Source organism: Mus caroli, unplaced genomic scaffold (genome assembly GCF_978045245.1).
Source record: "Mus caroli unplaced genomic scaffold, Mus_caroli_1 scaffold_5, whole genome shotgun sequence".
In the NCBI taxonomy this organism is placed as follows: domain Eukaryota; kingdom Metazoa; phylum Chordata; class Mammalia; order Rodentia; family Muridae; genus Mus; species Mus caroli.
The window spans coordinates 140695628-140839806 of NW_028227260.1; the positions used below are offsets into that span (position 1 = coordinate 140695628).

General features: G+C 40.9%; 1 protein-coding gene and 2 pseudogenes across 2 annotated transcripts; 1 reads left to right on the forward strand and 2 right to left on the reverse strand.

Annotated features, from left to right (window-relative positions):
* The first annotated feature begins 14143 nt into the window (after positions 1–14143).
* On the forward strand, positions 14144–69456 carry Dipk2b (divergent protein kinase domain 2B). 2 transcript variants are annotated; one of them, XR_003835650.2, is made up of 6 exons: positions 14144–14485; positions 27621–27885; positions 59564–59737; positions 62600–62888; positions 63991–66479; positions 67130–69456. XR_003835650.2 is itself a non-coding variant. In XM_021153889.3 (5 exons), the coding sequence occupies exons 1-5, from the start codon at positions 14247–14249 to the stop codon at positions 64329–64331; spliced, it is 1308 nt and encodes a 435-aa protein (XP_021009548.1). In that variant the 5' UTR covers positions 14144–14246; the 3' UTR covers positions 64332–69456. The 2 variants fall into 2 exon arrangements, 1 of the variants encoding a protein (XP_021009548.1); XM_021153889.3 differs by having other exon boundaries at positions 63991–69456.
* LOC110287005 (Y-box-binding protein 1 pseudogene) lies at positions 53496–54768 on the reverse strand (annotated as a pseudogene).
* A 35419-nt stretch (positions 69457–104875) lies between the features above and the next one.
* Positions 104876–137930, reverse strand: LOC110288806 (U7 snRNA-associated Sm-like protein LSm11 pseudogene; annotated as a pseudogene).
* Positions 137931–144179: the final 6249 nt, after the last annotated feature.

The following is a 144179-nucleotide window of genomic DNA, read 5'->3' on the forward strand; positions in this document are numbered from 1 at the left end:
AGACTGATTTCCAGAGTGGTTGTACAAGCTTGCAATCCCACCAACAATGGAGGAGTGTTCCTCTTTCTCCACATCCTCGCCAGCATCTGCTGTCACCTGAATTTTTGATCTTAGCCATTCTGACTGGTGTGAGGTGGAATCTCAGGGTTGTTTTGATTTGCATTTCCCTGATGATTAAGGATGTTGAACATTTTTTCAGGTGCTTCTCTGCCATTCGGTATTCCTCAGGTGAGAATTCTTTGTTCAGTTCTGAGCCCCATTTTTTAATGGGGTTATTTGACTTTCTGGAGTCCACCTTCTTGAGTTCTTTATATATATTGGATATTAGTCCCTTATCTGATTTAGGATAGGTGAAGATCCTTTCCCAATCTGTTGGTGGTTTTTTTGTCTTATTGATGGTGTCTTTAGCCTTGCAGAAGCTTTGTAGTTTCATGAGGTCCCACTTGTCAATTCTCGATCTTACAGCACAAGCCATTACTGTTCTATTCAGGAATTTTCCCCCTGTGCCCATATCTTCAAGGCTTTTCCCCACTTTCTCCTCTATAAGTTTCAGTGTCTCTGGTTTTATGTGAAGTTCCTTGATCCACTTAGACTTGACCTTAGTACAAGGAGATAGGAATGGATCGATTCGCATTCTTCTACATGTTAACAACCAGTTGTGCCAGCACCATTTGTTGAAAATGCTGTCTTTCTTCCACTGGATGTTTTTAGCTCCCTTGTCGAAGATCAAGTGACCATAGGTGTGTGGGTTCATTTCTGGGTCTTCAATTCTATTCCATTGGTCTATTTGTCTGTCACTATACCAGTACCATGCAGTTTTTATCACAATTGCTCTGTAGTAGAGCTTTAGGTCCGGCATGGTGATTCCACCAGAGGTTCTTTTATCCTTGAGAAGAGTTTTTGCTATCCTAGGTTTTTTGTTATTCCAGATGAATTTGCAGATTGCACTTTCTAATTCGTTGAAGAATTGATTTGGAATTTTGATGGGGATTGCATTGAATCTGTAGATTGCTTTTGGCAAGATAGCCATTTTTACAATGTTGATCCTGCCAATCCATGAGCATGGGAGATCTTTCCATCTTCTGAGATCTTCTATAATTTCTTTCTTCAGAGACTTGAAGTTTTTATTATACAGATCTTTCACTTCCTTAGTTAGAGTCACGCCAAGATATTTTATATTATTTGTGACTATTGAGAAGGGTGTTGTTTCCCTAATTTCTTTCTCAGCCTGTTTATTCTTTGTGTAGAGAAAGGCCATTGATTTGTTTGAGTTAATTTTATATCCAGCTACTTCACCGAAGCTGTTTATCAGGCTTAGGAGTTCTCTGGTGGAATTTTTAGGGTCACTTATATATACTATGATATCATCTGCAAAAAGTGATATTTTGACTTCATCTTTTCCAATTTGTATCCCTTTGATCTCCTTTTGTTGTCGAATTGCTCTGGCTAGGACTTCAAGTACAATGTTGAATAGGTATGGAGAAAGTGGACAGCCTTGTCTAGTCCCTGATTTTAGAGGGATTGCTTCAAGCTTCTCACCATTTACTTTGATGTGGGCTACTGGTTTGTTGTAGATTGCTTTTATCATGTTTAGGTATGGGCCTTGAATTCCTGATCTTTCCAAGACTTTTATCATGAATGGGTGTTGGATCTTGTCAAATGCTTTTTCCGCATCTAACGAGATGATCATGTGGTTTTTGTCTTTGAGTTTGTTTATATACTGGATTACGTTGATGGATTTCCGTATATTGAACCATCCCTGCATCCCTGGGATGAAACCTACTTGGTCAGGATGGATGATTGTTTTGATGTGTTCTTGGATTCGGTTAGCAAGAACTTTATTGAGGATTTTTGCATCAATATTCATAAGGGATATTGGTCTGAAGTTTTCTATCTTTGTTGGGTCTTTTTGTGGTTTAGGTATCAGAGTAATTGTGGCTTCATAGAATGAGTTGGGTAGAGTACCTTCTGTTTCTATTTTGTGGAATAGTTTGTGAAGAACTGGGATTAGATCTTCTTTGAAGGTCTGATAGAACTCTGCACTAAACCCATCTGGTCCTGGGCTTTTTTTAGTTGGGAGACTATTAATGACTGCTTCTATTTCTTTGGGGGATATAGGGCTGTTTAGATCATTAACCTGATCTTGATTCAACTTTGGTACCTGGTATCTGTCTAGGAACTTCTCCATTTCATCCAGGTTCTCGAGTTTTGTTGAGTATAGCCTTTGGTAGAAGGATCTGATGGTGTTTTGGATGTCTTCAGGATCTGTTGTTATGTCTCCTTTTTCATTTCTGATTTTGTTAATTAGGATGCTTTCCCTGTGCCCTCTAGTGAGTCTGGCTAAGGGTTTATCTATCTTATTGATTTTCTCAAAGAACCAGCTCCTTGATTGGTTGATTCTTTGAATAGTTTTTCTTGTTTCCACTTGGTTGATTTCACCCCTGAGTTTGATTATTTCCTGCCGTCTACTCCTCTTGGGTGAATTTGCTTCCTTTTGTTCTAGTGCTTTTAGGTGTGTTGTCAAGCTGCTAATGTGTGCTCTCTCTAGTTTCCTTTTGGAGGCACTCAGAGCTATGAGTTTTCCTCTTAGAAATGCTTTCATTGCGTCCCATAAGTTTGGGTATGTTGTGGCTTCATTTTCATTGAACTCTAAAAAGTCCTTAATTTCTTTCTTTATTCCTTCCTTGACCAAGGTATCATTGAGAAGAGTGTTGTTCAGTTTCCACGTGAAGGTTGGCTTTCTATTATTTATTTTGTTATTGAAGATCAGCCTTAGGCCATGGTGATCTGATAGGATGCATGGGACAATTTCAATATTTTTATATCTGTTGAGGCCTGCTTTGTGACCAATTATGTGGTCAATTTTGGAGAAGGTACCATGAGGTGCTGAGAAGAAGGTATATCCTTTTGTTTTAGGATAGAATGTTCTGTAGATATCTGCCAGATCCATTTGATTCATAATTTCTCTTAGTTTCACTGTGTCCCTGTTTAGTTTCTGTTTCCATGATCTGTCCATTGGTGAAAGTGGTGTGTTGAAGTCTCCCACTATTATTGTATGAGGTGCAATGTGTGCTTTGAGCTTTACTAAAGTTTCTTTAATGAATGTGGCTGCCTTTGTATTTGGAGCATAGATATTCAGGATTGATAGTTCCTCTTGGAGGATTTTACCTTTGATGAGTATGAAGTGTCCCTCCCTGTCTTTTTTGATGACTTTGGGTTGGAAGTCAATCTTATCAGATATTAGAATGGCTACTCCAGCTTGTTTCTTCATGCCATTTGCTTGGAAAATTGTTTTCCAGCCTTTCATTCTGAGGTAGTGTCTATCCTTTTCTCTGAGATGAGTTTCCTGTAAGCAGCAAAATGTTGGGTCTTGTTTGTGTAGCCAGTTTGTTAGTCTATGTCTTTTTATCGGGGAGTTGAGTCCATTGATATTAAGAGATATTAAGGAAAAGTAATTGTTGTTTCCTGTTATTTTTGTTGTTAAAGTTGGCATTTTGTTCTTGTGGCTGTCTTCTTTTAGGTTTGTTGAGGGATTACCTTCTTGTTGTTTCTAGGGCGTGGTTCCTGTCCTTGTATTGGTTTTTTTCTGTTATTATCCTTTGAAGGGCTGGATTCGTGGAGAGATAATGTGTGAATTTGGTTTTGTCGTGGAATACTTTGGTTTCTCCATCTATGTTAATTGAGAGTTTGGCTGGGTATAGTAGCCTGGGCTGGAATTTGTGTTCTTTTAGTGTCTGTATAACATCCGTCCAGGATCTTCTGGCTTTCATAGTCTCTGGTGAAAAATCTGGTGTAATTCTGATAGGCTTGCCTTTATATGTTACTTGGCCTTTTTCTCTTACTGCTTTTAGTATTCTATCTTTATTTAGAGCATTTGTTGCTCTGATTATTATGTGTCGGGAGGTATTTCTTTTCTGGTCCAGTCTATTTGGAGTTCTGTAGGCTTCTTGTATGTTCATGGGCATCTCTTTCTTTAGATTTGGGAAGTTTTCTTCTATAATTTTGTTGAAGATGTTTGCTGGTCCTTTGAGTTGCAAATCTTCATTCTCATCCACTCCTATTATCCGTAGGTTTGGTCTTCTCATTGCGTCCCGTATTTCTTGGATGTTTTGAGTTAGGATCTTTTTGCATTTTACATTTTCCTTGATTGTTGTGCCGATGTTCTCTATGGAATCTTCTGCACCTGAGATTCTCTCTTCCATCTCTTGTATTCTGTTGCTGATGCTCGTATCTATGGTTCCAGATTTCTTTCCTAGGTTTTCTATCTCCAGTGTTGCCTCATTTTGGGTTTTCTTTATTGTGTCTACTTCCCTTTTTAGGTCTAGTATGGTTTTGTTCATTTCCATCATCTGTTTGGATGTGTTTTCCTGTTTTTCTGTAAGGACTTCTACCTGTTTGATTATGTTATCGTGTTTTTCTTTAAGGATTTGTAACTCTTTAGCAGTGTTCTCCTTCAATTCTTTAAGGGATTTTTGTGCTTTCTCTTCATTGTCTTCTGCCTGTTTAGCAGTGTTCTCCTGAATTTCTTTAAGTGTGTTATTAAAGTCCTTCTTGAAGTTCTCTATCATCATCAGGAGATATGCTTTTAAATCCGTGTCTAGCTTTTCCGGTGTGTTGGGGTGCCCTGGACTGGGCGAAGTGGGGGTGCTGGGTTCTGATGATGGTGAGTGGTCTTGGTTTCTGTTAGTAAGATTATTACGTTTACCTTTCGCCATCTGGTAATCTCTGGGGTTAGTTGTTATCGTTGTCACTGTTTAAAGATTGGAGCAGAAGCTATGTTCCACTCACCAGCAGTCTCTAAATCCTGAGGCGGGGGTCGTGGGTAGCTGACGGTACCCCGGTGCTGGTCCAGCCGGAAGAGGCCTGTGGTCCTACACAGGCCGTTTTTCTGCTTCCCTAACTAATGCTGTCTCTGGTCCCGCGTGCAATTGGATTGGAGCAGAAGCTGTGCTCCACTCACCAGAAGTCTTAAGATTCTGTGGCGGGTGTTGTGGGTAGCTGGCGAGTGTCAGCAGACCCTGCGCCCCAGCTGCCCCGGTGATTTTCTGACCGGTAGAGGGTTGTGGCCCTATGTAGGCCGGATTTCTCTCTCCCCAACCAGAGCAGTCTCAGGTCCCGCGTGATTGGACTGGAGCAGAAGCTGTGTTCCACTCACCAGCAGTCCCAAAATCCTGCGGCGGGGGTCATGGGTAGCTGGCGGGTGTCAGGCAACCCTGCGCTCCCGCTACCCCGGCGCTGATCCGGCCGGATGAGGCCTGTGGCCCTACTCAGGCCGGTTTCTGCTTCCCTAACTAATGCAGTCTCAGGTCAATTGGATTGGAGCAGAAGCTGTGTTCCACTCACCAGCAGTCCCAAAATCCTGCGGCGGGGGTCGTGGGTAGCTGGCAGGTGTCAGGCAACCCTGCGCTCCCGCTACCCCGGCGCTGATCCAGCCGGATGAGGCCTGTGGTCCTACTCAGGCCGGTTTCTGCTTCCCTAACTAATGCAGTCTCAGGTCCCGCGCAATTGGATTGGAGCAGAAGCTGTGCTCCACTCACCAGAAGTCTTAAGATCCTGTGGCGGGTGTTGTGGGTAGCTGGCGAGTGTCAGCAGACCCTGCGCCCCAGCTGCCCCGGTGCTTTTCTGACCGGTAGAGGGTTGTGGCCCTATGTAGGCCGGATTTCTCTCTCCCCAACCAGAGCAGTCTCAGGTCCCGCGTGATTGGACTGGAGCAGAAGCTGTGTTCCACTCACCAGCAGTCCCAAAATCCTGCGGCGGGGGTCATGGGTAGCTGGCGGGTGTCAGGCAACCCTGCGCTCCCGCTACCCCGGCGCTGATCAGGCCGGATGAGGCCTGTGGCCCTACTCAGGCCGGTTTCTGCTTCCCTAACTAATGCAGTCTCAGGTCAATTGGATTGGAGCAGAAGCTGTGTTCCACTCACCAGCAGTCTCTAAATCCTGCGGCGGGGGTTGTGGGTAGCTGACGGTACCCCGGTGCTGGTCCAGCCGGAAGAGGCCTGTGGTCCTACACAGGCCGTTTTTCTGCTTCCCTAACTAATGCAGTCTCTGGTCCCGCGTGCAATTGGATTGGAGCAGAAGCTGTGCTCCACTCACCAGAAGTCTTAAGATTCTGTGGCGGGTCTTTGATCCATTTTTATTGAAGTTTGTGCACACTGAGAGATGGGGATCTAATTTCATCTTCTGAAAGTGGGTGGCCAATTTTCCTAGAACCATTTGCTAAGTAAGCTGGGTTTCTTTTCCAGAGTATGTTTTTAATAGCTTTGGCAAATTTTGGGCATCCATATTTCTGTGTGTTTATTTCTGGGTCTTCTATTCTGTTTTATTGGTCTACCTGCCTGTTTTTGTGCTTAGATTACAGGCATACAAGGCTGTGGCTGGACAAATTCATGTCCTTTTTTTTTCATTTATTTATTTTTATTAGATATTTTCTTTATATACATTTCAAATGAGATTCCAAAAGTTCCCTATACCCTCCCTCCACCCTGCTCCCCCACCCACTCACTCCTGCTTCTTGGCCCTGGCGTTCCCCTGTACTGGGGCATATAAAGATTGCAATACCAAGGGGCCTCTCTTCCCAGTGATGTCCAACTAGGCCATCTTCTGATACATCTGCAGCTAGACATAAGAGCTCTGGGGGTACTGGTTAGTTCATAATGTTGTTCCACCTATAGGGTTGCAGACCCCTTCCAGCTCCTTCTCTAGCTTCTCCATTGGGAGCCCTGTGTTCCATCTTATAGATGAGCATCCACTTCTGTATTTGCCAGATACTGGCATGGCCTCATACGAAACAAATTCATGTCCTTATTACTACACAGCAAACATTTTCCTGACTAAGCCAACACCCAGTCCTTCATCTTGTTTTCAATCCAGCTAGTCTGCATCTTTCTGTTAGTGTCATTTATGTTTAAGGTTATCATATATGTCCTATTATTTTCCTGGGTAATGTTCTGTTTGGCTGAATTACATTTCTGTTCTCCATTCCTCTTAACTTGGGGGCTTTTGTTGGTTTGAATAGGAAATGCCCCCAGTATTTGAACACTTGATTCTGAGTTGGTGATGCTGCTTGTGGAGGTTTAGGTGGTGCAGCCTTGTTGCAAGTAGAGTGTCTCTTGGTGGAGAGGAAACTTTGAGATTAAAAAAAAAAAAAATCCTTCCAGTAGTCCTTTCTGCTTCATGGCTGCATCTTCCTGTTCCTACCACAACACCTGCTACTTGTGGCCATGCTTCCCCACTATGGTTTGAATATTCTTGACCCATGGGAAGTGGCACTGTTAGGACGTGTGACCTTTTTTGAGGAAGTATATCATTGTGGGCGTGGGCTTTGGAGGTCTCCACCCATTGTGGAAGACAGCTTCCTCATAGTTGCCTACTGATGCCAGTCTCTAGTAGTTGTCTTCAGATCAATATGCAGAGCTCTCAGCTCCTTCTCCAGCACCATGTCTGCCTGAATGTTGCATGCTTCTGCCATGATAGTGGACTGAATCTCTGAAACTGTAATCCAGCACCAATTAAGTGTTCTCCTTATAAACGTTGCCTTGGTCATAGTGTCTCTTCACAGCAATGTAAACCCTAAGACACTCACCCTGGTGGATTTTTATTAATTTGAACCATAAACCCACATAAACTCTTCTATACAAGCTACCTTAGTTATGATGTTTTATCAGAACAACATAAGGACAATTAATAGAGGATTTCATTTTCTTTATGGAACTGATCTTTCCTCAGCTCTTCTTTATTCAGGTATTCTTTCATAGAATTTATATTTTCATATCTTCTCAAAGATCAAACTCTCTTCTTCCATTTGTATAGTATTCCTTTTAGAATCTTCTATGGTATTAGCTTGGTTGTAGTGAATTGCCTTAATTTGTATTTTTCTTAAAATATCCTTATTTATCCATCAATTTTGAAAGATAACTGTCTTAGTCAGGGTTTCTATTCCTGCACAAACATCATGACCAAGAAGCAAGTTGGGGAGGAAAGGGTTTATTCGGCTTACACTTCCATGCTGCTGTTCATCACCAAAGGAAGTCAGGACTGGAACTCAGACAGGTCAGGGAGCAGGAGCTGATACAGAGGCCATGGAGGGATGTTCTTTACTGGCTTGCCTCCCCTGGCTTGCTCAGCCTGCTCTCTTATAGAACCCAATACTACCAGCCCAGGTATGGTCCCACCCACAAGGGGCCTTTCCCCCTTGATCACTAATTGAGAAAATGCCTTACAGTTGGATCTCATGGAGGCATTTCCTCAACTGAAACTCCTTTCTCTGTGATAACTCCAGCTGTGTCAAGTTGACACAAAAATAGCCAGTACAATAACTTTGATGGTTATAGAAATCTTGTTTGACTGTTATTTACTTTCAGACCTTTAAGTATATCATTTCATGCATCCCTGGATTTTAGGACTGTTAATGAAAAAGCTATTCTGATATTTCCACCTTTGCATGTGAGCTAATGTTTTCCTTTACATACATTAATATTGTTCCTTTGTAGTTTTTACAATTTGACTATGATACATAGTGTAGAATTTCTTCTCTGGTCTAATCTATTTGGAATTCAAAGTGCTTCTTGTGTTTGGATATTAACTTCTTTCTCTAAGTTTGAAACATTTTTAACCATAATTAAATGACTTGTCATTTAGTTTTTATCCCAGATCCTCCTTCTATCCCACAATTTTTAGATGTGATCTCGTGAAAGTATACCAGATTTGAAAGTATAAAACATGTTCATTAATTTTTGGTCTTTTTCTATATCTGAGTATAGTATTATTTGTACTTTGTAATTACTTCTGAAAATTCATTCTTCTACATGTTCTTGTCTGTTCTTGGTGCTTTCTGAAACAATTTTTATTTGACTGTTTCTTTCATTTTCAGAATTTTGGTTTGGTTCATTTTCAGTCTAGTAACTCCTCTGTATTTTATTTTTAACTTTCTGTTTCGTTTCACACTGAAGATTGTCTTGTTAACGCCTTGAATCAATTTTCTAAGTTCATTCATATGTTTGAGTTTTCTATATAGCCAGTGATCTTTTTTTAATTCACTTTACATCTAAATTGCTGCCCCAACTCCTGGTCACCCCACCCTACAATCCCTCAACCTCTGATAGGGTGGAGGCCCACACTGGGTATCCCCAAACTCTGGCACCTCAAGTCTCTGCAGGGCTAGATTCATCCTCTCCCATGGAGGTCAGGCAAAACAGCTCAACTAGGAGAATATATCCCACAGACAACCAAATTTAATTTAAAACAAAACAAAACAGGGAAGGATGCTTCATACTCATTGAAGGAAAAAAAGAAAATCTACCAAGATGACACCTTAGCCCTGAGCAATTGGAGCAGGGACTGTTCCAAAAGCCAATGATCCTTTTAAAAATAGAATTCTGGAACCTTTCTCAGATAGTTCAACTATACTGGTATTTTTTGGATTCCATTAGAAGAGGATTGAGAGGTTAAGAATCTGACCAAGTTGAGAATAGCACAATTCCAAAAATATTTGGACAATATTTTGACATGACCATTTGATGAAACAACAGTAGGTCTACTCCACACACACCATGGCCTATGACCTACTCAGTCATAGACTTTTGACTAGGTTTATATTGCCATACAGAAATATCTCCTTCAACTCCAACTAGAAAGTTGCTCATTACTCCATTAACATTATGCTGCTATTATTTCAATATGCATATCTTGCCTCACAAGTTGGTATTGTAATATTCAGGATTTATTTCTATGTAAGACCATGGATATCTTTGCTCCTCTTGCAGCCTATATAGCACCGTCCAGCTCTACAAAAGGTAACAGCACAGAGTTTCTTGGTCATTTGAGGTTGATTTTTCTATGTCCTGTAAGCCAAGTGAATAGTATCTTCAGGCATACAGTCATCATTACAGTGAGTAACCAAGATAAATAACAAAAGTCAATGTTGTTTGGGTAGCCTTGGGGACCTCCCTGCTAATAATTCATAAAGAGATATGAATACCAGTCAGGTATGGGGGTCCCTGGAATGAGGGTCCTTGAAGCTAGGTGGGTAAGGATTTGGCAGTGATAAACAGAAACAAACACAAAGGCATTTTGAATCTGAGTGTATTTTGCAGCTCTCGAGCAGGGGATTTTATACATTAAAAAAACAAACATTACATCTCTTAGAAACTATATGCAGTAAAACAATCACAGATACCAACAAAAATCATTTGGCACAATAAAGCACAAAAATCATCCAAGCATTATAACTCTGAAACTATATATTCAGTAAATCACAAACAGAACAGGTATCATTATAAATCAAAATATAACAATTCTAAAAGGATGTGTTCAGTGGGGGCTATCATCCAAGGCTAGTGGCTTATTTCCAGGGGCAGGTTAATAAATCTTTAATGGTCAGTTCTCTTGACCACTGAACTAACTTTCCAGCCCCATGGTCAATTATTATTTAACATGTAGTGCCTGATTTTTTTTAATAAATCTTCAATGTATAAATTGAAACTATTTTAATTCTTTCTAATTAAGGCTTTCTTTACCATATACCAAAATCTACCTCTGATGATACATGTGTAGCCATATGAAAATTTATTGTTGGGAAAGTTTTTATCATAATAGTTTTGTAAATGATTTAGAAAGTAAAGTGTTGGTTTCCCTGGGAATGAGGTCATATTAGTGGCCCCATCTCTAGGGATGGTTTCTTACCCATTATTCTTGCTTAAGATCTTGGCCTAGGCTACCAGGAACATGTAAATAAGAAAAGGGATAAGAGAAAACAAAACAGATAGATTGCCATGAGAAATACAGCTCAATATTTTTTCTCTGGTGAAGAGTTCCACAACCGGTTCCAGGAGGCCTCCCCCTTTTGAGGTCAATCGCCTCAGTCTGTGGAACTTGTCACACAGATCCTACTGGAGGTGGTGTGGCAAGATATCCCATGTCTGACACAGAGTCTTTCATTTAATAACCCATGTCTTCTAGGAGCAGCATTGTCTACTTATGCAGGATACCTCTGTTCAAACCCTCTTTTTAAATAAGTTACCTATAAATTACCTTTAAAGCTACTGGATTTAAATAAGGCTTCTCCCTACATCCTTCGTTTTGAAATGACTGAAAAATGACTAAATCAAGAGAGCCAAGGTACAGATTGTGAAAGGAAGGCAATTATTGAGAAATTAGAAAGGAAAGAGGTTCCCAATAGAAAGCTAGTTCAGAAAGCATACCTGAAAAAAATGTATAAATCTCTTCCACTCAGAATGGAAACATGGAGCAGAAGAATAGCTGGACAAAGATCAATTTCAGTAGGTTATCATAAATAGAGCTACCCTATTTACATGGTAGGAATCATATAACAGGAAGTTACATGCAATTTCTCCCTCCCTTCCTGAGATGTAACATTTACCAGTCCTGCTGTGATCCCTGGATTTTTTTAAAATTTATTTTATTTTATTTTATTTTTTATTATATATTTTCTTTATATACATTTCAAATGCTATCCCGAAAGTTCCCTATACCCTCCTTCCGATTTAGAAGCCAGAAAGACTGTAAGTTGCAGACCAGCCTAGACTGTATAGTGAGACCCTATGTCAAAAAGGAAGGGAGGGGGAGTGAAGGAGAGATGGAGGGATGGAGTAGCAGAGAGGGGAGGGAAGTAGGTAGCAATCGGGGCCACCAATTAACTTGTAAGGAATACACCATCTAAGAGAAAATATTCACAAGCCAGAGAGCTTTCCATTCCTGTGACAAATACATGAGAAAACCAATTTATAAAGAAAAAAGGTTTGTTTCTATCTTGCAGTATATGATTAAAAGGCTCAGCCATGGCATGTGTCCAAGAGAGAGGGAGGCAGAGCCATGGGAATCTCCTAAACCTCAGAGGCCAGCTAGTATAGAATAGGAAGTATGACAGAAACAAGATAGAAAAAGAGGATCAACTCCAAAAACTGTCCGCTGACAACTACATGCACTCCTTGTATACATACACAAAAATAAATGAATGCATTTTATAAATCATCAGAAACAAATGATCAACTGAATCACCGAGAACACAAAGATAATAAGTACGAGTTTAATTCCCAGAGAGCTGCTCTTAGCCTGCTCTGCTCATTACTATTTAACCAAACTCATTACTTCCCTGATACCATTGCCATAGCCTCTAATCTTCCTTTTCCTCTCCCCCAGCCCTGTCCTCCTGTGCACAAAGTACTCCCAACCCTTGCACAAAGTCAGACAACCTGATTTGGTCCTCAATGACTCTTCCCATCTACTCCATGCTGTGAACTTCATCTTAGTATCCAGAGGAAGCCAATCCTGAGCACTTAAACCCTCCCAAGTCAGGCAGTGCTGAGAAATGAGGCAAGGTGGTAAAGAAAAGAAAGGCTTTGGGGCCTCTAAAGATGGTTGGGCACAGCTGTGTACAGCAGGGTTCCTTCTGACACTGCCTTCATAAAATTGCAGAGGCCACCAGCTTCTCTTCCCTCTCTTGTTCTCAGATCAGCAAAAATGGACTAATCTGGGGTTTTCTACTCCTTAAGAAGTGTTAAATGTGTTCCTTAATGGCCAGCAAAATAACCTCTACTTATTATATGATGGAATTTGGTGAAAGTCAGTGTTTGGCTACGTGCAGAATAGATTATCCAGGGCAGAGAAGGGGAAAGTTGGTGTGAGGTGGTGGTGGTGGTGGTGGTGGTGGTGGTGTGTGTGTCAGTCTGTGTGTATATGTTAAAATCTCTGTGTGTGTTACAATCTGTGTGTGTGTATGTGAAAGAGTCTGTGTGTATGTTATGGGATTTCTGTTGTGGAGTACATGTATATGTGGTATGAAGAGTGTGTGTGTGTACACACATGCATGAATGTGTGTGTATGAGAGAGACAGAGAGAGATGTGAAGCAGCGTGTGTATCTCTGTGTGTTATGGAGGATGAGGATAATGGTATTATGTGTGTGTGTGTGTGTGTGTGTGTGTGTGTGTTAGGTTCTGTGTATGTATGTATGTATGTATGTATGTATGTATGTATGTATGTATATGATAGATTCTATGTATATATGTGTTTGTTATGGGGTTTATATTGTGGAGTATATGTGCTGTGAGATGTTTGTGTGATGTGGATGGTGTATACGTTTATATGTGTGTATATGTGTCTTATGGAGGATGGGGATAGGGGTGTGGTGTGTGTCAACCTTTGTGTATTTATGTGTGTGTTATGGCATTTGTATTTTGAGGCATTATGTGTGTGATGTGGGGTACATGTGTATATGGTGTGAGGTTTGTGTGTATGTGTTATGATATGTGTGGGTGTGTAGTATGTCTTGTTTGTGTGTGTTAGAATGTGTATATGTGTGTGTGATTGGTAGTGTGTGTGTGTGTTATAGGGTTTATGTGTGAAGTGTATGTGCTGCAGATATGCATGTGTTAGACTCTGTGTATATGTATGTGCATGGTAGACAGTGTGTGTGTGTTCCTGTGCGCACTGTGGAGTTTTGTTATGTGTGTATATATGTGTTGTGTTGTGTTGTATATGTATATGTGAGGTGAGGTGTGTGTGAGATGTGGGGTGGTGTGCATGTGTGTGTTGTGGGAGTTGTGGGATAGGGATGTGTGGTGGGGGGGAGTATGTAATAGGCTCTGTATGTTTATGTGTATGTGTGTTGTGGGGTTCATTTTGTGAGGTGATATATACATGTGTAGAGTGCATATATGTGATGAGAGACATGTACATAAGATGTATGATGGGGTGGGGTGGTATGGTACAGTATAGGAGGTGTGTAAGTGCTGTGTGTGTGTGTGTGTGTGTGTGTGTGTGTTCTACAGGGACAGATGTACCCAGAATGAAAACAGTGGAGGGTGGAGGCCTTCAGGATTCTTTAAAACTCCCAGGTGGATCCTAGGTTCAACACACATCCTGCGGCATGGACCTTTCCTGCCCAGCTGGGATATCCTGTGTTTGTCAAAAGGACTACATGGGGAAGCCATAACCATTGTTCTTTCCGAAATTTGCCAAAGTGCCCCTCCCCAGACAGAGGCAGCCGCCCCAAGCAGAGGAAGAGTGACTTTGGAAATGTGTTATCAGCATCCTCCATGGACTTCCTCACCTCCTGCCCAGCCCCATTAGCTGCTAGCTCCTCAGCATCCTCAGACAGAAACCTCAGAGGCTTGGACAGGGTCACCATCCTGAAACCAGCTGCTTTGGGCAGCTTCCGTTCTGGTCAGGCCTAACCTCTGTGCAGCTCTGAGTGTACCGCTGACCACCACGGCTGCAACACAGAGCACAGGATGGAGTCCCAATGGCGTGGTGCTGCAGCTACCGCCTTCCACCAACGCTGGCTAGCCCGGCTGCTGCTGTGGGTCTCAACCCTGAGCTGTTCCTTCTCCTTGCCAGCTTCTCTCCCTCCTTCTCTGGTACCCAGAGTCAGAAGCAGCTACACTATGGGAAAGACATTCCTCGGTCTTGATAAATGCAATGCCTGCATCGGGACATCCATTTGTAAGAAGTTCTTTAAAGAAGAAATAAGGTCAGAATCGCCATCAAATAACTCCAAGGAGCAAATTGAGCTTCTCTTAGTGTGAAGATGTCTCATTTATGGGTGGGAGCTGAGAGAAAGGCATTTAATAGTGGTAATGGGTTGACATAGGAGGGCAAGGGTGGAAACCAAATTGCCGCCCTAAACGCTAAATTCAAATGTTCCTTTTGAAACTGAAAGGTGAACCTTCTTTTCTATGACTGTAGTAGCTTGGGACTGTTGTTTTCCCATTCATTTTTCATAATGGGAAAACTAATAGAAAGCTAATATCTGGCAGACATTTTTAACTATTCCAGGTGTTGACAGTTTGCACCCATTATTCAGACAGTAAGCAAACATAGTAGGTTAAGGAACTTGCCCAAGGAAGACCTGGGATACAAACAAGGACAGTTTGCTCCAACATTTCAGAGCCTGTTCTCTGTCATGTGATATTGATCTGAGGAAAAATCAGAGTTTAGTTCACTGCAATGCATGTGGTTCTGAAAGAAAGAAAGAAAGAAAGAAAGAAAGAAAGAAAGAAAGAAAGAAAGAAAGAAAGAAAGAAAGAAAGAAAGAAAGAAAGAAAGAAAGAAAGAAAGAAAGAAAGGGGAGAAAGATGGCCTATGAACACAGAATCACAGAGTGTTTAACAAGACTAAGAACCAGCAGGGACCAAGTGGGAGCACCCACCACAATTATGTTCTTACCTTCTAGATGGTCAGAAAAAAAGAACAAAATTACAAATAATAGTGAGCTTTAGTCCGATGCATGCCTGAGTACAGGAGTGCCACAGACAGGAGACACTGGTTCCAGAGAGAGATTTTCTGGAGACAGGATTTCTTCTGAACATGGTCATACAGGATGAACTGAAAGTTTTTAGAAGGGAAAGGATTAAGACAGAGGAAGCATTTTAAGCAAGGCAGCAGCATGGGAAGAGGTAAGAGTTGCTGGTGGCTGAAACCCTAGGTGTAGGTGGCTATGGACAGCGGAGAAGCCTGGGGGAACTTATGAGGCACAGGCTCTTGAATGCTGAACTAAGAAATGGGAAGCTTAGCCTATGAACCAGTGATTCCAGGTTTTTCTTTTCAGCACTGAAGACCTTTAACCTATACTATTTCTCCTCCCTCCACCAAAATCTAACCTTATCCCTGCAAGATTCTATGACCAAGCAAAAGGTATAAGCAATGATATGCAGCCTCTCTATTAGATAAAGATATCTGTGACCAATAATGCATTAAAGCACAAAAAAAAACCCAAGAAGAAAAACCCAATCAAAAACATTCAACTTTTATTTATTTATTTATTTTTGCTTTTTATTTTCTCTACATATTTCTTGTGCAAAATGATGGGCTTCTTTATGACAATTTTATGCATATGCATGATGTACCTTAATGATATTTATCTTATTTTTTTCTTGTCCCTCTTTTCTCAACACCCTTCCTTTTCTCAACTAGTCCCTGTTTATTTTCACTTCATATATATGAATATACTATATATTCCACATATTAGAAAATGTGATTTTTGTTTTTCTGAGTCTCTCATTTCATCTAATATGTTGATCTTTAATTCCATCCATTTTCCTAAAAACCGACATAACTCTGTATGGCTGATTAAACTCCATTTTTATGTGTGTATATATCTGTGTGTGTGTGTGTGTGAGAGAGAGAGAGAGAGAGAATAATAAACTTCATTTTATTTTATGTTATTTTACTTCATTTTATTTCACGTGCATGGTTGTTTTGCCTACATGTGTGTCTGTGCATCAAATGCATGGCTGTTCTTAAGGAAGCAAAAGATTGTATCAGATCCCCTGGCACTAAAGCTAAAGACAATTGTGAGACACTATTGGGGTGTTGGGAATCCAACCTGTGTCGTCTGGAAGAGTGCTCTTAACCTGTGAACTCTCTTTCTATAGATCTATTAAAATGTTTTTATGGTTTCTAAATGTTTTATTGAGTTTATGTGGACATTTACTATTAAGGATGATTAGTTTCTGTTTTGTTCTTCCTGTTGATGAAATGAAACCTAAGGCATGACCTTTCAAGTGCTAGCCAAGCATTCTACCATTGAGCTATATCTCCAGCCCTCACTAGCAAGCCTTTTATAAACTCTTTGTGAAGGTTGCAAAGTTGAAGGATCCCTAAATTAAGACCAGTCTGTTGCAGACAATAGGGAGACTGTCACACTGAGAGATAAAACCTGTGTTTCAGGGGGATCTCATAGAAAACTGTAAGTAGGGTGGCCTGGGGTTGTTCACAGGGACTAAAGAACCAGAAGAGAGGTTGCTTCTGGCAAAGGAGGGCAGAAAGAATACTCCTGGATTCAACTCTGTATTATCTTTGTTGACTGACACAATATGAAAAGAAGTAATAGAAATATGGAGGTGTTGAATTTGAATTCAGGGCTTCCCACCTAAGAAGTGAGATACAGAGAAATGAGAATATAGTGAAGTGTGCTGATTTCTCAGAAAGCAGCAGTGAGGATAGGGATATAGTTTAAGATGGGAGAGAAACAAACTGCAAGATTCCAATGAAGAGCTCTAGGCTCCCATCTCCTTCATCAACTTCAAGAGGTTTTCCTTGAAACTCTGTTTTATTAGAGTTCAAGATATCCCATGTGCACCTGAAGAGGAAGTGTGCAGGAAAACAACAGACAGGGCAGGTTCATGGGGTTACAGCACTGTATTCTGAGAATACTTAAGCTCAACATGTTGTGGACCTGCTTCTCATCTTTCTTGCTACCTTATAAATAATTTTCTTTTATTATAAGCATAGTAGTCATTTATTTTAGGAATGTTGATTAAGAAAACTTCAAAATAAAAACAGTAAAGAATTCATTCTGAAGTGGGCTAGAGAGATGAATCCATGGGTAAACTTCTTGCTATCAACTTGGATCCCCAGCACTCACATCAAAAATGAACATGGCTACATAGACTTTTAACTCCAGAACTGGGAAATGGAAATAGATGGATACCCAGAGACCCTGTTCAAGCAAACAAACAAGCATAATCTTAGTGTTGGGAAGGCAGAGACAGGCAGGATCCTGCAGCTCATTGACCAGCCAGGCTAGCCAGAGAGCTCCAGGTCCTGTGAGAGAACTTGTCTCGAAAAATAAAATGGTAGCCTCATTCCAGCCCTTCTATGTTCTTTGGTTGGTGGCTCACTCTCTTAGAGTTCCCAGAGGTCCAGGGTAGTTGACTCTGTTGGTTTTCCTGTGGGGTTCCCTATCCAATGTTTGGCTGTGGCTATCTGCATCAATTTCAATCTGATGCTGGACAGTTATGCTAGGATAACAGAGTATCATGAATAGTGCCAGGGCTTGGTGTTTGCCAGTGGAATAGGTTTCAAGTTGAACCAGTTAGTGGTTGGCCATTCTTTCAGTCTCTGCTCTATCCCTGCATTTCTTTTAGATAGGACAAATTTGGGTTGAAAGTTTTGTTAAGTGGGTTGATGTCCTTATCACTCCACTGGAGGTCCTGCCTGGCTACAGGAGGTGGCCTCTTTTACTTCCATATCCCCACTGTTAGGCATCTTGGCTAAGTATATTCATCCAAATATACCACTTTTAAGAGTTTGTTTGGCACAGGGAATTAATTGGGGAGATGCACAGAATCTTACTAAAGGAATGTTTGACACATTACTGTTTATAATATTGAAAAGTGAAAAATATTCATGTTGTCTCATAGTGGTGGGTTAGTTAAGTTTATTATAGCTGGTTGATATAACTGAATATTATGAAGCCATTAAAATCAGATTTTGGAAAATAATATTTAATAATGAGAACAAGTATTCTTTATATACTATTGGGGTTCTTAAAGAGTATAAAAGAATGATTGTGCAGTTTCATATGTGCATGAATATGCTGTGTGTGTGCCTTTATAGATGTGTATTTGAATGCAAATGCTCTGGTTTGTATGTATACTTGAAGGCCAGAAGTTGATGTCAGGTATCTTTCTCAGGTGCTACCAATATTTATTTATTTATTTATTTATTTATTTATTTACATCCCAAATGTTGTCCCTCCTAGTCCCTCCTCACAGGACTCCTTACTTCACCCCCACCCCTTCGCTTCTGAAAGGGTGCCTCCTACCCTGGGGCATCAAGTCTTTATAGAATTAGGCACATCCTCTCCCACTGAGGCCAGATAAGGCAGCCCTCTGCTGTATATGTGCCTGGAGACCTTGGATCAGCCCATTTATGCTCTTTGGTTGGTAGTTCAATCTCTGGAAGCTCCCAGGGTAGTTGACACTGAGTCTTCCTGTGGGGTTGCCTTCACCTTCAGGACCTTCAGTCCTTCCCCTAACTCTTCCATAGGGGTCTTCAACCTCTGTCTAAGACTCAGCTGTAAGTATCTGCATCTGTCTGAGACAGTTGCTGGGTAGAGCCTATCAGAGGACAGATATGCTAGGCTCCTGTCTGCAAGTACAACATGGCATCATTAATAGTGTCCAGGTTTGTGGCTGCCCATGCAGTAGATCCCAAGTTTGGCCAGTCACTGGTCAGCCATTCATTCAGTCTGTGCTCCACTTTTGTCCTTGCATTTCCTCTAGACAGGACCAATTTTAGATCAAATGTTTTGTATGCGGGTTGGTGTCCTCCTCCCTTCACTGGAGAGCCTGGATGACTACTACAGGTGGTCTACTCGGGTTCCATCTCCCCTTTGTTGGGTGTTTTGGCTAAGGTCACCTGCATTGACTCCTGGGATCCTCTTCCATTCCAGGTCTCTGGGACTTCCTAGAGGTTCCCTTTCCCATCCCCCACCACTGGCAGCTGCATATTTGCATTCATTCTCCTGGCCCTCTGGGCCTCCTGTCTCCATACCTGATCCCATCTGCCTACTTCTCTTCCCCCTCTTCCACTCATGTCCCTCCTTCTCTCTGCCTCCCATATTTTGTTCCCCCTTCTATGTGGGACTGAAACATCCTCACTTGGGCCTTCCTTCTTGTTTACCCTCTTTGGGTCTGTGGAGCATACCATGATAGTCTGTACATTTTGGCTAATATCCACTGATCAGTGTGTACATGCCATGACTATTCTTTTGGGTCTGGATTACTTCACTCAGGATATTTTCTAGTCCCATCCATTTCCCTGCAAAGTTCATGATGTCCTTGTTTTAATAGCTGAATAATATTCCATTGTTAAAGGAACCACATTTTCTGTATGCACTCCTCTGTTTGGGGACATCTGGGTTGTTTCTACCTTCTGGATATTATAAATAAGGCTCCTATGAACATAGTGGAGCACGTGTCCTTGTGGTATGGTGTGGCATCATTTGGGTATATGCTCAGGAATGGTATAACTGAGTCTTCAGGTAAAATTATTTCCAATTTTCTGAGGAACTGGCAGATTGATTTCCAGAGTAATGGTACCAGTTTGCAATCCTACCAGCAATGGAGGAGCATTCCTCTTTCTCCATATTCTCACCAGCATATGTTGTCACTTGAATTTTGTTTTCTTTTAATGTTTTATTTTTATTTTTGTCCATTTGTGTTTTACCTCCATATATGTATGTGTAAAGTTGTAGGATCTTCTGGAACTGGAGGTATACAGTAGTGAGCTGCCATGTGGGTGCTGGGGATTGAACCCAAGTCTTCTGGAAAAGCAGATAGTGCTCTCAAGCACTGAGCCATCATTCCAGCACCCAAACGCTTGAGGTCTTTATCTTAGCCATTCTTATGGGTGTAAGGCAGAATCTCAGGTCATTTTGATCTGTATTTTCCTGATGACTAAGGATATTGAACATTTCTCTAAGTGTTTATCAGCCATTCAAGATTCCTCTGTTGTGATTTCTCTGTTTAGCTCTGTACACCATTTTTAAATTGGGTTATTTGGTTTGCTGGAGTCTAACTTCTTGAGTTCTTTATATAGTTTGGATATTAGCCTACTTTCAGATGTACAGTTGATGAAGATCTTTTCTCAATTTGAAGACTGCCTTTTTATTTAATTGACAGTATCCTTTGCCTTACAAAAGCATTGCAGTTTCATGAGTCCCATTTATTAATTGTTCATCTTAGAGCCTAAGCTGTTGGTGTTCTGGTTAGGAAATTATCTCCTGTGCCAATGTGTTAAAGGCTGTTTCCCACTTTCTCTTCTATTATATTCAGTGTGTCTGGTTTTATATTGATGTCCTTGATTCCCTTGAACTTGCATTTTGTGCAGAGTGATAAATATGGATCTGTTTTCATTCTCCTACATACAGACCACCAATTAGACCAGCACCATTTGTTGAAGATGCTTTCTTTTTTCCATTGTATGGTTTTGAATTCCTTGTTAAAAATCAAGTGACTATAAATGTGTGGGTTTATTTCTGGGTCTTCAATTCTATTCCATTGATCAACCTGTCTGTCGCTGTACCTATCTGTCTCTGCAGTTTTTATCACTATTGCTCTGTAGTACAGCTTCAGGGATGGTGATTCCTCCAAAGGTTCTTTAATTGTTCAGGATTGTTTTGACTATCCTGGGTTTTTTGTTTTTCCATATGAAATTGAGAATTGTTCTTTCCATATCTGTGAAGAATTCTGATGGAATTTTGATGGTATTGCATTGAATTTGTAGATTGCATTTGGTAAGATGACCATTTTCACTATGTTAATCCTATCAATGAACATGGGAGATCTTTACATCTTCTGATAGCTTCTTCAATTTATTTCTTCAGGGATTTGAAGTTCTTGTCATACAGCTCTTTCGCTTGCTTGGCTAGAGCTACACCAAGATGTTTTATATTATTTATGGCTATTGTGAGGGTGTTGTTTGTCTAATATTTCTCAGCCCACTTATTATTTGTATAAAAGAGAGCTACTGATTTCTTCAAGTTAATTTTGTATCTAGCCAATTTGCTAGTTCTCTGGGAGAATTTTTGGAGTCACTTATGTATACTACCATATGATCTGTGAATATTGATACTTTGACTTCTTTCTTTCCAATTTGTATCCCCTTGATTTTTTTTTTGTTGTTGTTGTCTAATTGCTTGTACTGGCTGCTTTTGTTTCAACTTGACACAATCTGGAGTTATCACAGAAAAAGGAGCTTCAGTTGAGGAAATGCCTCCATGAGATCCAGCTGTAAGGCATTTTCTCAATTAGTGATCAAGGGGGACAGGCCCATTGTGGGTGGGACCATCTCTGGGCTGGTAGTCTTGGGTTCTATAAGAACAGGCTGAGCAAGCCAGGGGAAGCAAACCAGTAAGTAACATAGCCTCTGCATCAGCTCCTGCTTCCTGATTTGTTTGAGTTCCAGTCCTGACTTCCTTTGGTGATGAACAACAACATGGAAGTGTAAGCTGAATAAACCCTTTCCTCCCCAACTTGCTTCTTGGTCATGATGTTTGTGTGGGAATAGAAACCCTGAATAAGACATTGCTCTAGGTAGGATTTCAAATACTATCTTAAATAGAGAGAAAGAGATTGGGCAGCCTTGCCTTGTCCCTGATTTTAGTGGAATTCCTTTAAGCTTCTCTCCAGTTTTTTTCAAGCTGCATTTTTTCCAGTGTTTTACTGGTGTTTGTATTTCTTGTTTGTTAAGCTATAAGTTTGTGTCCTTTACCTCTCCTCTCCTCTCCTCTCTCTCTCTCTCTCTCTCTCTCTCTCTCTCTCTCTCTCTCTCTCTCTTTCTCTTCTCTTCTCTTTCCTCTTTCTCTCCTCTCTCTCCTCACTCTCTCCTTCTCTCTTTCACTCCCTCCCTTCTATCGCTCTCTTTCTCCCTTCCTCTTTTCCTTGCTTACTTGCTTTGGTTCTGAGGATGGGACCAGGGGTCTTAACATACTCAACACATACTCTATCTCCAAACACTTTGTTCAGTCCCTTTGCCTTTCTTTAATGGTACTGTTGTTCATCTCATCACTGTTTATCTCCTCTCTAAACATTTCTCTATTTTTAAAAATATTCTCATTGTGCCTCAGAAGAAAGCCCATCTCAGACTCTTAAAATAAGACTGCAATTCTCTAGCCTAGTCCTTGTGTGTACATTCCAGCCCTGTGTCTCATTCAGTACTTAACAATGCTTGGATGCAAATGACAATCAACTTTCCCAGGTTATGTGGGTAAGTTGAAGTTCTACAATTGGCAAATGAATGTACTTTGTCATCTTTATCTGACCTTTGTAAGGATACTAGTGATACACCAGGGGCTTTACATAGTTGCCACTGGCAACTGAAAATTGGAATGTGGCCCTGCAGTGGTAGTGCACACCTTTAATCCCATAATTCAAATGGCATAGAGACAGGAAGATCTCTGAGTTTGAATCTAGTCAGATCTACAGAGTGAGTTACAGGACAGCCAGGGCTACACAGAGAAATCATGTCTTGAAAAAAAAAAGGGAGGGGTGATTGGAATGTGTTCCCACCAGTTTTACTGTATAATCTGTGTTGACTTTTGCACCCTAAATTTAAAAAATGATAATAATATAAAACTGGGGAATTAGGTTGTCTAACTGACTTGTTCCTTCTACTGAAAATATATTTAGAAAAGAAACTCTCTGTTGTCACATCAACCAGGAGGATCCACCAGGATCTCCTTGGTTCATATTGTGTACTTAGTGACAGTGTTTTAGAAATATTGACAGGGGGCACCAAAATGTAATTTGTGCAAGGGTCAACAGTGACTTGGTAGGATCAAAGCAACTTTTTAAGGGGAGCAGCAGATAGTGGACATAGAAAGTTCAGAGTGAACTGTGTTCAGTAATGTAAGAGTTTTGGAAAGATACTGGGTGGTTTAAGGGCTCAGTGTGATGCAAAAACATGTAAAAGAGAGAAGAGAGACAAGAAGTGTTCTGGGAGTTATGCATGACCATAATCCCTCCTAGATGTTCTTGAGCCCTTACTAGGGCTGATTTATTACCTCATCTTCTTGACTACATGTGATTGGTCTAACATGTCTAATCCCTACTCCTAAAACCTTAAAGAATATTCAAATACCTCCTACTGACTAGTGAAGGGCTTGCCAGAAAACAAATTATTAAGTCGGGCTTTGTTTGGCTCATTGGTTGGTTGGTTAGTTTTTTTGCCGTCCCTTCTCCCTTGCCTTTTCTTTGTCCTCTTCACAAAAGATCTGGTTGTTACTTTTTGTCTCTATGACGAAATAAATGACAACACAAACATCAAAAATAAACAAAAACAAGACATTAATGGAGGCAAGATATATTGTACCCTATATATTGAAAGCAATTCAATTCATCATAGCAGGGAAGGTATGCCAGGGAAGACTTGGCAGCTGTGTGGCCACAGGAGGGGTAGCAGCTGGCTGCATAGCATTGGCAGTCAGGAAGCTGAAAGAGGCATATGCTGGTGTTCAGCTGGCTTCCTCTTCCCTTTTCCCCTTTTACTTAGTCCAAAGCCCCGGTACATGGAATAGTACCACCCATATTTAGGATAGGTGCAACCTCTCTAGAATCCCCCTAAAAGACACACCCAAGAGAGATGTCTCAGGCAATTCAGAATCCATTTAAGTTTGCAGTGAAAATTAACTCTCATAAAAGCAGGCAGTAGTTCTTGCTTTAGTTCATTTTCTGAACCCAATTCAGAAGCCTTGACAGTTCTAGAACCTATATAATCTATCATTCATCAATTCTTCCATGTGCCCATTCATCTACTGTCCAACTGCTCACTCATCAAGGCTATTTTCCATGCATTCTTCCACCCACACCATCATGTTATCCATTCTATGATCCTATTCTTTCAGCATCTCACTTCTCAAATATGCATCTTACATCCAAATATTCACCATGGCCCATCACACATTCAAGCATTCATTTATCCAACTGCAAGTTATTGAGTACTAACTTGGTAAGAAACACTGCTAAAGTCTTGAGTTATAAAGTTAAAACAAGAGACCATATCTTTGCCCTGGAGGATCTTGTTTTAGTCTTTGAGAAAACAAAGAAGTAAATTCATGGCTAAAGCGCAATATATAAAATATTCAATGCAGAGTGTCATGGGACCACTTAGAAAGAAAGCTATCTTAATAAAGAATAAAATGAATGAAGATTAGAAGGAGTGGTACTTCTCTGGGATTCAAAAGGTTAAGTAGGTATTATCCAGAGAAGAAAGAAGAAGAGTTTCAGAGAAAGAGAAGGGCATGGCAGAGGCTTGAAAGGATGCAATTATCCAAGAGTAGTCAGTAGTTTAGTGAGAACAACCCAATCTTATAAGGAGAATGAACAGCAGGTGATGAGCCTTTGAAGAGCATTGTGGACTGTGCTAATGACTATGACTGCATCCTGAGAGTTTTAGAAAGAAGATATATGGTCTTAGGGTTCAGTATAGAGGTGAGGGATGGAAAGAGAAAAAAGACAAGAAATACTTAAGGCATGTATGAACACAGTAGAAGAAAAAATTTCATTCCAATTCTACTTTAGTTTCCCCCACCCCAGCCATTACTACCAAACACATGCCTGTCCTACTCACCTTAATCTCCAGTTCTGAAGAGGTATGGTCCTGCTAGTTTACCTTTCATGCAGTAAGAAATTCAACCAACCTCACCTCAATCATATCCATGACCTCAATTCAAAAAAAAAAAAAAATAGTAGAAAGTTGCCTGTTTTATTTGGGTTTTGATTTGGGTTTGTTGTTGTTATTGTTGTTGTTGTTGTTGTCATTTTGGGTTTTTTTGTTGGTTGATTGGTTGGTTTCATTTGTTTTGTGTTGGGTTTTTCTTTTTGGATTTCTAAACTCGAGGCTTTTGACATTTTTGTGAATGAAGGTCCGTGTTTTCATTCTCCTAGTCAGTGAAGGAGGCAGACACTGACACTGGGAGATGCACATTTCCCCTTTGCAGTAGTAAATAAGTAAACGCCACACCATTTTGAATGGGTGAGAACCTGTTTGTTTTTCTCTCAAATTCATTATAGAATTTCCTTGGTTACTGTTGAACCTGCAGATCACCTACCATAATATCTCAGAATATCCTCAGAAAATAACAACAGAGAAAAAGGACAATGACTCTGTCCCAGAGAGCAAGAAGTCTCTCTCCATTCAACTCTACAAGTTGGTTGAGTGGAAGCCCTGGGAAGCTACCTCCCTTTATCACTATTTTTCTGTGATTTTTTTTTCAGATAAGTCACATATATTCTGTCTTCCCTTTTCTCATCCCTAAAACTAGATGGAAATGGGCACAAGGACTGAATATGCTTTCAGGACTTGCCAGTTGTATCCTTTAATAGTATTATTGACATCCTCCTATGAGCTAATTCATAAAATAGACTACATAGCAATAAACATTGGTAAAGTAGTGAAGGTTTCAAGCTCTGCATCCTTAAATGCTATTTCTTCCAATTCCTGATCAAACGTCTTTGGAAAAATGATGTAGCCATTCCATGTCTCAGGGTCTTCATCTGTAAAACATAATGATATCAACCTTATAGGTATATTGAAAGGGTTAAGTGCTGGAGAAGTAGCTCTGGCACAGAACATTTGCCTGGTATATTTGGTGTCCTGGGTGCAATATTTAATATCACTAACAAAAGCAATTAAACAAATTAATTATACATAAAGCATTTAAGAAAGAAGTTGAAATACATAAAGATTTCATAAGTGTGTGTTACTATCATTATCACGTCATTGTAAATCTTAAGTTCCAGGACCTTTGTAGGTTTGAAACTTCATGACCAAGAGAAACTACTGGAAGCAGAAACTACTGGGTCCTGAGCCCTTTCTAGTTCTTCTTACAAGGGACAATGAGTCCCCACAGTTGTCCTGAAACTTCTGGTAATACTTTTTTCAAGCTGTTTTTCAAGTTCATCTTCTTCAATATCCCCATAGCAAGGTTCTTGAGAAGAACCCCTTGTGTTTGCAACCATTGCAGATTGCACCATTGCACTGCAAAAGTAGCTTGCTGACAGCACTTTACTAACTGTGAGAGGCTGGAGCTCTAATATGGAAGACCCTCAGAGACCTGAGCACTCCAGTTCTTGTCCCTTGTTGACATTCTGCCCTTAATTTTTTTCTGTGGCTTGCCTTGCTATTAAAATACTAGGGATGAACTGGTAGTGTGATTCAGTTGTAGCACATTTGGGTGGCATACGCCAGGCCCTGAGCTTCATCCCCAGTACCACAAGTAACAAACAAATAATCAGTGGAAAACTTGTCATCTCTTTAAGCAAAGCTGAATTATATGAGTAAGAAAATGAAACAATAAGTAAGTAATGGAACAATATACAGTTTGCAGTTCATCAAAATTCTAATTCATCAAAAATATACTAGTCAAAACCCATTAGCATGGGCTTCGCAATCGTTTAATAGTGTTCAGTAACAAGAATTTAAAACTCTCATTTAAGTTTAGTATTTGATGCACTCTGATTTTCACTTGCAGTATGACCTATAGTTAATAATAATGAAGGCAAACTTTTTCTGAGTAATTTTCTCAGACATAAATCAAAAGCAGATTCAACATTCTTCCCTGATGGAAATGTCAGCACACAGCTGGAGATGTGACTCTTTAGAAAGGATAACCATAGAACCTAGGAAATCAGCAGATGATAATAGCCAAAGCCTTTCCCCTGAGGAGGATTAAAGGCTGACCAAACCACAGTGCACAATCACACACCTGGTTGAGCCAGATGGCTTCAAGTTTAATGGACATGAAGCAGCCATGGCTGCCTGAAATTTACTTGGTGCTGAAGACTTAAATCAATGTTGATGGTGTTCCTTGGGGTTGGATATGGTGGAGTGGTGGTCTTTTAAGTTCAGGCCCAAGAGTGTCTTGGAGAAAACTGTTTCCAAGACCCAGGCATTGGTCAAAACATGGGTGATTTGGAAAAATAGAGTTTGTTAAGCAAAATACTTGGAGTTTTATGCCCCTGACTGTCAACATTGTGTTGGATTTTCAACAAGATACTTAAGCTCTATATGCTTCAGTTTCCATACCTATAAGGAAAGAGTAGGATATAAAAAGAACCAAAGGTGTAAAGGTATTATCTTAAAATGGAGTTGAAGTTCAAAGAACCAAAGTTGACCCTTCTGTACATTGGGGGAAAAGGATAGTTTCTGAGTGACTTATTTTGGCATCATATGTTTGGCCAAATATAGACAATCTTTTTGTAAAAGGAGTTTAGAACAAATCAAAGGAAAAGAAATGATCAGACAGGCTGTTGTCCCATTTCCCTGCTCTTCAGCTCTGCTGACTTCTGGCTCACAGGTTTGCCCTGTGCTTCCCGCAGGTTTGACAACTCACTGGCTTCCCACCTGGGACTGCCTCCTCAGGACTTGCATTCTTATGCTGCAAATTACTCAGATGACTCTAAAACCTGGCGCCCTGTGGAGATTTCTCAACTGGTCAGCAAGTACCAAATTGAGATCTCTGACAGGAGGATCTGTGCCTCTGTATCAGCACCAAAGACCTGCAGCATTGAGCGCATCCTTCAGAAAACAGGGAGGTTCCAGAAATGGCTGCAGGCCAAGCGCCTCACACCTGACCTGGTGCAGGTGAGTGTGGGCCACGGGTGGAATGAGGGGTGGCAAGAAATAGCCACTCATACATCACACCTCAAAACACAGAGGCTCTCAAACCTGTGGGTTGCCACTCCTTTGGGGGTCAAATGACCCTTCCACAGGAATTACCTCAGATGACTGGGAAACACAGACATTGCATTATGATTCATAACAGTAACAAAATTACAATTATGAAGTAGCAGCTACTTCATGAGGAACTGTATGTTTTAAAGGGTCACAGCATTAGCAAGGTTGAGAACCACTGCTCTAACAAAAAGCAGGAGTATTGGTTTATCTAAAGTGACAAAACAATCATAAAACATCTTGGCTTGTGACAAGAAAGAGACTAATCAAAATTGGCTTATAATGCTCTGTTATATTGTCATCCACCACTCTCTTCTATGTGATCCTCAGTGGTTATTTGATAAATAGTTCCTGGCTGTCATCTTTGAGCTGAAGGTTGCCAAGCCCTTAGCAGCCCTTACCAGCCCACTCCTCTGACAAGCTTAAACTCAACTGCAATATTCCCCCTGGATGCCTTCACAAACCTCAGGTGAGCTGAGCTGCTCTCTATAGATACTCTCATACAAAGGCCAGGCATGGTGGCATGTGACTGTAATCTCAGTAGTCAGGAAGTAAAAGCAGGAGTAGCATGCCACAAGTTGGAGGCCAGTTTGAACTACATAGTGAGACTATAACACACACACACACACACACACAAACACACACAAACACATATACCATTGGTTCTTCTCTGTTGCTTTAGGAATCCTGACTAGTATACGTGGAAACTGTCTTGAAATCATGTGTCAGGCAAAGTACAGTGCTGGTCTTAAAGGTACCATCTGACACTGGATAAAGCTGAGTCTACCAAGGCTGTCCTTTTGCCCTAGCTTCTTGCTAACAAGTCAATAGTAAGATACACAGCCCTCCAAGGCAAGACTATTTCTACCTTGAAACTTAGAAACAGTGCAAAAGAAGGAACTTCCTGGCATACAAGATGAATTCCAAAGTCTGTAGGGATCTCTGCTACCACACCAGCCAGCAAAGTGATAATCCCATTCCAGGGAGTAATGAAAATAGTTCATTCAACACAACTAAGTAGCCAGTGTTGGTCCAAACTTCAGGAGTCTGAACTCAACATGTTTATTTAAGACATAGCTAAGCACAGCAACATTTGGTGAGTGGCTTCTTGGTGATAAATAACTCAATCCCATGTACACAAGACATGACTTCATTGATACTCTTTGTAAAGTACATATGACCTCTTCCATAATTATAGGTCCTATAAACTGACAAGCTCATGAGAAAACTATGTCTCCACCATACAATACAAAAGTCACCAGTCTTCTCCCAGCCTTCTGGGTGGGAAACAAGTTATACATTTCTCTCTTTGGAGAGACAGCTCTGTGTGTTTAATATTCCTGGTTCCCCTAGTGCTAATCAGTTAGCACAAGAACCTTCATGTCTCTCACAAAAGGCATTACAATGCAGCTAGATCTCTTAGGCTCTAGACTAGTGGTTCTTGGTCTTCTTAATGCTGCAACCCTTTAATGCAACTCCTTATGTTGTGATGGTCCCCAACCATAAAATTATTTTATTGTTACTTCATAACTGTAATTTTGCTACTGTTATAAATTATAATGTGAATATCTGATATGCAGGACAACCTATAAGAGTCTCAACCCACAGGTTGGAAAATACTGCTGTCAACTAAGGTAAACTATTCCCCTTGTGCCCTAGACACTTTCATAATAACAATAGATTAGGAATTATCCTGTGAGTCCTGACAAATTCAAAGCACCCTTTTGGTACATCTAGAGTCACCTGTTTTAGTGTATGTGGACACCAAAGGATAGGCTAGAGACCCATTGTGGTGGTTTGAATATGCTTGGCCCAGGGATTGGCACTATTCAGAGGTGTGCCCTAGTTGGAGGAAGTGTGTCACTGTGAGTGTTGGGCTTGGAGACCCTCCTCCTAGGTGCCTGAAAACCAGTCTTTTCTTAGCTATCTTTGGAACAAGAAGTAGAACTCTCAGCAACTCCAGCCCCACATCTGTCTGTATGCTGTTATGCTTTCTGCCTTGATGATAACGGACTGAACCTCAGAACCTGTAAGCCAGCCCCAATTAAATGTTGTCCTTCATAAGAGCTCTTGGTCCTAGTGTCTCTTCACAGCGATGAAAACCCTAAGACACCCATGGAAGGTGAAAACTGTTCTTGAACTCAGATCTGTCACTATAAACTGAGGCAGAATGAAAAGAAACAGAATCTCAGGCAGAATTGAGTGCTTCTGATTCTCATTCATACATTCAACAAGTTTCGACAACTGTGTTTTGGCTGTGGATTTGAAGATGAATCATGTGCAGCCTCCTCTCCCAGGAGCATTGGGCTTAGTGGTGGTGACAGAAAAGCCCACAAACTATCAACTCTTTCATGTGTATGAGGACAAGGGACAGACTACTGACTTGAGTCTTTCATTCACTGACCTTGAATTTAAACCTTAGATTTACCTCACGCTGCTTTGACCTTCCTGCTGAAGAGTGAGGTAGGAAGAGATGCTTCTGGATAAGCTCAAAGGCCCTCTAAGCTCTGACATTCTTTTACTTCTGTGGCTCTGCTGTGTTTACTTCACAGATGGATGTGAAGTCTACTATCACTGGATTTACTCGTTTCAAAAATGGCAGTACATGCTCCCTGTTCTGCCTGATTCCTTCCTCCTAGTATGCTTAGAGATAGGAGATGCTTTCAAAGAAGCCCATCACTGTAGAAGTACACATGGTGTTTTGGTAAAAAAGAAAAAAAATGAGCCCCTTTCTTTTATTTATTGTGCAAATATTTTCTCCATCCATTTTTTTTCATTTTGCATTTGACATGTATTTACAAGTTTCATTTCTTTCTGCCCAAACAACATCTCTTACCAACACTAAGATAGCCCATACCATAAACATATTCACTTTTCTTTGTCCCTCCCCTAACCCATTTTTCATCACCAGTAGACATTCTCCTTCCCTATAAAACAAAAGAAAAAAAAACATCAAGAGCCATTTTGTAAATTTTGGACAAACCCCATAGTTTTTCTATTGACTAAGATCAAAGTCATCAGTATTCTTTTCTGACAGCATCTTCTCCCTTTCTTGTCATACTTTCTTCCCAGAGATCCTTTGCATTTGGCATCTTCAACCTTGCCCTTAGATTTTTTGCTGCTCCCAGATCTTATCTTATTATTACCCACATGCCTATTCTTTGCTTTTTTTTAACAAAACTCAGTTTCAAATAGATTTATCAGTAGAGTTAAAAACTCTCACCCAGTGTAACGCAGGAAAATAATAGCAGCGAAAAGCATTTAACTGTCAGCACTTGAGGAAAACATTTGGATACAAAGCCAAGAGTGTAATTCTCTGGCATAACAATTACAGTGGTATTTTTGTTAACTATTTCAGATGTTCTTAATGCTGCCAGCCTTCTGTATTAGTGGACTCCATGTCATGTATTTAATCAACCACCAATCCAAAATAATCTGGAGTACTTACTTATAGTCCTAGCTACTTTGGATTTTGAGGTGGAAGAACCCCTAAAATTCAAGAGTTCTAAACCAGTCTATGCAACCTAGTGAGAACCCACCTAAAAGGACTCTAAAATGAAAGTGACTGCCTTAACTGTAACTGTATTTTTCCTTTTTATCTTTACCTAAGCAACACAGCATAATTATTTGCATATGTTGTAGGTTATTGTAAGTCATCTAGAAATGATTAAAATTTTGGAGTTCTGCCTAAACTCTACACAAATACTCCAACATGTTCTATAAAGGATGAAGTGTTGAGGACCGTGTACCCAACCCCACACCCATATATTCTTTCCAAATAACTCAGATATAGCACCACAACCATCTCAACAGCATTCTAAGCAAGCAATGTCTATCCCTGATCTCATCTGGAACAAGCTGAGATCCCTGAGCCCTAGATTTAGTTGAACAACTCTGACCTCTTTTTCTGACAATCCATCAGGCATAGGGACTTATTTATGGTTGGGAAATCCTGCTTATACTTATGTGGAAGTTTTATGCACCAAATGGGAAGCTATTGTAGAATAGATGGGAACAAAATATACCTCATCTTTCGATGTACACCAAATAGCCCAGAGCCAGCTCAGCCTACCAGCCAAGCCTGGCATTCTGACAGTGTTTGACTTAAGCCTCCTACCCCTACCCCATTTTCTCAAGAGCTACTTTTTAACAGTGATCTAGACCAAATCCTTAAGAGTGTGTTTGTGTGTGAGAGAGAGAGGGGGGGAGGGGAGAGGGGAGAGAGAGAGAGAGAGAGGGAGAGGGAGAGAGAGGGGGGGGGAGAGAGAATGTACAATTGTGATTGCTGGTTCAGGGAAAGTAGGAAAGTGGCATAATAAACTAACAACCCTTGTGCAGAGAACTGGAAAAGCAGAGAGGAGAGGAGAAAACAAAGAAATAGAAGTAAATAGAAGGAGCACAGCAGCTGGCCATTGGGCCTTCGATTTGGACACTGTGTCTTCTTGTTTATTAATAAAGTCAGCATGGATGAACAGCCCAGTGGACCTCATCAGAGGCAGATTCTGGAGTCTGAGGCTCCCCTCCTTCAGGGCCAAGTCCAACTTTGTCATGTGAGCACTCTTTGGAGCCACAGAATATCTACAACAGGGTCTGCCAAAGACGGTGGCAGAAGCAGTAATCAAGAGGACGTTGAAAATCCAGGGCGTGTGTGGCTATGAAACCATGACTTTTCTACATTGTTCTGATGGAAATATCCCACAGCCTGAATTGCTAGTCCCCAAACAGAAGCACAGCCAAAAACACCACTCTTTTTTTTTTTTTTTTTTTTTTTTTCACAATACGCTTGTTTGTAAAACTACGAAGAAGGCTTCCCTGGTATTATGCCAAATGCAAAAAAGCAAGCACCCAAGCTAGCCAGTGGTTAGAAAGGGAAAAACACATTCGCCCTATCATGTCTGCCTTCCATCCTCTCAAGAGCCATCTAATCGGCCTGGACATAATCCTGGGTGCAAATCAGGTTACCATCTCCAAGGAGAATGGACGAGGAGCTTTTTGACCACTAGATGGCAATACAGAGTCTTTCAACAGCTTTGTTTAAACCCAGACAGCTGGCAATTTTACTTCCTAGTTTCCATTATTTCTTTGAACAGATAGATTCAGAAAAGAAGCAAATTCACCAAAATGTAGCTTAATCATTCAATCAAAATACAGGCTTATATGTAACTGCTGAACAAGATAAATTCATTTTTGCTTAAATTTAATTCAACAATATCTAAGGATTTTTGTTTTGGGTTTTTTTTTGTTTGTTTGATTTGTTTTGTTTGACCATTTTATTAATTTATTTGATCAAATTCCTCAGAATCCCCTGGATCTGAAGGGTTTTTATTCATTTTACATCCGTTCCTTGCCCCCCACTCCTGATCACCCCCTCCTCTTTTCCTCTAAGTAAGTGGGGCTCCCTCATTATCCTCCACACCCTGGCACATCAAGTCTCTGTGAGGTTAGGCTAATCCTCTCCTATTGAGGCCAGACAAGGCTGCCCAGCTTGAAGAACACATCCCACAGATATGCAACTGCTTTTGGGATAGCCCCCGCTCCAGTTTTTCAGGACCCACATGAAGACAAAGCTGCAAACCTGTTATACATGTGTGAGGAGGCCTAAGTCCAGCCTGTGTATGTTCTTTGGTTGGTGGTTCAGTCTCTGAGAGTCCCTAGGGTCCAGGTTAGTTAACTCTGTTGGTCTTCCTGTAGAGTTCCTATTCCCTTCAGGGCCTGCAATCCTTCCCCTAACTCTTCCATAAGAATCCCCAAGCGCCATCCACTATTTGGCTGTAGGTGTCTGCATCTGTCTGAGTCAGCTTCTAGGTGGAGCCTCTTAGAGGACAGCCATGCTAGACTCTGGTGTTTTACAGGACCTAGGAAGACACTGGAAGGGCATGAGTTTCCTGCACTCTTGAAGATGACATCTCAGTGTGGTGAGAGACTGTACTACCTACATTCTGATACCAGACAAGGAATGACAAAGTGTTGTTATGGAAATGCAATTTTATATTAGGTTCACAGCTACTTTTCAGAATATAAATTTTTAATTCCTCACAAGCCACTACTAGCTCAAGAACCCTTCCAAACCTTTCAACAGGTTCTTGTTTCTTTCTTTGCTTAAATATTAGGGTGACTATATTGATGCTGAAATTTTAAAAAAAAAATAAAGCTCACTACTGGGTGCATTATTTTCATACTTGTCTAACACTGGAGTCAAAATTGAAATGACTACCCCAGTTGGATGGAGTACATCTGTAATTCCAGAATTTGGGAATCTGGGGCAAGTGGAAAGCCAGCCTGGGCTATAACAAAAACAAGGAAATGATTGTTAGTGAACAAGAAAAGTTAAGCAACCAAAAACGTCTTGCCAGTATCACTTGAGATAGGTTTTTTTCTTCTGTACCCTTTGCTGAACAGTCTTTCAAATCAGAGCTCCATCAGAAGCACATGGTGACTACATCATGTGACCTTGCTTCTGGGAACCCTTAGAAGTAACCATTGTACTGTTTGTTGCCCAAGGGGTTTTGAAGGAGCACTGGAGAGGTGCTATGGGATGGACTAAGCGTCTCCACAGTATGATTTCTCCTGCTAACCTTGGAATTGCTGAGAGCTGAAAGAACTAAGATTTTTTTTTTAATAATGGGATTTGTTTGGTTTTGGTATTATTGAGGCTTAGGCAAATCACATTTGTGACAAACTGTTCAGAATAGAACTGAGACCCTGTGGGGTGGTTTGAATAAAAATGGCCCCATAAGTTCATGTTTGATACCTGGGTCCCCAGCTAGTAGAACTGTTTGAGAATGACTAGGAAGCTTGTTGGAGAAAGTATTTCACTGGGGGTAAAATGAGGTGATTTGAGGTTTCAAAAGACTTCTATCCCAGTCCTATCTATCTATCATCTGTCTATCTATCTATTATAATCTATCTCTTTATTTTTATATCTATCTCCATCTCCTTCACTCTCTCACATTGCCTCTCTCTGCTTCCTTCTTGCAGATCAAAAGGTAAGCTCTCAACTGTTCCTGTTGTTATGCTTTTGCTCCACCATCAAGCACTCTACCCTTCTAAAATCATCAGCTCAAACCAAACACTTTTATAAGTTGCCTTGGTCATAGTGTCTTATCACAGCAAGAAAAAAGTAATTAAGACACTTGGCCTACTAATTTCCAGGACTTCACTGCATTGTAGATTCACAGGGGGTGGGGGAAGGATAGGTCACCTACTCAGTCCAATAAAATGACTCCTAATTCATTCTTCACAGACCTCATAAATGAAGACAAAACATGGTAAAAGGTTTGCCTAGGCTTAACATAGACAAGTTTAAGCAGAAAAGGGAGGCAAAGTGGGCATAAGACAGGTAACCAGGGTACTCAGGCCTGCCCACATGGCACTCAAATGTAGACCAGAAGAGCCCCGCCCCCCCCCAACCAATGCATGACTAAAGTCTAAGCAGTTAAGACAGAGCATGTAAGAAAGCCTTGTCTAAAGAGAAGGGCTTTGAACTTTTCCAGCATTTACTTACACTTTAGTGAACCAAGCCACCTCAAAAGACATTGAGCCATCCTCCATTTTTGCTATAAAATCCTTCCTTTGAGATCTCACTACCTCTATTCTGATGTATAGTAGACCCTCCCCTTATTTGAAATTTCACTTTACAATTCCCACTACCTAAAGTCAACCATGGTTCAGAATATTAAATAAGAAATTCTGCTATTTAAGCTCTCACCTTTCTTACTCTCATCTCTAGCCCTCCTTCTCTTTCTCCCTCCCCGCCCCCTTCTCTCCACATGGCCATTGCCGGTCTCCCTCTTTTCTACGTTCTCTCTTTCTCCCTGCCTTTCTACAATAAAGCTCTAAAACCATAAAAAGAAAAAATAAATTCCAGAAACAAGCAATTCATAGCTTTGAAATAAGTCTTACTATAGTATATTGCTATAATTATTATATTTTTATTTAATTGGCATCAGGATGTCTCTCAAGTATGTCTCTATATGTGGTAGTTTGAATAGGTATGGCCCCATAGTCTCATCTGTTTGAATGCTTGGCCCATAGGTAGTGGCACTATTAGGAGGTGTGACCTTGTTGGAGGAAGTGTGTCACTGTTTGAGGTCTCCCATGCTAAAGCTATGCCCAATATGGCACATATTCTCTTTCTGCTGACTTTGGATCAAGATGTAGATCTTGGGTCCTCCAGCACCATGCCTGCTTGCATGCTGCTGCCATGGTTCCTGCCACGATAATAATGGACTAAACTTCTGAAACTGAATGACAACCTCAATTAAATAGTTTCCTTTATAAGAGCTCCAAATGGCCATGCTCTCTCTTTACAGCAGTAAAACCCTAACTAAGACATTATGTTTCCTTTTTTGTAAGATCCTGTTTCTTACTGAACATAGACTTAACCACTGTAGCTAGGCTGGCTGACCACGAGGATCCACCTGTCTCTACTCTTGAACTTCCAAGTTATGGATGTATGCCACAATCCTAGGGTTTTATATGGATACTGAGGAGACAAATTCATGCTCTCATGCTTGCACAGAAAGTACTTTACTATCTGAGCCAACTCCCTTCCTAGCCCTTATTGTAAAATACTTATTGTATTTTAATATTAGTTATTGTTATACTTTACTGTGAATAATTTGTAAATTAAACTTTTTCAGAGTTCTTCGCATATGTGGAGAAAAATAATTAATTTGGAATTGCTTTATTTAGAATTGGTGCTATATTTTTTTCTCATGTACAGAATAGTGTAGAACAAATTACCTGCAGATAAGAAATGGATGCTTTTCCTGTAAATGTGACTTGCCTCAGAGGTCTCTGGACTGGCTATATCATCAGTATGTATGCTCACATAACATGAAGAAAACATAAGCTAAACATATAACTATAGATAATTTCTGTAAAGAAAGTCACATAGAAGAATAAATTATAGAACCAGCTTATATATTACATTTAAAAAGTGTTTATTAGGCCATAAAACTCTCAATAAATTTTTGGAACTAGAAATATTAAAGACTATTTTCTCTAATTAAAATACAGTAACATCAGACAAAAAAATAAAAAAATAAAAAGACAAAGACGAAAACACAGGGATTTAACAGCTTTATCTTTAGAGCACAGAGCAAAGAACTGAAATTGTAATGTGGACAAAATAACAATGAGAAAAATTCCATATTACCACTATGTGCCTTATTAGCCTTTGCCAGATCACTGTTCAGAGGAAAATCAGAAATCAATGCAGAGCTGTGTCCTGATGTGGAAGAACAAAAGGATACAAAAATGAATGTTAGTTCAGCCAAAATCAGGGTAACTTACAGTAGACATCATTTTCCCAACTGACTTAATTCTTTTCTCTGAATATTATCTAGACTTCTGTGGAAGGCATGATTCATAAACTTTTCACTTTTATGTTAAGAGGTAAATTTACTCCCAGTTTATATATGACAGCAGGCCTCAGAGCAAGATTAAAATAGATTTCTAAGGCCAGTAAGATGGATCAGCTTGAAAAAGTATCTGCCAGCAAGCCTAACAGTTTGAATTCAATCCCAGGAACCCACATGCTAGGAGAAAACTGACTCTCACAAGCTGTCTTCTAACCTCCAAATAAGTGTCATGTGCTCCTTTCATACACACACTAACTAATTAATTGAAGATTTTGAGAGAGAAAGGAAGGGTTTATTTGGGGTACACAGTTTTAGGGGATAGTCCATCATGTTGAGGAAGATATAGCTGCTGGAGTAGGAATAAGCTCTATTTCTGTTTGTCATAATTATGTTCTTGAAGTAAACTTGAAACATCACCAGTTAAAGAAAGTAGCGTAAACACACACACACACACACACAAATGATTGTCTACCTTACCATACAATGACAGGAAACACATTCCTTCAAAAAAAAAAATATTTGGGGGGGGGCAGAAGAAATTCTCTGAGAATTCACTGTCTTCTTGTAACTTTCATGATATAAATTATTTCTATTCACTTGCCCAAAAATCTCCCTCCAAAATAGTTACATCTTTAAAAATCAACAGTTCTCTTTCTTATCTGCCCATGGACCTCACATTGAAGTATATTAATGTTAGCTTATATCTTAACTAAAAACTCTTCTCACTAGATTTTCATTTATAAGAACAGAACACTTCGCTTATCCCACAAAACTGATCCTAAATTAAAACTATTACTCTAGCCTCTCAGCTTAATCCTGACTCAAAAAAAGAATCATATTTATTTTTATCTTATATGTGTATACCACATGTGTGTTGTTACCCACAGAAACCAGAGAGAGGTTTTTTATATGCTGGAATCTATATATTTGTGAGCACTGAGAATGAAACCCAGGTCCTCTAGAAGAGCAACAAGTATTCTCTTCTTCTTCTTCTTCTTCTTCTTCTTCTTCTTCTTCTTCTTCTTCTTCTTCTTCTTCTTCTTCTTCTTCTTCTTCTTCTTCTTCTTCTTCTTCTTCGTTTTCCGAGACAGGGTTTCGCTGTATAGCCCTGGCTGTCCTGGAACTCACTCTGTACACCAGGCTGGCCTCGAACTCAGAAATCTGCCTGCCTCTGCCTCCCAAGTGCCGGGATTAAAGGCGTGCCCCACCACACCCAGTGCCAACAAGTATTCTTATCTGCTAAGATATCTCTCCAGCCTCTTGATTCTGATTCTTTCTCATAGGAACTATCATCCCAAGTACATATCATCTTCAGTTTTAATTAACAAAACTTTAGTTATATACTATTGTTAATAAAGTTGTTACACAAGACAGGGCCAAAGGAAATGCCTTATTTTCCATGAAATTTTATTTATTAGCTTTTAGAGAAATCCAGTTAGCCAGTTATTATTAATTATCTTTGGGTTTGCAGCCAAAATCTTTAGTGTTAAAATAAGAATCACTGTTGAGAAGACCAAAGTGTGGAAACTTTGCCCCTTCATAGAATTGGGAACAAAACACCCATGGAAGGAGTTACAGAGATAAAGTTTGGAGCTGAGACAAAAGGACGAACCATCTAGAGACTGCCATATCCAGGGATCCATCCCATGATCAGCTTCCAAACACTGACACCATTGCATACACTAGCAAGATTTTGCTGAAAGGACCCAGATAGAGCTGTCTCTTGTGAGACTATGCCAGGGCCTAGCAAACACAGAAGTGGATGCTCACAGTCAGCTATTGGATGGACACAGGGCCCCCAATGGAGGAGCTAGAGAAAGTACTCAAGGAGCTGAAGGGGTCTGCAACCCTATAGGTGGAACAAAATTATGAACTAACCAGTACCCCAGAGCTCTTGACTCTAGCTGCATATGTATCAAAAGATGGCCAAGTCGGCCATCACTGGAAAGAGAGGCCCATTAGACTTGCAAACTTTATATGCCCCAGTACAGGGGAACGCCAGGGCCAAAAAGTGGGAGTGGGTGGGTAGGGGAGTGGGGGGGTGTATTGGGGACTTTTTGGATAGCATTGGAAATGTAAATGAGGAAAATAACTAATAAAAAATTAATTCTAAAAAAAAAGAGAGAGAGAAGCAGCACATGGAAAAACCATGTTTTCTTCATAGAAGCATGAGAATGAACTGCTGAAATGAACTCCTATCTGCCACCTCTGGGTGGGACATGAAAGTCTACTATGAGAACAATTTCATGTTTTTGAAGAAACTGAAGTCACAAGACTCTTGTCTTGTTTTCTTGGAGTTTTCTCACAAACACGCAGAATCCTCACACAGCTCCATTCTTGGACTGTGTTCCAATATCCTATGACAGATTTCCTTTTCTTTTGTCTCCCCTTCTCCTCTTTTCTGTATAGTCGTTCTTGCAGTTTTCTAGAAATGTTTTCATTTAAAACATTCAAAGTCTCCTTTTATTACACACATAGTTAAGTACTTTGGAATGGAACACAAAGCTTTCCCAGTGCTAATATTTGTGCTAAATTTTATCTGTACTTTTAATAACATTTCAACATGGATCCTATCTTAGTCTTCATGTGAAACTAAAAACTAATTTTAAAATTAAATAAAACATTGTTTATGTTTTATAATGTCTGCCCATGGGAAGAACTCTTAGAAAATGATAGCAATAGGCACAAATGTAGACTCTCACTTTAACAACACTTCTGTTTTTTAACCTGCATGTCTTCACTGACATCCAAGACTATATGTATCTTCACTGGCATCTACTCATACAGCAGTGGTTGCTTATAGATGACCATCGCTTTAGATATGGTTTTGAAGGAAATTGAAAAATATGGGTCCTAATCCAATGAAAACATCAGATAGGCATAATATAGTTCATATTTATAGGGACTCATATTGGGAAATATATGTCTCTGGTTGTATTTCTTAATAGAAATTCTGCTTATTCCTTGTGTAGGGCTCTGACCCTAACAGGTCTTATATGACTAGGTAGATTTGACCATGTTGCATTAAGGACCCAGCATAAGCTTATTTGGGCAGTAAAGGGAATCTACTGACTTATGTAACTCAAAACCTAGCTGATTTCTAGTGAATAAACATTGTCAGCAGATGGGCCTTCACAGTTTAGTTCTGCATTTGTCTGTACTTCATTCCTAGCAGATTCTTTCTACACAGAAGCAAAGATGATCACCAGCAATCTCAGATGTAGCAAACCCAGGAAAAGGACCGATTTATGAACCAAGGATGGATTATCATTGGTCCAGTTCAATGACCAATCACTATGGATGAGGCGAAAGTATGATATTTGATTGCCCAGCCTTGTCTCGTGTATTTCTTCTCCCTTTTGAAGGCAGATTCTGATGCCTCCATGACACCATATTCTTATGGATCTGTCTAAGAGAACCTACTACAGCTGAGAAAACAAAGATAGACAGTACAGGATGCTATTTATGAACATTTGCCCACCGAACTCAAGTGTGAAATAAAGTATCAATAAATTATATCAACCTGCAAAAAAAAAAAAAAAAAGAATCACTGTTGAGTATCTCACTACATTCATGTATTCTATTTATGAGATTAAAAAATAATAATAATAAAATAGCCAGGTCAAAGAAGAAAGTCAGTCAGAATTTACTTGAATTCTCAGTGGTTCCATAATATCAAGTGTCATCCCAGAAGCTTCTACGTCTTATTTTAGGATATTTACTATGATCCAGGATGAGCCTATTAGTCACCAATTTCTCTAATCCACCCCTCACTCCTTCTGAATATCAAAAACAAGCTTTTGGGGTATTTTCTGATCTCTGTATCTACTGTCTATGGTTCAGAAATACTGTCTGCAAAGTCTCTGTGGGCTTTTGTGCCAGGAAACTTGTTCAGAATAATACAAGCTTGTTTGGTGTAGCTGGCTTTTCATTCCTGCTCAGCCTACTATGTTCCACCCTTTTTCAGATCAAAGTCTCATCATCAGGCAAAGAAGACAGTCAAACTTTAAACAAAAGCAGAGATTTCAATTTGTTGGCCACCAAAATTCTTCCCATGACCCTATTCAACAAGCCTTTCCTTTTGTTTTTTAATAAAACCTCTGTACAATGTCAATTATTGAGGTTGTTTTGAGATTTGGTTGGTTTGTTGGCTGGGTAGTTGGTTGGTAGTTGGTTGGTTGGTTGGTTGACTGGTTGATTGATTGGGTGGTTGGCTGACTGGGTGGTTGGTTGGTTGGGTGGTTGGTTGGTTTGGTTTGGTTTGGTTAGAACAAGGTCTTGCTATGTATCTCAGGCTAGTCTTAAACTACTTTGTTCTTCCTACTTCAGCCTCCTGAGTGCCTGAGTGCTAGAATTTCAGGTATGCATCACTATTCAGGGCAAATAGCTATTTTTAAAGACTTCTGATTAAAGTATAAATAATATATACAAATACACAAATCTTAAGTATACTAGGTAAAATTTAACATGTGGGTTCACGCAGAGATACCACCCACAAGATACTGGATGTTTCAAGCCCCCCAGAAGGCTTTTTCATGTCTTTCAAAAAATGTTCCTTGATAGGATAACAAACCATCCCTATGTCCTGATAAATAGTTGATTTTTGGAATGAAAATACACTCTCCCAGCAAACCTCACAATCCCAGCCAAACTGAAGCAGTACCTTTCCCTGTCTCCCCCTCAAAGTGCTTACTATTCTAGGCTGAGTCACCTTGGATGATTTTTGCCCATTTTTGAACTCCATTTAAATGGAATAGTACAATATTAGAATACTAGAATATCATCAAGTCATGATATTTATTCATATTATTATGAGTATCAAAAGTTTATTTTCTTTTCCTAGAAGTGTAATACTTTATTTTTACTGATACAGGTTATATATTCTGCTATTGATGAACGTTTAAGTTATATTTAGTTGGGGCTATTATGACTTGGAATTGGTGCCAACATTCTTACACGTGCCTAGACTACAGTTGAACACAAGTATGTTGAAGTGAATTTTCTGGGTCATAACATTACATATGGACAGAGTCTGAAAGGACTGCAAGTTTTCCTATTCTCAGTATGCAATACGTGCTTCTGCCTATATGCAATGGAAAAGAGAGTAGTAACTGCTGATTCCTAACTGCATCAATGCTACTTTTAATTTTGAACTTCAGGTATTTAGTAGGTGTCTAAAAGTCTTTCACATGATCTCACTTGCATATTTCTGATGACTTATGATGTGGGGCCCTTTCTCATGTATTTATTGGCTTCTCTGATCTTTGAAAAGGTACTTAAATGGGTCCATTTTGTACAGTTTTCTGTTTGTTATTGATTTTCATAAGTTACATATTTATGTTCTGAATATAATTTCTTTATCAGATACATATATTCTAAATAACTTATTTTTTGATGCAAAAGCAAGGGGTTTATTTTCTGATGCATCAGGGTCAGCCTTCAATTAGTCCCCCAAGATGAGTGACCACAAGGTGACCCCAAATGGCTATTACAAGCAGTTTTTATACTTTTTAGGGGTACAGGTTACATCAGCAAGGTTACAGTTCAAACTTACTGACTAAGCATATTGACCTTTAAATCTATTGACTAGCAAGCATGACACACATTTGAACTCTACCTGGGACTTTCCAGAGGGTCAGTACATTCTGAGAATTTTTATTCAAGAATGTTCCTGTAGGTGAAGAATGGAACTTGGCCTAGCCTTGACTCCAGGGGGGAGAGGGAAGCTGTAAGGAGGGTGTGGGACTGGAAAAGGCCCTTAGGGTCACTCATTTCCCCCTTTTTCTGATATGAGCTCCAATCCTGGAGTTACACTTAGGGGTCTTGCATAACTAACTCATATTCTTCAAGTCCTATCCTCAGGGTCTCATATTGTTAGTGCAGGACCATCAGCTGTACTGGTCCTAATCTCGCTTTTATGAAAGCCTGTTCACTTGTTCAATACACAAGGCCCAAAGGTCAACAATAGCAGGAGAATAATTAGGGGTCCTAACAAGGTGGATATGAGAGTAGTTAACCAAGGGGAGGAGTTAAGAATTGAACCAGCCCTGAGTCTGTTCTCTTCCACTTGGCTAGCCCTTCTCTCACCTTGGCCATGGAATTCTTAACTAACCCAGAATGCCTTGCAGTATGTGCTTCCCGATGTTTCAGACCTCCTGGTAGCTCAGAAAAAGTGGTTGGCTCTCACACAGTGAATGGCTTGCTACTGGTTCCTCACATCTTGCAGGCACACATTTATGGGGTTTCTCTCAGGACACCCCTCAACTTCAGGTGTCCGCACCCTAAGCCCCACCCTCCAAGGCCACTTCTGAGACACAGTTTAGATTCACAAGTCCCTCTTCCCCCATCCCCCACATTCAGGTAATCTCTCCCCCTGTGTCTCTAGGGTAGAGATATCCCAGGAGTCAAGGCCTAATGCCAAGTACAGGCAGGTACCGCTATCATACAGGCAGGTGTTCCTCTGTAGTGGCCCAAGTTACACCCCCCCCAAAAAAAAATACAAAAACAAAAACCGGCAGAAAGCACTTGCTAAGTCACTTTGGTAGGGTTGTGGAGAGTGCTAAGGCTCCGCTCCAGAAGGAAGATATATCATAGCCATCTCATGGTTTCTCTGGCCTTTCAGAAGTGTGGGTGATCTTGAGTTTGAGGGTGTTGCTCGGATGTCTGGTTGCTATCCAGTTGGCATAAAGTACAGGTGCTGGTCTGACATGAGTTACATGAACCCAGGAAGTTACTCCATCCACTTTTTCAGAGGTTGGGGTGGTCAACAACACCAATAACAGCCCTTTCCACTTTGCTTCCAACTTTTCAGCATGATTCCTCTTAACATATACCCAATCTCCAGCTTGATACCCACGTATACAGGGCACTAAGTTTAAGCCACAATTCCTGGTGACTGATCTGGAAAGCTTGCAATCAAGCCATAAGATCCTCATCTGCCTGAAAAGCCACTCTGGGGGATCAAGAGACACGGTCAAGGGAGTGGGAGTCCCATACAGAATCTCAAAGGGAGTCAGGTTAAAATGGTAGGGGGTGTTCCTGGCTCAATAGGGCCAGGGGACGGAGCACCACCTAGTCAGTGCCAGTCTCCAAGGACAATTTAGTTAAGGTCTCTTTTAGGGTTCTGTTCAGTATCTCTGCCGATTCCTGATTTACCTTAGAAACAAAAGCAGGACTGTTGTCTAATTCAATTACCTTGGGCACTCCAAACCTTGGGAAAATTTCCTCTAATACATTCTTGGCTACCACAGTACCTATTTCTTGCTTGGTAGGGAAGGCCTCAACCCATCCAGAGAAAGTATCCACAAACACTAGAAGGTATTTGTAACCATATTTTCCTGGCTTAACTTCTGTAAAATCAACCTCCCAATATACCCCAAGCTGTTCTTCCCTAGGCCTTTTGCTCTGTTTACTCTTGGCCACATAAGCATTCCCTTTCTGGCATACCTTACAGTGTTCTACTATCTCTCTGACCCAAAACCTGAGGTCCACTATGTATACTTTAGATCCCTTAACTGCTTGGATAAGCTTTTTATCCCCTAAATGAGTCCATCTGAGCATTTGGCCTAGTAAGTCTTTTGCTTGTTTTCTGGGGAGTATAGTATTTTCTTCCTGTGTGTTGTTACCCTTCCTCCTCTAGGTAATATTTGATAGGGTGGCTAGCAATCTGAGTCCTTTCTTCTTCCATGTATTTTAAGTGAGGTCATCCCTTAGTCCAGTCCCATTCCCCAGGGGGTGTCTCTTGCAGGCCCATAACCTGGATAGGCTCCTGCATACCCACTTCTCCAGCCACTTGGTCTGCCTGGTTATTGACCTGGGCCACTAAGTCTCTTCCCTTCTGATGTCCTGAGCAATGAATAATACTCACAGTTGTCATCTTCATTATGGAATGTAAGAGATCTAAGATTTCCTGCTTGATTTTTACTTCTTTTCCCTCTGATATGAGCAGTCTTCTCTCTTGGTATACAGCCTAGTGGGTGTGGACTGTGGCAAAGGCAAACCTGCTATCCATGTAAATGTTATTTTTCTTTCTTTTTTTATTAGAGATTTTCTTTATTTATATTTCAAATATTATCTCCTTTCCATGTTTGCCCCCACCATGAAACCCCCTACCTCATCCTCCCCACCATCTGCGTAGGTTCTTCCACCTACCTACCCACCCAGTTCCACCTCCCAGACCTCGATTCCCCTACATTGGGGTATCTATCGAGCCTTCATAGGATCAAGGACCTCCACTTCCACTGATGCCTGACAAGGCTATCTATCCATTGCTACATATGCAGCTGGAGTCATGTGTACTCCTTGGTTGGTGGCTTAGTCCCTGGGAGCTATGGGGATCTGGTTGGTTGATATTGTTGTTTTTCCTACGGGGGTTGCAAACCACTTCAGCTCCTTCAGTCCCTTCTCTAACTCCTCCAGTGGGGACCCCATGCTCAGAACATCTAACTCTGTATCCGTCATGTTCGGGTAGGGATTCTCAGGAGAGAGCTGTATCAGGTTCCTTTCAGCAAGCATTTCTTGGCATCCACAAAAGTGTCAGGATTTGGTGAATGTATATGTGATGAATCCCCAGGTGGGGCAGTCTCTGGAAGGCCTTTTCTTCAGCCTCTGCTCTACACTCTGTCTCCATATTTGCTCGCATGAGTATTTTGTTCCCTTTCTAAGAAGGACCAAAGCACCCACACTTTGGACTTCCTTCTTCTTGAGCTTCATGTGGTCGGTGAATTGTACCTAGTGTATTCAGAGCATTTGGGCTAGTATCCACTTATCAATGAGTGTATACCATGTGTGTTCTTTAGGGACTGGGTTACCTCACTCAGGATGATATTTCCTAGTTCCATCCATTTGCCTAAGAATTTTGTAAATTCATCATTTTCAATAGCTGGGTAGTACTCTGTTGTGTAAATGTAATACATTTTCTGTATCCATTCCTTTGTTGAAGGACATCTGGATTCTTTCAGGTTCTGGCTATTATAAATGAGGCTGCTATGAACATATTGGAGCATATGTCCTTGTTATATGTGGGAGAATATTTTGGGTATATGCAGAGGAGTGGTATAGCTTGGTCCTCAGGTAATACTACATCCAATTTTCTGAGGAACAGGCCAAACTGATTTCCAGAGTGGTTGTACCAGCTTGCAATACCACCAACAGTGGAGAAGTGTTCCTCTTTCTCCACATCCTCGCCAGCATCTGCTGTCACCTGAGTTTTTGACCTTAGCCATTCTAACTGGTGTGAGGTACAATATCAGGGTCATTTTGATTTACATTTCCCTGATGATTAAGGATGTTGAACAATTTTTTCCTCAGAATTCCGGAGAATTCTCTATTTAGCCCTATTCCCCATTCTTTAATAGGGTTATTTGGTTCTCTGGAGTCTAACTTCTTGAGTTCTTTGTATATATTGAATATTAGCCCTCTATCAGATATAGGATTGGTAAAGATCTTTCCCCAATCTGTTGGTTGCTGTTTTGTCCTATTGACAGTGTCCCTTGCCTTACAGATGATTTGCAATTTTATGAGGTCCCATTTGTCGATTATTTATCTTAGAGCATAAGCCATTGATGTTCTATTTAGGAAATTTTCCCCTGTACCCGTGTTCAGGCTCTTCGAGGCTCTTCAACACTTTTTCCTCTATAAGTTTCAATATCTCTGGTTTTATGTGGAGGTCCTTGACCCACTTGGGCTTGAGCTTTGGACAAGGAGATAAAAATGGGTTGCTATGCATTTTTCTACATACTGACCTCCAGTTGAACCAGAGCCATTTGTTGAAGATGCTGTCTTCCCCCCCCCCCCCCACTGGATGGGTTTAGCTCCTTTGCCTAATATCAGGTGACCATAGATGTGTGGGTTCTTTTCTGGGTTTTCAATTCTATTCCATTGATCTTCCTGCCTGTCTCTATACCAATACCATACAGTTGTGGTTTTGTTTGTTTGTTTGTTTGTTTGTTATCACTGTTGTTCTGTAATACAGCTTGAGGTCAGGGATGGTGATTTCCCCAGAACTTATTTTATGGTTGAGAATAGTTTTCACTATCCTGGATTTTTTGTTATTCCAAATGAATTTGAAAATTGCTCTTTCTAACTCTATGAAGAATTAATTTGAAATTTTGATGGTGATTTCATTGAATCTGTCGATTGCTTTCAGCAATATGGCCATTTTCACTTTATTAATCCTGCCAACCCATGAGCATGGGAGACCTTTCCATCTTCTGAGATCTTCAATTTCTTTCTTCAGAGTCTTGAAGTCCTTGTCCTACAGATCTTTAATTTGCTTGGATAGAGTCACGCCAAGGTATGTAATATTATTTGTGACTATTGTGAAGGGTGTTGTTTCTCTAATTTCTTTCTCAGCCTGTTTATCCTTTGAGTAGAGGAAGGCTACACATTTGGTTGAGTTAATTTTATATCCAAACACATGGCTGAAGTTGTTTATCAGCTGTAGGAGTTCTCTATTGGAATTTTTGGGGTCACTTGAATAAACTATCATATCATCTGCAAATAGTGTTATTTTGACTTCTTTTCCAATTTGTATCTCTTTTACCTACTTTGTTGTCTAGGTGCTAAGGCTGGGACTTCAAATACTGCATTGAACGGGTAGGAAGAAAATTGTTTAGACCCTGATTTAGACCCTGATTTTAGTGGGACTGCTTCAAGTTTCTCTCCATTTAGTTTGATGTTGGCTACTGGTTTGCTGTATATTGCTTTTACTATGTTTATGTATGGGTCTTGAATTCCTGATCTTTTCAAAACTTTTACAAAGAAGGGATGATGAATTTTGTCAAATGCTTTTTTAGCATCTAATGAAATGATCATGTGTTTTTTTTCCTTTGAGTTTGTTTATGTACTGTATTACATTGATGGATTTCCATATATTGAACCATCCCTAAATTCCTGGGATGAAGCATACTTCATCGTGGTGAATGATCATTTTAATGTGTTCTTGGCAAGAATTTTATTGAGTATTTTTGCATCAATGTACATAAGGGAAATTGTTCTGAAGTTCTCTTTCTTTGTTTGGTCTTTGTGTGTTTTTAGGTATAAACATAATTGTGACTTCATAGAACAAATTGGGTAATGTTCCTTCTGTTTGTGTGTGTGTGTGTGTGTGTGTTGTGTGTGTGTGTGTGTGTGTGTGTGTGTGTGTGTGTGTGTGTGTGTGTGTGTGGAATAGTTTGCAGAGTATTGGTAATGCGTCTTCTTTGAAGGTCTGATAGAATTTTCCACTAAACCCATCTGTTCATGTGCTTTTTTGGTTGGGAGACTTTTAATGACTGCTTCTATTTCTTTAGGGGATTGGGATTGTTTTGATGGTTTATCTGGTCCTGTTTTTAACTTTGGCACCAGGTATCTACCTAGAAAATTGTCCATTTCATCCAGATTTTCCAGTTTGATTGAGCACAAGCTTTTGTAATAGGAGGTGATGATTTTTTGAATGGTTTCCACTGTTATGGCTCCCTTCTCATTTCTGATTTGATTAATTTGGATACCGTCTCTGTGCCCTATTGTTAGTCTGGCTGAGGGTTTATCTATCTTGTTGATTTTCTCAAAGCACCAGCTCCTGGTTTTGTTGATTTTTTGTATAGTTCTTTTTGTTTCTATTTGGTTAAGTTCTGCCCTGAGTTTGATTATTTCCTGCCATCTACACCTCTTGGGTATATTTGCTTCTTTTTGTTCTAGAGATTTCAGGTGTGCTGTCAAGCTGTTAGTATAAGTTCTCTTCAGTTTCTTTTTGGAGGCACTCAGAGCTATGAGTTTTCCTCTTACCACTGTTTTCATTGTGTCCCATAAGTTTTGGTATGATGTTTCTTCATTTTCATTAATTTCTAAAAACCCTTTAATTTCTTTCTTTATTTCTTCCTTGACCACATTATCATTGAGTAGAGCATTGTTCAGTTTCCATATGTATGAGTGCTCTCTGGGTTTGTTGTTGTTATCGTTGGTGGTGGTGATGGTGGTGGTGGTAGTAGTGTTGGTATTTAAGACCAGCCTTAATCTGTTGTGATCTGATAGGTTACATGAGATTATTTTAATCTTCTTTTATTTGTTGAGGCCTGTTTTGTGACCATTTATATGGTCAATTTTATAGAAGGTACCATGAGGTCATGGGAAGAAGATATATTCTTTTGCTTTAGGATGAAATGTTCTATAAATATATGTTAGATCCATTTGGTTCATAACTTCTGTTAGTTTCACTCTGTCTCTGTTTAGTTTCTGTCCACTGGTGAGATCTGTCCATTAGATCTGTCCATTGGTGAGAGTAGGATATTGAAGTTTCCCACTCTTATTGTGTGGCATACAATGTGTGCTTTGCGATTTAGTAAAGTTTCTTTTATGAATGTGGGTGCCCTTGCATTTGGAACATAGATGTTCAGAAATGAGATTTCATCTTGGTAGTTTTTTCCTTTGACCAGTATGAAGTGTGGTTCCTTGTCTTTTTTGAGTATTTTTTGGCAATCGGAATTCTCAGAGCCTCCTGGAGCAGAGTTGTCAGACATGCTTAGCTTCCTTTTTTGAATTAGAAAAAGAAGTAGAAAATAGAACCAGTAGCCTAAAGAAAGAAGTATCCCAATGGAAAACTGCAATCCACCTTCCCATATTTGAATCAAAATGACAGACCATTAAATAATGTGTTTTGCTCTGCATCAACTGCCCTGACTGCCCCAGCTGTCAGTGGCTTTGCCTGCCACAGTGACAATTGTATCTGACACAGTGAAAATCTTTTACCAACCCATAAATACTACATTGGCAAAGCCCCAGAGGCCCTGAGATAGAGGAAGATGCAGGACTGGAGGTGGGAGGAAAGAAAGAAGTCCCCAGTAGGAGAGAAAAACCAGGTTAGACTTCCATCTACCAGGTAGTTCAAGATGTTGGCAACGCTGTGAGCACTACCAGGTGAGATTTTGAATGTCAACCATTTGCCAACAAGAGACATGGAAAGGTAAAGAAGAAGCCTGACTAGGGCTATGGATACATAGACACTAAGCATGGCAGTGTAGGATTTTAAGCTAAGATGGTCCTCTACTTCAACATGACAAGGCAAGTCTGCTAAAAAAAAAAAAAAATCATGCAGTAATGGTGGTGGTGGTGCTGATCATGGTACTGGTATTGGTGCTGGTGCTGGTGGTTTTGAATGGGATCTCACTCTGCAGCCCATGCTTACCTAAAACTTGGTCTTCCTACTTCAGCCTCCCCCATGCTGGGATCAGGGAAGTGTGATACCACATTCAGCTTTTCATTTGTACCTTAATCAGGGTTAAGGTTTGGGTTAGATTAGTTACAAGGATCAGAAAGTAGGCTCAGGCTATTTAAAGTCAAAAGGGGAATTAGCATTATCTTTTGTCTTGGTTTTTAATTTGACTAAATTTAGAATCACCTAAGAAACACATGTCTGATAATACTGTAAGGATGTTTTCAGAAAAGTTCAATGGAGGTGGGAAGATTCACACTGAATGTGGTAGTACCATTCCATGGACTGGAGACATGAACTGAAGAAAGAAAGAAAGAAAGAAAGAAAGAAAGAAAGAAAGAAAGAAAGAAAGAAAGAAAGAAAGAAAGAAAGAAAGAAGAGGAGAAGGAGGAAGAGAAGAAGAAGAAGAAGAAGAAGAAGAAGAAGAAGAAGAAGAAGAAGAAGAAGAAGAAGAAGAAGAAGAAGAAGAAGAAGAAGAAGAGGAGAAGAAGAAGAAGAAGAAGAAGAAGAAGAAGAAGAAGAAGAAGAAGAAGAAGAAGAAGAAGAAGAAGAAGAAGAAGAAGAAGAAGAAGAAGAAGGTGGTCATCTGAGTACCAGCATTCATCTCTCTTTGATTCCTGGCTGCAGATACAACATAGCCATCTGCTTCATGATCCTGCTGCCATTCCTTCACTACTATACCCAGAACAGAACAACAACACAGAACACAGCAACATATACCCAGCACAGAACAAGCATTCAATAATATTAGCTACTGCTTTTATTCTCATAAAGTCAATGGGCATAATCCCTACTAACTTTCTACACAGTTGACCCTTTCAACACACTTGTGAGAAGGTAACTTACTTTTTAGGTAACTATCTGTTCAGGCTTGTCTGAAGTGGCCTCAGTGCATGCCTACCGTACTGATTTCATTGTTTTTTTTTTTTTTTTTTTTTTTTTTTTTTTTTTTTTTTTTTTTTTTTTTTTTTTTGGTTTTTCGAGACAGGGTTTCTCTGTGTAGCCCTGGCTGTCCTGGCACTCACTTTGTAGACCAGGCTGGCCTCGAACTCAGAAATCCGCCTGCCTCTGCCTCCCGAGTGCTGGGATTAAAGGCGTGCGCCACCACGCCCGGCTGATTTCATTGTTAAAATCATCTTTTTTGTGGGCATGAGAGGAAAATACCTGAAGGAAAGAACAGTAAAATGCATGCAGTGTGGAAGTGGAAGGGAATAATCCTGGGGTAGGTAAGATATAAAGGAAAGAATTAGGAGAAGAGAAATGTTGGGATTCAGAGAGAGTAAACTAAAATTAAGGATGAATGGAAAAGCCTCAAAGAAACCTACTACTTTATATGCTAACTATGGTGGTTTGAATGAGCTCATGTACTTGAACAACTGGTCCCCAGTTGGTGGCAATGTATGAAGAGGCTATGGGTCCTTTCAGAGGTAGAGCTCTGCTAGAGGAACCTTGTCACTGAGAGTGGACTTTGAGGGTTTATAGCTTACCCCCACTTCCTGCTGCCTATCTGTGTGACCTTTGTGCTGCTGAGGATGTGATCTTTCAGCCTCCTGCTCTTGTTGCCATGCATCATTTTCCACCATTATGAACACATGTTCTTCTGGAACCTTCTGGAACCTTAAGCCAAAATAAAGTCTTTCTTATATAAATTCTCTCTGTGTGTCTGTCTCTGTCTCTCTGTCTCTCCTCCCCCCTCCCTCCCCTCCTCTCTCTCTCCTTCCCCCCACCTCATATTGCATTAGTTATTTTTCTAATTCTGTAATCTGACACAGTAACCAAGGCAATTTACACAAGAAAACACTTAATTGGGCTTAGAGCTTCAGAGGGTTAGAGTCCATGAGGGTGGAGAGAAGCCATAGCAGCCAGAACAGCTGAGAGCTCACATCTTAAACTGCAATAAGCAGAGATCACATTGAATGGCATGAGCCTTTTGAAACCTCAAACCAACACCCAGTGACACATCTCCTCCAATAAGGCCACATTTCCTACTCTTTCCTAAATAGTTCCACCAAACATATGAGCATATGAGTTTCTGTTCTTACTGAAACTACCACACAGCTTAACATGGATCCCTGAAGCCCATGGTCTGTCTTGTCTTGTATTGTATTATTATTATTATTATTATTATTACTATTGCTATTATTATTATTTAAGACATTTATTAACAGGTGCTTGCAGTTTGTTGATTTTTTAAAAATATCAAGTTGTAAACTTTATTACAAATTAAAAATGAAGTTCTTACAAATCTCAACTTGACCAGACATGAAACAATTTAAAAACTTTTAAAGGTGTATTGAGAAAAAAAAAAAACAGGTTTTTTTTTTTTCTTAAAAAACACATTTGTCATTACCAAAAAGAGACATCTTTAGGTAAAAATAATTTAAAAAAAAAAAAAAACCCGTGCTGTGTAGATAATGCAGACCGTTCTACTGTATCTGGTCAATGAGCAAAAAGACTTAAGGTCTTCAGCTACAATCGCTGTTCATTTCTTATTGCTAGAATTTCATATTCATTTCTTTTTGTTGGATGGCCAAACCAGATGATGGTAGAGATGGTGTACTGGCTGGTTTTATGTATCAACTTGACACAAGCTAGAGTTATCACAGAGAAAGGAGCTTCAGTTGGGGAAGTGCCTCCATGAGATCCATCTGTGGGGCAGTTTCTCAATTAGTGATCAAGGGGGAAAGGCCCCTTGTGGGTGGGGCCATCTCTGGGCTGGTAGTCTTGGGATCCATAAGAGAGAAGGCTGAGCAAGCCAGGGGAAGCAAGCCAGTAAAGAACATCCCTCCATGGCCTCTGCATCAGCTCCTGCTTTCTGACCTGCTTGAGTTCCAGTCCTGACTTCCTTGGTGATGAACAGCAGTTTGGAAGTGTAAGCTGCATAAACCCTTTCCTCCACAACTTGCTTCTTGGTCATGTTTGTGCAGGAATAGAAACCCTGACTAAGACAGATGGTAAGCTGGCATTTACTCAGCCGCACCCTGCTCAGCCTCTGGAGCAGACAAATTCTTAGCTGATGGATCAGCTGCTTTTGTCTCTTTGCCATCTTGTGGTTTAGGGTTCTCTGGGCATCTGCGTTAGTAATTGAAGTTGCAGTGATACCGGTGTTGAGGTGATTGCTGACCTTGGGTCTCATCTCCTTGATTTTCTTTGCCCTCTTCATTGCCATCCTCTCTAGGCTGCCTTTGGTGAGAAGGACTCCTAAAATGAACACTGCAGAATCATGGTCTGTAACCCTGATACACATTCTGTCTCACTGGTCTACCTTGTTCTCCTGCACCCTGGATCACTTCTCCTTGAACTGCGGCGGCGGGGGGTGGGGGTGGGGTGGAATACTGTGGTGAACATGCATAGGGTTGCAGCATGTAGTAAAGTGGGAATTTTTGCCTGGCCTTCAGGAATGCTTTCTGATTCCTCGTTCTTTTCCCCACTCTTACTTTTCTGGTAATTTTTCTGGTAATTGCATGGAGTGTCTATAAATGGTTATTGTCTGCTGTGTATTTACTGCTTTGAACTGCAACACCACCAGGGCCTGTAACATTTGCTACCTCTGCACCCTTTTCTCTTTCAACATCAAACTCCACAGTCTCTCCATCTTCTACACTGGGAAGGTACTTCCTGGGGTTATTCTTCTTTATGGCACTCTGGTATACCAATACATCTTCCTTGGTATAATTCCTGTTGATGAAACCGTATCTGTTCCTTACATTGAACCCTTTTACTGTTCCCAAAAGCTTAGTTGCAATAACCTTCTTGTCCCCACCAGTGGGCACCACCAACGTGAGGCCTCCTGGACCATCACTAATTGCACCGCCACCTGTGGAGACCGGCTTGGTGTTGGTGGCGCTGAGGGCAGCAGCGGGGTTGGCAGGAGGCTGCTGGGTCTCAGCCTTGCTGCTCAAGGTTGTGGGTGATGGTTACTGGGGCAGATGGCAACAGCTCCGGCTCCTCCTGGGTGTGGTGGTAACTAGGGAGGTAGCTGCAGTGAGCATCTTTTCTTTTCTTATCATATCATATATCATATCTTTTCTTTCTTCCTTCATTTCTTTCTTTCTTCTTTCTTTCTTTTTTTCTTTCCTTCCTTCCTTCTTTTTTCTTTCTATTTTTCAAAACAGTTTCTCTGTGTAGCCCTGGCTGTCCTGGAATTTGCTCTGTAGACCAGGCTGTCCTCAAAGGATTCACCTACCTTTGCCTTCCAAGTTCTAGGCTTGTACTACCATATCCAGCTCCAGAAGCCATACTTTTTCAAACCAGAGTACCAGTATCAGGTGTAGGATACCTCCCTATGAGTTTTTAGCCTGCTATCTAATCTCTAGAGCATCCCCAAACAATAGCAGCTACACCATTGTTCTTGGTTATACACTAGAACTAGACCATCTGACCCAATTGGTGAAGACACCACACATTCTGGACACAGAGCACAGAGAAAACAAGCTGGAACTGAGATAAATTCCTCCTTGTTAGCTAATATTCATAGCACGGGAATATGCAGTATAGGCTGTTGGGTAATAACTGTTATCAACAAGCATACACGTCTGTGGACTCTGTATGCTAAAGTGCTATACTGCCTATCAAGATATTCCCAGTGGTGCAACATTGGCATAGATGCTCTGGGACTAACCAACAACTCCCTGACCAGCTCTGAGGCCCATTTTGTAGGAAGAAATATATGTCTGGCACTGTATACTTAGCCAAAAGTCTATGACTAGAGTGGTCATTGCCCTATGGTATAATCTACTACTGATAGTTTGCTAAGTGGAAATATAGTTAAACTGCCTTGTAAATATTTATGTTTATACCCACAGATTAGTATAGCTCTCAGCTCTGGTCAGAGAAGCCTGTTTTGGAGTAGGTGATAGACAAACTAGGGACTTAAAACTGATCAAAGTGCTAAGAATAAGTGACTGCTGAGTGCTTGGATAAAAAATGGACACCTTCCCTTTAAATGCAGGGAACACTGTGGAAGATGGAGTGAAGGGAGATTTGAGAATTAATGGAGAGGAGTGCAGTGGAGTATACTGTCTTCTGGATATGCCACAACCATGTAATCATGAATACACAGCAGCTGTGATTGACCACATGGACGGGGAAAGAAAGGAAGGACACAAGGGTAGAAGGAAGATTGGTTGGAAAGAAGGTGTCAAGAGAAGTAGAAAAAAAAAAAAAGTAGAAGAGGGATGAGAGGGGGCAGTGGAGGGAGTAAATATAATCACAATGCATTGTGTGTAGGTATGATACTGATATTTTTTAATTAATCTAATTTTTAAATCATTTCTTTCATTCTCAAAAAAGCATCCTGATTTAGAAGATATATGATCACCTTAATAATTATCCCTCAGTTGCATGTAAGATAAAGAACTCCTCCCAAGCCGGGCGTTGGTAGCACATGCCTTTAATCCCAGCACTTGGGAGGCAGGCAGATTTCTGAGTTAGAGGCCAGCCTGGTCTACAAAGTGAGCTCCAGGACAGCCAGGGCTATACAGAGAAACCCTGTCTTGGAAAAAAACAAAAACAAACAATCAAACAAACACTCCTCCCAGACCATGCAGTTGTTAAGTGTGATAGTTTGAATATGCTTGCCCCAGGGGTGGCACTATTAGGAGGTGTGGTCTTGTTGGAGCATGTATGGCCATGTTGGAGGAAGTGTGTCACTGTTGGGGTGGGCTTTGAGACCCTTCTCCCAGTTGCCTGAAAGCCAGTTGCCTCCTATCTGCCCCTGAATGAAAATGTAAAACTCTCAACTCCTCCTGCACCATGCCTGCTATGCTTCTGCCTTGATCATAATGGACTGAAACTCTGAACCCATAACCCTGTTCCAATTAAATGTTGTCCTTATAAGAGTTGGTTTGGTCATGGTGTCTCTTAACAGCAATGGAAACCCTAACTAAGACATTAAGTGACAGATTTGGAATTAAAACCCCAGCACCTTGACTGTAAAGGATATGCTTGTAACTATTTCTTCATCCTGCATTCTGAAAAGTCAAGCATGAGATGAGTGTTGTCTACCCACCCAAGCAGAAATCTCAGGTCAGCGGAGTACAAGGTTGAATAACAGGAAACAGGCAGTCAGCTTGTGTTAGAAGACTCTAGCAGAGGTAGGAGAAAGGATAAAGCCACCCATGCAACTCCACATACAGGTGGGTCATTAGTCTTCTCTTGAGAACCTTCCCCAGCAACCAAAATGGAACAAAATCACAATCCCCTCTGTTTCTCAGAGAACACTCCATCAGGGATCAACTTAGAGCCTCTGCAAAGCACCAAGAATTTAAACAAACAGAAAGGCTGCCTAAGGAAAAGATGTCATCAGAAGTGAGAAGACCTCTCTTATCTAGAAACTTGGGTCTTTGAGTTTGTCCAAGGTATGCTATCCACTCTAACATGATATAACACAAACTCCAAGTTTGATACTATCCCTGGGCTCATTTTCTCCTCTGCCTCTATTCTTTGCAGTTGACTTAGTACCAGTGACTTAATTTCAGGGAATCTGGGTTGATCTGCCTAAGTAGCAGAGGGCAACTTCCTAAGGGGAAAGAGACCTATCATAAGTCTGCCCTAACTTATGGATTTCAAATCAAAATTGGAATGATGTAGGGATCATATACTTATAGCTTCTTCTCCCTCCTCTAGTACATGTAACAGTGAACTAAGATGAGCTCTGCCTATAAAGTCACCTGTCTGAGAGTAACAAGGTTGTTATTGAATTTCTAACTGTTTAAAGTCATCCATGTGGTTACCTCAAAATCATCACTATACTAGTCTAGATAGTTATAGATGGAAATCAACGCATCAAAATACTCTCTGTTGTGTTGGAAAGAAATAGTCCAAAATGACTTTATTAAAAGAACAAAATTAGCCAGGTGGTAGTGAGACATGCCTTTAATCCCAGCACTCACAAGGCAGAGGCAGGCGGATATCTGTGACGAGGCCAGCCTAGTCTACAGAGAAAATTCCAAGACAGCCAGGAATGTTACACAGAGAAACCCTGTCTCAGCCCCCTCCCAAAAAGAAAACTAGACTAGACATAAAACTGTAAGTTGTTTTCTTAATAAAATAAAATAGTTTCCTTCTTTGAATAAAGGAAGGTTTTACTATCCTCACCAATTGAAACAATTATTGTCATTGTCTTCATGAGAGCCCATTGGTTAACTGTGATGCATAATTAACCTCAGCTCTGTTTTACAAGCATACTCATATCAGTAGTGTTCAAGTGTATAACTGGAAGTAGGTTTATTAAAGTTTTCTCTTCTTCCCATGGGAGCTAAGAGACCTTGAGAGCAGCTAAGTTCACTCAGAGTAAAATGTCATTTGTTGGACATTTCATTCAACATTCTACACCCAGTTGCTGGAGGTAACCTTGCTGGAAAAAGCCAACTTCCAATCTTAGGGTGAAAACCCATACTTCTGCTCTTTTTCCCTCTAAAGATAAGATTTTCTAAGAACAACTAATGTTCTTTTCTTTTATAGATTTATATTTCTATCAGAGAAAATATTCAGATGTGTTCAACAGGGATAAATCGTCACCTTTTGAGCAATATTTGCTTTTGGAAACATCAAAAGTCACTCAGAACATCTTGGGAGATTAATATATAAATTAACTTTAACATAATATGACTCTTTTAAGGTTCATTCCTGTGATGTGAGAGAAATGACACTACCATCCTCCCTATTCTCACCCACTGCCTTTCCTTGAGTGCCTCAGTAAAGCCAGCCAATCCCTGGGTTGGTAAAGTTGCTTGACTTCCCTGGGACAAGGAACAAAGGCTCAGTGAGCCCATTTTCTAGAAAAGGATGTGATGATGTCATCTTAGTCTGTTTTCTATTGCAATACATGAACAGCACAGGCCAATTTTTAAAGAATAGCTATTTGTTTCACTAAAGGCTTTTGGGGCTGGAAAGTCCAAGAATTTGATACTAGGATCTGATATGGACTTTCATGCTGTATGATGACATGACAGAGGCATTGCATGATGTGACAGAACAAGCATGCTAGCTTAGATCTCTTTTCCTTTTCTTTTTTTCTTTTAAGATTTATTTATTTTATGTACATAAGTACACTGTCACTGTCTTCAGACACACCAGAAGAGAGCATCGGATCACATTAGAGAAGGTTGTGAGCCACCATGTGGTTGCTAGGAATTGAACTCAGGACCTCTGGAAGAGTAGTCAGTGCTATTAACCACTGAGCCACTCTTTTCATCTTCTTAAAAGGCCACTAATACTGTTATTGGGATACCCTCCTGGCTTAATCCAGCCCTAATTACCACCTGAAGTTCCCACCTCCAAATACCATTAACATATGACTTTGGAAATTGAAGTTTCAATCATGAAATTTTGATGGACAAAGTCAAATCATAGCACCATTCCTGAATCAGAATTTAGCATGGCAGCTTATAGGCTTAAGCTCTGGAATGTAGTAATTGTTTGTTGTTGTGGTAGTGGTGGTGGTTCTCTTTCTCTGAATTTTCTTTAAGTCCCCAGTTCCTTTGGTTCATAGCATCTGTTGTTTTCCTTATAGCTCTATCATATACCCTCTTTCTTAAATGGATCTCTAAATCTAAATCTTCAGGGGAAATCTTGATAATGAGCTCACTTTACCAACTAACTGCACCATTAGGAAGGGCCTTTACACTGGACACTCTTTATCCAGCAAAGATAGCCTTATCCTACATCTGTAAGGAGGCAGGCATGGGAAAAGAGCTTGCTCTCAAAGCACATAGTATGGCCAGGACTGTTAATTCTCTTTTGAAGCTATCCTTGCTGTGTAAGGAGAAAAAGTAGGCTTCAAACTTTCAAAGAAGCACAGCTGGCCCCCATGTCCTCAGTGCCTCCATTCCTCCATAGCCTGCCACAACCTACAGGAGTGTTCCATTCCCTGTGCCCAACCCAGGGGTTTCCACCCTCTTGCTCAGCACCCTCCTCAACCACCCATGGGTTTCTCTTCTGCTACTCACCTGGGCTCCCATTCCAGTGGCTGTGTCACTTACAAAAACTCAGCAACACTTCTGAGTCCTGAGTCTCTTTTGTGTGTCTCCAGGGCCTGCCCAGTCCCTTCCTGCGCTGCCCTTCACAAAGACTCTTGGACCGGGTGGTTCGACGATATGCTGAAGTAGTCGATGCTGGCAGCATCTTCATGGACCACTTCACTGCCGGTGACAAGCTGCGTCTCCTCTACACGCTGGCTGTCAATGCACACCCCATCATCCTGCAGGTACTCAGTGACCCTCTACATGCTTCCCTTCCCAGGTGTGTTGCCACCCCTGGGTTGATTTTCTCCCTTTCTCCCTGCATATCTTGGGGCAACAAAGATGTGCCAGTACATTTGCAACATCAGGTAAATGTTTGACAGCCTTGGCAGCTACAAAGGAATGAGGTATGAGCATGCAGGGCTGAGGGTGTGAGTAGCAGAGAATAGTAGCCAACTTTACGAGCTGAGGCAGCCAAAAAGGGCTTTGTGGAGGCAGGCAAATTTAATCTCTGCCACTAAGGTAAGTAAGATTTGAGCAAACTTGGGGGCTGGTGAAACAGCCACCCACAGATGCACCCTGAAACTATGTTTGGAAAGGAGAAAAAACTGGAAGTGACATAGTTGAAAAGTGGTCAAATAAATGAGGATGTATTGGGGCCTGGGGACATGCTTAGTCAAAAAGACAGAGGCACTTACCATGTTAAGAGACATCCATAGAACCTGTGGGGATAAATCCCCCTGACCAAGGATCAGGACACCTAAGTCACATAGTGGACAGAAAGGATGCCAGAGGTCAAAGGGGAATAAAAGAGGCTGAAAAAGGAATAAAGGGTAGAAGAATGGGTGGGAGAGGAGAAAGGGGGAGAGTAGGAGGAGGAAGGGGGGAAATGAGGAAGGAAGGGAAGAAGAGATGGAGGGAGGAAGAGAGGGGGGAAAGAAGGAAGGGAAGAGAGGAGGGAGAGAAAAAGAGAGGAAGGGAAGGAGGGAGGAGAGGAAAAGAGGAGGGAAAGCAGGGCATGGTGGAGCAGCCTATATAATGAGACCATCATTGAAAATACTATATATAAAGATGCAGGTAGATAAGAAAGGAGCCACAACAAGACAGTTCCTAAAGATTAGCCAAAATGTAAGTGTTGCTTATTGGATTCTTGCTTCATGCCAGGTATTATGCTGAAAATTTGCTATCACTATCAGTGCTCACTACAATCTCCCCAGAATGTTATCATTATCCCCATTGGGACTCAGAAAGTTTCAGCCATGAAACCAAATCCTAAAATTGTCTGACATCAGAGGCAAGAGGAGCTGTACTCTTTTCCCTAAAACCTGCACAGAATCTTTGACACTAAACATACTAATGGCAGAGAAGGCACTGCCACTTGCCCTGCAGGCTCAGGGGTCTTGTTGGAGGTCTTTTACCCACAATTCTAACTTTTGTTAGCACCTTAGTTACCTTAAGGCTTGGTTCCTGAGAGACATAGCCTGGAACCAGGGAACTGAGATATTCCACTCAACCCTGGGCTTTACCCTGAGAGTGTGTGGGATGGGGGCACCAGAGCAGCTTTGCACATTTAGACAAGGTCCATAGGTGTAGGATGCCCCTGTGAGGCACAAAGTATGTAAGGTGACCCAGTTAGGTGAAACTCAAAGCACAAAGAGCATGAGTTCTTTATAACATGACTTAAAAGGGGTAGAGGGTACCACAAAATTGTCAGGGGGAAGGGCTTTGAGGTCTACCTTTTGTTTTGTTTTCTGTAGTGTTGGGGATGGGACCCAGTCCATTGTGTGTGTGAGATAAGCAATCTGCTACTTAGATGCATGAACTAGACTTATCTTGTTTTCTTAAGAAGGTAATCAAAGAATAAAGTGGTATTTATAGTTTTTCTTATCAGTTCATTACAGCTTCATTAAAACATGTTCAAGAGTTGACATTCTAACATAGACATGGACTATTTCTACATGGTCTTACCCTGAGATGAAGAGCTATGTGTGGTCAATAGGAAAATCAGTCTCTTCCAGGACAAACTCCCACAGAGACTGTCCAATAACAAATGGCCAGCTCTGATCACATATACATATGAGTAATACTACATGGACACAGAAGGCTGTATATATACATGTAAAGATATATGCATATAAATATATATGTATCTGTGTGTAGCTATAATAAAGATCATGGATTTTGGAGAAAGAAGGGGGACACAGGAGGAGTTAGTGGAAGAAGGGAAGGCTGGGAGTGATGGAGATGCAGTGCTCATTTATGAAGTGCTAAAAAAAACTATTTTGAAAAATGGTCAAGAAAAATCCAGCTAGGATTCCCTCCCCAAATCCACAAGGTGAGAACAAGTAGTTAGACTGAGCCACACTCTCCCAGATCAGTATTCGTCTATCTGGAAGCTTTCATCCAGTTGAGAAGAACCTTTGAGTATGTAGTTACTGGAGCAAGGCAGATTTGCCCAGCCTAGCAGTGGGGACATCCAAAGAACAGTCACTGGCATGATCCTTGTCCTAACCCAGAACCAGGTACTTCTATTTATTCATGAGCTCTATTGAGACAGCTGGCCTCAACCCTCCTGCCTCAGCCTCCTGAAAAGCTGAAACTATATACATACGTGATACCCTGTTTGTAATATTATTATTATTTGTCTTGTAGTTACCCTGAAGTTAATCTTTTATTATTTTTCCCATGGCCTCTAAGCAATGGTATCTTGGAAATTGCATACTAGTCATATATTTTAAATGACACAACTTAAAATAAACATATTCCCTGAATCCTGGATACCACTGAAAATCACTGAAGGTTGGTTAGCATTCTTAAGTCTCACTTGGAGAAAGTTGTGAAATATGATCCACAGCACAGATGAGAGCAGCCTCCTCCTCCCTGAATTCCTCCTTCCATTAGCAATGCATTACAAAAGTGGAGGAAGAGCATGGGCCTTACCACATGGCAAAAGGTATAAAAAGATGAAGAAATGTTTTGCCATCATGTTTTGAGATCCAGGCTGGCAGTGAGACATATTTATGTGGGCTGCAGGAGAGAGGTACAAAGCAAGCTGCCTCTGTGAGATTTCTCTCTGTGTCTAATGCCTGTTCCTTCTGGCTTGACAGATCTTCCCTGGAGCAGAAGGCTGGCCAATGCCCAGGTACCTGGGCTCCTGTGGTAGATTCCTGGTCAGTACCAGTACCAGACCACTGCAAGAATTTTATGATGCCTCTCCAGAGCAAGCTGCTGACCTTGCCTACCAACTCCTCAGGGTCCTGGAATCCCTGAGGAGCAATGACTTGAACTATTTCTTCTATTTCACCCATGTTGATGCAGGCATGTTTGGCATCTTTGACAATGGGCATCTGTTCATCCGGGATGCCAGTGCGCTAGGCATCATCGACAAGCAGGAAGGTACGCAGCATGGGCTTGGCTGAACAGCTGTCAAGAGGGATATCAGGGTAACCAAAGCTAAGGAGGGGTGACCTGGGGTCACACTCCTGGGCCTTTATACTCTGTGTGTCACCGAGTAATCCAAGTTTGGGGGATGTTAGCAGTCATAAAACAATGTCCCCTCTCCCCCATTTGAATTTTGGTTTCATCTTCAATCCCAAATGGAAAATGAGCTTGGCCTTGCCTATGAGAAACATTGTCCATTGTGGTATGAACCCTGATGAGCCCTCCCGGGATGGTTCTGTATCTCACTCATACACAAGTCACAGGTCCTTCTCTCCCTCAAGCTTTTCTCCTTAGATGTTCTTAGCCTTCATTTAAGACACAATTATCGGCCTGTTGCACTAGTATACTTTGCAATCAGTGTTGATACACTGACTGTAAAGATTGAAACTTAAAATACAAGGAACCGAATGAGATGTGTGAGTGAGTTGTGTTTCTCAGTGTTTATAAGGCTCAACCAGTGTTCTAAAGCCCATTAACCCCCAGTTTCTCAAGGTGACCAAATATGCTGAGCACAATAATGGGACAAGAAACTTTTCTCATTCATGACATGTTTTTTACAAAGTGAAAAGATAGAGAAAACAAACCCTTTTTCTCATTTCCTGATTTACCTTTATTAAGAAGAATCAAATAAGAAAAAAGGTTGATTCCAGAATATTCAGGCTATGCAAACATTGGTCCCATTGCAATCTGCTGAAGGCATATTATGAATGACATGCCCCCCTCCAACTTTCTATTTTAAATGTGCAATGAAACCAATCCTAATAGCATCCTTACTTCCCTAATTCAGTAATCCAGATTTCTACAATTATAGCCCAGCTTCTGGGGGACAGTAGATTCCCCACACTTGCACCTTAGCCTAATTGTCAGAGAACATTACGCAGTGCTGTTCTCTGAAGGGGCTGTTACATTCCTGAGCCCTAAATCTTCTGGTGATAGGAAAATAAGTGAAGCCCTTCTCTCAGCAGTTCTAATTGGCAGTGCCCCACCCTACCCTACCCCACCTCCCACATGAAAGAATAGTTTGTACAGTATCTGATAGTTTCTATTTCTCTTCTAGGCAGCCAAGCAGCTGCCAGGACTGGAGAAAATGAAGACATTTTTAGCTGCCTGGTTTCTGACTGCCAGATCCAGCTGTCCTCCTGTGACACTGTCCCTGAGAAGCAAAGCCTTGTGCTGGTGTGTCAGCAGCTGCTGCCTCAACTTCTCCAGGGAAAGTTTCCCTCCCCTGTGCAAAAGGAGATAGACTCTGCTCTCAGCCTGTGTAGCAAGGATAACAGCACAGACCTAGAAGTTCTTGGGGCTACCAGTTGGCTGAAGGACATCTTAAGATCTTTGAGAACCTGTGATCCTAGATTTGCCTATCGTTACCCAGACTGCAAGTATAATGATAGATTCTGAGTGGCTAAAGGGACAATCTGCAAGCTCTTCCATGTCCTTGGTTGAATTACTGCCAAATTATAAGAAGCAATTCCATTTTGAATATTTAAGTACATTAATTTCCTAAGAAACACACAAAACTTGTGGGGAAAACTTTGACACTGCATATTTGACCTCACTGGCTAGGACACCATTGCATAGTCAGGAGGTGGACACAGGAAGACCAGGTGTGAACACTCAATATCTTTGAACCTCCATTTTCTGTATATTTTACCAGACTTTTGCAAGTTTCAAGAAAACAGAGGTGTAAGGAGCCCAGAAATACAATTGTGACCAACAAAGCATGTTCCAGAAACACACGCAGATAGGGCAAGTGAGAAAGTCCCATATTTTGGGGAGGCTGGTGTAGGTAGAGGGCAAGGTGAAGGCAGGGCTTTGAGCCATTGGAACTCAACACCCCCATTCCTACTCTCCTGCATCTGCGAGAAGAGACTATAAGCCAAAAGGATGACCTCACCTGCCACCAGTTCCTGAACTCTCTGGGCACCTGGTATTCCTTATGCATGTGCAAAAATCACCTCAGGACATGGAAAAGAGTCAAGGGTAAGATGAGAATGGGGACAACTGGGGCCAATGTGCTTGCTTAGGTTCTCTAAAAGCAAGGGTCAAAACCCAATTACCTGAGTTTTCTTAGAGGATATGCATACAGAGAAGGTAGAAAAAGGGAAACATGCAAAGGCTGAAAGGCAAACTCATGCTACAGTTTGACCATCAGCAAAAGTTAGACAATGTAGACTTTCTGGGCTTCTACAAGACCAAGACTGAGCCATACATCAAAGAAATCCCATATCTCCAATGAACAGATCCATTTTATTATCCAACTGTGTTCAGCACTGGCCAGAATAGGCTATGGCAAGTGTGACTGCAGCTTAGTTGCAAAACCAGATTTCAGAGCACAGCAACCTGCAGACATTAAACAGGTTCCACTGCCATTCTAGGTGCAGCCTGGGACCAGGGCCTGCTCTCTCTGCACCACTCAAGGAGTCCTAGAACTCTTATCCAAATGTGGCCTTGCAAGTCATTATAAAAACATTTGTTTTCAACCAATGGAATACATTTTACTAAAAAATTACTTTGACATACCTTTAATGTATTTAACTATATGGCTTATGGGCCTCTATGCATGACATTTTCTGCCCTCCATAACAATCATAAAGGTCTCTTAGACCTTTATTTAGCCTCACTATAAGACCTCTACTTATGGGAATTGTTTGGTCTACCTCCTTTCTTCTACCTCTAAATTAGCACCTTGGCAGTCAGAACACCTGATTTAACAAGCCTCACTGCATACAGAAGGAAACTGAGGCCCAGAGAGGCCATGATTTGCTGAGAAACTGCTGAAATCCTCCCTACCAGTCCATTCCCCAGTTCCTTTCCTCATCAGTCTCATCTATAGAATTCTATTTTCATTCACATTTAAAGTTGAATCTCAAAGGCCCTATCTTGTGGTATATCATGTGGCCTTTTGGTGTTGCCTTTTGACAACTGCTCCAGACATTGTCCCATGGCAACCACAACAGTGAGGATAACAGACCAAGCTTATACCATGCCTGAGAAGCTTTAAAATTGGTGTCCTCTGGCTGGCTGTGGAGAATGATGTTTGACCACATCTCCAACCTAAGTTATCATGATTTCCTCTCCCTACCGACTTGCTTGAAGTATGTGATCCTAGGCATCCTACTGACCAGAGAACGCAGGGAAGGGGCTACAGTTTCAGACTCTCCAAAGATGCACAGGAACATAAGACTGTCCCCATAATCAACCCCACTCATGTCAGGATCAGTCTATCTCAATAGAACCATTGTGTTTCCACTGAAGACTGTGAGTAACTTTGATTTAGGATCTACAGAGTTGAGAAATGGAACTTATAATAACCCTCCTCTTGCCTCTCTACCACATATTTGTGGGGAAGAAAAGAAGGAGGGAATGAGTCCTCTATGCCCGTGGTCTGGGACTCTGAAAAATTATCCTTCAAAATCATGGAGCAGCTAAATCTAGGAAGGAAACAGCCCTAGATTCCTACTGAGTCAAAACAAAGAAATCTTATGTCCTCTTTGATAGAGACCCAGAAGCAAGCAAAGAACAAAACTACCTGAATACCTGCAGGAGGTGAGTGGAAGATTTGTTTTTAGTATGAACTAAAACAAGCACTATGTCTGCAGTTCAGTCCAAGGGAAGACAGATAACCTTTTAGGCAGGGCCTAACACTTTGAAGTGGCCTAGAAATGACTCCTCATCTAGTGGTCTTTTATAAGATTAGGAGGTTAAGAAGTCCTTTTCTCATACATTTGGAACGCAGACCTTTTCTTGCCATCATGACCAAAGATCACAGACCCCCTCCTAGGTATTATCTCCAAGCCATATCCTCCCTAATCACTCCCTGATATCTGTTGATTCTCTGTCCATCCCTACCTGTGATAGACACAGAACAGAGCTGCCAGGCCTCCCTCCACAAGGGACACTTCTTCATTGAGTGCAGTAGTGTAGGTTGCAGGCAGCACTGACTGTCAGCCCTTTGGGCTGTGCCTTGGTCACTCTGTGGCTTCACTTGAGGCCACACTTGTCCTGAGACATATCGATACCTAGTCACTGGGCTTATGATGAAATGTTTTGCCTCAATCATTTTGACCCAGTTAGCTACAACCCGAATGGGTAATTTTTATTCCAAAACTCTACATGCATCAGATCAAGACTCTTCTGGGCCTGCAACACAGTCTAACTGACCTTGCCCCTCCTTTTTCTATGAATTCTTTTCACAGGTGTTGACTAAATGAGCACCAATGAGTGGACAAAATGGTGGCTCCACAAAAACATGTTCACATCTTAATCCCCAGAAGCTGTGATAATTGCCTTTATGGGAAAAGATGTGATTAAGGACTGTGGGACTTTCCAGGATTGTATAGGTAGGTCTTAAATGGAAGCCCACGTGTCCTCATAAGATGGAGGCAGAGGAACTTTTGAGAAAGAAAATCCAATAATGTGAAGACAGAGGTCAGTCAAGACTGGCACAATGCAACTGAACTCCAGCATCCATCAGGAATTGGCAAGGAAGGAATCCTTCTGCCAGATCCTCCACAGGAACTATGAATCTCATGCTACCCTAATTTCAACCCAGTGAGCCCCAAGAATTGTGAGAGAATACAATTCTATTGGACTGCACCACCTCCTTCATAGTAATTTGTTTTAACACTTGCAGAAATCCAATACACACTCTGAAGTCTACTGAATATCAGTGTCCAGAGAGTTCCACCTGCAACATTCACCCACAGTCTTCTGTGAGCAAATGGAAGAAATACTTGAGCTAAGATGTACTGCACTGGTAGAGCACTTGCATAGCAAGCTGGATCCCTAGTTTTATCCCCCAATACAGCAAAAGCATGGCCTGGCATGGGAAGTATAGGATAGATCCTCATGCAGAGCTGAAGGTTTCTTTCCTCCAAAACTCTAGACATTACTGAAGACCCTGCTCAGTCTTATGATTATTCGGAGGCTTTCTTGATAGTTCAGCTACCAGAGATCACTTTCTGAACCTTGTCCCTTATGTTCTGTGCCACAGGTCTGTGCCTCATGTTTGGTTTCAGGATGATCTGTGTCCTGCTTGCCATCTAGCTCAGAGATTCCTGAGTCGGGGCGAGATGGAGGGAGGCAGTAATGTGAAGAACTTTGTGTTTCCAATAATAAGGGAGGGCTAGACACAAAGCAGAGGCTAGGAAATGCTCCTACTGAGACAAGTGATTGACTTCTTTTGCCCTTCCTTACATTGTTCATGTGCTATCCTGGCTACCAATCAAAGAGAGCCACTTCTCAATAGCCAAGAGACAAGTGAGACAACATACAAGAGACTTCAACCAGAATAGAATTATAATCGGCTATATTCTACTGGCTGAGATTTGAGTGGAGGTATTATTTTGCCAGTTTATATCAACCACACCTTTTATCCGGTAGGCTGGGCTATATGATTTGTGGGAACCAAAGAAAAATGGAAATGTGAGATGGATCTATTCAGAAACAGCTCATAGTTGTAAGATGAGACAACAAAGCTAAGTTGAGGCCCTCTTCTGTGTAGGTTTCAGGCTCATCAAGCAGGCAAGGACTGCAGATACACTCCTTACACTTGGCATGGAGTGTTATTACCATTTATTGGAGGTTCCGTTGCCCTCCACACTCAAAGGGAGCAAGTATAGGACAGAGGTGAAATATATGCTTAAAGCTTATAAGATCAGACTCAGTAGAGTGAACAGCACCCCAGTCCATGAATCTGACTGTACAGGAGTATGTTGATTTCAGTGGTTTGGTAAATATGGTAATTGGTGAGTCTCCTGCCTGTGGTCTTACAACACCTAAACCTAAACATTTTCTCTGTAGTTAAAATAAATCCTATGTCGTTTACTTTTTCCAGGACTTGCTTTTTGTGTGCATAAAAATATGGAGGATTAGCTTTATTCTTGAAGAAATATTGTCCCCTGTAAGTCATGTGATGTCTCTGTTTGAAGGCAAATTTAGGAAATGAACAGAGGCTGTCTCCATAGAGAATGGAGACCCAAAATGCCATCTTAGAGGAAATCCTGATTTGTTGTAGAAATATTTCGTTCCAACAGGGGTTTTTACCCAGCCTTGATCATTCAATTCCCTACTAAAATATGCACACAACCTTTATATGTTTTTTTATACAACAATAAAGCTTAAACAGCACAAGAGCTGGGGACATATCTACCCTCTATGCTATTAGAATCTACTTTCCTATCGATAACACTGAGTTATTACTTACAATGCTTCATCTGGGCTGCTCTTAACTCCAATTGGCCAGCCCTCAGGGCCACACTTTTATGGCTCACCATGGTGACTCTTCTCTCTTCCTTCACCTTCTCCTCCTCATGGTTCTCTTCCAACTCCAAGTCTGAGAAACCTAAACCCCATCTATGTCTCTTCTGCTTAGCTATTGGCTATTGGCATCTTTATTAAATAATCCGAAATAATTTGGCAACAGGGTCACTTGGGTCTACATGCAGATTCCAGGTCTACACATAGCACTACAGTAGACAGCAAGACCAAACCTCAATACTGATTCCTACCCAGGGAGCTCCCACAATGCCTCTGGCTGTTAGTCTGACCGTAGCCATTTTGGGTGCAGTCATGAAAGACAGCAGCCTCCCTCCCTCCCTCCCTCCCTCCCCCCCCTCCCTCCATATTCTGGCCCTCCAGCAGGCTCAGAAGAGAAACTTCCAGAGAATGTGGTACAGGGAGCTTTGCCAAGTCCACCTGTGCTCATTATATGACGATAATTGGCCCAGTGAGCACCAGTGTTCACGTGGTTCATGGTAATATGGCTCCCCCATCCACTCTACCCCTGTTGTCCACAGACGTTGGCCCAGTTGAGCTTACAAGAACATAGGATATTCTCTATCTTGCAGCTTTTGAAGGAACTTTAAATCATAATAAAAGGTTGACACCCAAGCAGGGGACAACAGCATTTGCAAATGCAACAGCTCTCCAAGAAAGCAAGTTGGAGGCATTGCACAGTGAAGACAGGACATGTCAGTGACACATACATTAGAACTTTGAAGAGACAGTAAGGAAAAAACAACATTTCTGTTCCACTCAGGTGACCAAAGAATAACTTTCAAGCCTAGACTATGACCCTAGAGCCAGCATGGCAAACCCAAGGGAAAATTGGCTCAGGAAGAAGACATGGACCCTTTTGGATCCTGCTGTAGTCATTTGCAAAAATCAGCATATCAATGTTATTCTTTGCAGAAATGATGTTCATTGTAATTAAGTAATAAACATACCATTTGTAGTAAATAATAATGCACTATAATTGCAAACTGTTGGAAAAATCATAAAGGTAGCTACATGTGGAACCGTGAAAGGCAGCCTGTTTTCTGGTCAAGCTAGGGGAGGGGGAGGGGGCGGGGGAGGGGGGAGAGGGAGAGGAGAGGAGAAAGGCCTAGGTTTTGTTTTTAACTAAGCCACTCATGGTCTTGGGCAATCTGGAGTTCCAGTGTAGGTCTCTTGTTTGTGGAGGGTACGCTTTAGCTGATTCTGTCTCTCGTGGATGGTGCAACCATCCTCTGCTGCCACTTGTGGGGCACTGGTCATGGGGAAATAAAAGGGGTGGGAGAGGTGACCCAAGTCTTGCCAGAGCTCTGGGGCTCTGGGCAGGCAGACGTGGGAGACTGCCGAGGGACCCCACGGAACCACTGCAAGATGGGTGTTGGGCCATGTTAGGCCACTGGACCCCACTCCTCAGGGTGGGGAAGGCACAGTCTCTGCTCCAACTCTCGGACACCACAGACCGCTGGGTACCACTGGAGAGTTGGTTCTGGGGTCTCTGGGCCTCACAGAGGCCAGAGATGACAGGTTCTAAGTCTCAGATGCCTCTGGATGTCACAGAAGAACTGAGAACAAAGTGGGGTCCTGGGAGCAGCTTGGTCAGGGCCAGGGCCAAAGGGAAAAGGGGAGGGGGGGGAGGCGCTGGGTAGTTTCTGGGTGAGTGAGAGTCTGGCTAGCTCAGGCTGCTAGCTCAGCGGGTGGCTTGGGTTGGCTAGTGGCCATGGCTAGAACACAGAAAGGCCTCCTGGTGGGAGGTTAGATGCGTGGCTCTTTACAGGGAAACCTGCTCCATTGTTCCCGCCCAGCGGATCCTGATGAGAAGAGAAGGTCCATGGTTTCAAGGTGTTTATTGTAGAAAGGCAGAGATAGGGAGAAGAGTAGAGAAGTAGAGGGCAGCCATGGCCATGTTGAGAGAGGAGAGAAGAGTGGGGACGAAGGAGGACAAAAGGTCAGAGTAAGACCAAGAGCTTAAGAGAGAGAGAAGAGACAAGAGAGAGAGGGGAGGGGCCAAGCAGCCCCTTTTATAGTGAGCTAGGCTACCTTGTTGTTGCCAGGTCACTGTGGAGAGGAGCATACCTGGCTATTGCCAAGTAACTGTGTGGGTGGAGTACAGACAGCCTATGTGACTGATGGCCACAGAATTATGGAGCTGAGTTCTCATGTCAGGAGCCTATGTCTGGGAGCATGGCAAACAGGTTTTCTGTCCCCTGAAGATTAATCTGTTGGATCTCCGGGGTTGGAACCTAGCTTGACCAGAAAACAGCCTGTCTTTCACAGTCCCACAGCTACACAGAACAGAGGCAGAATTAACTACAGTGTATCCACACAACAGCATGCCATGCCCTGTACAGAGGGAAGATGAAGGGCTCCAAGAACTCACATGAGGAAAAGCATCATAGGTATTTATAGGGAGCTAATTTTTGTGCAGGAAAGAAGACATGTAAAACCCCATTTACATGTTTGCTCACTTGAAATATTCTAAACTAGATGCTATGAGAAATTGGAAGTAATGATTTGATTGTTTATCTTAATGCATGCACAGTACAGGCTAGTAGGCTAGGAAGTGTGCCTAGAGCTCCATTAAGAAAATGGCAGCCCTTGGTTTGGGTGAGAGTGATGCTTGGTCATTCTGTCTGCACAATGTTCATGTTGTTGTTTGTGTTAAGCATGAGTACAGAGTAGCCTTGTTTTATCTTGATCCATCTTAGTCAAAGAGGAGCCTTGTTTGATTTTGGCAATCTGAGGAATTGTTTATGTTGTAAGGAGAAAACAAGGGCTGTACTGTCCTGGCCAAAGCCAGCTGTGGGCAACACTGAGGCTAAGGCCTAACTGATAGTGCCAACCCAACTCCACCTCTCAAGAATTTCTGTCTCCTTTTCTCTAGGACCATTGGTAGAATTCAAAAAGAGTCCATATAAACAGGGCTATTATCAATGTTAATTTCTTAGTATCAGTATCAGTGAAGATTCAAGTTAAGTGATATGTTAGCACGTGAGGAGCCTAACTGAACAGTATAAATGTATTCTGCACTCTATTTTGTACCTTTGTTATAAGTATAAAATTATTCAAAAATAAAGACAGCATTTAATAAAAACATCAGTTAACCCTGTGTGTGTGTGTGTGTGTGTGTGTGTGTGTGTGTATGTGTGTGGTATGTGTAAATGTGTGTGTTATATGTGTGTGTATGGTGTATGTATATGTGTGTGTGTGTATGGTGTATGTATATGTGTGTGTGTGTGTGTGTGGTGTATGTGCTTATGTGTGTGCTTATGTGTACGTGTATATGTGTGGTGTGGGTGTGGGTGTGTGCCACAGCAATCAAGTTGATGTCAATTCTTTCCTCCTACCATGTGGCTCCTTCAGGTTATCAGTCTTTTCAGGAGGAACCTTTTACATTCTGAGTCATCTTGCTACCTCTAAGAGTTTTGTTTTATTTTATTTATTTTATTTATCTTATTTTATTTTTAAACCTTTACTCATAGAGCAGAAATTAATTAGCACTGTGTGGAGAGGTTAGTTTGCATGTCAGGGTTGTGCTGTGGAAAACAAGACATGTATCTCAAAAATTCAAAGCATCATCTGTGTGACAAGATGGCCCTGACTATGACAAACACATGGAAGTTGACCTGGCATCACAAGAGGATTTGGGTCTCCCACAGAAGGTATAGTCTAGGGCAGAGTTCATCAGATAGAAACATTACTGCTCCGTTTCCATTGTTACTGACATTTCTCTCCATCTCTTTGATCCAATCTGTTTATGTGAATATATCCATCCTGGTACAAGTGCTGCTTGGACCACAGTTGAAGATCAGAGACACTTGGGGCTCCCCTATAGGCCCATCTCAGATCCTTTCCCTGCTATACACAGACTACAGTGTCCCTTGAAAAGCAGCTGCCAAGCATAGCTTAATCCACTCCCATTACCCTATCCTGCCATCTCTACAGTTATCACTTAGCCAAATCTATCTATTTGAATCTTGCCTGTGCCTGCAACAACTCTCTAAGAAGAAAAATTAATCTTTAAGAGAAATTGTACCAAAAGTAAGTCAGTAGTATTTGGCTTGTTAAAATAACAAATATTTTGATATTTTTTTAATGATCCTACCCAGGGCAGGAAAAGAGGCAAGCCATGAAAACTTTGTAAGAACATCATCCCACTGAAAAGCAATTTGGCAAAGTTCATCAAGAGTCTTAAAAGGGGAGTGGTGAGTAGAGTGGGGAGAAAAAGCCTAAAAGGAGATGGCACATTCTACCCAGTAATTCCACTTATGGGATGCAAGCCAAAAGAAGTCTTCAAGAATTCAGAGAAACGTATGTGCAGACTCCTGCAAAAATCATGTGTTAAATATCCATGACATCTACTAAATGAGAATAAGTGGTATTTTTAACAGGTATAAACTACAAGACAATGTAACATGGAAAAGGAGAAAACAGAATCACAAATTTGAAAGCCAAACAGCAAAAAATTTAGGACCAAGAGAATGGGATCTTAAACTGGCAGCAAAAAATTAGAGAACCATCTCAATTCATACCAAAATCCCTTTCCTCCCAAAGTTTGAGACTGACAATACCAGATCACATCAGAAATGAGAGCCAAGAAGTAACTGGAGTCTGGATAAGGCTTCTTTTTAGAAGCAATTGGATCTCTGCCCTATCCCCAGTTTTCAGATCCAAAGTCAGGGCTCTGAAAGATCAACAGCAACAACAACAACAAAATCAGACACTCCTTCCCTAGACAGTATGCATGCAGAGAGGGCCTGAAAGTTTGCATGCATGAAGACTGTACGTTCCCCACCCTCTCTCAAAACTCTAGGCTGGAGAATAGAGGAGTGAGCTGGCTCCCAGAACCCCATGCAGGAGATTGACATCAGAAGCTCCTCAAATAAGGCACTCACCAGGTGCCCACCAAGAGGGCTCTGGGCTTTCCAAAGTCATCTTTTTCAGTTCCCTGTGACTTTTGTTTTCCTTCTAGTTTTGAGTCTCAACATTATTTTGAAATTATTTCAAGCCTTCAGAAAAACTGATAGAAAAGTCCAAATACCTCCATGCACCCTGAATCTGCATTGATCATTGTTTGCTTTCTGCCCTGTGCCTACTTTGTCAGCCCTCACTGCCCTCTTCACCTGTCTCCCTGTCTCCATTCCTGGATGGCTCTGATGCCTCATACTCTGCCTTTTATATTCCCACTTTTTTCTGAGCTATTTTGGAGAGATTATAAATGTGCCCCTACATGCTTAAGTCCATATCTTAAAAGCAAAGACTTTTATAACCACAATATGAGGACCCAGACCAGAGCAGTATCACTGAAATCCTATTAACTGACTCCAGTATATCTTCAGATTTTGTAAAATTTCCCCAAACTGTCCTTCAAGAAAGTTTGGGGTTTTTTTGTTTTTCCTGTCTCCTGAACCACACATTGCACACAGTTGTATGTCTCTGGTCTCCTTTAACTTGAAATAATTTCTCCACTTGTATATATGTGCTTTGTCACTTTGATGTCTTTCTTTAAAATGGAGAGGCTACTTGTTTTGTAGAATGTCATTCAGTTGGGGTTTTCTGATTCAATATGGGTTTTGCAGTTAGAGTAAGAAGTGACACTGCAATTTTGTCACTGTGTCATATCACAGGACATATGAGGTTAGTTTATGAGATGATTGGTGATGTTCATGTGGTTAAGATGACCTGTACTCACAAGCCTCCACTGTAAAGTTAACATATAATTTAGAGGTAATACTTTGAAATTATCAAAATAGCCTCTGTTCCTCAAACTTCCCACGTACTAATATTAGCATCCATTGGTAATTCTTATCTAAATCAGCTGTCACTAGAATGGTTGCTGTACTGGCTAGTTTTGTGTCAACTTGACACAGCTGGAGTTATCACAGAGAAAGGAGCTTCAGTTGAGGAAATGACTCCATGAGATCCAGCTGTAAGGCATTTTCTCAATTAGTGATCAAGGGGGAAAGGCCCCTTGTGGGTGGGACCATCTTTGGGCTGGTAGTCTTGGGTTCTATAAGAGAGCAGGCTGAGCAAGCCAGGGGAAGCAAGCCAGTAAAGAACATCCCTCCATAGCCTCTGCATCAGCTCCTGCTCCCTGACCTGCTTGAGTTTCAGTCCTGACTTCTTTCAATGATGAACAAATGAATAAACCCTTTCCTCCCCAAGTGCTTCTTGGTCATGATGTTTGTGCAGGAATAGAAACCCTGACTAAGACAAATTGGTACCAACAGAGTGGAGTATTCCTGTGAAAACCTGACCATGTTTGGGGGAGGACTGTGGAAGGACTTTGGAACTTTGGGCTAGAAGATCCATTCAGTGTTAAGAGCTCTGTCAGATGTTGTATAGGAGCTTGGAAGATAATGTTGAGAACAGTGCAGAAGATGGAGGCCTAGCTTGTGAAATTTCAGAGGGAAAAATAAAGATTCATTTCAGGGCCATTGCTATTTGGGAGTTTGATTATTCTGTGGTTCTGGTTAGCTGGGGCTGAAGAATCAGCTGTGATTAACAAGATACCAGAACTACTAAAGCAAAACCTTTGTATTACTGGGACTATTGATGCTGGTTAGCTGGAGCTAAGAAATTAGTGGTGATTAAGAAGAGACCAGCATCACTGAGGAACACTTCTGGGAAGTGTTTTCTGAGAGCACAGAGGCTGTGTTCCAGAGATAGCCAAAGTTGTACCTTGTGCTGTGGATGGAGTTAATAATGTGTAAGAGTTACCCAGGTGGTACTGGTTTTGAAGGCATGAAGGGGTCACGCAGAGCAGCTGAGGCTCACCACTGTGAGAGGCCATAGAAGGCCATTGGTGAAGGTGCAGCCTCAGTTGAAGGTGATGGCCCAGGACTGAAGGGGTCATTCAGTGTTTTGGAGATGCCAGTACCATGAGATGACCACCAAGAGCAGCAGCAATGGGGTACAGGTATCTGGAGTGTACAGGATGACGGGTGTGCTACAAAGGGCATGGCTGGAGAAGTGACCCAAGCCCTTGGAGGAGCCCAGAAGATCGTGAGTTGGATCCCAGACATTGGATGGTTGGAGATTGATTTTTGCTTTTGATTGTGACTGTGCCCTGATATTTTTCCCTCTTGAAGGAAGAAACTATTTTAGTGGAGCCCACAGTTAAGAGACTTTTAATTGTAAAAAGACTTTGGGTTTTAAAAGAGATAGATATTTTAAAGAGATTGAAATTGTAAGAATATGTAAAGACTGTGGGACTTTTAAAGTTATTTAGATCTTGGGGATGAAAAAGAACGTAAGGGTTGAAGCTTACTTAGTGATGTGTTTGTGTGTCAAGTTGACAAGGGATCAATTGTACTGGCTAGTTTTGTGTCAACTTGACACAGCTGGAGTTATCACAGAGAAAGGAGCTTCAGTTGAGGAAATGCCTCCATGAGATCCAGCTGTAAGGCATTTTCTCAATTAGTGATCAAGGGGGAAAGGCCCCTTGTGGGTGGGACCATCCCTGGGCTGGTAGTCTTGGGTTCTATGAGAGAGCAGGCTGAGCAAGCCAGGGGAAGCAAGCCAGTAAGTAACATCCCTCCATGGCCTCTGCATCAGCTCCTGCTCCCTGACCTGCTTGAGTTCCAGTCCTGACTTCTTTCAGTGATGAACAGCAATGTGGAAGAGTAAGCTGAATAAACCCTTTCCTCCCCAAGTGCTTCTTGGTCATGATGTTTGTGCAGGAATAGAAACCCTAACTAAGACAGTTGCCAAGTAATGACTTTCTAATTCTTTTATTCCTGTTCCATTGATTATTTGCAATCTTTGTACAAAAATAACTTTTTCTTTCCCCATACTTAGTATTTTATGTATGGACTAGTAGATTAATATTGAAAGGGTTATAGTTTATTGACATTTGTTTTAATGCTCAAATTTTTCTCAGAGGTAGTGATTGCAAGATCAGGAACACTTGACACCTTAAGATGATGACTTCTAATTTCTGAAGAGAAATTATTTCCAACTTTGAATAGTTGGTTATATGTCTATTCAAACTATCCAAAGTATTTCCAAGTATTCAAGGTCTGAGTTTTTCTTTTTAAATGCCCTGTCCTAGGAAACCATCAGAGGATGTGTTTTGCTTAAAGAACACAATAGGTCATAATAAAGATGATACAAGTTGTAGGAAAGCAGAGAGCTGGCATCCAGATGGACAAGGATCCCAGGAGACTAGTAAGGTAGTTCCTAGAGTCAGCTTAGCATCAGGCATAGATATACACAAAAGGCCAGGTCAAATGAATTCAAAAGGTACTCCCTCAGACAGAAAACACAAACCCAGAGTGTCTGCTTGTTTTCAAAGAAAACTTATGCTGCTGAAGAATTTAGGTTAAATTAAAAGTAATTATAGTTGAAAAACACAAGCAAAGGCATTTAAACAATTAACTTCTGAGCAAAAAATTATGCAAAAACTAAAAATGGGTATTGTATACCTCGTGGGGGACCTATGAATGGTATTTTATGAAGACATAGTGCTTCAGACACAAAATATTGATTAACTGAAGTAATGGTATAATCTATATTGAGGATAGAAGAAAGACCTTTATGAGAGGTGTGGGCTAAGGAAAAGATAATATAGCGAAATGAACCTTCATTTTCGATAGTGGAATTTCAAAAAGAAAATGTTTACCACAGACAAAATTAAGAGGTTTCCATTCAAACATGTTATTTAAAGAAGTACACTCAGTAGGAGAAGGAAATAACTAAAAGTTGTCTGTTGTTGCCTATGTGGCAAGGCAAAGGGTGAAGGAGTCAAGCATCTAGATTTTATAACCAACTCTGCAGTACTATATGATTCCAGAAAATATACTGTTTTTAGAAATGCAACCCTAACAATTTAACTGAAACTGAAAAATAGAATATGCATGCATTAAAATGATAATCGTGCCATTCTATTTTAATTACCATACAAGGCAACAGGTTCATATGGCATCATCATACAAACTCTGCTTTGGTTGATAACACATATTTTAAATAGCAGAGTTGTTTCAGCTCGAATAAATAGGGAAATAGCTCCAAAATTTGGGATATAGCCACAGAATTTTGTATGTAAGTAAACTGAATTATTGCTTAGAAAGTGATTATGCCACAAGAAAACATGTATGGCCCAGATATGGAATATTCTGTTACAGGATAGTTTCAGTATTTGGGGTTTTTGTGTTTTGAATTGGAGTTTTTGTTTTTAAAATAAGAGTTTGCACAGAAAGAATAGAAGTAAGATTGCCAGTGGTTGAATTCAGAATCTCCAAAACTATATTTCTGTCTTTAACATGTGTTGATTTAGAACTTTAAAGTATTTCCAGAACTGCAAAGTTGTTACAGGCACTGGCTTTTCCATGGTACCTCACAACCATCTATAACTCCAGTTCCATGAGATCCAATGCTCTCTCCTTGCTGCCTTGGGTACTGTATGCATGTGGTTCACAGACATACATGCAGGCAAAACACTCATATACGTACAACAAAAATAAATAAGCAGACATGGTAGTGTATGCCTTTGATCCCAGAACTCAGGAGGCAGAGGTAGATGCATCTCAGTGAGTTCGAGGCCAGCATGGTGTAGCCTGATGCTGCTTGTAGTCTAATGTGAATTTGGACCCCAAAAACAGGTTGCCCCAGAGATGAGAGGATCCACACTTAGATGCTAGCTGAGTGCCACTGCCTCCAGTTAATTGTGATTGGTAAATAAAGATGTCAACAGCCAATAGCAGGGCAGAAGAGACATAGGTAGGGTTTAGATGGAGTCAGAGAAGTGGAAGGAGAAGTAGACCATGCAGGAGGAGAAAGAAAGTGGCCATGGATTAAGAGTCAAGAGAGCATAGCCCTGAAGTCTGACCAATTGGAGCTAAGAGTAGCACAGATGAAACATAGTAAGTAATAACCCATGGTTATTGATAGGAAAGTAGATTCTAATAGCATGGAGGCTAGTTATCTGCCCAGATCTTGTGCTGATTAAGGCCTATTAAAAATATAAAAGCTGAGTGTGTCTTTCATTCGGGAACACAGTAACCAAAGGTGGAGTAGAAACCCTGGGCCAGGTTTAAATAATTTTCTACTACAGCCTGGTCTACAGAGAGAGTTTCAGGTGAGTTTCAAGACAGCCAGGACTATGTGCACAGACTATATATATATAATATATATGTATAATGTAAATTATATATAATTTACAATAATATTGATGTATTCATTGAATTTTGAAAAATATTTATATGAACTAAGTAGAAAATAAAAGAAATCCAGAAAAAAAATCCCATATTAAAATAATGGGATTGTCTCCTTGATATGTATAAAGTGGCCTGAGAATGGCCATGACTGTCAGAGGTGCCAAGATCACCATTGATTTTAAACTCTTTCAAGCAGATGTAACAGTTCATGTGCCTTCATGGTGCTAAATGTATAACAAAGCAGGTGAAGTAGCTCCTGTAGCCTTTTCTGTAATGAGGTTGAAGTTGAGGTTGGGGTAGAGGGAACCATGTTTAAAGTCAACTTGGAACATACTGCAAGATCTTGTCTCAAAACAAAATGAAACCAAAAGTGTTAATCAATATTCGTGTTTATTTTTAAGTCTCAAAAATTGAAGTGCTAACACATTGGCATGCTAGAAAGAAGGTATCACCCTACCCTGGCACATCAAGTCTCTGCAGGCCTAGGTACCTCCTCTACCACTGAGGCTAGACATGGCAGCCAAGTTAGGTGAACAGGAGCTACAGACAGGCAACAAACATAAAGACAACCTCCCTCACTCTCACCCCCACCTCACCTGTACCTGAGCTCCAGTTGTTAACAGACCCGCATAAACACTAAGCTGCACATATGCTACATATATGCAAGGAGGGACAAGGGGGACCTAGGGCCAGCCCATGATTGTTCTTTGGATGGTGATTTAGTACCTGGGAGCCCCCAAGGGTCCAGGTTAGTTGACTCTTGTTCTTCCTGTGGAGGCCCTATCCCCTTTGGGTCCCTCAATCCTTTCCCCAACTCTTCCATTGAGCTCCATATAATGCTTGGCTGCGGGTCTCTGCATCTGTTTCCATCAGTTGCTGGGTGGCTCCTCTCAGAGGACAGTTATACTAGGCTCCTGTCTGTAAGCATCTGTTTTGCATGTGCTTACTATTTGGTTTTTGTTATATTAAGGATAATTATTCACCCAGATGTCTGTGCAAAAAGAGAGAAGTAAGGACTTCTCTCTCCAATCCATCATGCTTTTAGGAGCAGAGGAATCAGAGAGAACCAAGGGCAACTCTGGATTGAGAAAAAGGGAGTGAAACAGCTGTGAAAAAGAAGAAGCCCAGAAGGCTGGAGTTGTAGCTCTAGGGCAGAGCACTTTCTAGCCTGCTTCACATTGAGTAGAGGAGGGAATGACAGGAATCTAACCATAGACCCAGGAGTAAGGCAATGCTGTTAAGAATTAGAAAGGTAGATAGAGGGGAAGGAAGAGAGCAGAGAAAGAGTATCACACACGCACACGCACACACACACACACACACACACACACACCTTGTAATCCCAGCCATTTCTTCCCTACTCTGTGGGTCAGAATAGGCAACCACACCCAGCTTGGAACTTGGTGCTGACTTTGGGAGACACCGTCTATTTTTCTTTCCTTTTCCTTCTTTTTTCCCCTTTTTCTTTCCTGCTTGGCAGCCAGTTTGTGGAACTAGTGCCCACTCTGTTGTGCTATGGAAATTGTTTCAGCTGGCTCTGCACTGCTCCAGAAGCAGCTGCCAGGAGGTTAAGGGGCTGAAAAGGAGCTGGCAAAAGCTCATATCATTTTTACAGAATTATCTGTCTTCCCAGAAAGGCTGTAATAACTGGTTCTTGAGAATGAGGAGCCAGTATTCTGGTAAAGACAATCCCTGCCTCAAAAGCAAACCACAGTTCCCTCCCCTTGAGCCAGCTCTACAGTAGGCACCAGCAGGAAACAACAAGACAGGGCCTGTGGGACAGAGGAGATTCCCATCACAGGATGCCAAAGAACAGCTGCCTGCCTCCACTCTCTCAGTTTAGCACACAGTGCCTGCACTGTAGGTCCTACTAGTATCACTTTTTTCTTTGTTAGGCATATTCATGGGTTCATTTCCCACTTTCCATTCCTGTTCTTGGTCTTCTTTTCTCTTTCTTTCTTTCTTTCTTTCTTTCTTTCTTTCTTTCTTTCTTTCTTTCTTTCTTTCTTTCTTTCTTTCTTTTCTTCCCTTCCTTTCTTCCTTCCTTCCTTCCTTCCTTTTAGTTGCAGTATAAGAACATTTTAAAAAATATTTTTGTCTGGAAGTTTTCTGTTGTGGTAAATCTCCAACTCAAATAAGCTCCAGCAATGAAAACACCATTCAATTAATATGAATACATGCTGTGCGCCTAGATTGAACAGATCTACCATTATACTACCATCTTCCACATCTATGAGACCTCTTAGAAATTGCGGTTTCTCCAGGCCATGTGCTTCTGCCCCACTTTTCTTCTTCCTCCTCTGTGTTCTTTCCCTCTTCCATTTTCTCCTTCTTCCCTCTCCCCACCTTCTGCTCCACCTTCCCTTTATCTGCCCAATCATCAGCTCTCCTTTACTTTACAAATTAAGGTGGGAAGAATGTTTACAGGAAATCACTTGAGTGCTGACTCATTCCTTGTTTGCAACCCCTCACAGGAGAAAGGAATTAACATCAAATATAATTAGCCCCAGGGCTATCCACAACAGTTTTCTCCTCTCTCTCTCTCTCTCTCTCTCTCTCTCTCTCTCTCTCTCTCTCTCTCTCTCTCTCTCACACACACACACACACACACACACACACACACACACGAGTATCAGCATCACAAAGTAAACTATTTCCTTTTTTCAAGAAATGTCATGAAGGCCTGGTAATTTAGGCTTGTAATCCTAACTACTCACAGGCTACAGCAGAAGGATCTTCAATTCAAAGCCTTTGAGGATTACATAACAAATGTAAGGCCAACTTTGGCAATTTGAGACACTGTCTCAAAATCAAATGTTGAAAGAGAGAAAGGGTGAGGGGCATGCCTTGGGGTGTAGCTCAGCAGTAGAGCGATTACTAATCAGGTGGGGGGGGGCACTCCACCCAAGCCTTAGTTTTACCTGCTATTAAGCTTCATCTAAATGGTATTATATGATATGTCCTTTAAGGGCTCCATGTTGCAAAAATATTTAATCTCAATCCAGGGTTTCTACCCTGTCTTTTATCATTCAGTTCCTGTATAAAAGACATACAGCTCTTATTATTTACAATAAGCCTTAATCAGCACAAGAGCTGGGCAGCTATCTACCTTCTATGCTATTATGTCTATTTCCCAGACAATAATCCCATTATATAATTTGCCATATTTCATCTGGGTTACTCTTAACTCCAATAGCCAACCCACATGACCATTATATTAAGATTCTTACCCCATGGTGCCTTCTATTCTCTCCACCTTTTTTTCACCTCCTGGTTCTCCTCTGATCCCAAGCCCAGGAACACTAAATCCTTCCTATGTCTCTTCTGTCCAGGTATTGAATGTCAGCATCTTTATTCACCAATCAGGGATAACTTGTGGGGTCAAGGTAACATAACATCACCTGTGCAGTCTCTGTGAGCAAACAGTATTTAGCATAGCAAAAGACCTAACCTCAAAAGCTTTTGTGTGTCTATACGTTGTTTATTTTCTGTTGCAGAATAGAATTCTGTTGTATAAGACCATATCAGAGACCAGCACCGGGTAGCTAGGGCGCAGGGTCGGCTGACACTCGCCAGCTACCCACAACACCCGCCACAGGAATTTGAGACTTCTGGTGAGTGGAACACAGCTTCTGCTCCAGTCCAATTGCACACAGGACCTGAGACTGCATTAGTTAGGGAAGCAGAAAACCGGCCTGAGTAGGGCCACAAGCCTCTTCCGGTCTGACCAGCACCAGGGTAGCTAGAGCACAGGGTCGGCTGATACCCGCCAGCTACCCACGACACCCGCCACAGGAATTTGAGACTTCTGGTGAGTGGAACACAGCTTCTGCTCCAGTCCAATCGCACGGGACCTGAGACTACTTTGGTTGGGGAGGCAGAATTCCGGCCTGAGTAGGGCCACAAGCCTCTTCCAGTCAGACCAGCACCGGGGTAGCTAGGGTGCAGGGTCGGCTGACACTCGCCAGCTACCCACAACACCCGCCACAGGATCTTAAGACTTCTGGTGAGTGGAACACAGCTTCTGCTCCAGTCCAATCGCACGGGACCTGAGACAGCTTTGGTTGGGGAGGCAGAAAACCGGCCTGAGTAGGGCCACAAGCCTCTTCCGGTCGGACCAGCACCAGGATAGCTAGGGCGCAGGGTCGGCTGACACCCGCCAGCTACCCACGACACCCACCACAGGATTTGGAGACTTCTGGTGAGTGGAACACAGAGTCTGCTCCAATCTTTAAACAGTGACAACTACAACAACTAACCCCAGAGATTACCAGATGGCGAAAGGTAAACGTAATAATCTTACTAACAGAAACCAAGACCACTCACCATCATCAGAACCCAGCACTCCCACTTCAACCAGTCCAGGGCACCCCAACACACCAGAATAGCTAGACCCGGATCTAAAAGCATATCTCATAATGATGGTAGAGGACATCAAGAAGGACTTTAATAACACACTTAAAGAAATACAGGAGAACACTGCTAAACAGGTAGAAGACATTAAAGAGGAAGCACAAAAATCCATTTAAGAATTGCAAGAAAACCAGACCAAACAGGTGATGGAATTGAATAAAATCATCCAAGACCTAAAAAGGGAAGTAGAGACAATGAAGAAAACCCAAATTGAGGCAACGCTGGAGATAGAAACACTAGGAAAGAAATCTGGAACAATAGATGCGAGCATCAGCAACAGAATACAAGAGATGGAAGAGAGAATCTCAGGTGCAGAAGACTCCATAGAGAACATCAGCACGACAATCAAAGAAAATACAAAATCCAAAAAGATCCTAACTCAAAACATCCAGGAAATCCAGGACAAAATGAGAAGACCAAACCTACGGATAATAGGAGTAGATGAGAATGAAGATTTTCAACTCAAAGGACCAGCAAACATCTTCAACAAAATTATAGAAGAAAACTTCCCAAACCTAAAGAAAGAGATGCCCATGAACATACAAGAAGCTTACAGAACTCCAAATAGACTGGACCAGAAAAGAAATTACTTCCGACACATAATAATCAGAACAACAAATGCACTAAATAAAGATAGAATACTAAAAGCAGTAAGGGAAAAAGGTCAAGTAACATATAAAGGCAAGCCTATCAGAATTACACCGGATTTTTCACCAGAGACTATGAAAGCCAGAAGGGCCTGGACAGATGTTATACAGAAACTAAGAGAACACAATTTCCAGCCCAGGCTACTATACCCAGCCAAACTCTCAATTAACATAGATGGAGAAACCAAAGTATTCCACGACAAAACCAAATTCACACATTATCTTTCCACGAATCCAGCACTTCAAAGGATAATAACAGAAAAAAACCAATACAAGGACGGAAACCACGTCCTCGAAAAAGCAAGAAGGTAATCCCTCAACATACCTAAAAGAAGACAGCCACAAGAACAGAACACCAACTCTAACAACAAAAATAAAAGGAAACAACAATTACTTCTCCCTAATATCTCTTAATATCAATGGACTCAACTCCCCAATAAAAAGACATAGACTAACAGGCTGGCTACAGAAACAGGACCCAACATTTTGCTGCTTACAGGAAACTCATCTCAGAGAAAAAGATAGACACTACCTCAGAATGAAAGGCTGGAAAACAATTTTCCAAGCAAATGGTAGGAAGAAACAAGCTGGAGTAGCCATTATAATATCTGATAAGATTGACTTCCAACCCAAAGTCATCAAAAAAGACAAGGAAGGGCACTTCATTCTCATCAAAGGTAAAATCCTCCAAGAGGAACTATCAATTCTGAATATCTATGCTCCAAATACAAGGGCAGCCTCATTCATTAAAGATACTTTAGTAAAGCTCAAAGCACACATTGCACCTCACACAATAATAGTGGGAGACTTCAACACACCACTTTCACCAATGGACAGATCATGGAAACAGAAAATAAACAGGGACACAATGAAACTAACAGAGGTTATGAAACAAATGGATCTGACAGATATCTACAGAATATTTTATCCTAAAACAAAAGGATATACCTTCTTCTCAGCACCTCACGGTACCTTCTCCAAAATTGACCACATAATTGGTCACAAAACAAGCCTCAACATATACAAGAATATTGAAATTATCCCATGCACCCTATCAGATCACCATGGACTAAGACTGATCTTCAATAACAAAATAAATAATAGAAATCCAACACACACGTGGAAACTAAACAACACTCTTCTCAATGATACCTTGGTCAAGGAAGGAATAAAGAAAGAAATTAAGGACTTTCTGGAGTTTAATGAAAATGAAGCCACAACATACCCAAACTTATGGGACACATTGAAAGCATTTCTAAGAGGAAAACTCATAGCTCTGAGTGCCTCCAAAAAGAAACTAGAGAGAGCACACATTAGCAGCTTGACAACACACCTAAAAGCTCTAGAACAAAAGGAAGCAAATTCACCCAAGAGGAGTAGATGGCAAGAAATAATCAAACTCAGGGGTGAAATCAACCAAGTGGAAACAAGAAGAACAATTCAAAGAATCAACCAAACTAGGAGCTGGTTCTTTGAGAAAATCAACAAGATAGATAAACCCTTAGCCAGACTCACCAGAGGGCATAGGGAAAGTATTCTAATCAACAAAATCAGAAATGAAAAGGGAGACATAACAACAGACCCTGAAGAAATCCAAAACACCATCAGATCCTTCTACAAAAGGCTATACTCAACAAAACTGGAGAACCTGGATGAAATGGACAAGTTTCTAGACAGATACCAGGTACCAAAGTTAAATCAAGATCAGGTTAATGATCTAAACACTCCCATATCCCCTAAAGAAATAGAAGCAGTCATTAATAGTCTCCCAACCAAGAAAAGCCCAGGACCAGATGGGTTTAGTGCAGAGTTCTATCAAACCTTCAAAGAAGAACTAATCCCAGTTCTTCACAAACTATTCCACAAAATAGAATCAGAAGGTATTCTACCCAACTCATTCTATAAAGCCACACTTACTCTGATACCTAAACCACATAAAGACCCAACAAAAATAGAGAACTTCAGACCAATTTCCCTTATGAACATTGATGCAAAAATCCTCAATAAAGTTCTGGCTAACCGAATTCAAGAACACATCAAAACAATCATCCATCCTGACCAAGTAGGTTTCATCCCAGGGATTCAAGGATATCCCAATGGCTATCTTACCAAAAGCAATCTACAGATTCAATGCAATCCCCATCAAAATTCCAACTCAATTCTTCAACGAATTAGAAAGGGCAATCTGCAAATTCATCTGGAACAAAAAAAAAACCTAGGATAGCAAAAACTCTTCTCAAGGATAAAAGAACCTTTGGTGGAATCACCATGCCTGACCTAAAGCTGTACTACAGAGCAATTGTGATAAAAACTGCATGGCACTGGTATAACGACAGACAAGTAGACCAATGGAACAGAATTGAAGATCCTGAGATCAACCCATATATCTATGGTCACTTGATCTTTGACAAGGGAGCAAAAACCATCCAGTGGAAAAAAGACAGCATTTTCAACAAATGGTGCTGGCACAACTGGCGGTTATCATGTAGAAGGATGTGAATCGATCCATTCCTATCTCCTTGTACCAAGGTCAAATCTAAGTGGATTAAGGAACTCCACATAAAACCAGAGACACTGAAACTTATAGAGGAGAAAGTAGGGAAAAGCCTCGAAGATATGGGTACAGGGGGAAAAGTCCTGAATAGAATAGCAAAGGCTTGTGCTGTAAGATCGAGAATCGATAAATGGGACCTCATAAAGTTGCAAAGCTTCTGCAAGGCAAAAGACACCATCAATAAGACAAAAAGACCACCAACAGATTGGGAAAGGATCTTTACCTATCCTAAATCAGATAGGAGACTAATATCCAATATATATAGAGAACTCAAGAAGGTGGACTCCAGAAAATCAAATAACCCCATTAAAAAATGGGGCTCAGAACTGAACAAAGAATTCTCACCTGAGGAATACTGAATGGCAGAGAAGCACCTGAAAAAATGTTCAACATCCTTAATCATCAGGGAAATGCAACTCAAAACAACCCTGAGATTCCACCTCACACCAGTCAGAATGGCTAAGATCAAAAATTCAGGTGACAGCAGATGCTGGCGAGGATGTGGAGAAAGAGGAACACTCCTTCATTGTTGGTGGGATTGCAAGCTGGTACAACCACTCTGGAAATCAGTTTGGTGGTTCCTCAGAAAATTGGACATAATACTACCAGAGGATCCAGCAATACCTTTCCTGGGCATATATCCAGAAGATGTTCCAACCGGTAAGAAGGACACATGCTCCACTATGTTCATAGCAGCCTTATTTATAATAGCCAGAAGCTGGAAAGAACCCAGATGCCCCTCAACAGAGGAATGGATACAGAAAATGTGGTACATTTACACAATGGAGCACTACTCAGCTATTAAAAGGAATGAATTTATGAAATTCCTAGGCAAATGGATGGATCTGGAGGGCATCATCCTGAGTGAGGTAACATATTCACAAAGGAACTCACACAACATGTACTCACTGATAAGTGGATATTAGCCCAAAAACTTAGGATACCCAAGATATAAGATACAATTTGTTAAACGCATGAAACTCAAGAAGAACGAAGGCCAAAGTGTGACACTGTGCCCCTTCTTGGAGTTGGGAACAAAACACCCATGGAAAGAGTTACAGAGATAAAGTTTGGAGCTGTGAAGAAAGGATGGACCATCTAAAGACTGCCATATCCAGGGATCCATCCCATAATCAGCTTCCAAACGCTGACACCATTGCATACACTAGCAAGATTTTGCTGAAAGGACCCAGATATAGCTGTCTCTTGTGAGACAATGCCGGGGCCTAGCAAACACAGAAGTGGATGCTCACAGTCAGCTATTGGATGGATCACAGGGCCCCCAATGGAGGAGCTAGGGAAAGTACCCAAGGAGCTAAAGGGAACTGCAACCCCATAGGTGGAACATTATTATGAACTAACCAGTACCCCAGAGCTCTTGACTCTAGCTGCATTTGTATCAAAAGATGGCCTAGTCGGCCATCACTGGAAAGAGAAGCCCATTGGACTTGCCAATTTTATACGCCCCAGTACAGGGGAATGCCAGAGCCAAGGGGTGGGGGTGGGTGGGTGGGGGACTGGGGGGGGGAGTGTATTGGGGACTTTTTGGATAGCATTGGAAATGTAATTGAGGAAAATACCTAATAAAAAAAATAATAATAAACCATATCATATTGGTTCATTTGGGTTGTTTTTAGTTCAAACGCATATGAGTAAAGCTGTGATGAATATTTTTTGTAAGTCTTTGACATACACACACCTTACTCTACTAAGCAATCTATTCTCCCAGGTAGCAATAAGGCAGTAAAACTCTGGGTCCAAGTCCACAACATAGCACACACCTACAATTCCAGCACTCAGGAGTTCAAAGCCATTCTTGGCTATAAAGTGAATGTATGGCTAGCCTAGGCTACATGACAATCATTCTAAATACAAAATTTAAATTAAATTAAATAACAAGAAAATGTAATGTGTGTGGTGAAAGGTCTCCCAGAGTCTGAGATTACTGATAGATTTAGAGTCAAAGAAACTGCTTCATTTTGCCTCAGTCAAGTAAGTTCCCTAATGTTTCTAATAGTTTTGAGGCATGATGCCTGTTCTTGGTTGTTTACGTGACTACAGTTATAATCAACTAAAGCCCTGGGCAATGTGAGAGAATTTTTCTGAGATGGATCTTCTGAAGTGGGAAGACCCACCTTAAAGCTGGTAGCAGCCCACATAAAAGGGTGTGGAAGAAGGAAACGTTTGCTTTTTGCCTGCTTGCCCTCACTCTGGCTGGCAAATTAATCTATCCTGTTTAGGCATTCCTTCACTGGTGTTAGAATCTACTTCTTCAGGATTCCATTGTAGATTGAAGATTGTTAGCTCTCTAGGAATTCTTTTGCTGCCTAGCATACAGTCTGGGGAAAATCTGCTTCTGGATCCTGGATACTATTTAATCTAACTTTTAAAAGAGACTTTCTTCATTAATTTCCAGACTGGCCCCAAAGATTATTATAAGTAAGACCATTCATTATAATGGAATATAAGTAAAAGGAACATTTTTAGTTCTAGTTGCATTTTAAAAATGTAGTGCCCAAGAAAGGAAGCACCATTCAAATAGAACCTCATGAAGGTCATCTGTAATTAGAAAACTGAATATAAAGTCATGCACTTGAGTGCCAGGATGTCTCTTATGTTATATTCATTTTATGACCTGTTTTTTACATACACACACACACAGGATTATGGAAAAAATAAAAGATATGTAAAAATAATCTCAGTATATAATGCAATGTTTTGATATATGTTGTGAGATTACTGGCACAATTAAGTTAATTAACATATTCATCACTATAATTGCAGGCTTTTCCACTGGCTTCCAAGTTCATGAAATAACAACTCTGAGACTGAATTAATACGAATAAATGCTTAGGCCAAAAGCTTTGTCTTCCTCCTGCTAGCCTGTAATTTAATGATCCCATTTATTCTATTCTAAGTCCTGCCGGTGGTTGGTTACCGCTCTTCATGCAGTTTCATGTGACATCTTGCTCCAAATTTGGGGCAAATCCCCTCCTGTACCTGACTCTCTTCCAGAATCCTCTCTCTCTACCAGAGCTTCCACCTTCTACTTCTTGCCTATGCTAATAGGCCAACAGCTTTTTTATTGACAGGTGATGCTTCCAAACAGAACAGAGGAGATTATCCCTACATGTTGCTTCACATACTTTTGTTTGTGATGTAGATGTTTAAGATTTAATCTCTTAGAAAATTTCAATTCTGCAAGTACCATAGTACCACAGTATCCTTTTTTTTTTTAAAGATTTATTTATTTATTATATGTAAGTACACTGTAGCTGTCTTCAGACACTCCAGAAAAGGGAGTCAGATCTCGTTACGGATGGTTGTGAGCCACCATGTGGTTGCTGGGATTTGAACTCTGGACCTTCGGAAGAGCAGTCAGGTGCTCTTACCCACTGAGCCATCTCACCAGCCCCACAGTATCCTTAACTGTGTCACCTTGCTGTACCTTAAATCTCCAAAACTTCTTCATCTTGCACAACTTGAACTTTATACTCCTTTACTACCATTTCCCCCATGATAGTCCCCTATGCACCATTAGTCTGTAGTATTAATAATAAACTCAGTTAGATAAGCCAGGCACAGAAAAAAAAAATCCACGTTCCTTCACATGTGCGGATCATAGCATGTGACGTTTATGCATATGTGAGTGTGTGTATAGGCTACCAAATTAGGAGGGGGGAACCACAAGAGGGGTAATTGAGTGGTTGAAGAAAGAAAGGGAGGCAATAGGGTACATGTGATGTGTAAAAGTAAAGGATATCATAGAGTTGAAAGACATAAGAGGGGGGTGAGGCAAGGGTGACAAGTGAGAAGACATAGGGAAGATAATTAATAAAAAGTAATTTTGCTTGAAAATAGCATAGTGAAAAAAATGACATAGTGAAACTTAATACAGTATGTGTTAGTAAAATTTCCTACCTGAAGAAATAAATAAGCTCAGCTAGTTTTGGTGGCATATACATTATCCCATCACTTACATTATCCCATCACTTGGGAAGCAGAGGCAGAAGACTCCATATTTAAAAGTCACCCTGGGTTGTATAGTGAGTACTAGATCTAGCAGGGTTATATAGCAAGGCCTTGTCTCAATTATAAAAACTGAAACAAAAGTTCATATATTGTTTTTGGTATTCAAAGACAGCCTGAGCTAAATAGCAGAATTCTGTATATAGTAAACAAATGAATCTAAAGGCTTAGCAATCATAAGACCCTGAGTTCTTCTCTCAGGATTTCAGAACAAAATAAGACAAGACAGCTGATACAAGTTTAGGATAATTGTCATTGTTATGTCAGTTTGATGGTTAATCTCAATTATCAAATGGATGAGATCTAGAATCACATGGGAGATAGGCCTTTGGGCATGTTTGTGGGGAATTACCTTGAATAGGTAGACGTAGAAAAATCTACCTACTCTGGGTGGCACCATTCCTGATGGATCCTGAATTATATAAGAGTGAAGAAAGTAAGCTGAGCATCACTGCCTTCTTCCTGACTATAGATGCAATATAACAAACTGCTTCAAGCTCCTGCTACTGTGACTTTCTTGACATCATGGACTATATTCTTGAACTGTGAGCCAGAATAAATCCTTTCTCGATTAAGTTGTTTTTGTCTGGGTATTTTATATAAACAACAGAAAAATAACTAACATACTAGTTTTTGAACTACAAAACAATGAATATATGGCTTTGCTTTGGTTTTGTTTGTTTGTGTGCTTGTTTCTTTGAGACAAGATCTCACTATGTAGTCCTGGCCGATCTGAAACACACTATATAGATCAGGCTGACCTTGAACTCATGGAAATCTGCCTGCCTCTACCTCTCTAGTGATGAACTATAAGTGTATACCACAATGCCTAGCTCTATTTAAAGTTTTTAAAATTTAGTTTATATTAATGTTAAGACCTAGGTAACTGCTGACTTTCTGACACTTCTGTAGCTATTTTGTTTTATGCCTATACTTAGCTATCTTACATTATTACAGAGGACCTTTTTCATGCCCAAGTTAACCATTAACTGCATACCCTGTTAAGTTCTATGCTTTGGTATTCTTGGAAATACCCCATACCCTCGACATCCTTTAGAAGCAATCATAGTAAAGGTCAGTTAGAACTTCTTTGTATAGTTAGCTATAATAAGCTTAGGCCAAACCAAGTGCCAAAACTATCGAGCAGTGCTTCCTGCACCTGCATATGAGCTTTTATGTTTGCTATGAGCTTCTATAAAATACCCTGCATCTGGGAAACAGTCAGGGTCTCAGTCTCAGCTCGTGAGTCTGAACTGTGTCATTGATCAATTAGTCCCAGAGGGTGTGTTCAATAAACTCTCCCTGTTTTGCTGAGATATGTGTTTGAGTGGTGTGGGATGATTCTTGAATGCTGACAATTAGAAACAAAAACAAAATAAAATAGACTTCTGGTTCCAGCAAACATGGGATAAAAGGATGTATTTGTCCTCTCACCTGAAACTAGTAAAAAAAAAAAAAAAACTGAACAAAATACATAAAGCTTATTTTCAGATATTAAAATGTCTAAAAATGAAAACTTGTGAGCATCACAAGTCAGTGATCCCTAAGAAAGCAAAAATCAATGAAGTGAGTCTTAGAATGGTACCTTCTTAATGCTAGCAAAGTGTTTCTAGGTCACATCCCAGGAAAAGACAAGATAGATCTAAACCAGTGCTTTCCTTGAAAGAGACAGTTGAAACTTCAAGGAATCCAAAACAACTAAAAGTTTACAGGGGACACTACCAGAGTAGATAGAAATACACAGGACAATAGCTCTAGAGAGTCACCTAGAATTCCTTTCAAGTTTTTTTAAAGGATCAGCATAAGTATGAAGTACCTCCAGGGGCCTACCAAAGCACAAAGAATCAAGAGCTGGATAGATGGCTCTGCAATTAATAGCACTGGCTGCTCTTCCAGAGGACATAGGTCTGATTTCTAGCATTCACATGGTATCTCTAGACTTTTTTTTTATTTAATTTAATTTTTTTACTTACTTTTCATCCTGCTGGCTGCCCCCTCCCAGTCACCCTCCCACAACACTTCCCCCCTCCCACTTCCCTTCTCCTCTGAGCAGCCACACATGCACACACCCAGGTATCTCCCTGGCACTTCCAGTCTCTGCAAGGCTAGGCATATCCTCTCCCACTGAGGCCAGACAAGATAGCCCAGCTAGAAGAGCATATCCCATAGACAGGCATCAGCTTTTGGGATAGTCTTTGTTCCAATTGTTCAGGACCCACAATAAGACCAAGCACATAAGAGTGGGGAGGCCTAGATTCAGCCCCTGTATGTTTTTTGGTTGGTAGTTGAGTCTCTGAGACCCCCCAAGAGACCATGTTAGTTGACTCTATTGGTCTTCCTGTGGAATTCCTACCCCCTTCAGGGCTGCAATCCTTCCTCCTATTCTTCCTTGAGTTCCCAAGCTCCACCATTGTTGGGCTGTTGGTGTCTTTGTCTGAGTCAGCTGCTGGGCGGAGCCTCTCAGAGGACAACCATGCAAGACTCCTGTCTACAAGCCTAACAGTGTCATTAATAGCATCAGGGATTGGTACTTGCCCATGGGATGGGTCTCAAGTTGGGCTCTTTTTTGGTTGGCTGTTCCCTCAGTCTCTGCTCCATCCCCCATGACTGCATTTCTCATAGAAAGGATACATATTGAGTTAAAAGTTTTGTGGGTGGGTTGGCGTCTCTGTCACTCTACTTGGGTTTTTATGGCCACAGGAGGTGGCTTCTTTGGGTTCCATATTCCCAGTGTAGTGAGTCACAGCTAAACTCACCACCATTGATTTTTTGGGCATCTCTCTTATCCCAGGTCTCTTTCTTCTCCTGGAGATGCCCCTCACCTCCTCATCTGTGGGACCATGAAAGGCAGCCTGTTTTGGTTGACTGAGGCCTTCTCCAGAGGCCCAGTATAAAACTCTATAAGGGACAGAACAGTGAGCCACGTTCCCAGAGACAGGTGCCTGACACCATAGAGCCCCCAAACTCCATAATTCTGTGACTATCAGGCACGGAGACAAAGCCCCAAGCTCCTGGCATTCTAGCTAGACTCCACCCTCAGAGTTACCTGACAATAGCAAGGTATGATCCTCCCGACAGCTACCCTGCAACTACAAGATAGCCCAGCCCACTATAAAAGGGGCTGTTTGGCCCCTCCTCGCTCTCTTAACCTTTCTTACTGTCATCTCTAGCTCTCCTTTTCTCCCTCCCTTCCCCCCTTCTCTCCACGTGGCCATGGCCAGCCTCTCTCTTCTTACCTTCTTTCTCTCTGCCTTTCTACAATAAAGCTCTAAAACCATAGACTAGACAGGTCATCAAGGCCCGCTGTGCTTGAATGATGGAATAGGCTTTCCCCTAAAGAGCTGCTTCTAACCTCCCACCAGAAGGCCTACCTGCCCACATGGGAACCACCCAGTGCCCCCTCTCCCCCTGCCCCCTCCTCTTTTCAGACCCAGGGATGACCGAGCTGCTCCCAGGTCCTCTACTTTGTTCTCAGCTCTTCAGTGACATACAGTGGCATCTGGGATGTCTGAGACTTCGAACCTGTTATCTCTGGCCTCTGTGAGGCCCAGAGACCTCAGACTGCTCCCTGTCCACCTCCTTAAAATCAAGTCTTTACAATTAAAAGTCTCTTTAACTGTGGGTTCCACTAAAATACTTCCTTCAAGAGGGAAAAGCATGAGGGCAGAGTCACAATAAAAAGCAAAATCAAACTCCACTCTCCAGTGTCTGGGATCCAACTCATGATCTTCTGGGCTCCTCCAAGGGCTTGGGTCACTTCTCCAGCCTTACCCTTTGTAGCACACACATTATCTTCTAGGCTCCAGCTGCCTGTACTCCACTGCTGCTGCTGTTCTTGGTGGACATTGATGGTACTGGCATCTCCAAACCACTGCATGACCTCTTCAGTCCTGGGCCATCAATTGCAACTGAGGCTGCACCTTCACCAGTGGCCTTCCATGGCCTCTCACAGTGCCGAGCCTCAGCTGCTCTGCATGACCCCTTCATGCCTTCAAAACCAGTACCACCTGGGTGACTCTTACACATTACCAAGTCCTGTTGCAGCACGAGGTACAAATTTGGCTATCTCTGGAACACAGCCTCTTTGTGCTTTCAAAAATCACTTCCCAGAAGATGTCACCTCAATGATGCTGGTCTCTTCTTAATCACAGCTAATTTCTTAGCTCCAGCTAACAAACATCAATTGTCCCAGTCATACAAAGGTTTCATTTTAGTTGTTCTGGTATCTTGTTAATCACAGCTGATTCTTCAGCCCCAGGTAACCATAACCACAGAATCTTCACAATCCAAATTAGCAATGGCCCTGAAAAGAGTCTTTAATTTTCCCTCTGAAATTTCACAAGCCAGGCCTCCATTTTCTGCACTGTTCTCAACATTATCTTCCAAGCTCCTATACACCATCTCACAGAGCTCTTAACACTGAATGGGTCTTCTGGCCCAAAGTTCCAAAGTCCTTCCACAGTCCTCCCAAAAACATGGTCAGGTTGTCACAGGAATACCCCACTCTGTTGGTACCAATTTGTCTTAGTTGGGGTTTCTATTCCTGCACAAACATCATGGCCAAGAAGCAGTTGGGGAGGAAAGGGTTTATTCAGCTTACTCTTCCACATTGCTGTTCATTACCAAAGGAAGTCAGGACTGGAACTCAAAAAGCAGAAGTCTGGAAGTCAGAAAGCAGAAGCTAATGCAGAGGCCATGGAGGGATGTTCTTTACTGGCTTGCTCAGCTTGCTTTCTTATAGAACCCCAGACTACCAGCCCAGAGATGGTACCAACCACAAGGGACCCTCCCCCCTTGATCACTAATTGAGAAAATGCCTTGCAGTTGGACCTCATGGAGGCATTTCCTCAACTGAAGCTCCTTTCTCTGTGATAACTCCAGCTGTGTCAAGTTGACACAAAACTAGCCAGTACAGACACTATCCAAATTAAACAAATAAATGGAGGGGATCTAAAGATAGAACACACAAAATTTAAAGATAATTTTCACAGAGTTGTCATATTGAGGGAAAAGTTATAAATCAATCCTTATAGAAATATGGGAAAGCTATAAGACAACATGAAATTGGCAACAAGAGGTTCACTATGATGAACAGAAATTCTTAGCTGGGCGTGGTGATGCACACCTTTAATCCCAGCACTTGGGAGGCAGAGGCAGGCTTATTTCTGAGCTTGAGGCCAGCCTGTTCTACAGAGTTCCAGGACAGCCAGGGCTACACAGAGAAACCCTGTCTCAAAAACCAAACCAAACCAAAAAAAAAAAAAAAAAAAAATTATGCCATACCCATATACCTATACTGTCTACATGATTGTCTGCAGATACATGGGCTTTGTTGGAAATACATGCGTTAGTTCCTTGCCCCAGTACAGGGGAACGCCAGGGCCAAGAAGTGGGAGTGGGTGGGTAGGGGAGCAGGGTGGGGGGGGGAGGGTATAGGGAACTTTCGGGATAACATTTGAAATGTAAATAAAGAAAATATTTAATAAAAAAAAGGAAAAAAAAAAGAAAATTGAAAAAAAAGGAAGAAAAAAAAGAAATTCTTTCTATTCCTTTTGATTGCATATCTCTTCATAGTCTGGGGGAGGGGAGAGCATCTATTACAGCTTCTAGCTAAAGGGAAACAGGGTAGATGGGGGACACTTCCACACAGGGAGCACTGACACACAGGGAGTATTGCTGGAGATAGAGGCACTACTGACTGATAAGTAACAATGCAACTGTTGACTTGAGGCAGCTCAGGAGGCAGAGGAGAATTTAGACTTCAGGATCAAAGAGCTTTGAGCTTCAAGCCTTACCCAGAGCTTCCACAGACCCCAGTACACCTTTCCTGCCTTCAAACTGAGATACAACTAGAAATGAAGTGAGAAGAGACAGAAGCCCACAAATCCCCCTTGGTGAAATATGCTGCTTTTAGATGCATATTCTCCCTTCACTACTAGAACAGATACCCTTGAAAAGCAGGCCCAGGAAGTGGGGCAGCAGCAGAGAGAAAGTCACTTTCTCCTAGATGAAGGTATTCTTCTGAGAACTCCTGCTTCTTTCTGGAGGTAGGAGCAGACCATGGAAAGCAGCTGCTGAAGGTCTCATAGCTCTCTGATGATGGCTGTAAGACCAGAAACGACAACTGGAAGATCCCTTTCTCATATAGCACCTGCCTCCCTCATAGTATAGAGCTATGCTATAGAGGAAGGAAAATTTTTCATGGCACTTAGATGTGCTTATAGGCTGAAAAATGCCTTCCTAAAATTCTGCCACAATGCCCTGGTGAAGTAGGTGTCTGATGGGTAAACTGAGGCACATCTGCTGACATTGTCTGATAAGGCAGTCGTCCAGCTAACAGAAGAACCAAGTGTCCCAGCCCCCTAAACTTTATTTACCCTGTTTCACATAGGGCTTACTAATGTTATTCACAAACCCAGTAGGGGAAATGCTCTATTCATACATACATTTGAACTAGCTAGCTATTTCTCATTCTGCCTTTGAACATAATTAACTAAGATAGAGCAAATATAAACAAAATTTACTAAGACAATAGTGCCTAACAGTCTATGTCAAGATGCAGCCCACTCTCTACTGGTGATTGAAAAGCATATGGTGATATAATTCAAGTAGGAGCACCCCTGGGTCCTTTGGTATTCCTGAAACTCTGGCATAAATGAGAGTCAAGTGCCCTTAGGCATACCTATTCTTTCTAAGAACCTCACTGGCTTGACACAGAGAATAAAAGTACACCCTCCCTTTCATGGTAACACCATTCTGAGAGACTTTTTACACAAGGCCAGACCTGCCTGAAAAGGTGACTCTCAGATGTGTGAGAGATGTGGATTACTGAGTTCATGTAGAACTCTCTGAAGTCAGACGCCAAGGGCACATGAGGACAGGTCACACACAACACATCGGGTAGCAGCACAGTTCACATGCACTAACACCATGCCACAGGAGTCTAGAGGGCAACAACCCACCACGAGTGAGGCACAGTCCCATCTGATGTGCCCTGTACAGAGGCCACCTCTGGTGAGGGGAGGACAAGCTTCTGCATGCCTTCCCATGGGAAGAGGGGGTCAAAGCAGATCTGTTACCATGGGCTGTTTTGAGCAACCACCTAGCTGAGCTTCACTCCTCCATAAGCTGGTAACTTTCCTAGACCTTACGAATACTCAAGGATAAGAAATTTCATTTCTTTTTTTTCTTTTTTTTTAATATTTTTATTACGTATTTTTCTCAATTACGTTTCCAATGCTATCCCAAAAGTCCCCCATACCCTCCCCCCCCCACACTCCCCTACCCACCCATTCCCACTCTTTGGCCCTGGCGTTCCCCTGTACTGGGGCATATAAAGTTTGCAAGTCCAATGGGCCTCTCTTTCCAGAGATGGACGACTAGGCCATCTTTTGATACATATGCAGCTAGAGTCAAGAGCTCCAGGGTACTGGTTAGTTCATAATGTTATTCCACCTATAGGGTTGCAGATCCCTTTAGCTCCTTGGGTATTTTCTCTAGCACCTCCATTGGGAGCCCTGTGATCCATCCAATAGCTGACTGTGAGCTTCCACTTATGTGTTTACTGGGCCCCAGCGTAGTCTACTAGAGACTGCTATATCAGGGTCCTATCAGCACAATCGTGCTAGTGTATGCAATGGTGTCAGCATTTGGAGGCTGAATCTGGGATGGATCCCTGGATATGGCAGTCTCTAGATGGTCCATCCCTTTGTCTCAGCTCCAAACTTTGTCTCTGTAACTCCTTCCATGGGTGGTTTTTTCCCAGTTCTATGAAGGGGCAAAGTGTCCACACTTTGGTCTTCGTTCTTGTTGAGTTTCATGTGTTTTGCAAATTGTATCTTATATCTTGGGTATCCTAAGTTTCTGGGCTAATATCCACTTATCAGTGAATACATATCATTTGAGTTCTTTTGTGATTGGGTTACCTCACTCAGGATAATGCCCTCCATGTCCAAACATTTGCCTAGGAATTTCATAAATTCATTCTTTTTAATAGCTGAGTAGTACTCCATTGTGTAAATGTACCACATTTTCTGTATCCATTCCTCTGTTGAGGGGCATCTGGGTTCTTTCCAGCTTCTGGCTATTATAAATAAGGCTGCTATGAACATAGTGGAGCATGTTTCTTTCTTACTAGTTGGAACATCTTCTGGATGTATGCCCAGCAGAGGTATTGCGGGATCCTCCAGTAGTACCATGTCCAATTTTCTGAGAAACCTCCAGACTGATTTCCAGAGTTGTTGTGCAATCCCACCAACAATGGAGGAGTGTTCCTCTTTCTCCACATCCTCGCCAGCATCTACTGTCACCTGAATTTTTGATCTTAACCATTCTGACTGGTGTGAGATGGAATCTCAGGGTTGTTTTGATTTGCATTTCCCTGATGATTAAGGATGCTGAACATTTTTTCAGGTGTTTCTCAGCCATTCAGTATTCCTCACATGAGAATTCTTTGTTTAGCTCTGAGCCCCATTTTTTAATGAGTTTATTTGATTTTCTGGAGTCTACCGTCTTGAGTTCTTTATATATATTGGGTATTAATCCCCTATCTGATTTAGGATAGGTAAAGATCCTTTCCCAATCTGTTGGTGGCCTTTTTGTCTTATTGACGGTGTCTTTTGCCTTACAGAAGCTTTGCAGTTTCATGAGGTCCCATTTGTCAATTCTCAATCTTACAGAACAAGCCATTGCTGTTCTATTCAGGAATGTTTCCCCTGTGCCCATATCTTCAAGGCTTTCCCCCACTTTCTCCTCTATAAGTTTCAGTGTCTCAGGTTTTATGTGAAGTTCCTTGATCCACTTAGATTTGACCTTAGTACAAGGAGATAGGAATGGATCGATTCGTGTTCTTCTACATGATAACAACCAGTTGTGCCAGCACCATTTGTTGAAAATGCTGTCTTTCTTCCACTGGATGGTTTTAGTTCCCTTGTCGAAGATCAAGTGACCGTAGGTGTGTGGGTTCATTTCTGGGTCTTCAATTATATTCCATTGGTCTACTTGTCTGTCACTATACCAGTACCATGCAGTTTTTTTTTTTAATCACAACTGCTCTGTAGTAAAGCTTTAGGTCAGGCATGGTGATTCCACCAGAGGTACTTTTATCCTTGAGAAGAGGTTTTGCTATCCTAGGTTTTTTGTTATTTCAAATTTATTTGCAGATTGCTCTTTCTAATTGATTGAAGAATTGAGTTGGAATTTTGATGGGGATTGCATTGAATCTGTAGATTGCTTTTGGCAAGATAGCCATTTTTACAATGTTGATCCTACCAATCCATGAGCATGGGAGATCTTTCGATCTTCTGAAATCTTCTTTAATTTCTTTCTTCAGAGTCTTGAAGTTTTTATCATCCAGATCTTTCACTTCCTTAGTTAGAGTCACGCCAAGATATTTTATATTATTTGTGAGTATTGAGAAGGGTGTTGTTTCCCTAATTTCTTTCTCAGCCTGTTTATTCTTTGTGTAGAGAAAGGCCATTGACTTAAGTTAATTTTATATCCAGCTACTTCACTGAAGGTGTTTATCAGGTTTAGGAGTTCTCTGGTGGAATTTTTAGGGTCACTTATATATACTATCATATCATCTGCAAAAAGTGATATTTTGAGTTCATCTTTTCCAATTTGTATCCCCTTGATCTCCTTTTGTTGTCGAATTGCTGTGGCTAGGACTTCAAGTACAATGTTGAATAGGTATGGAGAGAGGGGACAGCCTTGTCTAGTCCCTATTTTAATGGGATTGCTTCAAGCTTCTCACCATTTACTTTGATGTTGACTACTGGTTTGCTGTAGATTGCTTTTATCATGGTTAGGTATGGGCCTTCAATTCCTGATCTTTCCAAGACTTTTATCATGAATGGGTGTTGGATCTTGTTGAATGCTTTTTCCGCATCTAATGAGATGATCATGTGGTTTTTGTCTTTGCTTTTGTTTATATAAAGGATTACGTTGATGGAATTTCATATGTTAAACCATACCTGCATCCCTGGAATAAAACCTACTTGGTCAGGATGGATGATTGCTTTAATGTGTTCTTGGATTCAGTTAGCGAGAATTTTATTGAGTATTTTTGCATCAATATTCATAAGGGAAATTGGTCTGAAGTTCTCTATCTTTGTTGGATCTTCTTGTGGTTTAGGTATCAGAGTAATTGTGGCTTAATAGAATGAGTTGGGTAGAGTACCTTCTACTTCTATTTTGTGGAATAGTTTGTGCAGAACTGGAATTAGATCTTCTTTGAAGGTCTGGTAGAACTCTGCACTAAACCCATCTGGTCCTGGGCTTTTTTTGGCTGGGAGACTATTAATGACTGCCTCTATTTCTTTAGGGGATATGGGACTGTTTAGCTTGTTAACTTGATCCTGATTTAACTTTGGTACCTGGTATCTTTCTAGAAATTTGTCCATTTCGTCCAGGTTTTCCAGTTTTCTTGAGTATAGCCTTTTGTAGAAGGATCTGATGGTGTTTTGGATTACTTCAGGGTTTGTTGTTATGTCTCCCTTTTCATTTCTGATTTTGTTCATTAGGATGCCATCCCTGTGCCCTCTAGTGAGTCTGGATAAGGGTTTATCTATCTTGTTGATTTTCTCAAAGAACCAGCTCCTCGTTTGTTTAATTCTTTGAATAGTTTTTCTTGTTTCCACTTGGTTGATTTCTCCCCTGAGTTTGATTATTTCCTGCCGTCTACTCCTCTTGGGTGAATTTGCTTCCTTTTGTTCTAGTGCTTTTAGGTATGTTGTCAAGCTGCTAATGTGTGCTCTCTCTAGTTTCCTTTTGGAGGCACTCAGAGCTATGAGTTTTCCTCTTAGAAATGCTTTCATTGCGTCCCATAAGTTTGGGTATGTTGTGGCTTCATTTTCATTGAACTCTAAAAAGTCCTTAATTTCTTTCTTTATTCCTTCCTTGACCAAGGTATCATTGAGAAGAGTGTTGTTCAGTTTCCACGTGAATGTTGGCTTTCCATTGTTTATGTTGTTATTGAAGATCAGCCTTAGTCCATGGTGGTCTGATAGGATGCATGGGACGATTTCAATATTTTTGTATCTGTTGAGGCCTGTTTTGTGACCAATTATATGGTCAATTTTGGAGAAGGTACCTTGAGGTGCTGAGAAAAAGGTATATCCTTTTGTTTTAGGATAAAATGTTCTGTAGATATCTGTTAAGTTCATTTGTTTCATCACCTCTGTTAGTTTTACTCTGTCTATGTTTAGTTTCTGTTTCCACAATCTGTCCATTGGTGAAAGTGGTGTGTTGAAGTCTCCCACTATTATTGTGTGAGGTTCAATATGTGCTTTGAGCTTTACTAAAGTTTCTTTAATGAATGTGGCTGCCCTTGCATTTGGAGCATAGATATTCAGAATTGAGAGTTCCTCTTGGAGGATTTTACCTTTGATGAGTATGAAGTGTCCCTCCTTGTCTTTTTTGAAAACTTTGGGTTGGAAGTCGATTTTATTCGATATTAGAATGGCTACTCCAGCTTGTTTCTTCAGACCATTTGCTTGGAAAATTGTTTTCCAGCCTTTCACTCTGAGGTAGTGTCTGTCTTTTTCCCTAAGGTGGGTTTCCTGTAAGCAGCAAAACGTTGGGTCCTGTTTGTGTAGCCAGTCTATTAGTCTATGTCTTTTTATTGGGGAATTGAGTCCATTGATATTAAGAGATATTAAGGAAAAGTAATTGTTGCTTCCTATTTTTTTTTTGTTTTTAGAGTTGGCATTCTGTTTTTGTGGCTGTCTTCTTTTTGTTTTGTTGAGGGATTACTTTTTGCTTTTTCTAGGACGTGGTTTCCGTCCTTGTATTTTTTTTTTTCTGTTATTATCCTTTTAAGGGCTGGATTCCTGGAAAGATAATGTGTGAATTTGGTTTTGTTGTGGAAAACTTTGGTTTCTCCATCTATGGTAATTGAGAGTTTGGCTGGGTATAGTAGCCTGGGCTGGCATTTGTTTTCTCTTAGGGTCTGTATAATGTCTGTCCAGGATCTTCTGGCTTTCATAGTCTCTGGTGAAAAGTCTGGTGTAATTTTGATAGGCCTGCCTTTATATGTTACTTGACCTTTCTCCCTTACTGCTTTTAATATTATGTCTTTATTTAGTGCATTTGTTGTTCTGATTATTATGTGTCGGGAGGTATTTCTTTTCTGGTCCAGTCTATTTGGAGTTCTATAGGCTTCTTGTATGTTCATGGGCATATCTTTCTTTAGGTTTGGGAAATTTTCTTCTATAATTTTGTTGAAGATATTTGCTGGCCCTTTAAGTTGAAAAATCTTCATTCTCATCTACTCCTATTATCCATAGGTTTGGTCTTCTCATTGTGTCCTGGATTTCCTGGATGTTTTGAGTTAGGATCTTTTTGCATTTTGTATTTTCTCTGTTTGTTGTGCCGATGTTCTCTATGGAATTTTCTGCACCTGAGATTCTCTCTTCCATCTTTTGTATTCTGTTGCTGATGCTTGCATCTATATTTCCAGATTTCTTTCCAAGGTTTTCTATCTCCAGCGTTGCCTCACTTTGGGTTTTCTTTATAGTGTCTACTTCCCTTTTTAGATCCTGAATGGTTTGATTCAATTCCATCACCTGTTTGGTCATGTTTTCTTGCAATACTTTAAGGGAATTTTGTGCTTCCTCTTTAAGGTCTTCTACCTGTTTAGCCATGTTCTCCTGTATTTCTTTAAGTGAGTTATTAAAGTCCTTCTTGATGTCCTTACCATCATCATGAGATATGCTTTTAAATCTGGGTCTAGTTTTTCGGGTGTGTTGAGGTGTCCAGAACTGGGAGGGGTGGGAATGTTGCATTCTGATGATGGTGAGTGGTCTTAGTTTCTGTTAGTAAGATTCTTACGTTTGCCTTTTGCCATCTGGTAATCTCTGGAGTTAGTTGTTGTAGTTGTCTCTGGTTAGATCTTGTTCCTCAGGTTTTTATGTTAGCCTCTATCAGCAGACCTGGGAGGCTAGCTCTCTCCTGAGTTTCAGTGCTCAGAGTACTCTCTGCAGGTAGGCTCTCCTCTTGCAGGGAAGGTACCTAGATATCTGGTGTTCAAACATGCTTCCTGGCAGAAGTTGTGATCCACTCACAGAGGTCTTAAGATCCCGTGGAGGGTCTTGTGTATACCTAACGAGTGTCCGCAGACTCTACGCCCAAAGTACCCCTGTGCTGGCGTGGACCAGAAGGGACTTGTGTCCCTGATCAGGCCAGGTTTTCTGCTTCCCTAATTAATGCAGTCTCAGGTCCCGTGTGATTGGATTGGAGCAGACGCTGCTTTGCACTCACCTGAGGTCTTAAGTTCCTGTGGCAGGTCTTGTGGGTAGCTGGCGGGTGTCAGCAGACTCTGTGCCCTAGCTACCCTGGTGTTGGCCTGACCGGAAGGGACTTGTTCCCCTGAGCAGGCCGGGTTTTCTGCTTCCCTAACTAATGCAGTCTCAGGTCCCACAGGATTGGATTGGAACAGACCAAAATTTCATTTCTTGATCAAGAAAGGATGATCAAAGATCAGTGCCAAGATATGGGTGCAGGATCTTGGGCAATTTATTCCACTCAAACATGATCATCATGAGATCAAACTCAAAGTGCTCAGAGCACTAGCTTTTAGAAATAAAATTATTCCTTCTTAAACATTTCTGAGGTTTCCACAGAGTGGATTCCACTTGTACTGTTACCCTAAGTCAAAGTGAAGTGCTTACACTTGAGACTCTGGAGCAGACAGTGACAGCCCATCAGAGCATGTCCTATGAATGGCTTTTGCCTGGTTAGTACTGCTGACCTTTCTTTCCAGAGGGTGAGCCAGCTCTGTGCTCTGCATGGGTAGGAACAGTGGGAATCCCTTCGACTTACACTGTTTGGGATACTAGGATATAGCATAGGAACAGTTCATGCACTTTATTTCTAAAACCCAAAGGTCAAGTGGGGCTGAACTGCTCTCTCTTCTCGAATGAAAATCTGACTTATGTGTCGAGTGAATGCCTGCTGGTAATCCACCTTGGGCTTTCGCTTTTTCTTACAGGACTGCACCTGGGCGGTAGTTCTGGAGAAGGTACTTCCCACACTGGACTCTTCTGTCCTATAGTCCTCCCTGACAACTCAGACTCCTCCCTTGCAGATGTCTGCAGGGAAGAAGGGACAGAGTGGGAGCACATGTGTGAGCCCAGGTCAGTGTCTCCTCATCCCCATATCAAAGCCACCTTCCAGACAGAGTGGAGTCCTTAACTGCAGATTTGGAATCCGCTTCATTTTTAGAGGAATCTTTTGAGTTTCAGCCGATCAAATAGCCTAGTAAGAGTCAGCGAATAATCCCATTCATATGCTTGGCCTAATACAGGTTTATGGTAGGTCTCATCCACATCTGTGAGGACCATGTTCCAGAACTTGTTGAATGCAACAAGGAAGCCAGTTCAGACCCATTGAAGTCCCTTGAAAGTGTGGATGTGAACATTCACCTTCACTCCCTCTCGGATGCAACGGTTCAGTTCACCCAAAGGACTACCTTCATACAAGGACTTCCGTTTGAGTACATTGCCTTCTTGCTGTGCCCCGTGCCCTGGTGTTTTGCCCCGATGAGCTGGCGCAGGTGCTGGGTGAGGTTCAGTGACAGGCCCTGGACCAGATCCCGGCTCCCAAGGACGTTATGGTGATGGTTCGCACTCAGGCCAGCTCCTCCATGCCCTAAGCCCAACTGTGCTCCCTGCATCTGCCCTTCAGGAAGCTCTCATACTCTGCCAAATTGTTGAAGTAGGCTGCCTTGGGATAGGGAATGGGTGGCTGGTGCAGTGCATACAAGGCCAGCAGAGGATTCAAGTTGTAGGAGAGCTGGGCTTGGTGATGCACACCTTTAATCCCAGCACTCGGGAGGCAGAGGCAGGTGGATTTCTGAGTTCAAGGCCAGCCTGGTCTACAAAGTGGGTTCCAGGACAGTCAGAGCTATACAGAGAAACCCTGTCTTGAAAAAGTAAACAAACAAAAAAAGTTGTAGGAGCTTGTAGCCACCAGCAGCCACGGGTTACTGGGTTCCTGAAAGGAAAGATAGGATAGGAATGGCAGTGAGAGAAATAATGAGCCAAGACAAAGTTCTGTGATCAAGGCGCAATGTTTACTTATGAGTCTGAGCTTATAAAGGGGGAAACACATCCCCCACTATGCCAGGATCTCCTGGCCACTTTGTCAGGATCTGTCAGAAAAATAAGCTCAACTGCTCAGCAGGTAGTTTCTTGCATGAAGCTGCAGATGTGCCAGACAAAAGACTTTGCTTAGGTCAGAGGACTCCATCATAGGTGAGCTAGCAACTGTGGCAAACAATGTCTGAGCTAGCCTGCTCAAGGCTGAGGAGAGGGCACAGTTCCTCCATTTTTATTTATTAAAATTTAGCTGGACTGGTGCATAAAATTTACTTATGCTCCACGGTCCTGCCTGGGAATTGTGGTGGCTGGCGACCGCACCTGTCTTAGGACTAAATCTAATTGGACTCTTTCTGACCAGTCTCAGAGCACACATGCAGCTTGTTTGCACAAACACAAACTTTTAGTATTTACTATGAACAAACATGGCCTCTTGGCACATGCCTCTGTCTTAGGTTGAAAAAATCCATAGACAAGTGGCCAGTCTTTGGCTGCTGGCCCTCATTGCAAACCGTTTTCCCATTCAGACCAAAGCCACACTATGCACTCAATGAATCTCTTCATAGCAATGAATAACTGCCATTTGAGCTTTGCTGAAGGCAAGCCTGTATGTAGGTAACCAACCTGCTTGAAATACAAAGTCAAAAGTTGACAGCAACAAGATTAAGGTTGTCTGTGGGAATTTCCCAGGCACTCAGTTGCAAAATAGTAATGATCAGATCCAAGTCTGTCCTCCAGGTGTTGGGGAGGTGGCTTTGAGAATCAACAGAAAAACTGCTACTTCTCAGGAAATAGTGTTAAGAACCAGGTAAATTGGCTCATAAAGATTTTTAGCTATCTTCATAATTGGAATCTTCAACATTGGATTTATTTTTAGACCAGTCCATGATTGAATCAGAATAACTGGTCACATTAAAGGAAAAGAAGAGTCATTATGACTTCTCCTTTTTATTAATTTTTCTAAGTCAGTTTCCACAGTCTCTATGTTCTCTGTCCCACAGGTTTAAAAGCAAGGCAACTTAGCTTGTCTAATCTGGGACATAGGCAAGCAAAGGTGGGTCAAGATCACACACCCAATACAGCTTTCCTGTCACATTGTCAGGGCTCTCAGCAAGCTCACAGGTCAGCATTATTCTTTTGTGTCATTATGTCACACCAATCACTCTGGCAGCTAGCATGTTCCTGCAGCATTCTTTGGAAAAAAAAACACAAACATGCCTTCTTCCTCCTATTAAATACCTGATCAAGATCATGCCATATGCCAATAAGTGGATCCTTCCATCTCAACTATGCCTGAGTAAAGCCTAATTGTAGGATGCTATAGACACTCAGGAAAGAGTTCTTTGGCATCCTAATTTTAAAATTTTAAAAATAAAAAGCGTGATTTAAATAATGTACACAGGGATATAATTCTCTCCTTTTTTGTTTCTTATGAAGATATTGTTTTAAAGCTTCACAATACCTTGTCCTTGAGAATTATAAAAATCTCAGTAACATGGGTAACATTAAATTATTGACAAAACATCTCAAATGTTTGACTGTAATATCCAGTTCCAATATCTGCTTTAATCTGATTTGGAACACCAAGCATAAAAAAAAATTAACATAGGCAATGACCAACTATATTTTTAGTTGCTTCTCTTGTCAGAGCAGTTGCAACTAGAAAGCCTGAAAAGGTATAAATGGTCACATGTGCATATTTTATTTTTCTAAAATCAGAAATATGAGTATCCATTTGCAATAATTGATTAAGTATAAGTCCTCAAGAATTAACACCATTATGTGGAACAGGTAGAAATTAAAGACCTTGAGCACAAGTCTTTACAATTTGACATGCACATTCTCTAAAAATACCAAATTATTATCTCAAGCCATTACTATTTTGATTATGTAAGAATGAATATGGCCAATTGCTCTTGTATAAGGCCTGTAATCTGTCTGGGATAAAAATTTGGGGTGGCATTGCCTTAAGGGGTCTTGTCCAGACAATACAGGATGAGTTCTTAAATGTTCAAAGACAATTCTTTAAAGGAATAATACTTTCTCTTAACTTGAGTTGTATATGCATAAACAATTGCAAATTTGACAATTAGCAGTATCTAAAATGGGAACAATTTCAAGCAATTGTAAGCCCTGATATATATATATATTGGCTATCCGTATACAAATTAAACCTTGATTTTTTTTTTTAAAGTTTCGAAATCCTAGCTACAGCACGCAATTCAATTATCTGTGCTGAGGCAGGAGGAAACTCAAAAGAATAAACATGTGATCCAATCAAATATACTTCTCTCCCATAGAAGGGCTGTTTTTAAATATTGTAGATGTATTCTTTATGGGATGCATGCATACATTTACAGGAAATACCAAAGTATGCATAGAAGCAATTTTTAACAACTTATCTTTTGGATAATGATAATCAATTTTACCTAAAAAGTTTACTATGCAATAGACCAAATATCAGTTTTCTGCAATAACCAATTTTATTGCTGTTTGGAACAAGGAATAGACGTCTCATCAGGTTTTTAAGACTTTTTTTTTTTCTAAAATACCTTCATGATTTTATCTTACAATTCTTTAGTAACACCACAACAGCTTCATAACAGGATGTTAAAAGGTTTGTGTGGGCAAATAAGGGGGGGAGGGGTAGAGGGGGGAGGGAAAAAGCCCATATCCTGCCAGAGTTCCTCCTGTGCTCTGGGCAGGCAGATGCAGGAGGGCTGCCAGAAGCTTTCCACTCAGCCCTGGTTAGGCATCTAAGCCATTAACCCCACTCAACAGGGGGTGGACAAGGGGTAGCCCTCAATACCAGGGGCCCTGGGGCGACACCCTCAGCCCAAGGGTTATGGGAGAGAGGGCAGAGGGAGAGAGGTTCCCACACAGGAGAGTCCTTAGTCTGGGCCTTGACTGGAGCACAGGAAGGCCTTCCGATGGGAGATTAGACACGGCTCATTAGAAGAAAGCCTATTCCATAGTCTAAGCACAGCAGGCCTTGATGAACAGAGACAGTCTATAGTTTTAGAGCTTTATTGTAGAAACTCAGGGGGAAAGAGAGAAAATGGAAAGAGAGAGAAGAAAGCCATGACCAAGAGGAGAAAAAGGAGAAAAGGAGAGAGAGAGAGAGAGAGAGAGAGAGAGAGAGAGAGAGAGAGAGAGAGAGAAGAAAGGCTAGAGTAAGAGGTTAGAGAGAGAGAGAGAGAGATGAGAGAGAGTAAGAAAGTGAGAGGAGAGGATGAGGAGAGTGAGGGGAAAGTGAGAGGAGGGGCCAAACAGCCCCTCTTATGGTGGGCTGTTATCTTACTGTTGCTAGGTTACTGGAAGGAGTCTAACCTGAAGGTCAGCTTGGGACATTATCTACATGACTACTAGTCACAGCTTCTCCTGTGGGGGCTGTGGGGGCTGTGGGGGCTCTGGGGGCTCTGGGGGCTGTGGGGGCAGTAACTTGACAAGAGCCTTGAGATCTAGGAGACATGAAGGAATGCCTACCATCCCATGTAGGTGAATTATCACCACTGGGTCCCGAGGTTCCACACCTCAGCTCGACTGGAGACCAGCCTGTCTGTGAATAGGCCATTGCCCCAAAGATTTGTGGTAAATTTACCTTCAGAGGCATTAGCTAATAAAATGCTTTCCATATAAGAAACAACATACACTGAAAGATTCAAAGTCCTAGCTTCTTGTATTGAAGCAGAGACAAAAAAAAATTATATTTTACATAATATAAGGCTGTTAGCCATTCATAGGGGCAAAACTTTACAACAATCACAAGTACACTAGAAGCAAACCCTTTACAATTATCAGGATGCAAAGGAAAAAAACAACCTACCAAATCCATAATAATTCTATATGGAGTAGGCAGGCCAGATTGTAATGCCTTTAGAAGTTTCACAGCCTCATTGACCTTTCATAAATCTTAAGTTTAAATTTATTTTGAACATCACCTGGATAGATCTGTAATAATGTTGTTTTGGCTTTAAAATAGTTCTCTAAAGGCGAGGAGAGAAGAGGTCTCAAAAACTTCCCTAGGCAGGGTTTGCAAAGCAAAGGAAACCCACACAATCCTAGCTGAGGCTGCTCTGAGCTTTGCATTAACTCAGATGTAAATATTTCTCAAACAGAGCCTACTGCCTGAGTCCTGGCCCAAAGATTATACCTTCTGCAGTGAGGACAGATTCCAGGGGAACAATTTGACTGTCTGTCTATCCCTCTAATTTTTAGACAGTCTTTCCAAAGATGATTTATACTTAAAACATTCCTCATAACCTTAGTGCTGTGAAAGCATTGCTTGTACTCTGGTCCCCTGCAAGACAGCAACCAAACTGATTGTATGAGGGTCCAATTTCTTCACAAAGATAAATATATCTGTCTGTCTTTGCTTTGTAAGGCCACAATAAGCTGCATTAGCACTCTCATAAGAAGATTACTTATGTAATCATCCTAATTAATAATATATGGGTGAGTTAAAAATCTTAAGCTTGTGATCAAACTGCAGCCAATGGAACACTGGAAGTTTAACAGAAATTTTTAAGTTTTCTTTGTTTTGCAATATTAGAACATAACCATAACTTTCAGAAAGCAAAACCCAATTTTAAACAATCCATTCTCTTTAAAAATCAATACCAGAAGCATCACTTTCACATTACCAAGTTTGGCTGCCAATTCTTATATATGAATGCATGACAGTGCAACATTTAATGCTTCTTTTTTTTTTTTTGGTTTTTCGAGACAGGGTTTCTCTGTATAGCCCTGGCTGTCCTGGAACTCACTTTGTACACCAGGCTGGCCTCGAACTCAGAAATCCGCATGCCTCTGCCTCCCGAGTGCTGGGATTAAAGGCATGCGCCACCACACCCGGCTTAATGCTTCATTAAAGAGACATTGTTTTAAATCTTATCCCATATAAGTCTAGTTTCTAGGATAAGAATTACATAAAATATTACCCCAATTTAGAAGTATCTTTAGAGGCCTGGTTTCCTGGGCTGGTTCATGCCACGTGCTGTTGTTTAAAATTACTCCAACCCTGAGTTACCAGTTTTAAGCTAAATTTCTTGTTACTAATGTTACACCTTTTTAATCATACCTAGTAACTTATAAGCCAATACTCTATAACCAAAACATGCAGAGCATAGTTATACCTTTAAGACCAGTCAGAAACCAAATGAAGTGGCTACACGAATCTTATAAATTTAGACCAATCAAAGAATTTTTACTTTTTATAGCTATAATTTCTAGAGAAATTTTGTCATTTGCTGAACCAAATAATCACAATTGCAGAGATTTTTCTAGGAAAAAACAACTATGAGCTTTTTTGCCTTAGAACTAAGAAGCAGCTGACCCCTCTTAAAAGCCCCTTTTAAGCAGGGCCTCTCATGCCATGCTTGACTCCTGGCTAAGGGTGCAGGACAACTTTAATCAGCCTCTGCTGTGCAAACTGAGACTGAATCAAGAGATGAATAACCAGCAGATAACCATTTATCATTTCAACATGAAACATAGAACAGTCATTCAGACAAAGAAACAAAAACAGACACAAATCGGCATGTGCACCAAACACAGACAATACAGAGAGGGTACAGTACTTGATGTAATCAGCACTAAAGATATCTCCTGTAGGGATCAGAGAGAAAGCAGGATGTCTCCCGATTTTCTTCTGTTCCTGGGAGAGCTCCAAAATCCATTTTTCTTCTCTCTCTCTCTCTCTCTCTCTCTCTCTCTCTCTCTCTCTCTCTCTCTCTCTCTCTCTCTCTCTCCCTCCCTCCCTCCCTCCCTCCCTCCCTCCCTCTCTCTCTCTCCCTCCCTCCCTCCCTCCCTCCCTCCCTCCCTCCCTCCCTCCCTCTCTCTCTCTCTCTCATGTCATTTGTATATCTAACATCCCCCCTACCTTTTTTGTTTTTTTGTTTGTTTTGTTTTTTACTCTTTTTATTTTATTTTAAGCCCTACTCCTCCTGCCTGATGGACTTCTTGACTGCAGGCAAATGCCTGTTTAGAATTTTCCAGTCTCATTTTCCACTATCAACCCCTAGCTGATATCAGCGTTGGGCCAATACTGACTCAGTCTAGACTATATCCTTTTTTGCACTCTTGCAATAAACAGCCTTCAAAAGATGAAATTTGCTCTTCCGGCCTGAACAGCACCGGGATAGCTAGAGCCCAGGGTCGGCTGACACCCGCCAGTTACCCACGACCCCCGCCACAGGATTTTGAGACTGCTGGTGAGTGGAACACAGCTTCTGCTCCAGTCCAATCGCACGGGACCTGAGACTACTTTGGTTGGGGAGGCAGAATTCCGGCCTGAGTAGGGCCACAAGCCTCTTCCAGTCAGACCAGCACCGGGGTAGCTAGGGTGCAGGGTCGGCTGACACTCGCCAGCTACCCACAACACCCGCCACAGGATCTTAAGACTTCTGGAGAGTGGAACACAGCTTCTGCTCCAATCCAATTGCGCGCGGGACCTGAGACTGCATTAATTAGGGAAACAGAAAACCAGCCTGAGTAGGGCCACAGGCCTCTTCAGGCCTGAACAGCACCGGGGTAGCTAGAGTGCAGGGTCGGCTGACACCTGCCAGCTACCCACGACCCCCGCCACAGGATTTTGAGACTGCTGGTGAGTGGAACACAGCTTCTGCTCCAATCTTTAAACAGTGACAACTACAACAACTAACCCCAGAGATTACCAGATGGCGAAAGGTAAACGTAATAATCTTACTAACAGAAACCAAGACCACTCACCATCATCAGAACCCAGCACTCCCACTTCGCCCAGTCCAGGGCACCCCAACACACCGGAAAAGCTAGACACGGATCTAAAAGCATATCTCCTGATGATGGTAGAGGACTTCAAGAAGGACTTTAATAACACACTTAAAGAAATACAGGAGAACACTGGTAAACAGGTAGAAGACATTAAAGAGGAAGCACAAAAATCCCTTAAAGAATTGCAGGAGAACACTGCTAAAGAGTTGCAAATCCTTAAAGAAAAACAGGATAACATAATCAAACAGGTAGAAGTCCTTAAAGAAAAACAGGAAAACACATCCAAACAGATGATGGAAATGAACAAAACCATACTAGACCTAAAAAGGGAAGTAGACACAATAAAGAAAACCCAAAATGAGGCAACACTGGAGATAGAAACCCTAGGAAAGAAATCTGGAACCATAGATACGAGCATCAGAAACAGAATACAAGAGATGGAAGAGAGACTCTCACATGCAGAAGATTCCATAGAGAACATCAGCACAACAATCAAGGAAAATGTAAAACGCAAAAAGATCCTAACTCAAAACATCCAAGAAATACAGGACACAATGAGAAGACCAAACCTACGGATAATAGGAGTGGATGAGAATGAAAATTTTCAACTCAAAGGACCAGCAAACATCTTCAACAAAATTATAGAAGAAAACTTCCCAAATCTAAAGAAAGAGATGCCCATGAACATATAAGAAGCCTACAGAACTCCAAATAGACTGGACCAGAAAAGAAATACCTCCCGACACATAATAATCAGAACAACAAATGCACTAAATAAAGATAGAATATTAAAAGCAGTAAGAGAAAAAGGCCAAGTAACATATAAAGGCAAGCCTATCAGAATTACACCAGATTTTTCACCAGAGACTATGAAAGCCAGAAGATCCTGGACGGATGTTATACAGACACTAAAAGAACACAAATTCCAGCCCAGGCTACTATACCCAGCCAAACTCTCAATTAACATAGATGGAGAAACCAAAGTATTCCACGACAAAACCAAATTCACACATTATCTCTCCACGAATCCAGCCCTTCAAAGGATAATAACAGAAAAAAACCAATACAAAGACAGGAACCAAGACCTAGAAAAAACAAGAAGGTAATCCCTCAACAAACCTAAAAGAAGACAGCCACAAGAACAGAATGCCAACTTTAACAACAAAAATAACAGGATGCAACAATTACTTTTCCTTAATATCTCTTAATATCAATGGACTCAACTCCCCGATAAAAAGACATAGACTAACAAACTGGCTACACAAACAAGACCCAACATTTTGCTGCTTACAGGAAACTCATCTCAGGGAAAAAGATAGACACTACCTCAGAATGAAAGGCTGGAAAACAATTTTCCAAGCAAATGGTAGGAAGAAACAAGCTGGAGTAGCCATTCTAATATCTGATAAGATTGACTTCCAACCCAAAGTCATTAAAAAAGACAGGGAGGAACACTTCATACTCATCAAAGGTAAAATCCTCCAAGAGGAACTATCAATCCTGAATATCTATGCTCCAAATACAAAGGCAGCCACATTCATTAAAGAAACTTTAGTAAATCTCAAAGCAAGCATTGCACCTCATACAATAATAGTGGGAGACTTCAACACACCACTTTCACCAATGGACAGATCATGGAAACAGAAACTAAACAGGGACACAGTGAAACTAACAGAAATTATGAATCAAATGGATCTGGCAGATATCTACAGAACATTCTATCCTAAAACAAAAGGGTATACCTTCTTCTCAGCACCTCATGGTACCTTCTCCAAAATTGACCACATAATTGGTCACAAAACAGGCCTCAACAGATACAAAAATATTGAAATTGTCCCATGCATCCTATCAGATCACCATGGACTAAGGCTGATCTTCAATAACAAAATAAATAATAGAAAGCCAACCTTCACGTGGAAACTGAACAACACTCTTCTCAATGATACCTTGGTCAAGGAAGGAATAAAGAAAGAAATTAAGGACTTTTTAGAGTTCAATGAAAATGAAGCCACAACATACCCAAACTTATGGGACGCAATGAAAGCATTTCTAAGAGGAAAACTCATAGCTCTGAGTGCCTCCAAAAGGAAACTAGAGAGAGCACACATTAGCAGCTTGACAACATACCTAAAAGCACTAGAACAAAAGGAAGCAAATTCACCCAAGAGGAGTAGACGGCAGGAAATAATCAAACTCAGGGGCGAAATCAACCAAGTGGAAACAAGAAGAACTATTCAAAGAATCAACCAATCAATGAGCTGGTTCTTTGAGAAAATCAACAAGATAGATAAACCCTTAGCCAGACTCACTAGAGGGCACAGAGAAAGCATCCTAATTAACAAAATCAGAAATGAAAAAGGAGACATAACAACAGATCCTGAAGACATCCAAAACACCATCAGATCCTTCTACCAAAGGTTATACTCAACAAAACTAGAGAACCTGGATGAAATGGAGAAGTTCCTAGACAGATACCAGGTACCAAAGTTGAATCAAGATCAGGTTAATGATCTAAAGAGCGCTATATCCCCCAAAGAAATAGAAGCAGTCATTAATAGTCTCCCAACTAAAAAAAGCCCAGGACCAGATGGGTTTAGTGCAGAGTTCTATCAGACCTTCAAAGAAAATCTAATCCCAGTTCTTCACAAACTATTCCACAAAATAGAAACAGAAGGTACTCTACCCAACTCATTCTATGAAGCCACAATTACTCTGATACCTAAACCACAAAAAGACCCAACAAAGATAGAAAATTTCAGACCAATATCCCTTATGAATATTGATGCAAAAATCCTCAATAAAGTTCTTGCTAACCGAATCCAAGAACACATCAAAACAATCATCCATCCTGACCAAGTAGGTTTCATCCCAGGGATGCAGGGATGGTTCAATATATGGAAATCCATCAACGTAATCCAGTATATAAACAAACTCAAAGACAAAAACCACATGGTCATCTCGTTAGATGCGGAAAAAGCATTTGACAAGATCCAACACCCATTCATGATAAAAGACTTGGAAAGATCAGGAATTCAAGGCCCATACCTAAACATGATAAAAGCAATCTACAGCAAACCAGTAGCCAACATCAAAGTAAATGGTGAGAAGCTTGAAGCAATCCCTCTAAAATCAGGGACTAGACAAGGCTGTCCACTTTCTCCATACCTGTTCAACATTGTACTTGAAGTCCTAGCCAGAGCAATTCGACAACAAAAGGAGATAAAATTGGAAAAGATGAAGTCAAAATATCACTTTTTGCAGATGATATGATAGTATATATAAGTGACCCTAAAAATTCCACCAGAGAACTCCTAAACCTGATAAACAGCTTCGGTGAAGTAGCTGGATATAAAATTAACTCAAACAAATCAATGGCCTTTCTCTACACAAAGAATAAACAGGCTGAGAAAGAAATTAGGGAAACAACACCCTTCTCAATAGTCACAAATAATATAAAATATCTTGGCGTGACTCTAACTAAGGAAGTGAAAGATCTGTATAATAAAAACTTCAAGTCTCTGAAGAAAGAAATTATAGAAGATCTCAGAAGATGGAAAGATCTCCCATGCTCATGGATTGGCAGGATCAACATTGTAAAAATGGCTATCTTGCCAAAAGCAATCTACAGATTCAATGCAATCCCCATCAAAATTCCAACTCAATTCTTCAACGAATTAGAAAGTGCAATCTGCAAATTCATCTGGAATAACAAAAAACCTAGGATAGCAAAAACTCTTCTCAAGGATAAAAGAAACTCTGGTGGAATCACCATGCCGGACCTAAAGCTTTACTACAGAGCAATTGTGATAAAAACTTCATGGTACTGGTATAGTGACAGACAAATAGACCAATGGAATAGAATTGAAGACCCAGAAATGAACCCACACACCTACGGTCACTTGATCTTCGACAAGGGAGCTAAAAACATCCAGTGGAAGAAAGACAGCATTTTCAACAAATGGTGCTGGCACAACTGGTTGTTAACATGTAGAAGAATGCGAATCGATCCATTCCTATGTCCTTGTACTAAGGTCAAGTCTAAGTGGATCAAGGAACTTCACATAAAACCAGAGACACTGAAACTTATAGAGGAGAAAGTGGGGAAAAGCCTTGAAGATATGGGCACAGGGGAAAAATTCTTGAATAGAACAGCAATGGCTTGTGCTGTAAGATCGAGTATTGACAAGTGGGACCTCATGAAACTGCAAAGCTTCTGCAAGGCAAAAGACACCATCAATAAGACAAAAAAACCACCAACAGATTGGGAAAGGATCTTCACCTATTCTAAATCAGTTAAGGGACTAATATCCAACATATATAAAGAACTCAAGAAGGTGGACTCCAGAAAGTCAAATAACCCCATTAAAAAATGGGGCTCAGAACTGAACAAAGAATTCTCACCTGAGGAATACCGAATGACAGAGAAGCACCTGAAAAAATGTTCAACATCCTTAATCATCAGGGAAATGCAACTCAAAACAACGCTGAGATTCCACCTCACACCAGTCAGAATGGCTAAGATCAAAAATTCAGGTGACAGCAGATGCTGGCGAGGATGTGGAGAAAGAGGAACACTCCTTCATTGTTGGTGGGATTGCAAGCTTGTACAACCACTCTGGAAATCAGTCTGGCGGTTCCTCATAAAATTGGACATAGTACTACTGGAGGATCCAGCAATACCTCTCCTGGGCATATATCCAGAAGATGTCCCAACCGGTAAAAAGGACACATGCTCCACTATGTTCATAGCAGCCCTATTTATAATAGCCAGAAGCTGGAAAGAACCCAGATGTCCCTCAACAGAGGAATGGATACAGAAATTATGGTACATTTACACAATGGAGTACTACTCAGCTATTAAAAAGAATGAATTTATGAAATTCCTAGCCAAATGGATGGACCTGGAGGGCATCATCTTGAGTGAGGTAACACAATCACAAAAGAACTCACACAATATGTATTCACTGATAAGTGGATATTAGCCCAAAACTTAGGATACCCAAGATATAAGATACAATTTGCTAAACGCATGAAACTCAAGAAGAATGAAGACCAAAGTGTGGACACTGTGCCCCTTCTTAGAATTGGGAACAAAACACCCAGGGAAGGAGTTACAGAGACAAAGTTCGTAGCTGTGATGAAAGGATGGACCATTTAGAGACTGCCGTATCCAGGGATCCGTCCCATAATCAGCTTCTAAACACTGACACCATTGTATACACTAGCAAGATTTTGCTGAAAGGACCCAAATATAGCTGTCTCTTGTGAGATGATGCCGGGGCCTAGCAAACACAGGAGTGGATGCTCACAGTCAGCTATTGGATGTATCACAGGGCTCCAAATGGAGAAGCTAGAGAAAGTACCCAAGGAGCTAAAGAGATCTGAAACCCTATTGTTGGAACAACATGATGTACTAACCAGTACCCCGGAGCTCTTGTCTCTAGCTGCATATGTATCGAAAGATGGCCTAGTCGGCCATCATTGGAAAGAGAGGCCTATTGGACTTGCAAACTTTATATGCCCCAATATAGGGGAATGTCAGGGCCAAAAGAATGGGAATGGGTGGGTAGGGAAGTGGGGGGGCGCTATGGGGGACTTTTGGGATAGCATTGGAAATGTAATTGAGGAAAATATGTAATAAAAATATTAAAAATTAAAAAAAAGAATTACTACAGAAAAGTAGGATCTTCAGTAAAATGGAGAAAAAATAAGGCAATGTCTACTAAGATTGTCTAATTCTCTTAGATATTATTTCCTGAGTTTGTATAAACTCCACCAACCAGGGAAGGAATTATGCACGGTTGAAACCATGCCTTTGCACTTAGTTATGGGTGAAACTCCACTCTGTAAACCTCTGTGTTTTGTTAGGTGTTTAGCTTGAATATTTGCTGCTGTTAGTTATATGCTGGTGTTGAATCTAACCATACAGAACTTTTATGTTGTTATTTACAGTAACATCTCTTTGTTCTGCCTACATATGCTTGTAGCTTTTCCATAGCAGAGAATTAACTGCATCACCACCACTAAAAAAAAAAAAAAAAAAAAAAAAAAAAGATGAAATTTTTAGCACTAATATTAATGCTGTATGTAGCTTACAGTGCAGGATACATCTTCTTCTGTTTTCTGTGAAGCACCACCAAGACAGTGTACCCTCAGTCCTTTCCATTTTTCAGGCCACTTGTCAGGAGCCATCTGTAGCAGCCAGTGGCCATGGGTTACTGGGTTCCTGAAAGGAAAGATGGGGTTGGATGGAAAAGTGGGTGACAGAAATAACGAGCCAAGACAAAGTTCTGGGATCAAGGCCCAAAGTTTACTTATGAGTCTGAGCATATAAAGGGGGAGAACACATCCCCCACTATGCCAGGATCTCCTGGTCATTTTGTCAGGATCTGTCAGGGAAGATGCAGATGTGGCAGACAAAAGACTTTGCCTAGGTTGGAGGACTCCACCCTAGGTGAGCTAGCAACTGTGGCAAACAATGTCTGAGCCAGTCTGCTCAAGGTTGAGGGGAGGGCACAGACCTGACTTCCAGATGCAGGTTTGGTCCTCTGCCTGGGCTGCCAGCATGAGCCAGATCCTCCACCTCACTCGAATACCTCCACCTCTGAAAGGCCCAGAAGTTGAACCCCATTGGCAGGAGGAAGGTGCCTGACCACCAGAGCAGGGCACTGAACAGCCGCAGCCACAGCTCAGGGCAGGGATGGTTCAATATACTGAAATCCATCAGTGAAATCCACTACATATAAACAAACTCAAAGGAAAAAAAAAAAAAACACATGGTTTTACCTAAATGTTGGGAGCTACTAAGACAACACAATTGTCCTGATCTCTGAGTTGGGCCTCTCCCCCCCCCCCGCCCCCCCCCCGAGAAGAAAAGGGGGTCAAAAGCAGGTCACCGACCCACTGCTCCAAGAACAACCACAGATTGTTCCAGCCCTAAGTCAGCGCCAGATGTCCTGACCTCAAGATGTACCCTGATACCGCCAAGTTCCTGCTTCCCCATGTAGTCGCCAAAAGAAAAATTTCCGCTACCCCATTCCTCCTGCTGAGAAGTACTTCCCCTTTTGCTTGTGCATTTAAACCTTGGACCTGGCTAATACAGTGAGACCTTGATGTTACTCAGACTGCTTCCGTGTGTCGTTCATTTCACAAGGTTCTCGTCTCTCTCTACCCCCCCCCATTTGGTTCGTAGGAAAAGGTCCCCTCGAGACCCTCGAATAACTGGACCTGCTGGACAGGTCACCTAAACATAGTAAAAAGCAATATACAGCAAACCAGTAGCCAACATCAAACTAAATGGAGAGAAAACTGAAGCAATCCCACTAAAATCAGAGACTAGAGAAGGCTGCCCACTCTCTCCCTATCTATTCAATATAGTACTTGAAATTCTAGCTAGAGCAATTAGACAACAAAAGGAGATTAAATGGATACAAGTTGGAAAAGAAGAAGTCAAACTATCACTATTTGCAGATGATGTGATAGTATATTTAAATGACCCCAAAACTACTACCAGAGAACTCCTACAGCTGATAAACAACTTCAGCAAAGTAGCTGGATATAAAATTAAGTCAAACAAATCCATAGCTTTCTTTATACAAATGATAAATAGGTTGAGAAAGAAATTATGGAAATGACACCCTTCACAATAGTCAAAAATAATACAAAATAACTTGGTGTGACTCTAACCAAACAAGTGAAAGATCCATATGACAAGAACTTTAAGTCTCTGAAGAAAGAAATCAAAGATTTCAGAAGATGGGAAATCCTCCCATTCTCATGGATTGAGAGGATTAATATAGTAAAAACGGCCATATTGCTGACAGCAATCTACAGATTCAATGAAATCCCCATCACAATTCCAAATCAATTCTTCATAGAGTTAGAAAGAGCAATTTGCAAATTCATTTGGAATGACAAAAAGCCCAGGATGCAAAAACTGTTCTCAACAATAAAAGAACTTCTGAGGAAATCATCATCCCTGACCTCAAGTTGTATTATGGAGCAATAGTGATAAAAACTGTATGGTACTGGTATAGAAACAGGCAAGAAGGTCAGTGGAAAACAATTGAAGAGCCAGAAATGAACCCACACAACTATAGCCACTTGATATTTGACAACGGAACTAAAACCATTCAGAGGAAAAAAGACAGCATTTAAAAAAAAATTTTTTTTTAAATAAAAAAATGGTGCTGGCTCAACTGGTGGTCAGCATGTAGAAGAAACAAAATGGATCCATTCTTATCTCCTTGTACAAAGCTCAAGTCCAAGTGGATCAAGGACATGCACATAAAACCAGAAACACTGATACTAATAGAAGAGAAAGTGGGGGAGAGCCTCCAACACATAGGCACAGGAGGAAATTTTCTGAACAGAACACCAATGGCTTATGTTTCAAGATCAACAATAGACAGATGGTACCTCATAAAATTGCAAAGCTTCTGTAAGGCAAAGGACACTGTCAATTGGACACATATGATAGAAAGCTGATATCTAATATATACAAAGAACTCAGGAAGTTAGACTCCAGAAAACCAAATAGCCCTATTAAAAAAAATAGGGAACAGAGCTAAACAAAGAATTCTCAACTGAGGAATATCAAATGGCCAAGAAGCACATAAAGAAATGTTCAACATCCTTATTCATTGGGAAATGCAAATCAAAACAACCCTGATATCCCACCTCACACCAGTCAGAATGGCTAAGATCAAAAACTCAGGTGACAGCAGATGCTGGTGAGGATATGGAGAAAAAGGAACAGTCCTCCATTGTTGGTGGGATTGCAGGCTGGTACAATTACTGAGGAAATCGGTCTGGCAATTCCTCAAAAAAGGACATAGTACTACCTGAGGACCAAGCTATACCACTCCTGGGCATACACTTAAAAGATGTTCCAACATATAACAAGGACATATGCTCTACTATGTTCATAGCTGTTGTATGCTGGCCTGTGGCCTACTTGAACCGGGTACACCTGGGAGGCAGGCTGGGGCTAAAAGAGACTTAGAGGGCAAGAGATTAATGGAGACCAAGACATGATTCTGTTCAAGGCCTGCCAGTTTACTAAGAGAGTCTACTTATAAAAGGGGAAGGCCCATCCCCCGCCAGTCCATTCTTGGTGTCTGGAGCCAGCTAGTAGGTGACGTGCAGAATAGGATGTTCCTCCGGAATATCTCAGGGGCTTCTCAGCAGGTAGCAGTGTCTTGGAGAGAGCAGTGTAAGTGGCAGAACAAAAGAGCCATCTAGGTCGGGAGGCTCCACCTTAGGTAATTTCCTTCTCAGTGGCAGCAAGGTCAAAGTCTGGATCAGCCTGCTTCAGGGCTGAGGGAGGCTACACATAGCACCCTTATTTATAATAGCCAGAAGCTGGAAAGTACCCAGATTTCCCCCATAGAGGAATTGATACAGAAAATGTAGTACATTTACACAATGGAGTACTACTCAGATATTAAAAACAATGCTTTCGTAAAACAAATGGATGGAACTAGGAAATATCATCCTGAATGGGGTAACCCAACCACAAAAGAACATACATTGTATGCACTCATTGATAAGTGGATATTAGCCCAAACACTCTGAATATGCAAGATACAATTCACAGACCACATGAAGCTCAAGAAGAAAGAAAACCAAAGTGTGGGTGCTTCAGACCTTCTTAGAAAGGGGAACCAAATGCTCACAGAAGCAAATATGGAGACAAAGTGTGGAGCAGAGACTGAAGAAAAGGCAGTCCAGAGACTGCCCCACCTGGGGATTCATTCCATATAGAGTGACCAAACCCAGACACTATTGTTGATGCCAAGAAATGCATGCTGACAGGAACCTGATATACCTGTCTCCTGATAGGCTCTGGCAGAGCCTTACAAATGCAGAGGCAGATGTTTGCAGCCAACCATTGGACTGAGTAAGGGGTCCCCAATGAAGGAGTTAGAGAAAGGACTGAAGGAGTTGAAGGTATTTGCAACCCCATAGGAAGAACCACAATATTAACCAGCCAGACCCCAACCACCCACCCAGAGCTCCCAGAGAGTAAACCACCAACCAAGGAGTACACATGGAGAGACCCATGGCTTTAGCCGCATATGTAGCAGGTATCAATGGGACGAGAGGCTCTTGGTCCTGTGAAGGCTCGATGATCCAGTGCAGGAGAAATCAAGGGCTGGGAGGTGGGAGTGGGTGGGTGGGTTGGGGAACACCGTCATAGAAACAGGGGAAGGGGGAATGGGATAAGGGGTTTCTGGTGGGGAAAAACCGGAAAAGATGATAACATTTGAAATGTAAATAAAGAAAATATCCAATAAAAATAAAATAAAATAAATGGATGAACAAAACCAAAACTCTGTCAATGGCAAGAAATAATAAAAATCAGAGCAGAAGTATTGTACCTTCAGTGTGCAGTATCTGTGAACGGATTTCTCAAAGCATGAGCTTTCTGAGCGAAGGGATTTGCTTCAGAGAAGTAAGTGTAAAATTTAATTACATGAATGTAAAGCAACCAAAGAAGAAAACAAAGATGATGGTGATAATGATTTTGATAGAGGAGGAGGAGGAGGTGGTGGTGGAAAAAAAGTCCAACCCATTCTCACCTCATAAATGCACTGATTCCCTGGTACTGCCTTAAAGACACAGTGCCCTCCCAGCATTACTACTTCTTTGACTGAAAACTGCGTAAATGAAGAATATATTACGTATAGACAAATCTAGCAGTCATTTTCATGAGGATTGTCTGGCTAGAACATGTAACTTGTGCTAAACCAAAGGAAGTTATAGACTAAGGCATGAAATAGGATCTAACTTTTATTGGGCTTTTATTGGGCATAGTTATAGTTTTCCTCATAATAAGTGTGATTCAATTTTTCATAAGATTATTTTGAAATTGAAATGAATGTCCTCTCTGAGTAAAATATTGAGGAGCACCAGAAGTCTGTTTCACTTTTTTTTTTCTTTCCATTTTTGCCTTTGATAAAGACAACCAAACTGGGCACATTTCTAATTGGCTTTGCTATTTTTATTTTTAAATTAAATTATACATTTTAATTGTATAGATTTTTTATTATCATCATTTTTTTCAGTGTCTGTATTAATTTGTACGAGTATGCATCTTAAAATGTTGAGTTTTCGATACTTTTACAACTCACTGGTGGGTCTCTGCATTCTTTGTATACCAAGAAAGATTACTTTTATGTAAGGTCTTGTGTTCAAAGATAGCTTTGCAAATATTTTGTATATTCCACTTTCACTTGAAACTGTTTTTCAACACATTTAAGGTGTGGTATTAATAGGTTAATAACCAGGCTTTCTAGAAAAAAAACTTAAATGTGCATTTCTAGGGTATGAAAATAACTATATTCTTAAAGAGTAATAGTCATAGCATTTACATGCCTGTGATGGTCAATTCAATTGGGATTTATTTCAACAAACTGGCTGGGTTCTTTTTAAAGAGAGAAACACTGTATTGGCAAATTACTTGATAACAACATTTTGACAAAGAGGCAACATTGTAAAGTTAGTTTTTATGAATTACCTACTTGCATAACCCTGTGCAATGTCTGTAGAGTTACATGTATCAAGTGTAGATGTTTTGTGCAGGTGATATATACTGGTACAAGCCAGACTGTCTAGTGGAATTTCTCAGTAGCAGCCTGTGATTGAATCGTGAGTGGCACAAAGCATATCCTTTCAGAATGAAGTACCTTAAAAATCTCATTAGTCTTTTTTGGACTAGCACTGACTGAACTAGGAGAAAGTTTCAAGGTGGATTCTGGAGTGAAGAAGGAAGACAGCATGGTGTCTCTGTAGACATTCTAAGAGCTTCCAATTTCCCTTCAGATATTTTTAATATGAAATATATTTTACTGACAGTGCCAAATTTTTCATCAGGAAACCATTTTCAGGAGAGTTTTTTTTTAAGTGTTTAAATGTCAAATGTGAATTGGTGATGGGTGATGGAGAGATTCAAGAGCAGTGATTGTCAGATGTATGAATGGATGGCCTTGGTGAGAGTCGTCAAGTGCAAGGTTCCCATGCATGTTGGGTAATGCAAATCTTAATGCTGATGATGCTATCCAGTCTTGTAGCTTTATTACTTAAGGGGACAGGGAAAATAAGTTCCCATTCTTTTCTTAGAATAGAAATGTAAATATGCATGAAAAGATAATTGTACCATAGTGTTCACCAATACAATCATAGCATTGTCTGTTTTTCTCTTCATATTCATGTGTTGGCAGGGCAGAGGGCTGGATGCAGAAGTTGAAGATTGCAGTGCTAGGTTTACTTAGCTGATTCTGACATTTTCTTTTTTCCTTTTTAAATAATTGAACAAGGTTTCACAAAGTTGACTAACTCCCAGCTAAGTGACTACGGCCGAGGTGGAGCAAATTTCTTGGAAGCTTTGTTGCAAGAAAGTATGGCATATTGTACCATTACCCTGGCTTGTAGCCTCTGAGCTTGCCATCACTGACTTCACTAGCACCTTCCTTATAAGATACAGATGCTAGGAGAGGCAGGCAAATAATTCATAAGCAGCAACATGGGGAGTGGTTTTATTTATTCATTTTGTGCCACCCAGAATGTAGGTTCTTTCAGGGACTGGTTAAACCAAGAGGCAGTGTTTTTGCTCACTGTTTTTAAAGAGAGAATGATCCTTGCCACTCTCCAACCCCTGGGTGCAGAATTGTGCCTCAGGGTATGACCTCCATTTAGAGTGCTAAAAATACCAAAGTTATCCACTTTCCTCTAGGTAATGTAATGGAAATACCAAACCTTCTGACTTTGCCAAAAGTTATACAGCAATCTGGTCATACCCAGAACACGACACAGTTCAGTCTGGTTGTTTGTAAACAATAAAGCAATAAGAACAAACAAAATGCACAGGACATTAAAAGATAGAAACAAAGCACCAAGGAATGTAACTTGTTAATATTTTTGAAAAAAAAATGTATTGGGAAGAAGTTGATGTTGATAATAGTATAAAAAATACCCAAATTCTTGACAAAGACAACAAAATGTCTGTCTCTTACAGATACTTGCTACTATAATGTCAATAACAGCCCCTGCTGTTGAGTAGAGCAGTACTTTCTGTATGGTCCACAGCACTGTATATTATGATTGATATTAATGTATCCAATGAAATAATTGAACTGTTGTTCTTTATAGCCTCATTAAAGCATTTGGTTTTCACACACACACAAATCAAATAAGAAAGCAGGAGATTTTTGGAGGGGAAACTAGGAAAGGGGATAACATTTGAAATGTAAATAAAGAAAATATCTTTAAAAAAATGGGAAGGGAGGTGGAGAGGAAATGGGACAAGTGTAAAGGAAAAAAAATCAATGAAATAGAAACAAAGAAAACAATACAAAGAATCAACCAATCTAAGAGCTGGTTCTTTGAGTACATAAACAAGACTAACAGACCCTTGGTCCAACTAAAAAAAGAAAGAAAAGAAAAGAAAGGAAAAGAAAAGAAAAGAAAAGAAAAGAAAAGAAAAGAAAAGAAAAGAAAAGAAAAGAAAAGAAAAGAAAAGGAGGAGTGAAATTACCAGAATCAAAAAGTGTCTAAGGAAACATTCCAACAAATATCAAAGAAATTTACTGTATTGAAAATCTGTATTTCATTACATTGGAAAACCTAAAAGAAATGACTAAGTTTCTAGATTGAGCCAAACCATAAAAATTAAACCAATAATTCAGTAGTCTAAACAGACCCAGAACAAATGAAGAAATTAAAATAGTAATTAATAAAAAGCCTTTCAGCTTAAAAACAGATGGATTCACAGTAGAGTTCTACAAAAATTTAAAAAAAAAAAAAAGATCTACAGCCAATCTATCTTCAACTATTGAAAAAAGAAAGTAATAGTGAAAGACCCACAATGTGAGGACTCCCCCAAGTTCTGACTCAGGAGAGGTGACACCCCAAATCACTCACTAGAAATGGTCTTGATGCAAACAGCAAGAGGATTTTTTTATTTCAAGAGCTCTTGGGCCCACAATCATGCACCCTTTGCACTCCACAGGGATAGAGGACCATGGCACACCGAGTAGCTGGGAGAGGGGGTATTTAAGGGAAGAAACCACAAAGAAGGGGAAGCTGAGTAAACATCATAAGAATGGGGGTGATGAGTATAGCTTATCTCCGGAGGAGGGGTTACAGGCTATCTTTGGCAAACATTCCTTACACAATGAGTCAGGCGCCTGGGTGGGTCACCCAGTGGTCATCGGCTTCTCAGGCTGCCAGGTAAGAGAACAAAGAGCTTAATGCTGGCTTTGTTTCTAGTGGTCTGAGAGACATATTGAGTTGGGGTCTTACAATAGAAACAGAATAAGTACTTGCAATCTTCTATGAAGCAAGTCTCACTCTAATACCCCAAACAGATAATCATACAACAAAAAAGAAAACTGTAGGCCAATATACCTGATTACATAGACTCAAAAATGCTCAATGGAAAACTTGCTAAAATAATGCACACATATCAACAAGATCTTCCACCATGACTGAGTTGGCTCTGTCCCTGAAATTCATGGATGATTCAACATATTCAAGCCAATAAATGTAATAAACTGCATAAATAGACTTAATGACAAAAAAATCACATGACCGTCTCAATAGAATGCTTTTGACAAAAATGATAAAAGTCTTAGAGAATGCAGGACTTGATGGAACAAAGCTCAACATAATATAAGCTATATATTAAGGGCTGGAGAGATGGATTGATGGTTGAGAGCACTATCTGCACTTCCACAGGACCTGGGCTCAATTCCCAGCACCCACAAGATTGCTTCTTGTGTCAGGAAGAAGGCAATGCTATCAATTATCACTAGTCTTTTCTTTTTTTTTTTTTTTCTTTTTTCTTTTCTTCTTCTTCTTTTTTTTTTTTTTTTTTTTTTTTTTTTTTTTTTTTTTTTTTTTTTGCTATTGTACTCTAAGCTAGATAAACAAGACAAGAGTAGGAAATTAAAAGTTTACAAGTAGGCCGGGCATGGTGGTGCATACCTTTAATCCCAGCACTTGGGATGCAGATGCAGGGAAATTTCTGAGTTCGAGGCCAGCCTGGTCTACAGAGTGAGTTCCAGGACAGCCAAAGTTTACAAGTAGGAAAAGAACTCAAACTATTTCTATTTGCAAATGACATAATATAGACTAGAGATCCCCAAAAATTATCTACCAGAAAACCTGTATAAATGAGAAACAAATACAGGATACAGTTTGCCTTGCAAAAAAAAAAAAAAAATTTTTGTCAATGTAATATTTTTATTGATTCTTCACATCATATACCCCTACCACATTCACTTTTTAGTCCTTGCCTGTCCATACCCCCTGACTCTTGTGACCTCCCCACCCCAGCAAAACAAAAAGTCCAAGTTGTGTTATCTATATACTCAACAGGTTGACAAACATACAGAAAAGGTGATCATAGACACAATCCTATTTATAATATTCATAAAGAAAACAAAATATATAGGAATATACCTAACTAAAGAAGGGAAAGACCTTTACAATGGAAACAGTAAATCTCTGAAGAAAGACAAATACACTAGAAAATGGGAAAACATTCCAAGCTCATTGATTGATAGAATTGATACTGTGAAGATGATCATTTTACAAAAGCTATTTGCAGATTCAATGGACTTTCAGTCAAAATCCCATCACATTCTTCACTGTAATTAAAAAAAACTATCCTAAAATTCATATGAAGTGAAAGACCCCAGATATTTAGCCACAACAATACTGAAACTTAAAAAAAAAAATATCAAGGAGTTACCATTCCATATCTCAAGACACATTAGAGAAGCATAGACATAAAAACAAAATGGTACTGACACAAAAACATACAAGTAGTCCAATGGAATAAATCTGAAGACCCAAATAATATTTGACAAAGATGCCAAAAATATACTCTGCAGTAAAGAAAACATCTTCAAGAAATGGTTCTGGGGAAACTAGATGTCTACATGCAGAAGAATGAAATTAAGCTCAATTGTTGGGAGCACAAAGGTCCTTGCCTTCACAGATGAGCACTAAGGAAACTAGGAAGGTTAAATACACATAGCTGTCTTTTCAAGAGACGTATAACCTGTTTTCCCACCTAGAAGACTATGGATGTATGTGATTTCTGTGTTATCTGAAGGGTCAAGCCATACCATGCTACTATAACCAGGACAGAGATACTTAATAGTCTAGGTGATCTTTGTATTTTCTGTATGGCCAGGGGTTCTCCCAAGTTCCTACAACTAGGATTGGAGGGGGCTAGCAGCACAAATTACCTCCAGACTATTTGTATGACAGACACCATACCAGATCCTTTCCTAGGCCCTTCAGTGTAGCTTCCCTCAGCCTTGAGCAGGCTGGCTCAGACCTGTTCTGCTACTGTCAGCTAGCTCACCTAGGGTGAAGTCTTCCAACGCAGATACGTTTATTATTCTGTCACCTCTGCCATTTTCTCCAAGATGCTGCTACCCACTGAGGGACTGAACCTGCCTTCCTGAGGCGATCCTGAATAAACAACAGCTTGGCGATGGAGTGAGGAGAGCCTGGTGAAAAAGCAAAGAGAGCCTGGTGTGGTGGGGGATGAGCCTTCCCCTTTATAAGTTCAGACCGACTCTTAAGTAAACTTTGGGCCTTGATCAGTATCTTTGTCTTGGTCTCATATTTCTCTTTCCCATACAGCTCTAGCCTCCCTGTCAGGAACCCGGTTCATGTAGCTGCGGGCAGCTACACTTCAGATAATGCCTGTAGCCTATCTCTAGAACCCATTTTCTTGGAAGAAGTATTGAGTTTGAGTCAAGTTCCAATGTAATTATGCCTTCTTGTGCACAGGGCATTGAATTACACCAGGAAACTCTTTTCAAACAGCACTGTGTTTAATATGCTTACGATAAACTGCTTGGGGTCAGACTCTAGAAGTTTGAATCAACACTAAGTCATGCTGTGTTGGGGGCTTAGGAGCCTTTCTACTCACAGAGAAGCATTAAGAAAATCAGGAAAGTTAATCATGCAAGTGTGTCTCTTTAATGGAGGAGATAAAAATCAAATAACTGCATTTCATCCAGAAAGCTAAGAGTGGTAATTATTAGCAACCAGTGACATTTCTACTATATGTGGAGGCAGAACTCATCCACCTTTTGCTATAAAGGCAGACCTTACCCAAATTCCCCCAGAATGGTTATTCCAGACTCTTGTCCCTCCCTATACTCCCCTTAAGGGAGATGTCACATACACTTTAGGGCCTGCTAATGTCTATGCTATCAGTCAGAGACCACACTAAATTCTAGGTTTTGTAATTATAGAGCCCATCCTCATGATCACATGTTCTTTGTAAAAGAGTTTAAGTAGTCACGCCTTAAGGTTCATTGTGTTCCTGGAATTTGGGCTGATTGGACTGAGTGTTGCCTGGAAACTTTTTTCCAAATTGTACTGTGTTTTACTTTATTTTCTTAAAGAGGTATTTATTCATCTTATGTATATGACTAGATTGTCACTGTCTTCAGAGACACCAGAAGAGAGCATCAGATTCCATTACTGATGGTTGTGAGCCAGGGCTGCTAGCTCCAAATCTTTAGATATGAGTATATAATCTGGATTTACTGAAGATACCAGAAAAGTACAAACTGACCATGATGCAGAATGCATCATGAAGAAGGGGAGCCCTAGAGAGGAAAATAGCACAGCTGCTCTAAAGGGGAGATGGGAAAATGGGTGTGAGAGACCTATATGAAGAGGTGAGAGAGGGAGCAACATGGAGGAAATGGGAAGGTCAAGGGGCAAATAAACACTAACTTCATAGGAAATTGTACATGTTTATTTAAAATTACATATATCTGAGACCATGGGGACCTATTGGAGAGACTACTAGTGCCACTTTTCCAAACCAGTTTAATTTCTAACAAAAATCTAAGTATTTATCCTTATATCCACAGATAAGTGTAGCTCTCATCTCTCACCAAAGAAGCTTCTTCTGCTGCTTAGATAGGTGGTTACAGAAAGTCACAACTGTCAAAATGCAGAAAACTGACCATAGAATGCTCAAGGAGTTATTTACAACACAATTAATACATTACAACACAACCATCAAGGCTCAGGGAACATCCTGGAAGAGGAGAGAGAAAGAGTGTAAGAGTCTGAAGAAATCTGATTCAAAATAGTTTTAAGGGACAGGGGAGGGAGTAGAGGGCAGATCTTGGAGGACTTAGATAGAATAGGAAATTAATATGACCAAAATATAGTACAGAAATTCTCCAAGAATTTATAAAAATATTATATTTTTAAAAGAAATGAAAAACATATACAATTACATTCCTAATCATGAGCATTAGACACACATTGCATGAGTAAAATAGCTCATGTGTGAGAAAAGAGCTATATATTTGGGTAAGGCAAATATATTTGATAAAGTATCTAGACTAGCTACTAAAAGGAATAAAATGTCAAATTTCTAAAATATAAAGGAAAATCAAATCAAAACACACAGATTTATGCATCATGGTGATCGTAAAAAATGTGGGAGAGAAAAACAAAACATGAAAAGCAAATATAATTGTACAAAAGCAGATGAGGGTACAAACTATGCTAAACATTTTAGTCAAACCTTTCTAGTTAGAAAAAGTAACCCTTGGGTCCAGAGAGATACCACAGTGGCTAAGAACGTTGCTGTTCAAGTAGCAGCACCTACATGATGGATCACAACCATTTTGTAACTCCAGTTCCAAGGACTCCAACACCTACTTCCAGCCTCTGTGGCTACCAGGTACACACATGGTGCTTGGACATATATTTAGGAAACAAATCTATATGCACAAAGTGTGCCCTTCCCCCAGCTTTGAATAGGCTAAACAACCCTCCAAAGATTTTACAACCTGGCTGGAGTCAGCTCATGGCCTTGCCACATTGCATTTCCCATGGAGCCTTGAGGAGCTGACTGCCTGCTGAGCTTGCTTTACAACATTGTCCAGCTGAAACGAAGCAACATAACTCAGCTGAAACAAAGGGTGGGTCTTTGGGTTTCCCCTATATAAATGCAGAGCTGAAAATTAAACTCTGAGCCTTGAACAGAGAAACTGTCTTCACTTCATTCTTCTCTTGCCACCTGCCCTCATCCTATTTCATTCCCAGCCTCCCTTTCAGGTATACTCAGTTCTCTGTGGTTTCTGGAAAGCTACAACAAAGTAAAACTTAAAAAATGAAAACAATTCTAAAAGTAACCATCTTTACAGTAGATTTTTAAAATATTTTTTCTTCAAGAATTTTATACATTCATATAATGCATCTTAATTGGAGCCTTCTCTCACACACACCTACCACCAACAATGCATTCCTCCTCCAACTTTATTTCTTTTTTAAAAATATCCCATGGGGGCTGGCGAGATGGCTCAGTGGTTAAGAGCGCCGACTGCTCTTCTGAAGGTCCAGAGTTCAAATCCCAGCAACCACATGGTGGCTCACAACCATCCGTAATGAAACCTGATGCCCACTTCTGGAGTATCTGAGGACAGCTACAGTGTACTTACATATAATAAATAAATAAATCTTTAAAAAAATCCCATGGAATGCTGCCCATCTGCATATGGATGCATAAGATTTAGCTACACATGCAATCATATACTTTCCAAATTATACTGATCACAAATACAATAGAAAAGAGGATATATGGGAAAAATATTAAAAGCAATCTATGTTGCTATGAGTAAAATGCAGCTCATGTATAAAAGAAGAGCTGTGAGTGTGTGTGTGTGTGTGTGTGTGTGTGTGTGTGTGTGTGTGTGTGTGTCTGCCTTTTGTCTATTCTTGAGGATGGGATCTCTCTCTCTCTCTCTCTCTCTCTCTCTCTCTCTCTCTCTCTCCTCTAGCCTTGGGAACCCCGCCCCCTCACACCAACTACTAGGCCTATGGTCCTGAATTTTTTAATATATACCCTGAATAAAAAAAATTCCTAAACTCCTTACCTTTGCCATCCATAGTCTATCTGTTCCAGCAAATCTCAAATTACTTGCAGACTGAAATCTGCTCCAAAACTGTTTACAGCATACTATCCTCTGGTATCCCTTTAGAACCTGAATTCTAGGCTGCTCCAAAGCAGCCTGCATTTCACAAGCCCTAGATACTCACACAGAATCTTGGCAGTGAGCAAAGCAAATATTCCCCAACCTGCATCCTTTCTCCCTTCCCAGCTTTGACCAACACTCTAGCTTTCCTGGACACCCCTGACAATAATGCCCCAATTTCAGCAGGAGGTAGTTATAGAAGAGAGTACTTTGCCCCTTATCAACAACAAAACGGCTTGAATATCAAATCCCAAAGAAATCAGCAACAAGTCTTGTAGTTTCCCATAAGCCTCAAGCAGACTGAGCCAGAACTTGACCTTGCTGCCACTAAGGAGATTATCTAGGGTGGAGCCTTCCTCCCTAGATAACTCTGTTGTTCAGCCAGTGTTGCTGTTCCTCTTCAAGATACTGCTACCTGCTGAGAGGCCCCCAGATCTATTCCAGAGACTATGCCCTATCCTGCACGTCATCACCTGCAGCTAGTTCCAGGCTCCAAAGATGAATTGGCGGGAATGGGCTTTCCCCTCTCCTTTATAAAGCATGTCTGCCATTAAACATGTGAACCTTGAGCAGACTAGTTGTCTTGGTTCCATTATTTCTCAACCTGCCTAGGCTCCCTCTTTTCTTTCAGTTCCAAGATGCCTTCCAGGCTCGAACCCGGACATGTGAGCCGCTGGCTGGCCCCCAACAAAGTCTCACTCAGTATCTGTGGCTCCTCCTACCACCTCTCACCTTGTCCTGTACACTAAACTTCTCCAGCTCAGGGACTAGGCTTCCCTTCCCTCGGCTTTTGACCCCTATTTAACTCAGCCACTCTGACTCTGTGTTCTCTTGGTTCACCCATTCTCTTGGCATCTTGGGCAGAGGATCCTCTCTTGGGGTACTTGACCTCTACCCCCATACTTCTCTTCCTCTCTTGCTCTACCCCCCTCTCTGTCCTCTGATGACCTGGTTTAGTATGGGCTACTCCAGATGCCTCTGACTATTTTCTCCCTCATATTGATGAACCAGATAGCCTCTGTGAAGGTTCAAAGCCAATTTATTATAAGGTCAAAATAAGTTCATTTCTTTTTGCTGCAAAAATCAAATTTGACAGAACTTTAACCTGTTTCTGGAATTTGATATGTTCCCCACCCTATGGAGTTTGACTCACACTTTGAGCATACCATGAACTCTACCCTGATAAGATAAGATGTTCTGACAAGGAATCTTGAGATACCTTGAGATATTCTACCAAGATGATATATAATTTTACCTGTAAAATTTGCTTGCCAAGTTTTTATGTTACAAATTCTTTTGAAAAATCCCTGGTTTGCAATTTTTACCTATAAAAGGAGGTCGGAAACCCCACATTGCTCTCTCAAATCCCACAATAGTCAGTCCTATGCATAGTAAACGAAACTTGTGTAATTGGCTTTAATTTAGGTAGTGGGCTTCATTCTTGCTCAGTGGAATCAACAATATCTCCAATAAAACCTCTCTCCTCAATCATACCTATGAGTGGCAACATCCTCATTCATGAGGACTACACCTATCTATGGGTGTATTGATCCTATATCTATATACACATAATATGTAGTTAAGGTTTATGTTGGTTTAGTTGCTATTAGATACTGGAAGGAAAAAACTTCAAAGATGCCTGAAGAAGCCAAATAGACTTTTAGTCACCACCAGCCAGGCTGTCCCAAGCAGAGTTGTGAGCATTGACATCCAGTACATTCAAGTTTTTAAAAACAAGAAACCAGAGACTGTGCCATATACAGAAAGTCCATGTCTTATTTAGGGTTTCCATTGCTCTGAACAGAGACACCATGACCAAATAAACACTTATAGGACAACATTTAATTGGGGTTGGCTTACAGGTTCAGAGGCTCAATCCAGTATCATCAAGTCAGAAAGCATAGCAGCATCCAGGCAGGTAGGGTTTTGGAAGTAGGAGCTGAGAGTTCTACATCTTGTTCCAAAGGCACCCAGGATAATACTGTCTCATGGACAGCTAGGAAGGTCTCAAAGCCCACCCCCACAGTGATACACTTCCTCCCACAAGGGCATACCTCCTAATAGTCCCACTCCCTGGGCCAAGTGTATTTAAATCACCACAGGCAATTTTGAATGTCTGCAGCAAGCAAGTGCTATTTATAGAATATGGAGAGAAGGTAGTTTCATGATCAAGCAGTTACTTTTAGCTCAGGGTCACATTGTATAAGAATTTATGGCTGGTCCAGAGACCAATTTACCACAGGCATTTATTTATCAAAGTGACCAGAGACCAGTTTTATCCAAGTTGGTTTTAGAACCTAAAGTATTCTTAAGAATCCTTTCATGTGATGACATAGCTATAGCTCAGTAACTCACTACATAGTAAAGTGGTAGTTATACATTTTCCTTCAAGATCCATGACTTTAGTCCTGGGTCATTGGCTAAGTTTCTAGTAACAGGCATGATTTATCTCTTGTTGAGTGATCTTAAGTCCAATTAGAGAGCTATTAGTTACCACTAAATTATGTGCACCACTTCTGAATCTTTAGGGTTATTGTGCCATGCTGGTCTTTGTTGTGGTTCATTGGTACCATAGCTGGGTAGGACTGTTGGTTTCTTTCTTCCCTTGGAAGCTTGCATAGTGCCTTCTGGTACTATGAAAGATAGTCTTCAAGAAGTCATTCAGGTTCAATACAGCTCAGGTTTATCTGGGTCCAAGCCAAGAGCAACAATAGCCTATAATGTTTTGGTAGTCTCTTTGGACAACCCTGACAAACAATTCAAAAGATGGTATCTAATGTTAGATAGTCAGTGGCTCCTGGGGGTTCTTTGTCCAGATGAGAAATTTTTATTTAATCTATATGTGTGTGTGTATTGTTGGTATCTTTAGTTAGATAAGTAATATGATTTCTTATAACTTTTTCAAATATCCTTACATTTATGTTACCCTCTGTGATGGTTTGAATATGTTTGGCCCAGGGAGTGGAACTATTAGGAGGTGTGGCCCTCTTGGAGTAGGTGTGTCACTGTGGGTGTGAACTTTAAGACCAGCATCCTAGCACCATGTAAACCAGTCTTCCACTAGCAGTCTTCAGATGAAAATGTAGAACTCTCAGCTCCTCCTGCACAATGCCTGCCTGGATGCTGCCATGCTCCTGCCTTGCAGATAGTGGAGTTAACCTCTGAACCTGTAAGCCAGCCCCAATTAAATGTTGTTCTTATAAGAGTTGCCTTGATCATGGTGTTTGTTCACAGTGGTAAATCCCTAACTATGATACCTTCCTTTCTCTTTGTTCTGTATTTATCTTCATTTGCTTCCCTAATTAGAGCATTCACCCCATTTCTTCTCTTTCTCCAATCAGATATCCTATACCCCACTATTCTCCTTTTTGTTGCTTCTCTATGCTTCCCTTCCCCCAACCCTGTGCAATGGTCTCCTTTTAATTTCTTGGTTTCTGCAGTTACATCAGGTTAAATACTCTTTTCTAAAGCTTTGAAGCTAGGAGCCTCAGATGGGAGAGAACATGCAAGGTTTACTTTTGTGTGTTTGGGCTACCTCACTTAATAGGATCTTTTCTAGTTTTAGTCATTTACCTGCAAAGATCATGATTTCATATTTCTTTACATCTGAGTAGCATTCCATACTGTATATGTACTACATTCTCACTATCCATTTGTCAGTTGAAGGGCATTCAGCATGTCTCTATTTCCTATCTATTTGTAAGTACAGTGGCTAAAAACACAGCTGAGCAAGTAACTGTGGAGTAGGATGTCAAGTCCTTTGGACATATTCAGCAAAGTAACAGTATGACTCAGTCATATAATAGATTTATATTTAGCCTTTTGAGAATTCTCTACACTATGTGTGTCAGAGTTCTTGGCAGTCAAGCTTCCTCTGAGACCCTGAAATCCTGATGTGATCAAACTCCTGTTATCCTGGGATGCTGTTATCCTAAGATCCTGGGTGTGTTACAGTGCCTGGAAGTGGTGTATACTTTGAGGACTGTGGAGCTGTCTGGTCTCTTTGAAACCAAGGTAAACCAGTACAAATCAGAAGGAACCCGTGTCTCTGGTCAGGCAGGGCACCTGTGTCCTTGTTCCTGCTGTCACAGGCCCGTCATAATTGGTTTGGAACAGATGTTGTCTTCCACTGATCATAAGATTGCATGGAGAGTCCTCTGGGGACCATGGGGGTGTCTGCCAATTAGAACCCAAGGTGACCCAGAGCTGGTGCTGACCGGAAGGGACTTGTGCCCCTGGACAGGCCAGTTTTCTGCTTCCCTGCTGCTGTCTCAGGTCCTGCATGATTGGATTGGAACCGATGTTTTGTTCCACTCACCAGTGATCCTAAGATCACGTGGAGAGTCCTCTGGGGACCGTGGGGGGTGTCTGCTGATTCCGTGCCCAAAGTGACCAGGTGCTGGACGTGTATGTTTTAAACAAGCTTATAAAATAACGTTTCTCTATGGTTTTTTAACTACCCTTAGTGGTACTTATTTCTCATTTGTCCCTCTACTCCTTTTGTATTTATAACACTTTGTATCTCTTTTATTACTTCACAGTTTCTCCTTGTCTACCTTTTGTCTTTACAAAATTTATAAAACATTTATCCTCAATAAAACAACTTTATATTTTAATGAAACACAGGAAACAACATCTGAAACACATGTAAAACATGTTAATAGACCTGAAGTTTTTTTTTAAAGCAACAAGTTCTAATTATCCAATTTGTTAAAGATTTAAACCTTATTATAACAAATATTTAGAAATTTGTTTTGTTAAAGAGCATTTGCTTTGCATTTGGGGTGATGAGGTATCTAAAGTAAAATAAGCTTCTGGCATCTCTATTCTTACTTTTGTGCTTATCTCCTTTTTTGTCATACTTGCATACCATTTAGGCAAACATATTAATTACTCTAGGAACATTAAAAGGACAAAAATAAGCCACTGACCCAGTTCCTGGATTCTAAGAACAGTAGAACCTGAGAACTTTGCATGACCATCTCCCAGATGAGGATAATTATCCATGAGGACACAGTTGTGCCCACGAACAGCATCAGTCATTTTCTAAGAACTGGTCTACTCTGTCAAAGCAGGGATTTATTTGAACCATCTTGTAGAACTAGAATTAAGAAAATTATCACATAAACCACCTCTTATATAGGCCTGCATATCTTATGCTTTGTTTAAATTACTTACTTAACTTTAAATGTCGTGTCTTTATCCCAAAGACAGACAGACTTCAGAGTTTTGGGTCTGTTAATTGGTTCCCCCAATGTCACCACATCAATTAAATTTCTTTTTTCTTTCCTTCACCATCTCTTTGAATGCATTTTGAAATTTATGAACAACTTAACCTCATAGGGCTATTGGGACTGTTCAGTAGCTTTTTCCTTTAAACTCCAATTATATTGTGAACTAAAAGGAATTTTGGCTAATTTAACAACTTCAATTTACAAATATGTTATATGCCAATTTGGTACTATGTAAACAATTTTAAAATATATATACTTGTAAATAATGTATACACACAGTCACACATAAATCTATATTTTAAAAATACTGTAGATGTTTAAAATTTTTTTATTTCATTTTTTGTATACAAGTGTTTTGCCTGCATGTATCCGTGTGCACGAATTGAATGCCTGGTGCCTCTGGAGATCAGAAAATGGCACCAGATCCCATGGAACTGGAGTTACAGACAATTGTGAGCCACCACATAGATGCTGAGAATTGAACCCAGGTTCACTGGAAGAGCAGCTCTTAAACACTGAGAAATGTCTCCAGCCTAATACTGAAGATTTTTAACTTTTGCCAACTTTAAACTGTTGTTCAGAACTTTTATTTAAATAACATTAAGCAATTTTAAATACAAAATCTGCAATCTCAAAGATATGACTCAATGTAAATAAAGTAGTTTTTTTTTTTTAATTTTAAACACAAAGAGCCTAACCTGATGATTAATAAGGATCAATGTGGCTGAGAAGATATCAACATCTTGGTTCTTAAATAACTGTGTTGGTTAATTTTTAATTATCAACTTGACATAATCTAGAATTACCTGGCAAGGAATTCACAACCTACATTAAATTGGCCGGTAGATATATCTGTGGGGAATTATTTTATATTAATTGGGATGAGAACACCTGCCCACTCCAAAAAGAAACTGGAGAGAGCACACACTACCAGCTTGACAACACATCTAAAAGCTCTAGAAAAAAAAGGAAGAAAATTCACCCAAGAGGAGTAGACGGCAGGAAATAATCAAACTCAGGGGCAAAATCAACTGAGTGGAAACAAGAAGAACTATTCAAAGAATTAACCAAACGAGGAGTTGGTTCTTTGAGAAAATCAACAAGATAGATAAACCCTTAGCTAGATGCACTAGAGCGCACAGGGACAACATCCTAATTAACAAAATCAGAAATGAAAAGGGAGACATAACAACAGATCCTGAAGAAATCCAAAACACCATCAGATCCTTCTACAAAAGGCTATACTCAACAAAACTGGAGAACCTGGATGAAATGGATAAATTTCTAGACAGATACCAGGTACCAAATTTAAATCACAATCCGATTAATGATCTAAACAGTCCTATATCCTGTAAAGAAATAGAAGAGGTCATTAATAGTCTCCCAACCAAAAAAAGCCCAGGACCATATGGGTTTAGTACAGAGTTCTATCAGACCTTCAAAGAAGACCTAACTCCAGTTCTTCTCAAACATATTCCAGAAAATAGAAACAGAAGGTACTCTACCCAATTCATTCTACGAGGCCACAATTACTCTGATACCTAAACCACATAAAGACCCAACAAAGATAGAGAACTTCAGACCAGTTTCCCTTATGAATGTCTATGCGAAAATACTCAATAAAATTCTCTCTAACTGAATCCAAGAACACATCAAAACAATCATCCATCATGATCAAGTAAGCTTCATTCCAGGGATGCAGGGATGGTTTAATATACGGAAATCCATCAACATAATCCACTATATAAACAAACTCAAAGAAAAAACCACATGATCATCTTGTTAGATGCTGATAAAGCATTTGATGAAATCCAACATCCATTCATGATAAAAGTCTTGGAAACATCAGAAATTCAAGGCCCATACCTAAACATAATAAAAGCAACCTACAGCAAACCAGTAGCCAACATCAAAGTAAATGGAGAGAAAATTGAAGCAATCCTACTAAAATCAGGGACTAGACAAAGCTGCCCATTTTCTCCCTACCTATTCAATATAGTACTCGAAGTCCTAGCCAGAGCAATTAGACAACAAAAGGAGGTCAAGAGGATACAAATTGGAAAGGAAGAAGTCAAAATATCACTATTTGCAGATGGTATGATAGTATATATAAGTGACCCTAAAATTTCCACCAGACAGCTCCTATACCTGATAAACAGCTTCAGTGCAGTAGCTCAATATAAAATTAACTCAAACAAATTGTTGGGAGCTATTAAGACAACACAAGTTTCCTGATCTCCCCCCCCAGAAGAAAAGGGGGTCAAAAGTGGGCCACCGACGCACCGCTCTGAGAACAACCACAGAATGTTCCAGCCCTAAGTCAGTGCCAGATGTCATGACCACACCCTGATACCACCAAGTTCCTGCTTCCCTGTGTAGCTGCCAAAAGAAAATTTTCCACTGCCCCACCCCTCCTGCTGAGAAGTACCTGTACTTCCCCTTTTACTTGTACATTTCTACTGCCCCACCCCTCCTGCTGAAAAGTACTTCCCCTTTTGCTTGTGCATTTAAGCCGTGAGCCTTTCTGAATACAGAGACACCCTGATGCTTCTCAGACTGTTTACGTGTCGTTTCTCGCACTTGGTGTCCATCCTTCTCTTCCCCCCATTTGGTTCTTAGGAGAAGGTCCCCTTGAGACCCTCGAATAACTGGACCTGTGGGAACGGTCAACAAATCAATGGTCTTTCTCTACACAAAGGATTAACAGGCTGAGAAAGAAATTAGGGAAGCAACAACCTTCATAATAGTCACAAATAATATAAAATACCTTGGTGTGACTCTAACTAACGAAGTGAGAGATCTGTATGATAAGAACTTCAAGTCTCTGAAGAAAGAAATCATAGAAGATCTCAGAAGATGGAAAGATCTCCCATGCTCATGGATTGGCAGGATTAATATAGAAAAAATTGTTATCTTGCCAAAAGCAATCTACAGATTCAATGCAATCCCCATCAAAATTCCAACTCAATTCTTCACTGAGTTAGAAAGGGCAATTTGCAAATTCATCTGGAATAGTAAAAAACCTAGGATAGCAAAATCTATTCTCGACAATAAAAGAACCTCTGGTGGAATCACCATGCCTGATCTCAAGGTTTACTACAGAGTATCTGTGATAAAAACAGCATGGCACTGGTACAGCGACAGACAGGTAGATCAATGGAATAGAATTGAAGACTCAGAAATGAATCCACTCACCTATGGTCACTTGATCTTTGACAAAGGAGCTAAAAGCATCCAGTGGAAAAAAGACAGCATTTTCAACAAATGGTTCTGGCACAACTGGTGGTTATCATGTAGAAGAATGCGAATTGATCCACTCTTATCTACTTGTACTAAGGTCAAGTCTAAGTGTATCAAGGTACTCCACATAAAACCAGAGACACTGAAACTTGTAGACAAAGTTTGGAGCTGAGATGAAAGGAAGGACCATGCAGAGACTGCCCCATTCGGGGATCCATCCCATATGCAACCACCAAACCCAGACACTATTGCCTATGCCAGCAAGATTTTGCTGACAGTGCTCTGATATAGCTCTCTCTTGTGAGGCTATGCCAGTGCCTGGCAAATACAGAAGTGGATACTCATAGTCATCTATTGGATGGAACACAGGGCCCCCAATGGAGGAGCTAGAGAAATTACCCAAGGAACTGAAGGGGTTTGCAACCCTATAGGTGGAACAACAATATGAACTTACCAGTACCCCCAGAGCTTGTGTCTCTAGCTGCATATATAGCAGAAGATAGCCTAGCCATCAATGGCCAGTACAGGGTAATGCCAGGGCCAAGAAGTGGGAGTGGGTGGATAGGGGAGCAGGGCAAGGGGAGGGTATAGGACCTTTTCGGGATAGCATTTGAAATGTAAATGAAGAAACTATGTAATAAAATTTTGAAAATAGAAAACCATACACACAGTTTAAGTGGAGTCATCTTTTACTTCCGGTGATAACGGTCCCCGTAAAGACTTTAGTGCAAGTTATTGGAAACATCCCTTGGTATTGTTGGTTGAGAGAGTCCAAGTGACTCCCAAAAGCATATTAACCATTGCCCTTTGTTGCATCACAGAACTTGAAGGCAAGACTCCATTGCTAAGATGTCATACACTTTGGACACAGCACCCAGAGGAATCCAAATGAACCTACATGGAAGCCTGTACCTTGAAGACTAGCTGTAACACTATTGGAAGATGCTATGCAAGATACCAAGGGAGAAAAGTAATCAGTAATCCTAGCCAGCTGTAAAACCTGAATCACAGCAATGGTCACCTTGGCACGATAACCCCAGCTGTGTCACAGTGGCACTTTTATTTTAAGGTTAATCAACTGCTGTCTAATTAGACTCAATATCTGCTCTATAGGAGCTAATTTGTGCCTGGTACTATAAACCTAATCTACAGCTGGCAAGATCATAGACTCTAGATGAGAACCTACTACTGTCACTTTCCTAAACTAACTGAATTCTAACTGAACTCTAAATGCTTATTGTTATACCCGTAGGTAAGTATTGCTGTCACCTTCATCACAAAAGCTTCGTTTTGTAACAGGTGGAGACTATTACAGAGACCTATAACTGGTCAAAATTCAAAGAATAAACAACCATGAGGTAAGCAACTCCAATTGATACAACTAAAATACAACTCTTACATTAAAATTACAGGGAAAATCACAGAGGAGGGGACAAAAAGATTGTAAGAGGCAGAGGACCAGTATGCTTACTGTTAGCTAGTATCTTCTAGCTATATGAGAGAAAAGCTGTGCCCATGTTAACTAAATAATACAGTTGCCTAAAAAAGACTTACATAATGACGACAGTCCACATACTAATGTGGCTTGGGGAATTTCCACAAGGTCCTGCTGCTTTATGAAGAACTATAAGGCAATCAATGGCTGCCTTTTTTATATTAGTTATTTTTCTGTTGCCATGATAAAACACCATGCCCAAGGTACTTAAAGAAGAAAGAGTTTATCTGGCTTATAGTTTCAGAGAGTTAGAGTCTATAATGGCATGGGACAGCATTGCAGCAGGCATGGTGGCAGGAGCAAAAGCTGGGAGCTAATAACTTGGACCACATTCCTGAAACAGAGAGAGTGAACTAGAAATGGTGCAAGGCTTTTAATCTCAAAGCCTGTTCCTGGTGACATACTTCCTCCAGCAAGGATACACCTTATAAACCTCCCATAAAAGTACCACCAATTAGGGATGAAGTGTTCAAATGTCCTATGGGAAAACTTTCTCATTCAAAACCACTACAGAAGGAGACTCAGTTTTCTCTAGGGACAAGCTCCATGATAGATTACCTGATTCCAAGTGGTCAGCCCTAAACACATGTACATATAACTAACACTAAATGGACTCAGTAGGTTTTGTGTATGTATACATTTACATATATGTACCTATATATGATAATATAATAGGAGATTATTAGGTTTAATGGAAGCATAGAAGGCACATGTATGAAATTCTCAAAAACTTAAAAATTTAAATTTAAAATTATATAAAATTTAAATATAAAATATATATAAAAATCTACTTTGGCAAAATAAGATTAAGAAAAAAATAAAATACTTTTAGATGATAAAGGATTTATATAAAGGTTTTTTATTCTAAAGATAAAGGATTATTCCAAAATGATTAGGGAAAAAACAAAGTTTTTAAGTGTGTCACAAGAAGATTTATGAAAGTTACAACTTAAAAATAGTATGGGTTTGCAAAAACTTGTTTAAAGAAAAGATCTTTTATGTTTTGTCAAATAATTGATTTTAGTTTCTCCTGAGTTTATCACGCTTCTAAGTAGAAAAATCTATCTTTTCCAAGATTTATCTGTTATACAGCAGGTAAAATTTAAGCCACATTTTGTTCTGCTGTACTTCTGGTGTTCAATAACTGTACTTGGAGGCTAAAAGGAACCCTCTGTTTTGGCCTTTTCTCCCATGTCTGCTAGGTCTCACATGATGATAGGACACCTGTAAAAGGATCCTATAGCTCTGGTAAGTCATTTGTCCTCCTGATTAGTGAAACCATGGAGATTCCAGAGGTTGGACTCTCACCAGTGTGCATTCTAC

What these genes read in the sequence shown, in the direction of transcription:
- Dipk2b (XM_021153889.3), top strand. Translation starts at nt 14,247, where the DNA reads ATGGAGTCCCAATGGCGTGGTGCTGCAGCTACCGCCTTCCACCAACGC. An exon ending in TCACACCTGACCTGGTGCAG is followed by an intron (nt 27,886 to 59,563) that starts GTGAGTGTGGGC and finishes GTGTGTCTCCAG; the next exon opens with GGCCTGCCCAGTCCCTTCCT. An exon ending in CACACCCCATCATCCTGCAG is followed by an intron (nt 59,738 to 62,599) that starts GTACTCAGTGAC and finishes CTGGCTTGACAG; the next exon opens with ATCTTCCCTGGAGCAGAAGG.